We start from the raw sequence: 144179 nt of genomic DNA on the forward strand, positions 1-144179 counted from the left end.
TCATTCACACACAACAACATTCTCACACAGTTGCACGCAATCACAGACACACACATGCTCACTGACACAAAAATAGTCATACATGCTCACTGATTGACACGCTCAAGCTCACTGACATACACACTCTACCTAAAAAAATGCAGGAGCAGTAGCAGCAGCCAATTATTTTTTTAAATATTTTTTACTCACATTGGTGGTTAGGGGGATGCAGGCAAAGCCCCATGTTAACAGGGTCCCGGTGAGCTGGCTGCCTGTTGCTGTGGAAGGAGGCATCCTTTGCCTTAGGAAGGGGAAGGCTGTAAGCCTCAATACTGTTTTTTGTTTTTTTTTTGCCGCAGCCCAAGGACCAGGGGACCCGCGGCAGAGGAGCCTAAGGCATGCGACATGGACCCGGGGGTGAGACAGCAGTGGCCAGCACCCGCCTCCCGAAGGGGAAGAGAACATGAGCCCGTAAGAGGAGGCGGCTTCACTGTTTCCTGCCTCCGCGGTGAATAGGGGGAGGGGAGACCGGCTCCGAGAAAGCAGCAGGAAAAAGAGCGCAAAGGCACCACCACCACCACCGCACTTCAATGATGGAAAGCCTCAGAAGGGGCTTCCAGTACGAGAGAAGTGCGGCGGAGGCCCGGGGTTGGTCACAGTGACCCCGCAGGCATGGGGCCGCTGCGACCATCACTAACCACGTGATTTGCTGGACCGGCCCACCGGGGCATGCCCGAAGCCCCGATAGGCCAATCTGCCCCTGCCCTACCTAAATCACCCCCCCACCTTTGTTCTCTTCTTTATGCCTGCCTGAGGCAGGTATAACTTGCACGTGCCGGCCGGCTGCCGGCACGCGATCCCCCGGCACGGCCGCCATGCCAGAGGCCTCGCTCCCGCCCCCGGACCAGCGCCCCGCCCACGCCCCTTTTTCAAAGCCCCGGGACATACACGCGTTCCGGGGCTTGCGAGCATCACATAGCCTATGCAAAATAGGCTCGGCACACGCAGGAGCGGTTTTAAAGGATTACACGTGTAACCCTTTGAAATCCACCCCACAGGCTCTCAATCACATACTCCCTCACCTAAATCTCAATCACACAGACACAGATGCTCTCTCTCTTACTTATATACACACAGGCTCTTCATTATACATACACATGATTTCTCTCACATACAAAGGATCTCAATCACACACACACATACTCTTTCACACAAACAGGTTTTCAATCACAAACTTACACATACAGGTTCCCAATCGTAAACTTACATTCATACTCTCTCTCTCACAGGCAGGTTCTCAATCACACACAAATACACTCTTTCACATATACAGGCTCTCAATCCTTCACATGTTGTCTCACTCTCTCTCACACACAGGATCTCAAATACATATGCTTTCTCATTCACTCACTCTCTACCCCCCTCCCCACCCGCCCGAACTAGCAGCAGCCTTCTCCACTTCCAACCCTAAAGGCAGCAGCAGCCTCCTTCACTTTCAGCCCTCGCGGAGAAAGGAGTCCCGTCAGCCGCGAGGGTTGACGTTGTTCCTCGTTTTACGCCGAGCTGCGCTGCTCATTCTTCAGGCTGCACCTCTCTTCTCTTCTATGGGCCAACGCTGCCCGCACTATCATGGTGTCTTCTTCCGGCGCACGCACCTGCTGCTCACCACTTCCTCTTACGGGTCACACGGGGGGGGGGGGGGGGGCGGGAAGAAGAGAGCATGCCAGTGCCGCTGTCTCCAGCATTTTAAGCCCGGGTGGAGGACCTATTTCACTCGGGTAGGGGGAGCAGCTGTGTCAGCGGGGGATCAGGAAGTGTGGTGAGACACCGGTTGAGAACCGCTGTTCTAGGGAATGGATCACATGCAATAGGGTCAGATATAATTCTGTTGGAGAATCTCAAACTTCTTGTTTTTCAGTCACATGGCAGCAACAAATTCTCTGCTGCACCACCAACTTCAGTCACCTTACAGCCCTGTATATATGTAACTAGCCCGTGCACTTTACATCCTCATTTGAAGCAAGTTAAACTATGTGCATACGTTTTATCTGCATAAAAATTCAATCTTCAAACACAAGCTCTGAGTATGTGTTTGGATATCAGGTTGGTTTGTGCAGGCTGAAAAATACACTTTACTTTTGCTGATAGGCAAATTTACCCTGTGGAGCATGGAGAGAAAACCAGCAAAGTACTAATCTTGCAACTTGAAAAGCTGCAAGTAGTAGAAGCAATATTGAACCGTACTTCAGAAACTGGGATGATATAGCAGAAGCCTTAAAAAAAAAAACAAATTATAGTGTGTTATCTTTCATTTATATAAAATGAGCCAATGAAAATACAGAATTGCCTCAAATAAGCCAAACAGAGGAAAAAGGAACAAATCCAGCCTTAAGAAATAATAAAAGCAATCAAAGCAGACAGGCAGAATAAGCAGAGAACAGATTCCTTGGAGAATTGTACAAATATTTCAAAGTACTATGTTGCTGCACGTCTACTGGGTAATGCAAAATGAAGGAAAAAGAAAATCAGTAAGTAAGTCCATTTTACCTGGATCTCTCTCATGCTTATTTGATTTTTATATTCCACTTTTTAGCACTTCAAAGTGGATTACATTCAGCTACTGCCTGTATCTCCCTGTCCCCGGAGGGCTTACAACCTAAGGGCCTGATTTACTAAGGCTCTTCTCCCATTCTATGTCTATGGGAAAAATGCTCAGTAACTGAGGCCCTAACTTTGTACTTGAGGCAATGGAGGGGGGAAGTGACTTTCTCAAGGTCACAAGGAGCGGCAGTGGGATTTGAATGCTGGTAGCCTGATACTCTAACCACTGGGCTATGCCTCCACTCCATACTGAAACAAGTTAAAAAAAAATAGTCAAAATTGTGCACATGATAGGCCTTGATCAAAGGATATGAACACATATGCTAAAATACCAGGAAAAAGTCTTGGGAGGGCTATGATTTTCCTGGCAGGTGAGCCATAAGAATTTGAGTAGAGGAGAAATACCTTGGATAAATCTAAAGACTGTGGGACACCCAATGTTTATTTATTTATTTGTTTTTTCTATACCGGTGTTCGATTTTTACATATCACATCGGTTTACAATCAACATGAGTGATGCAGGAAATCAAGCGTTTCCTTTTGTCAGATACAATAAAACATCTGTAACAGGTTAATGGGTGAACATTTGTGAAAGGTAAACGGATACAAAGACAAACGAATGTTCAACTATCGTTAATGGCGCAGAAACTATATTTTACAATAAATCTCTGACTGTAGAAGAGGTTACCAGAGGGGCGGAGTTCCAAGATGGCGGCTCTGGGAGGAGTGAGTGAAGGATGCTTTTACTAAACGCTCTTTTTTCCTTTTGAAACAAGTTTCCAATGCCGCACACCAAGCGAAAGGCCCGGCTCCGTGAGAGTCAAGCCTTAGATGAGACAACTGAAGCTCGTCATAGTACAATCACCACTTACTTCACTTCGACGCCGAATCAACCAGGAGCGAGTGCCGCGTTAGAGAGGGATGTGGAGCGAGCGTCCCTGTCTATGGCAGAGGAGATCTCGCTGAGCCCTGGAGCGCTTGAGACGCCGTCCCCGCCCCAGCGGAATGGTGAAAAACGAGAGACACCATCAACAGACCCTCCGACGAGCCGCAAGCCGGGAACTGGCTTGAATATGGCCGAAATAGGAGGAAGAGAACAGCTAGGTGGTTATATACCACCGGCTTTGAGAGACACTGACCCCGGCACACCAGCGCTGGAACCTGAAAGGGACACTGAGACTGGTGCTGCAGGAAGGGGTGAGTCTGTGCAAGAATTAAAACCCTTTCTTGTAAAACCCGAGGTGATCACGATGGAAACCCTTTGGGAAGCTATGGCTGCCATTGAGGCTGCAGTTGTGAATTTATCTAAAGTTTGCATTGGAGTAAATTTACGAACGGTAGAAAACCTGAAGAGACTGGATGTCCAGGAAGATAAAATACGTGAGATGGGAGAAAAAAATTAAAGTTGTTGAAACTGGATATCATCATGTTTCTCAACAAGAGACTATTCCCCTACTACCCATAACTAATCAAGCTTGATATTTCACTTGGTTGCAGCTCCATCACTGCTCTCTACATTAATGGTGGGGGTGGAAGGGAAATAGAACCAAAGAGCTAAGAGAAACAGATAAGTATGAGAAAAAAATGTGAAGCTTGCTGGGCAGACTGGATGGGCCGTTTGGTCTTCTTCTGCCGTCATTTCTATGTTTCTATGTTTCTATTTTGAGAAAAAAAAGTTGAGAATATTGAAAATAATCAACGTAGTCTTAATTTGAGGGTTCTTAACTTCCCGGTTATCTCCCAGATTTCCCCAATTGATTTATTAAAAAAATATTTAACAGATATTTTGAATATGCCTTCAGAAGCTTTGCCTTTAATCTTAAAAGCTTATTTTCTTCCTCAAAAGAAACGGGAAGAAGGCCGGGAAGAGAGTGAACCACAGTCTCAAATGAACATCACAGACTCTCTAGAGATATCAAATGAGGATGTAATATCAACGAGGGCAACTTTATTTGTGACACTTGCATTTATAACGGAAAAAAGCTCAGTAATGAGATTGTTTTTCCGTAAAAAAAAAGAGGCAAAATATTATGGGTATACAATTAGGATGTTTCCTGACATCACCCGGTTAACTCAGGAAGGAAGGACAATGTTTATCAAGATGAGGACAGAGTCATTGGCTATTTGCTCAAAATTTGTACTCCGATATCCTTGTAAGTGCGTTGTTCAATATCATGGATTAATCTATGTCTTTTTTGAACCATCTCAACTCCGTTTCTTTTTAGATTCACACCCTAATGCAGCAATAACAGTCCAGAAGGCTTAAGTAGGCAGAACATAGCCGCCGTTTATTTTCTTTTTTCCTTTTCCTAATATTGTATTGCTTAAGAATCTGTTTAAAATCCGCCCCTTTAAATTCTTATTATAAAGATAGTATTCACAATTGTATATGATAATTGATTGCAGTAGAAATTTCCGACACCGCAGCGCTGCGGAGTTAACTTTAGTATTGTGATACATCTGTTTTTTCCATTCACAAATGTTATTTTTGTGTTATGTTAAAATTCAATAAAAATAAAATTAAAATTAAAAAAAAGACAAGGTTACCAAATAACAAGGGTAAAGGTCATGTGTGGCATGGCAGAGTAGCGCAGAAATGTCTTGTACTAATCCACGGATACAAAGAGAAAGGAACGTTCAACAATTGTTAATGGCACAGAAATTATATCTTACAATAACTCTCTATGATTTTTGAAAAGGTTATCAGATAATAAGCGTACAGGACATGATTGTCTTGGCAGTATACAGGGAGTTGATGAGTTGGTATGGGCAGGTGTTCCTCTCGTCAATTACAAGATGTCCTGTAGTGTGGGTTAACAGCTGTATAATATCTAATGAGAGGTTATTATTGCAATGTAGAGTGAGAGAAATGAGCAAGAATTTGTTATAGCCATGCCACTGGATACCAAAAAGATCTTTGACAGGATTGAAGAATTCTCTCTTACATACGTGAGATCACCATAGTAGGTTGGGGGGGGGGGGGGGGGGGGGGGGGAGGGAATCAAATGAAACTATTATACTGCAATTATATAGAAGGGATTAGATGTAATGGCCATTCATCAGAAGCAATCAATTAGATTAGAGAAGAACCAGATAGGGTGCTCTTATACACTATAATACTAGTATTTGTACCACTTGCTCAAGCAATCAGGAAGATCTCCAAAATAAAAGCAAGAGTGAGGGAAGGGGACAGAGAATATTGGTAGACTTTGCTGAAGACAACACTAATGGGACCCAGAGAATCACAGATTAGCAAGATTCTCAAGAATTGTGGGATATGTATGAATGAATTGAAAAACAAGGGAACTAACAATATGGCACTACTGTCAGAAAACATGCTGAGCATATTAACTTCAAATGACTTGTAACCCAAGGGATTAAAAAATATGAAGTCAACCTGAATAGAGGTCTATGTAGGCCAAATGAAAAAGATGCAGAGTTGTCTAATACTAGGGCAGGCATTACAATTATTACTGTGGAGAAGGGCACAATATTAGTACAACCGTAAACAGTTTGTTTGGTATGATACCCTGATAAGAAACTGTCTGTTACATAATTAATTAAAAGTCATTCTATTTAGCTGAATGTGCTAGGTGATAAGAAGAGGACATTTTTCATTTGATATGAGGATAACCTCTCATTGGTTAAATGGATGAAATCATAAACTTACTTTTTCTATGAATTTTGGCATAATGCATTCCATCTTTAGATGTGAAATTTCTATCTGTGGTTTCTCCCTGTAGATTGTCTGGAAAGCTGGCAGACTATATAATATATTGATCAAATACAATAATTTTCAGCAGTTGCTACTTAAATATAATGTACTTCTTTGGAAACATTTTAGTATATGAAGCATTTGGTCAACTAGAACTAAGCAAACAGAAGAGCTGAATTTATTTATTTATTTGCTTTTATATTCCGACATTCGATCGAGATATCACATTGGTTTACATATAACTGAACAAATAAGGCAAGATCTGCTTATTTTACAATGTGACATGGTAACTTGTATAAAAGAAAATAGAGAAACATTTATATATAACATTATAACATTGCAACTTGGGAAGATACGTTAGAGATTACGATCTAAATAGAGCTTTGGAGTGGTTAACGTGTGTGGAGTCTTTGGTGGAAAGCTTATAAAACATGGCTGGGGTGGGGAGGTGGGAGAGAGCGATTAAAAGTGAGGGGCTGAGGGTGAGTTTTGGGTAGGTGACAGCGGTTAGGGTTTCATTTGGGGGGGGGGGGGGCTAAGTATCTGGCAGGAAGGCTTTTCTGAAGAGCCAGGTTTTGAGTTGTTTTTTGAATACTTGAGTGGAAGGTTCATTTCTGAGTAGGGGCGGGAGGGAGTTCCAAAGTGTGGAGCCTGCCACGGATATGGCTCGTTTGCAGGTGGAGGTGAGGGTGTGCTGTTTTGGAGTTGGGAATGGTGAGGAGGCCAGAGTCTGAAGATCTGAGATTTCTTTGTGTGGAGTATGGGAGTATGGCAGTGTTTAACCAGTTCATCTTGTTATTTTTTTGTGGGTGAGGGTTTTGTATTGAATTCTTTGGCTGATGGGAAGCCAGTGAAGTTCTTTTAGTGTGGGTGTGATGTGGTTGCATTTTTTTATATTTGTGATGGACCTGGTGGCCGCGTTTTGTAGTACCTGAAGAGGTCTGATGGTGGTTTCGGGGAGGCCAAGGAGTATAGTGTTACAGTAGTTGAGTTTTGAAAAAAATTATAGTTTGTAGTACTGTTCAAAAGTCCTGAGCGTGAAGAAGGGGTTTGAGCTTTTTTAGTGTTTGCAGTTTGAAGAATCCATCTTTGATCATGTTGGAGATGAGGTGCTTGAGGTTGAGTTCATTGTCAATAGTCACTCCCAGATTTTTTGTAGATGTTGCAAGTTGCACCCCTATGTTTTTAGAGGTGTTGATATTGAGAGGGGCTGAGAGACGGTCATTGGAGATATGAAGGATTTCAGTCTTGTTTTGGTTGAGGCAGAGTGATAATTGTGATAGCATCAAAAGAGGATAGCTGGGCGAAAAGTAAGCACGTGCTGTATGCAAATATGGGAGGCCACGTCGGAAAACGGAGCAAAATCATGCATGATTTCTCTGTTAGGGAACATCAGCCATTTCCCTAAAGCCAACATGATTCTGAGGATTATTTAGAAACACTGCAGTCTTAGCGACACAAGATGTTTACAAAGAAAGCCAGGCTTTCATTTAAGATAAATTGGCATGCAGACAACTGAAGGAGGGACAGTTTTACGAGCATCTGTTTTCCTAACCTATGCACAGCCTCGGGTTAGGAAAATGGATGCTCATTTATTGAGCGCCCCTTTTCCTAACCTGACCATCAGCACTTTTTTTTTTAAAACTCTACTTTGGTTCCTCTGACTTAATATGGCAACGATAATAAGTCAGATGAACTGAAAAAAGGAACAGAAAAGCAACATTTTTCTCTGGAGATTTGTGTTTTGTAATTTTATTTTATTTTGTGTTTGGGTTGTTATGTTTTATTTTTAGATGGTGATCTGGTTAGAAGTCAAGAAGGCATGGAATTTCCCTTGATGCAGCTCCTATGGATGTGAAACAGTATTTGTTGGAATTTAGATGATGTTTATGGATTTAATTTCTACCTACATAATAGTAAATGATGAGAAAACTTAAAAAAGGTAAGTAGCTAGAAAAACAGCTAAGATCAGTACCATTTCAAAATTCTGAAAAGATGATACCAAAACCCCCAATCCTTTTCAAAGCAGGTAAATGATAAATATTAGTCAGATGATCATAGGGAGACGCAAGGGTAAAGGCGAGCAACAATGGCCATGTGAAAACCCTCTAGGGAACCAACAGTAAAGATCATGGATTATTGTGAGAATAAGGAAAAGGCCTTTGACCTGTTTTTCACATGCTCTCTCCAGCCCTGCTAATTTAATATGATGCAGCACATTTTAATAGCCAAAACAAAGGCAATTAAGGGCTAAGGCTGTAGGAGCTATATACACCATATCCCATTTTAGATTAAGTTCCTGCTTCAACCCAGTCTTTTCCCATAAAACCATAGGGTCAGATTTTCAAAGGATTTACGCGCATAACCGGCCTTATGCGCGCCGGGCCTATTTTAAAAGGGCCCGGCCCTGCGCGTAAAGCCCCGGGATGCGTGTAAGTCACGGGGCTTTATAAAAGGGGCGGTCCGGGGCAGGGCAGGGGCGGGGCCAGAGGCCTCAGACAGAGCGGCCATTGCTGCTGCGTGGGAGGATCGCATGCCGGCGTACGCAAAAGGTAGGATAAACTTTTTAGAGGGGGTGTTAGAGGAAGGGGTGGGAAGGTTAGGTTAGGGGGGGAAGGCAGTGTGGCTCGGCACGTGCAAGGTGCACAATTGTGCACCCCCTTGCGCGTGCCAACCCTGGATTTTACAACATGAACGTGCCTGAGCTCACATGTTATAAAATTGGGCATACATGTGCGTGCGCCGGGTAGCACGCGCACATGTAGGCCACACACACTTCATTTAAATCTACCCCAAAATGAAAGAAAAGCCTGAGTGAATGTTATTTCATACTTAGGCACTCAATGAGAAGATCTAAAAAAAATAAAATAAAAGAGTCCCTGTAGCTTAACATAAGAAAAAAAAAAAACCTAAGAAAAAACTGGCCAGTAGAGAGAACCTGGAATGTCACCACCACAACCTGAACTATCACTGGGAAGCCACTGGAAAAATCCTGGAGGTGGTGATGTCAGTATGCTCCCTATAAAAACATTTCACATTTTATGACTTTTTAATTAGAAATATAGAAGTGCCTTGTATATACTTGAGATGGGGAAAATAGATAATGATTGCTTTTGAGAGTAACAGACAATGATTATTTAAGGATTTTCATGAATCAGGTTAAGCAGCTTGAATTTATAAATTGACAAACTTGAGAATCGGTTAAAATGTTCTTTATTTCACCATCCAACATGCCAACATGCTTACCCATGTCAAGGTTTACTAAGTCCTTGTAAAAGGTTTAAAAAAATAAATAAAATTACTGCTTAGAAATATAATTATACAAGCACTAAGTGTTTATTTCACTCTCCCCCAAAATAGTTGATTAGTAATATCATACAAAAAAAAATTTACATATTGCAAATTTCAAAATACTGTACACACAGTAGACAAGGCTTTTTCTTATTATTTGTAATTTTCTAATGTTTAAGGCTGCAAAGGCCTAGGCTAACAGCTATTCTCCTGTGGTCAACAAGCTGAAAATACTTTGAGCTTGCTTCCCTACTATATCATTTTCTTTCCAATCAGTATTTTGAGTAGCTAAGCATAAAGAATATGCTTAACCTAACACTCCAAGAGTCTGCAAGACATACAGGAAAAGCACCTGCTTCTTGGAACCTGACACACCATAACTTTTCTAAGTCATGTTACATAATTGCAGACTAATGTGTTCTAAATACCAGCAAAGGGGAGGAATTACATAAATTAAAAATACTCAAGGGAACTCAGCTGTGAAAGCAAAATCCACTGTGGACAGGAAAACTACTCTTTGCTTAAAAAAGAAAGAAAGAAAGAATTAGATGTCCTGTTCTTTGTGAAAAGGTTTCTGTTTTTTTCTGCTCAATAGTTTGCTATAGCTCTCAGCAGCAGTTTTAGCCTTAATGGGGTATTGATCTTCCCCTACCATCACCAGTGCAGACTTTCAATCACTTAAACTATTTATCTTCCAGATTTGTTATAGTTAAGTTTCTTCTCAAGACAATGCAGAAAACTGACTTCCTAAACAGCAGAGATCTCCAAGTAGAATTTCAAGACCCATTTGATGTCAGCTTTTGAAATTATCTTCTTTTCAAAATTGGAAAAAAAAAAAAAGATTAAGAGCTATTGAAGTGTCGTGATTGAAAGGAAAAGTAGAAATGCTCTTTTTCATAAGGAAATCTGTTCTAAAAACTTGGTCTTAGCCAGAGAGCAGAAGTAAGTTCGCTTACTTTTTTGGCTCAGAAAATAGTCAAAAATAAAGAAATAGGGGCAGATTTTTAAAAAGTTCGCCGGATTTTAATAGATACGTGTGTAGCCATGCATATCTTTTAAAATCTGGGGTCGGTGTGCGGAAGGCTGCGCAAAATCGGCAGTCGGCGCACACTGAGCCGCGCAGCCTGCCTCCGTTCCCTCCAAGGCTGCTCCGAAATAGGAGCGGCCTCGGAGGAAACTTTCCTTCCACCACCCCCCACCTTCCTCTCCCTTCCCCTACCTAACCCACCCCCCGGCCCTAATTCCCCCCCTACCTTTATTCCAAAAGTTACTCCCGCCCGAGGCAGGCGTAACTTGCGCGCGCTGGGCTGGCTGCTGGCGCGCCATGTTCCGGTACAGGGGCTGGTCCGGAGGCCGCAGCCATGCCCCGGGCCGGAACCACGCCCGTGGCCCCACCCCTGGAACACCCACTATGACTCGCCAGTAGGGATGTGAATCGTTTTCCATATCGTCTTAACGATAGAAATCGTGTGGCAGGGCAAGAAAATCGTCTTAGTAACGATTTTTTAGTTAAAAAATCGTTAAAAATCGTTTTTTCCGATTAGTGCGCACTAACTCGAGTTAGTGCGCACTAACTGGGAGTTAGTGCGCACTAACTGAAAATGATACAATTTGACACTTTTCAGGTCAGGTCAGGTAAGGTCAGTTTAGGAATGAATATGTATTCCTATTGGCTGCCCTCTTATTTATTCATGTTACCAAGTTTCCTACTGACAGTATATGGGGGATGGGAAATGGAAACAGTTGGTAGCTTGACAAAACAAGTAATGTGATCAGTCAATGTGACTAGAACTTGTGCCCTAACCCTGATACCAGGGGTATTGTGATCTTCCTGCACACAGTGCCCTATCCCTATTAATACCAGGAGTGTTGTGATCTTCCTGCACACAGTGCCCTATCCCTAATACCAGGGGTGTTGTGATCTTCCTGCACACAGTGCCCTATTCCTGATACTGGGGGTGTTGTGATCTTCCTGCACACAGTGCCCTATTCCTGATACCGGGGGTGTTGTGATCTTCTTGCACACATCCCGGTATCAGGGATAGGGCACTGCATGCAGGAAGATCACAACACTCCTGGTATTAATAGGGATAGGGCACTGCATGCAGGAAGATCACAACACCCCTGGTATCAGGGATAGGGCACTGTGTGCAGGAAGATCACAATACCCCGGAGGAGTGAGGGTCAGGCAGCTCCCCCCTGTCTGTGAAGCCAGCCTCTCACTAGTAGTTGCAGGGAGGGAGCTGTCTCAGACTTCACCATCCTCCCCCCCCCCTCACCCACACACCATTCACTAGCTGGGACATGGGGGAAGTCAGGAGTGAGGGTCAGGCAGCTCCCCCCCTGTCTGTGAAGCCAGCCTCTCACTAGTAATGCAGGGAGGGAGCTGTCTCAGACTTCACCATCCTCCCCCCCCCCCTCACCCACACACCATTCACTAGCTGGGACATGGGGGAAGTCAGGAGTGAGGGTCAGGCAGCTCCCCCCTGTCTGTGAAGCTAGCCTCTCACTAGTAATGCAGGGAGGGAGCTGTCTCAGACTTCACCATCCACCCCCCCCCCCCTCACCCACACACCATTCACTAGCTGGGACATGGGGGAAGTCAGGAGTGAGGGTCAGGCAGCTCCCCCTGTCTGTGAAGCCAGCCTCTCACTAGTAATGCAGGGAGGGAGCTGTCTCAGACTTCACCATCCTCCCCCCCCCTCACCCACACACCATTCACTAGCTGGGACATGGGGGAAGTCAGGAGTGAGGGTCAGGCAGCTCCCCCCTGTCTGTGAAGCCAGCCTCTCACTAGTAATGCAGGGAGGGAGCTGTCTCAGACTTCACCATCCTCCCCCCCACCCTCACCCACACACCATTCACTAGCTGGGACATGGGGGAAGTCAGGAGTGAGGGTCAGGCAGCTCCCCCCCTGTCTGTGAAGCCAGCCTCTCACTAGTAATGCAGGGAGGGAGCTGTCTCAGACTTCACCATCCTCCCCCCCCCTCACCCACACACCATTCACTAGCTGGGACATGGGGGAAGTCAGGAGTGAGGGTCAGGCAGCTCCCCCCTGTCTGTGAAGCCAGCCTCTCACTAGTAATGCGGGGAGGGCGCTGTCTCAGACTTCACCATCCTCCCCCCCCCCCCCCTCACCCACACACCATTCACTAGCTGGGACATGGGGGAAGTCAGGAGTGAGGGTCAGGCAGCTCCCCCCCTGTCTGTGAAGCCAGCCTCTCACTAGTAATGCAGGGAGGGAGCTGTCTCAGACTTCACCATCCTCCCCCCCCCCCTCACCCACACACCATTCACTAGCTGGGACATGGGGGAAGTCAGGAGTGAGGGTCAGGCAGCTCCCCCCCTGTCTGTGAAGCCAGCCTCTCACTAGTAATGCAGGGAGGGAGCTGTCTCAGACTTCACCATCCTCCCCCCCCCCCTCACCCACACACCATTCACTAGCTGGGACATGGGGGAAGTCAGGAGTGAGGGTCAGGCAGCTCCCCCCTGTCTGTGAAGCCAGCCTCTCACTAGTAATGCAGGGAGGGAGCTGTCTCAGACTTCACCATCCTCCCCCCCCCCCCTCACCCACACACCATTCACTAGCTGGGACATGGGGGAAGTCAGGAGTGAGGGTCAGGCAGCTCCCCCCTGTCTGTGAAGCCAGCCTCTCACTAGTAATGCAGGGAGGGAGCTGTCTCAGACTTCACCATCCACCCCCCCCCCTCACCCACACACCATTCACTAGCTGGGACATGGGGGAAGTCAGGAGTGAGGGTCAGGCAGCTCCCCCCTGTCTGTGAAGCCAGCCTCTCACTAGTAATGCAGGGAGGGAGCTGTCTCAGACTTCACCATCCTCCCCCCCCCCTCACCCACACACCATTCACTAGCTGGGACATGGGGGAAGTCAGGAGTGAGGGTCAGGCAGCTCCCCCCTGTCTGTGAAGCCAGCCTCTCACTAGTAATGCAGGGAGGGAGCTGTCTCAGACTTCACCATCCTCCCCCACCCCCCTCACCCACACACCATTCACTAGCTGGGACATGGGGGAAGTCAGGAGTGAGGGTCAGGCAGCTCCCCCCCTGTCTGTGAAGCCAGCCTCTCACTAGTAATGCAGGGAGGGAGCTGTCTCAGACTTCACCATCCTCCCCCCCCCCCCTCACCCACACACCATTCACTAGCTGGGACATGGGGGAAGTCAGGAGTGAGGGTCAGGCAGCTCCCCCCTGTCTGTGAAGCCAGCCTCTCACTAGTAATGCAGGGAGGGAGCTGTCTCAGACTTCACCATCCTCCCCCCCCCCCCTCACCCACACACCATTCACTAGCTGGGACATGGGGGAAGTCAGGAGTGAGGGTCAGGCAGCTCCCCCCCTGTCTGTGAAGCCAGCCTCTCACTAGTAATGCAGGGAGGGAGCTGTCTCAGACTTCACCATCCTCCCCCCCCCCCCTCACCCACACACCATTCACTAGCTGGGACATGGGGGAAGTCAGGAGTGAGGGTCAGGCAGCTCCCCCCCTGTCTGTGAAGCCAGCCTCTCACTAGTAATGCAGGGAGGGAGCTGTCTCAGACTTCACCATCCTCCCCCCCCCCCCCTCACCCACACACCATTCACTAGCTGGGACATGGGGGAAGTCAGGAGTGAGGGTCAGGCAGCTCCCCCCTGTCTGTGAAGCCAGCCTCTCACTAGTAATGCAGGGAGGGAGCTGTCTCAGACTTCACCATCCTCCCCCCCCCCCCTCACCCACACACCATTCACTAGCTGGGACATGGGGGAAGTCAGGAGTGAGGGTCAGGCAGCTCCCCCCCTGTCTGTGAAGCCAGCCTCTCACTAGTAATGCAGGGAGGGAGCTGTCTCAGACTGGTATCAGGGTTAGGGCACTGTGTGCAGGAAGATCACAACACTCCTGGTATTAATAGGGATAGGGCACTGTAAGAGATGACTGTAGTAGACTGAATAAAGATCTGATGTTTCTGCTCTCCTCACACCAAACAAAAACAACACACAAGCAGAGAAGCCCTTCCTTCAAAGCTGAGCTAGTGAGTTAAGTAGGAGGAAAAGTAAACATACTGGTGCCAGTGTGGCTACTTAAAAAATACACTTACCAACAATCAATTACATATATTTGAACTGTGTACAGTTCCAGCCAGGACCACCTTTCTAAAATGCACAGTGATTGGCAAATTCAACATGCACTAGCATTTCAGGTGCCTGCTAACAAAAATAATAAACAAACAAGTTCTAGTCAGGTGAGTGCTGATCATTACATTACTTTTTTTGTCAAGCTTCCAACTGTTTCCATTTCACATCCCCCCAACCATATTGGTAACATCAATAGATAAGAGCACAGCCAGCCAATAGGAATACATACATACATATTCATTCCTAAGTGACCTTTACTGACCTGGGAAGTGTGAACACTTTGTTTCATTTTCTGTTGGTGTTCGTTAGTTTCCAGTTCCATTTCCCATCCCCCCAACCATCACCTCAGTGGTAACCTTGGTAACATCAATAGATAAGAGGGCAGCCAGCCAATAGGAACACATATTCATTCCTAACTGACCTTCAGTGACCTGGAAAGTGTTTATTTGTATCATTTTCAGTTAGTGCGCACTAAATCGAGTTAGTGCGCACTAACGGGGAGTTAGTGCGCACTAACTCGAGTTAGTGCGCACTAACACGATTTAACGATTTTTAACGATAAATCGTTAGAATTTCTATTGTATCGTGTTCTATAACGATTTAAGACGATATAAACATTATCAGACGATAATTTTAATCGTTGAAAAACGATTCACATCCCTACTCGCCAGCCACGACACGCCCCCAACACGACCCCCCAGGAAAGCCTTGGGACTTACGCACGTCCCGGGGCTTTGTGCGCGCCGGCAGCCTATGCAACAGGCTCGGCGCGTGCAGGGGGAGCTTGGGGCAGATTTTCGGAGGGTACGCGCGTATCCCTTTGAAAATCTGCCCCATAGGACCTAAATGGTCGCAGGTAGCACCCACCAAGAGTGAGGCACAGAGAAGAGGACATAACATGATTGATGGAATATGCAGGGTAACAGCAGCATCTTAAAAGAAAACATTAAATACAGAATATTTACTTAAGACTGTCTCTGAGAAAAAATATGTAATAGAGCAGGAGTTCGCAACACCTCCACTCCACCCTCCCCCATTGAGGACCAGAGATCTTGGCTTGCCAGCATTATCTTAAGATGCACCATTCTAGTCTTTGCCCTGCATCAAGCTCCCCTCTGCAAGGCTGACCCATGGGCTACCCCAGGGTGGTAGGTGTACTGGGGGCCAGCTCAGATAGGGGGTTCTTTTCCAGACCTTGTACCACCTCTAATCTTGGTGCCTCCTGGAAAAGCAGCCATTATTTTGACACGTAGCAGGAAGGAAAGTGGACAGATAGTGAGAGAGTGGTGAAACACAGGGAGCAAGCAAGAGATCAACCAGATACACAGAAGTACAGAACTGAGGAGGTGACAGCATTGGTGTGAAATTTACTTCTTAATTTTTGCTTGTTTGGATGGTGATGAGCCTGTGACTTGTACAGACTGTTGCTTAGGCAATAGGAAGGACCTGAATCAGATTAATGTGTCAATTCTTGTTTCAGCCAACCAAAAGAACATCATAATGTGGTCAACCATGCTAAGAAATCAGGCAACACCAGTAACGGGCAGCCCAGACACCCAGAGATTTCGGCTCAGCTGTCACAAAGCAAGCCCCAATGGATCTCCTCCCCACATACCCAGCCCCCGATCAGTCAAATGAATAGTGGCCCCTAGGCCTCTTGTACATACCAGCACATCCCACCTCCCAGCAGTTACGACCCTAAACCAATTAAGCCTTATACATCACTTTGAAAGCATATACATCAAAGGTGAGCATAAGGCTTGTGGTTAAGGGTTGTAACCGCCCCATCAAGCAAGTTACCCCGATGCTTGTTTACCCAGATTGCACAGATCGATGCCTTGTTGGATGATGTCTGAATGTAAATCCTGTTTCTCACTTCCCCCTAACATTGAAGCAGATAGCAATGCTGTATAGGCTTTCAAAGTGATGTATAAAGCTCAATTGGTTTAGGGTAGTAACCGCCACAATAAGCAAGCTACCCCTATGTTTATTTGTTTACCCAGATTATGAAGTTCAGTCCTTGTTGGTTGTTTTTTCCTTCGACTCTTAATCACCAACTGCCAGAGTCTGCTGGGGTCCTCAGCCCATACCCAGGCCCAACACCAGGTCCCGACTCCTGTCATGATCCGGCCTCTGGGCCTGGCTGTGGCATCTTGCCCGGGCCAAAGCCTAGGCCGCAGAGACCTTGTCCTCAGCCTAGGCTTAGTCTGCAGATCCCTGCCTGACTGGATAAGGGAGGGGGGCCAGTGACAACCCTGGTCCTGGCATTTTGCTGGATGGGAGGGGGCATGTGAGGCCCCGTTTCTTTTTTTCAATGTTTATTTCTTTTTTTTTTAAACTAAAATAAAACAAACATTACATGAAACAAAATTCATTGGAAAAAAGCACCCTCCCCCCCAAAAAAAACCCCCCACAAAACTATTTCCCCCCTTCCCACCCCTACCTCCCAGTGGAGGTGGCAGACACAAAAACAAACAGTTATTTGAATTCAAGAAATCATTGGGTAAACACAGGGGATCTCAGAGGGAGTGATGGGAATTGTAAAACTAAATTAATTGAGCAGATAGGCAGACTAGATAGGCCATATAGTTTTTCTGCAGTCATGTTTTTGTGCAACAGCTGAAATGCATGGGCAATTCAAGGACAACGCGTGCCAGCAGAACAATTTCAATATAGAGGCATTCTGACAGAATGTAGTCCAAAATTTGCTATTAAAACAGTCACTCATATACTTTGTCCAGACAGGAACAGTGGTATCTGCTGGGCTCTTCCCAAGAAGAGATTGTGCATTTGCAAGTGATCCCTACCCTCTATGTTAAAAATATCCCTCCCTTGACATGACCACCCCCCCCCATCCCATAGAACCTCAATCTATGTCAGGACACCCTCTTCCCTCCTGTTGGCCTTGCGTCCAGCACAGCTATGACCATAGATGTGATATTCCCTGCAAAGACTTTAATGTGTATTAATCCTGCTTTAGAGGGTCTACCAGTTCCCCCTATTCAATCCATCTCTTTTAGTGATACCAAAGATGCTAGTGCCAGTTTTGTTAGTGGACAACTGGACTGACTGCAGCCACTTTCCAAAGGCTAATTAACAGTCATAGGATGGTGGTCGCTTCTGTCCGCTACAATCAGCATAAATGCCAATCACAACCTTGACATACAAGGCTATATTATTCCTTCTCACAGTATGCGGGGCACCAAACAAATCTGTCAGTGGTCTCCACCCTTGACAATGAGAATGCTTGGTCCTTTATTAAAACAGAAATACTATCTTGAAATACTGTTCCCTCCAAGCACCAGCTTCATCCACCCAAGTTCCTATAGTGACGAACACATTAAAGCACTGGATATGAAGACTTGACAGGGTTATTGTTTCTATTTATTGCCACTACTGGGATTACTAAATTAAATATCGGTTAAGATAGCAACATCCATGAATGCACCACAACACATACCACTTGCAAGTCTAACATAACTGATACAGTAGGAAGCAAAACATTAACATGTAGGCCAAAATCAAAATATGTATCAACTTTGCGGTTGCTTAACAACACCTGTCCACTCATATCAAGCAACACAGTATAGACATTTCATCCTCTGAAGACAAATGTTTCACAAGTAATCTGAAGATAGCAGTTAAATCAATTTAGTTCCTTTAAAAAAGCTACTCAATGTTGCTCTGGATTCTTTTTTTTTTTTTTTAGTTTCCTAGATCACATGCAGTATCAGATATGTTACAAAGAAATCAAGTCTCCCAAAATCTGTGCATTTCAAGCTTGGCAAACTATGAACACAGCTCTGGTATGTATTACATCAGTTTCTTCTGTGGCATTTCATACATGATTGCTGCAGGAAGAACACTATTTTAGTAAAACTCTTTGGGCTTATGCAAAGCCTTGCCCAATATTCCAAGAATTAAAAGTTGTAAAATAGTGGTTTCAAACAAGTATCTGTAACTGGGCTGCAGGTAATTTAAAAAAAACATAAAATGCTAAATCCCCAATATCTGCTTTGCCACCAAAGCAAGCTGTTAAGAGATACAAACAGTATAAAAATGGTTTAAAACCTTCCCAGTAAAAACATCCATGAAGTCTATAAAATGATTGTGCTGGTTTCGTAGATCTGAGAGAGAAAACTTGCATAGGCGCATTCAGCCACAAAGCCCTTCATGGCTTCCATATACAGCTGCTGACCAGAATGCAGATATATCCAGATGATTCGGCTCAGATGCGCAGCCATGGTATCGCCATGAAGCTTCTCTGTAGTGTAAAAAAAAAATAAAAAATCCAAACATACGTTTTGTTTAGCTTGAACTTTAGAAAGCATGAACATTTGCATCAAGTATTTAATCAAGTCCCTTTCTGCTTTCATTAAGAATGTGCAGGAGATAATAATGTACAGTAGTGATTAACAAAGGACAGTATTTGCATGGGCATTTTTTTTTTTAAATTAAATATGTCAGATTACACTGATTCCTCTTTCCCACCCTCCCAAGGATGTTTCACATAGCAATATTACAAAAAAAACAAAAAGCAAGCAGCAGGGTTAGTAAATTCAGCAGAGTCAAACGGGGTACGGAAAAGCAAAGTCTCCAAGATGCTGTCCACCTTTTCAAAGGCAGCTGCCATTTACAGTAGCTAAAGAGCAAACAGCAGGAAGGCAGCTCAATCACAGAAAACAGAAAAAAAAATGGATTTTTACCGATTCTCCCCCCAGTGGACTTGAGTTGCTTTGCTTTTTTGAGCTCCCTCTTTCCATGGTTATTTGTGGGGTTTTTTTTTCTATTCCACCCTCACATTTAGTTTTCTCCTAAGAGAACTGAAAATCTACGTCTCTTCACGGGTCTGTGACTCCGCTCGAGTTTACCCCATCACCTCGTGATCCCACTGAGACAAGAACATGCTGTGTTTGCAGCCATCTAAATTCAGGCTTCAAAATATCCGCCCTTCACCTCCTCCCCCCAAAAGAATTGAAAGGTTTTTGTCCAGGACTTGCTCACTTTCCCTCTCAACTGCTGTCCTTCTGTACATCCGCTTACCCTCCTAGATAACACGTGTGGATGACTTCTACGTCAGGTTCAAGAAAAAGCATCACAACCTACCAAAAATCTAGTCTTTGCTTGCCTATAAAAATCCCATCTGAACAAGTACCCTTACAAACCTATAGAATAACCTTAACTTTGGTCCAGAACTATTATGTTTTTGGTTCCTCTCACTCCTATTTTAGATGTGTGAGAATGTATAATATTGGCAGTGGTAAAATTCATCATTCCCTAGTTGTCACAAACGCCATAGAAGAACATGTGAACAAATATTCTAGCAAATAAAAACTGGCACCTTCGTATATTTTAGTGTCAAACTCTAGCAGATGGAAGAGGTCTTCAGGCAAGAGATGCCTCATCCATGCATTCTCTTCTTGCAGTATCCAGATCTGAATCATTTTTTTCCTACTTAAAAAGGCTTTGACTTGCTCCAAATGCGCTGGATCTCCAGACTCCATATACAACCTAGATAAAAGAAGTGGAAAGTCAAGAGAAGTGTCAGAAGTTATTTACAAAGCAGCAACATTTTTTTTTTTTTTTTAACAGAGTACAGAGAATTTTTTTTTTTTTATTGGCAGAGGTTGTTTGGTATTTATTACATTATTTTCAATCCCAAATGGGCTTAGCAAATGTCAAAGAAAAAAAAAAAGTGTCCGCAGTACACATTTATCAGGTATTTCATTTAATTTTGTATTTCTATTCCCCCTTATGAGGCTGATCAGCCATTTCAAAGTGGATTACATAATGGATGCTTAGTCAAATTAGTGCATTATATGATGTGATGAAAAGCAAGTCTGCATGCACTGTAGATGACATTCAGCAATTATTTATATTGAAAGTGCTGAGTCAGAAATAGAAGTGTTATATTCATTCAGTAATTATTTATATCCAATGAGTATAATAGCTAGTTGGGTCAGATTTAGAGTTGAAGGGGAGATGAAGAATGTATTGTCCTACAGGGTGTTGGCCATGTTTTTCGTCTATATACTCTGATCCCTTGTAGATAGCAGAGGGATGGTGCAGCTCCTGTGAAGGCTCTGGTTTTTTTTAATACCTGATTTTTAAGGGGCGGGGTTATACGTGACTTGATAAAATATTTCCCATAGTACAATCTTTGACCTTTTAAGTTAGGTATGTGGAGCCAATGTACAAGTATTTTTAAAATGTTTTGGAAAAAGCAAACCCAGTGCAGTAGTTTCGGGGGGAAAAAAAAACTTGAGAGCTTATTTATAATACACTGAGGTGCCCCTACCATGTTCCCTGTTTTAAATGAAAATTGGTTCTTACCTGCTAACTTTCGTTCCTGTAATACCACAGATCAGCCTGGAAAAGTGGGTTGTGTATCCCTACCAGCAGGTGGAGTCAGAGGACAATTAGAACTTTGGACACTGCTGCATAATGAGAGTGCCACCTGCAGTCACTCAGTGTTGACCTGTATCAAGCCCATGCTAAGACAACTAAATAACGAAGGGTAGCACACCCAACCAAATTTCCGGACTACCATAGAAACATAGAAACATAGAAATGACGGCAGAAGAAGACCAAATGGCCCATCCAGTCTGCCCAGCAAGCTTCACACATTTTTTCTCTCATACTTATCTGTTTCTCTTAGCTCTTGGTTCTATTTCCCTTCCACCCCCAGTTTTAATGTAGAGAGCAGTGATGGAGCTGCATCCAAGTGAAATATCTAGCTTGATTAGTTCGGGGTAGTAGCCGCCGCAATAAGCAAGCTACACCCATGCTTATTTGTTTTACCCAGCCTATGTTATACAGCCCTTATTGGTTGTTTTTCTTCTCCCCTGCCGTTGAAGCAGGGAGCTATGCTGGATACGCGTGAAGTATCAGTCTTCTCCCATGCTGTTGAAGCAGAGAGTCATGCTGGATGTGCATCGAAAGTGAAGTATCAGGCACATTTGGTTTGGGGTAGTAACCGCCGTAACAAGCCAGCTACTCCCCGTTTTGTGAGTGCGAACCCTCATTTTCTCCCCTGCCGTTGAAGCAGAGAGCTCTGCTGGATGTGTGAAGTATCGGTTTTTCTTCTCCCCTGCCGTTGAATCAGAGAACTATGCTGTATATGCATTGAAAGTGGAGTATCAGACTTATTTGATTTGGGGTAGTAACCGCCGTAACAAGCCAGCTACTCCCCTCTTTGTGAGTGTGAATCCTTTTTTCCACATTTCCTCTTGCTGTTGAAGCTTAGAGCGATGTTGGAGTCACAGTAAGCATGTGTATGTTTATTTAATAAGGGTATTGACTCCAGGCAGTAGCCCTCATTCTGGCGAGTCACCCACTCTTCATTGGCGGCCTCTTGACTTTATGGATCCACAGTGTTTATCCCACGCCCCTTTGAAGTCCTTCACAGTTCTGGTCTTCACCACATCCTCAGGAAGGGCATTCCAGGCATCCACCACCCTCTCCGTGAAGAAATACTTCCTGACATTGGTTCTGAATCTTCCTCCCTGGAGCTTCAAATCGTGACCCCTGGTTCTGGTGATTTTTTTCCTACGGAAAAGGTTTGTCGTTGTCTTTTGATCATTAACACCTTTCAAGTATCTGAAAGTCTGTATCATGTCACCTCTGCTCCTCCTTTCCTCCAGGGTGTACATATTTAGATTCTTCAATCTCTCCTCGTACGTCATCCGATGAAGATCCTCCACCTTCCTGGTCGCCCTTCTCTGTACCGCCTCCATCTTGTCTTTGTCTTTTTGAAGATACGGTCTCCAGAACTGAACACAGTACTCCAGGTGAGGCCTCACCAAGGACCTGTACAAGGGAATAATCACTTCCCTTTTCTTACTCGATATTCCTCTCTCTATGCAGCCCAGCATTCTTCTGGCTTTAGCTATCGCCTTGTCGCATTGTTTTGCCGATTTCAGATCATTAGACACCATCACCCCAAGGTCCCTCTCCTGCTCCGTGCACATCAGCCTTTCCCCGCCCATCGAATACAGTTCATTCGGATTTCCACTCCCCATATGCATGACTTTGCACTTCTTGGCATTGAATCTCAGCTGCCATATCTTCGACCAATCTTCCAGTTTCCTTAGATCTCGTCTCATTCTCTCCACTCCTTCCGGCGTGTCCACTCTGTTGCAGATCTTTGTGTCATCCGCAAAAAGACAAACCTTACCTTCTATCCTGTCCGCAATGTCGCTCACAAAGATATTGAACAGGACCGGTCCCAACACCGATCCTTGTGGTACACCACTTAAAACCGCTCTCTCTTCAGAGAAGGTTCCATTTACCATCACACATTGTCTTCTGTCCGTCAACCAATTTGCAATCCAGGTCACTACCTCGGCACTCACTCCCAAGCTTCTCGTTTTATTCACCAGTCTCCTGTGCGGAACCGTATCAAAAGCTTTGCTGAAATCCAAGTATATGATATCGAGCGCTCTTCCTCGATCCAATTCCTTGGTTACCCAGTCAAAAAAGTAAATCAGGTTTGTCTGACAGGATCTTCCTCTGGTGAATCCATGCTGCCTCTGGTCCATCAATTCTCCCGACTGTAGATAGTTCACTATTTTCTCTTTCAACAGTGACTCCATTACTTTTCCCACCACCGAAGTGAGGCTAACCGGTCTGTAGTTACCAGCCTCCTCTCTGTTCCCACTCTTGTGAAGCGGGACCACCACCGCTCTTCTCCAATCACTCGGCACCACTCCCGTTTCTAGGGATCTATTTAACAGGTCGCTCAGCGGTCCCGCCAGGACATCTCTGAGCTCCCTCAGTATCCTTCGATGAATCCCATCAGGCCCCATGGCTTTGTCCACTTTCAGATTCTTTAGCTCTTCCCATACATTATCTGCTGTAAATGGATTTTCCTCTGTTCCGCTTCCCTCCAGTTTCTTGTTGTGTAGAGATGGTCCTTCTCCAGGGTCTTCTTTAGTGAACACAGAGCTGAAGTATTCGTTTAATATTTCTGCCATTTCTTCGTCTCTCTCCACACATTGATCATTTCCACCTTTCTATTTCACTATACCACTTTGGACTTTTCTCTTTTCGCTGATGTATCTGAAAAATGTTTTGTCACCATATTTTATCTCCTTGGCAATCCTCTCTTCCGCTTGACTTTTTGCCAACTTGATTAATTTCTTAGTCTCCCTCAGTTGAATCAGATATTCTTCTTTGTGCTCCTCCCTTTGGGATCTTTTGTATTTCTTGTATGCAGTTCTTTTAGCTTTAATTTTGTCAGCCACCTCCTTTGAGAACCAGATAGGTTTCATTTTTCTTTTGCTTTTCTTTACATTTCTAACATATAGAGCAGTTGCCTTGGCGATTGCTCCTTTTAGATTGGTCCACTGCTGATCCACATCTCTCTCATTTTTCCCATCCATTTAGTTCTTCCTCTAGGTACTTCCCCATTTCCTCAAAGTCTGTGTTTTTGAACTGTAAAACTCTGGTCTTTGTGCTTCTTTTCCATATTCTTTTAGTGATATTAAACCATACCGTTTGATGATCACTGGTGCTGAGGTGGGCGCCCACCTGGACATCAGAGACGTTATCTCCATTAGTGAGCACTAAGTCGAGAATAGTTCCTTCTCTCGTGGGTTCCAATACCATTTGTTTGAACAAAGATACTTGCATGGCATCCACTATTGCTCTACTGTTTTTAGATTCTGCAGATGGGATTTTCCAGTCTACATCTGGCATATTAAAGTCACCAACGATCATGACTTCCCCTTTCTTACCTACCTTATGGATGTCTTCAACCAGATCTCTGTCCAGCTCTTCCTTTTGGTTTGGAGGCCTGTAAACCACTCCAATATAAATGGATGCTCCATCTGTTTTTAGGTTGACCCATAGTGCTTCTTCCTTGCCCCAACTTCCTTGCAGCTCAGATGCCTGGATATTATTTCTGACATAAAGAGCCACACCTCCCCCTTTTCTATCCACTCTGTCCTTCCTTAACAAGTTATAGCCTGGTATTGCTGTATCCCAATCATGAGATTCTGTGAACCATGTCTCTGTGATAGCAACGATGTCCAGTTCTGCCTCTGTCATTAGGGCCTGCAGATCTGGGATTTTATTTCCCAAACTATGAGCATTTGTAGTCATAGCTTTCCAGGTACTCTCTTTACGGTTATTGCTTTTCCTGTACTCCTTATGAGACTTTAGTTGAGATTTGTTATTCACTTTACTCTTTCCTTTTGCAGTTGTACCATTGATGACAGAGTTATCCATCTCAATTAGCTTTTTCTTTTGGTTATGGATCTTGAAATTCTGCATGCATTGTTTTTTTCTCTTTTCTGGTATGCTGACAAAAACCAGACCAAGCAACTGCTAAAAACTGCTCCATGAATCATGTCTGCAAAAAAGGAGCTTCAACGATAAAAAAAAAAACAAAAAAAAACTTACGCAGGTTCTGACCAAGACAGTCTTTTGTTATCTGAAGAAAGGTGTGGGCCTCTGGACTGATCTGTGGTATTACAGGAACGAAAATTAGCAGGTAAGAACCAATTTTAATTTTCTGAACAAAGCCAGATCAGTCCAGAAAAGTGGGATGTACCCAAGCCACCCTACACTGGGCGGGAACCTGAAAGACCTGCACGAAGTACACTCTTCCCGAAGGACGGTTCATCTTTAATGTTTCATAAAAGTGTGAATAGACGACCACACCGCCGCCCTACAGATCTCCTGAGGCGACAGTAACTGACACTCTGCCCAGGAGGTAGCCTGAGCCTTAGTGGAATGAGCTCTGAGACCCAAAGGCACCTGACGCTCTTGGACTATATATGCCACACAAATGGCTTCCTTAATCCACCGAGATATGGTCGCCTTTGACGCTTTGTCCCCCTTCTTTGGGCCACCAAAGAGAATGAACAAATGATCTGAACGTCTTAAGTCATTGGTAACCTCCAGATAACACAATAAGGCACGCCGCACATCCAAAAAATGAAGGTCTCTGTTCTGAGAAGACTCCCAGGACCAGTTAGGGAACCCCGGAAGCTCCACAGTTTGATTGACGTGAAAGGCTGAAACCACCTTAGGGACAAAGGATAGGGTTCTGTCCTTTGTCCCTAAGGTGGTTTCAGCCTTTCACGATACCCGATCGTCGGGTACATGATACCTGATCGTCGTAAATCCAAAGAAAAGGATCCCGACAAGACAGTACCTGCAACTCAGATCTGACGGGCCGAGCAAATGGCCACCAAAAACACCATTTTCAAAGTCAGATCTTTCAGGGAAACTCCACGAAGAGGCTCGAAAGGAGCGCCACATAGAACTCGCAGGACTAAATTCAAACTCCAATCCGGACACATCGAACGGATGGGAGGGCGCAAATGTTTGACCCCCTTCAGAAACCGAGCAATATCCAGAAGTGCTGCCAGCGAACAGCCATCAAAGTTTCCCCGCAAGGCACCTAGAGTGCAATTTGTACACGAAGGGAATTGAACGCCAAGCCCTTAGCAAGGCTCTGTTGAAGAAAGTCAAGCACCCAAGGAACATGCACCGCTAAAGGGTCGCAGGAACGCTGATGACACCACGTCTCAAAAAGCTTCCAAACTCTCACATAGGCCATAGAGGTGGCTGGACGTCTCACCTCCAGGAGGGTGGAAATGACTTGTTCTGAATAACCCCTCAAGCGTAAATGTAGCCTCTCAAAAGCCAAGCCACGAGAGAGAAGCAATCCTCCTGATCTGAAAATATGGGCCCCTGACTGAGCAGATGTGTTAGATGAGCCAGCTGAAGTGGACCCTCTAGAGCCAAGTGTACCAGATCCGCAAACCATGGACGACGTGGTCACTCCGGCGCCACCAGAATCGCCTTTCCCGGGTGCCGCTCTATGTGACGGAGAAGCCTACCTATGAGGGGCCAGGGCTGGAAGGCATACAGCAGAATCCCCGTGGGCCAAGGACACACAAGAGCATCTATGCCCATGAGCCCTGTTCTCGGCGACTGCTGAAAAAACGAACTGTTTTTGCATTCGCCTGCGTTGCCATCAGATCCAGCTGAGGAGTTCCCCCATGTGGCGCAAATGTGATTCCATGCCTCGAGAGATAGTTCCCATTCCCCTTGGTCTAGTTGCTGACTGCTGAGATAATCGGCTTGCACATTCTCTACTCCCGCAACATGGGATGCGGCAATGCCCTTGTGATGGCGCTCCGCCCAGGTGAACAGAAGACGTGCCTCCAGTGCTACGGTGGGACTTCGAGTCCCACCTTGCCGGTTGATGTATGCCACCCTTGTCGCATTGTCCAAGAAGACTCGCACCATTCTGCCCTGGATCCAGGGAAGAAACGCCCGCAGAACCAGATGTACAGCCCTGGACTCGAGCCGGTTTATGGACCAGGATCTTTCCATCGCCGACAAGAGCCCTTGGGCAGACCTGTCTGCATATACTGCCCCCCCCCCCCCACCTGAGAGGTGGAGATTATCAGCGAATTCGGAATGTCCAAATCCACCCCCCCATTCCAGATTGTCCAGTGACAGCCACAATGACAGACTGGCTCTGGATTCCGGAAGTAGAGGCATTGGTAGATGGAATTGCTCCGACACCAGGCTCCAGCGAGACAAAAGCGCACGCTGTAAAGGTCTTAAGTGAGCGAATGCCCAAGGAACCAAGTCCAAGGTTGAAGCCATGGAGCCCAGGACCTGAAGATGATGCCACACTGTGGGATTGTTCTTTTGAAGAAGAGAATGTATTTGTTCCTGCAACTTCCCTATTTGGTCCGCCGCTAGAAACACTTTGCCTAGCAAGGTATCAAATTGTGCTCAGAGATAAATCAACTTCTGAGTGGATTCCAAGTGACTCTTCTGCACATTGATTACCCAATCTAGGGATCGCAATGTGAACATCACAATGTGCACTGATCTCTCGCAGTCCTCTAGAGACTTTACCCGAATCAACCAGTCGTCCAGTACAGGTGGACCAAGATTCCCTCCTGACGAAGGAAGGCCGCCACCACCACCACCATCACCTTGGTGAATGTGCGAGGAGCTGTTGTGAGACCAAATAGGAGGGCTTGAAATTGGAAGTGTTTTCCCAAGACCTTGAACCGCAAAAACCTCTGGTGATTCAGCCAGATCGGAATGTATAAATATGCCCCCGTGAGGTCCAGAGAACTGAGAAACTCCCCTTTTTAAAACCGCAGCCACTATTGTCCTCAAGGTTTCCATACGAAGTGAGGAACCCAAAGACAACGGTTCACCTTCTGCAGATCGAGGATGGGCCGAAACGTGCCCTCCTTCTTGGGGACCACAAAGTACATGGAGTACTGACCTCGTCCCTGTTGAGCCTCCAGAACTGGGACAATAGCTTTGAGCTCGAGAAGTCATCGTAGAGTCACCCGGACTGCCTTTCGCTTGACACTTGAGGCCACTCAGGACTCCACAAAAACCTCCCAGACCGGGCGCGAGAACTCCAGTGCATACCCGTCTTTGATCACTTCTAAGACCCAGTGGTCTGATGTAATTCTTGCCCATTCCGTGTAAAAGTTGGATAATCTGCCTCAGACAGCTTCGACGATGGAATGGGTACTCGTGGCTTCATTGGGAGTTTTTATTACTTCCTGCATCAAGATGTCCCGAATCTCCTCCGGGCCGGCAACCCCCTTGAAAGGACTGCTGGCGCCCCGAAACAGGTTCAGAAGCAGGAGGTGCGGAGTATCTACCCACTCTGAAGCGGCGAGAGTCCCGAAACCTAGCTCAAGGAGGGAAGACTTTCTTAGAAGATCTTTTATCTTCCGGCAACAGATTGCCCTTGGATTCGGCAAGCATCTTTACTAGCTGATCCAGATCCTCCCCAAACAGGAGCTTGCCCTTAAAGGGTAGATTACAAAGCTGGGACTTGGAGGACAAATCCACCGCCCAATTTTGCAGCCAGGGGAGATGCCACGCTGACACCAAGGACACCATACCTCTCGCCGAGGTCCTCACCAGATCATACAAAGCATCTGCAACATAAGTGATGCCTGCTTCTAGGCAGGCAGACTGCAGAGCCCCACTGTCACCCATACCAGCCCCGGCAGCCGACTCCTGGACCCACCACAAATAGGCCCTCTGCATGAGGCTAGCACAAACCGCCACCCAAAGGCTTAGCGCAGCAACCTCGAATGCTCACTTCAACTGGATCTCCAGCTTGTGGGTCCTGCACATCCTTAAGGGCAGCCGCCCCAGCAACCGGGATAGTGGTCTTTTTCGTGACTGCTGAGACCGCAGCGTCCACCTTTGGAATCTTCAGTAAATCCAAAACAGACATTAACGGGTACAGTTTCGCCATAGTTCTGCCCATCTTCAAGCCAGAATCTGGAGTCTCCCACTCCCGGGTCACTAGTTTGCAAACCTTAGGCAGAGGAAAAGATGTTGTGGGACCCCTAATACCATCGAAGACTGGATTGATGCCCTCGTTGTCAGACTCTTCTTGAGAAAACTTAAGTCCCAGAACTTCAAGGAACTGGGGAATAAGGGGTCTTAACTCATCCCGCTTGAACAAACGCACCATGCTGGGGACACCCCCCTCCGCAGGAGGGTCATTGGGCTCATCTGTATCCACATCAGCCGGATCCGGCTGCGGATCCGGGCTACCCCAGAAGCCGGCGTCGCCCCGGACCCCGGGATTGGATCTCATGTACCCTGGGGAGAATCCCCTGTGGGGTGAGCCTGATCAGAGAGGCACTGACAAGGGTCCATACCCCGACCTCTTTTCTCAGGCGGGTCCGAACCTGTCCCCAGGAGACCGGGCCGCTTTACCACCGAGCATTTCCTTGCCAGGAAAGCCTGGTGCATAAGGAGGACAAATTCTGGGGAAAACCCCTCCGGGTCCCCTTCCCCCACTGGAGAGTCGGCTGGGGTAATATCAGTTCCTCCGGTGAGGTCTTCCCTCACCGGGGCTAGAACAGGCGGAGAATCCTCTTCCCACGAAGCCAAAGGCGAGACAGACGTTCCCTCCCTGAGGGAAGAGGCAAGAAGCCCTGAAGAGCCCTCTAACCCCGGGGAATATGCTGTGCATAAGGAGGCCGCATCTAACGCCTGGCCGCGTGACCCACATGTGCGGCAGGCCTGTGATTCTGTTTTCGGTCCCATCTGCAGCAGCACGTCGATAGTCTGAAGTGAAATAGAAAAGGGCACGAATAAAAAAAACGCTCTGAGCCACACGCGGAGAAAATTTCAGTCAGGCAGGACCAGAAAAAACAAACTTTTCGTGCTGCGGGCTAAGAGACTACCGGCTGAGGAGAAAAAAAACCGCGCGCAGCCGTGCTGCGGGAAAGGAGCCTGACTATAGTGAAGTCGCAAGGCCCCCCAGCAGGGAAGCGGTGAATAAACAAGGCACACTGAGAAAAACTCACCCTTGCCCTCAGAAAATGACCCGGAGCCCCGGGAGCTGAGGGGTACCACTGCTGACAGCTTCCCCGGCCGGCCTTAAAAGACCCTCCTGCACCTTTCTCCTTACCTCAGCACTGAAGACTGTCAGTCAGCCGCAGTGAAAACAGCTCTTTTTTTTTTTTTTTTAATTAAACTTTACCAAGACACAGAGAAAAGCTGTTGCAGGAGACAAGGGAGCAGCTGTAGCAGAGACAGTGGTGAGTAGCCAGGAGCCCCTGGTCGTCAGACACCGAACTGTGGTGGGCGAAACCCTGACAGGAATATCCAATTCCCCAGACGCCCGGCTTCTACTGAGGGATGGCCCATGAAGGCGCCTAACACCTCAGGAAGCGACCATAAACCAAAAAATTAAATCCAAACTAACTAAATAAAAAATATAACTAAAGACTGCAGGTGTGTATCTGTACCACCCGCTGGATTCAGAGAAATATCGACTGAGTGACTGCAGGTGGCACTCTCTTTATGTAGCAGTGCCCAAAGTTCTAATTGTTCTCTGACTCCACCTGCTGGTAGGGATACAGAACCTACTTTTCTGGACTGATCTGGGTATGTGCAGGAAGTAAATTTACCACACATGTGGTATTACATATTTACAGTCATGTGGGGATATAAAGTATTCTCTTACAACATTTTGCTACAAAGAAATCTCTCAAGGTCCAACATTGCTGCATTCTTCCATACAAGACTGTTCAGATATTTTCTCCATTACACTCATTTTAGAGACAGTCAATGCTTACATTTTCAATTAAGTTTTAAAATGGTATCCTTTGCATTTTCATATATTTGGGGGATAGGTGGGGAAGGGAGGGGGTTGTATATAATTATGCACTGCTACCAAATTTCATTTGCATCCAGATAGTATTTGATAAGAGCAAGTCAGTGAAGTTTCTATTTTTTTTTTTAATGGGTAAGGACTTCATCTTCAGTTTTTATTTCTTTTCTTGGGAATTTCAATGGAGAAAAATCAGTGAAAATAATTCTTCCACTGATTCTTTTGTTAAAACATTGAAATTCCCAGGAAAAATAACTAAAAATAGGTCCCTACTTAAGGGCACTTTGAAATTCCAGTTATATGGAACATATGATTCAAATGTGCCTAACAGAGCAAAGCAAAGCAAGTACAGTATTTATCACAATCTGAACATGAATTACATATGTACATTTTTTTCCTAGTGGGGTTTATGAAAGAGCAGAATTGTGAGATTAATACACTAAGCAATTCAGTTTAAATCTGCTGAAATGGGATCACATGCCTACATTTTTTGTTTTTCCTCAGTGGTTAGTGAGGCATAAGAACTTATTTTAAAAAAGGAGGTATCTATGCATCTTTGCTCAGATTATGTCTAGGGTGGGGGAGAAGAGGAGTCAGACTATTATAGGCCCTATTTCTTGTTTGTGTATACTGCTATTAAAAAAAAAGTCAATCATGCATTGTTTGTAGTTTCATATAGAACAAAAAAAAAAGAACAGAATAGGCATATATTACTGAGCAGAGTGAAACATTAAAATGTTAAACTACAGACACAGTGGTCAGAGCTTAACAAAACAGACATGCATGCAGATGACTGACAAACAATTAACAGGACATTGCAAACTTACTATGAAAGAACAGCCAATGAATATTTTTCTGGGGAAGTATAATAGAGCATGAAAGAAGTTTGCCAGCATATCTGGTATTCCAATCTAGCTTCTCTACAACTTAACAGTTTTGAAGAATTTTCAATTGGGTGATGGCAAAAAAAAAAAGTGATAAAGACTAGAATAGTTTACTAGATTTGACTTAAAGTTATAACTATACTGTGCCATGGTTTCACCTGCTGCACAGTCTTCCTGTGTCAAGGTTCAGCCTGCTGCGCAGTCTTCCCTCCATTAGGAGTCCTCAGTGAGCCAGTTACCTTCTTGCTGATTATATTATACCCAAGCTTCAGTCCTACTTAACCCAACCTGTCCGTGCCTTTTCATTGAGCCACCTTGGCTCTCTGACCTGGCCTGGCTTACCTTGTAATTCTGCCTTGCGGCTTATCCAAGCCTCCTGCCTTGCCTTGTGTCCTGTCTTAGCTTCCTACCTTGCTCTGGGCCTTCCGGGCATTTTGGCCTTGCTCTGCAACCTCTCAGGCCTCCTTGAGAGGCCCATGCTCTGTTCCCTCTTGGGCTTTCCTGCTTTACCTTACAGCCTCCGGGCCTGCTAGGTTCTCCTAGTCGGCCTCATGCCCTGTTGGGCTTTACCTGTTCTGTTTACTCCAGTCCCTTGTCTGCTTCCCAAGTCTTGCCCTTTTGCTTCAGGCCATGTCATTGTCCTCCATCTTCCAGCCTCTGCTCTGTATCTAGCCCCCAGCCTGTGCCTTCCCTGCCTTGCCTTGCCAGCCTAGGCCTGTAATCCGCTCCCAGTCTGTGCCCTGATGTTCTACAGAAGACAAATCCTATCAGCCCCCAGAACCCAAGGGGGCTCAATCTGTGGGGGAGGGGGTTGGTTAGGCAGAAGACTAGCTCCAGTACTGTCCTGCAGCCCTGTACTGCCTCTGTAGGGGTGGTTCCTATCTCCAGCCTGCCAGTCCATGGCAGACAATATTGCCAAGAATCAGAGCATTATGTTCAACTTTGGGCCCATCTATTGCAACAGAATTGTACTATAATCAATATTTATCCAATTAAAAGTAGTAATTTAAACAAATATGAAAATTCTACCCGTACCTGGAAAGTCTAAAATGTTATCCTCTTTCATCACTAGTATTTTTCTATTATAAATAGGAAGAGTTAATTTTTTTTTTACTGTCATTTCAGAAGAAATTTAGATATGACCTACCTGTAACAAGGCAACACATCTATCAACTTCCAGTTGACATAGCTGCCAGCTGATTCATGAAGCTTACACACTCTTGCCATTTGAACTTTGGCTACTTGCCAAAACTTGTCATGATCAACCACTAAAACTTGTAATTCTTCTTTTAACAGCCTGAATACCCCTTCCAGTGTGTCTTCATAGACCTGCAGAAAAGAGAAGCTTTAAATGTTCAAAAGGTGCAAGTATTTCACAAAACTGGACAGAGTTTGATGCCAATTGTTATCTTCATTTGTATTTTACAGAAGCTACAATTAAACTTCATTTTCTGTATGTGACTGGAACTAACCAAATATGCCAGCCATGTTCTCTTTATTGCCCTACTTGTAATCCATAATTGCTAGAAAATTGAGATTATAATCAAATTCCATTATCCCTAAAATTAGAATAGACAAAATAACTTTTCACAAATCAACTCTTTCCGCAATCACTTTGAAGTCAAAGAAAACTTCACTGTCCAAATGTTGTAGCCTGCCCACCAATTACACCAATGGAAAAATGCATTAAAATCCCCACAAAACCCAAGCAACTCAGGCTGTAGTAGTGTCATGCATTGCGGTCGAGATCTGGTTGAGTCCCTGTCTGGGGGCTGGTTCGGCCTTGTGCAGAGCACAATGAGGGAGAAAAGTACTACTGCAACTGGGTTAGCCCCTGGTATCAAGTGGTACTGAGGTAACACCTCAAAGGAGTTATCTCCATAATCCTTGGGCCGGCAAGGGTGCCATCATCTCTCCAGGCAAGCAGTGGAGAATATAAAGGTCAAACAAAAAGGATGGGGTGGGAATGCAGTCACCCAGTACCAGTTTTTCAGGTGGTAAACTAGGAGAGCAAGCACTTAAGAGCTGCAATGATTTTGCTTTGGGAAACAAGTCTGGGTGACATATCTGCTAGAATGTGCTTTGCTGGAAATTTAGCAAAGCAACACAAATGAGTTTTACATAAATCTGTAGCCCTGAAGCAGGCTAATGTTTGAGTAGATACATGACAAGAAACTTTTTAAAATTATGGAATAAATCACAGGACTGTGTAGTAATAGATCATGCTGTGCCCAGCCTTCTGTTTCTGTGCAGAACTCTCTCTGCAGCATCACCTCTGGGTCTATTTTGGATCACACCTTTGGTTGCCAAGTAGGTAATAGAACCTTTTGCACTTACCCCTGTGTTGTGTACATACATGAAACAGCACCTCACTTCCCTGTAACAAGTATGTCCCAAACCATTCCCAGCAGGCAAACAACTACTGAATTTATAATACAGAGATGGAATCCAGACTAAATTATGCTGACAGGCCAAAAATCTTCAGCAAAGTACAAACAATGCATTTTACTTGGTTAACACAGATATATATCTCTGGTCACTGTGACACATTCATCTTAATGCCTCAGAATGTTCTAAGTTGGGGACCAGTTATTCAGACTGGCAGCCTCTTACAAGAGGAGTTCCACACGGATAGTCATGATCAGCGGTATTGTTTTAGCATTTTTCTGCAACTTTTAGCTGCACCGTTGTCAACAATACAAATAGTATATTACATCTATGCAGATGTTCACATTTTTTCTGCCAAATGACATCATTGGTGAGTTTCCAGTAATTTCATTCCTTGAAACTCCTGGAGAAAACCAAGATATTTTATTTTATTTATTTAGAAGTTTTTATATACCGATGAATGTTGGGAACATCTCATTGGTTCACAATAAACGAAATGCAGCAAAATAAGCTTTACAGTGAAACACAGAACAATGAGCATAAAGTTGATTAACAGGAAGTATGAAAGATAAAATAAAGACAAGTAAGATGAATATAAATATAAAACTGAACAAATTACAAATTATATGGCATAAAGTATGACTATTTACAAATTAAATTAGATATTGTGGTTAGGGTCACTGCCAATGCCTTCTTTCTCTTGTATACCAAAGTTAGAAAATGGTCAGGATTATGTGGTGTCTGAGACACATAATTTGAGGTTTATGTTAGATTCTAAATTGCAATTGAAGTCTCAAATTAAAAAAGGTGGCTAAAATTGAATTTTTTAATCTCAGACTGTTATGGCCTTTATGATTTCTTGTCACCACTCATAAGAACATATTTTCCATACTGGGTCAGACAAAAGGTCCATCAAGCCCAGTATCCTGTTTCCAAAGTGGCCAATCCAGGTCACAAGTACCTGGCAGGATGCCAAGGGGTAGATAAGATTCCAAGCTGCTTATCCCAGGGATAAGCACTGGATTTCTGCAACTCTACCTTAAAAATGATTAATGGTCTTTTCCTCCAGGAACTTGTCCAAACCTTTTTTAAATGCAGCTACACTAATAGCATTCACCACATTCTCTGGCAAGAAATTCGAGCTTGTGCGTTGAGTAAAAAAATATTCTCTCGTATTAGTTTTAAAGATTTTTTTTTTTTTTTAAGTTTGGTGGTTCAAGCATGGGTATTGCCACAATTATTGCAATGCTCTTTATGGAGGGTTACCCAAGTATCTGATATGGGTGCTGCAGTTAATTCAACAGAACAATATTTGGGTAGGAAGGAAATGTCAACATTTCTCCTTACTTGAAGGATCAGCACTAGTTTCCAGTTGCACAAAGGATTAAACTTAAGATACTAACATTAGTGCATCAAGTCACCTATGCAGATACATTTTGTCTGAGAAATATGAAAACATGTTATGCACCCAGTCGTGTATTGCGTTCTGCTTCATAGTATTTGTTAAATTGTACATTCATTATCTGTTGCTCATTCGGATACTACTAGGTCTAGGGCATTTTCAATTCTTTTTTTTTATGTCATTTAAAGTTTTATTATGAATGTCAATAATACATGAACATAAACATAAGCATAAGGCATTCGCAATACAGAACACACAACCTTGAAAACCAGTAATATAGCCTGTCCTTAGTAGCCGACATAACATGACATGATATACCCCACCCTAACCCCTCTGGGTTTACTATTCCACAATCATTAGTATAGGTGAAAAGGATAGATGATTTGATGTTCCACAATCCCATTAAGTGATGTTCGTTGTGATAGCTATGGTTCCCCAATTAAGGATTTTCAGGACGCCCATAGCTTCTGAAAGTGTCCCAGGCAGTCCTGTCAGAGCTGTTAACTTGCACAAATAATAAACACAACATTCTTTTCCAGACAGCCGAACTCTGTGGACTACTCACTTGCTTCCAAGAGGCTGCTATGGTCATTCGCGTGGCCAAAACCACCTGCGCGATTATTAGTCTATGTGCCCTACCAGTATCCGGGTAAGGAAAGGTAAGTAAACAACATTTTACATCTTTTAACACTGTCTTGCCCAAACATCTCAGATAATGTATGAAATACAGAGGTCCACAATTCGCTAATTCCTGGGCATTCCCACCACATATGTAAAAGTGTTCCAACCTGTTTGCAATGTCGCCAACATGGACTAGAGAAATTAGGGTACATCATGTGCAATTTATAGGGAGTCAGATACCAGCAATACAACAATTTGTATCCATTTTCCACCAACATAGCAGATATAGAACTTCTACCAATACTTTGGTAGCAGATATCCCAGTCATTATCTATGTCCACCCCTAAGTCGTTGGCCCATGCCTGGGCATGTTTAGGGATGTCCCGCATATCTCCTAAAAGAAGCAAACAGATCTTAGAAATCACTTTTTTGACTTTCCCCTCTGATCCACATATACCCTCAAAGAGTAATTTATCCAGGGGGAATGGTTGTCTAGACTTAGCTCAAATTAAGTAATGTTTCAGTTGAGGGTAAGTTGTAGTGCGCTTGCAAAGTAGCAAATTCCATAAATTCTTTATTAGTATTAATAAGCTGTCCCACCACCCTGAGACCCAAAGTATGCCAGCGTGTAAAAGATCCATGTTGTAGTCCCGGAGGGAATTCCCTGTTATCACAGATGGGAGAATTCCTATGCAATGGGTGGGGGCCTATCAATGCTCGTTTATGTTTATCCCATAGACACAAAGTATGGTGTGCATAGGGAGATAATTCTCGGCCCACCATCTTATGTGGGCATGCTAGCCAGCTCTGCCCTGCCAGGCGCAGACAGTTAGCAGAGGTTTCCTCAATAGCCACCCATTGCTTTTTCGGGCACTCTAAATGTCAATCCACTACCACCTTCAACTGAGCAGCTAAGTAATATTTTTTAAGATCTGGCATGCCCACCCCTCCATTTACTTTTGGGCGGTACCATATCTGTCGGGCTGTTTCGTGGTGGCCTCCTGCGCCAGATATAGTCAAAAATCCATTTCCGCAGTGACTTAAAGGAGCTATCGGGAACTTCAATGGGCAAGGTTTGAAATAGGTGTAAGAGACGGGGGAGGATATTCATTTTAACTGTTGCGATTTTACCCAGCCAGGATAAATTTAACGAATTCCAGGCCACAAGATCCAGATAAATCTTCTTTGCCAATGGGTCATAATTCAGCTTAAATAAATCTGTACCCGTGCCTGTCAGGTTTATGCCTAGATATGGGATGCTGTGCGCCCACTTAAAGGAATATTGTGATTGTAGAAGAGTATGTACAGAGTCATCCAGGTGGATCGGCAGCAGCTCAGTCTTATCATAATTCATTTTAAAACCTCTTGCAGATCCATGATGAACATGGTTCGTGGGCACTGGGGGCACCAGCAAAAACCGGACGATGCCATAAAAATTACCTGGCTTGCTGTCGATGACCGGCAGTCACTGAAGGTGAAATGTTGGAAATTGGCTGCAAAGTAGTGAGCAAAAATGGCAACTTTACCTACCACGCCAAGGAGGCACTGACCGCGAAGAGGGACCTGATGATGGAACTGCAAGACAACTGCAACGCAGAAGAGACCGAAGAGGGACCTCGCATGGATGCATGGCTAGCGGCATGCTGGGCATGCTCAGTGTGCTGGTCAACACTTCTCGAAACTTTGACAAAAGATTTCCATGCCGGGCTCCATCGGTTGATGTCACCCACTTGTGAGGACTATCATCCTGCTTGTCCCAGGATAACCTTTTTTCCAATTGGTACGTCCTCTTTTTCAAACAGTCATCAGACCACATATACCAACACATAAGAAGATATCAAAAGATGATGTATAGTGATTTACTGAGGACCCATCATCCACAGCTATACAATTAGGGTGGTTGTACTCTACTAGATAAGATCATTTCCAAAGTGAATGTCTAGAACATTTGCCCCACATGACGAAGTGAACCTTTATCACAGAGGAAGGTAGGTGAAATGTCACACAAAAGAACCAAGTAAGATCTCTGAAGATAAGATCAGAAGATACATTTAGGGATGTAAGAATACAGGCAGGGGGAGGAGCAAGATGGCCATGAGAAGAGGATGCTGAGATTTGTTGTCCAATGAATTTTCCTAAATGGCTCCAAAATGAAAGGCGAAGTTGAGAATTTTCTCCACTGAACTTACTCACCTACCTGGCCAGCAAACAACATCCATCGCTTCCCTGATTTCTTCTTCGTCTGGAAGCCAGTTCCCTGCTGCTGGGTTGGATGAAGAACATCCTCAGTTTGTTGATGAGGTTTCCCTCAGTCCCTGGCAACAAGATCCTTTGCTGCCAGCCAGATGAGACTGCTCCCGGGAAGCTGCACCGATGCAGGAGAATGACATTCCCTGCTGTCTGTGTAGGAGGGGGCTGAGGATGTATCGTTATCTGCTTGATCTTTGCAGGAATTGGAGGTGACTCACAGCAATGCAGACAGCTTGCTGAGTGCTGGAAGCCCCGCTGGCTGAATTTCCTGCTATGGAAAGTTTTCTTGCTGATGAGTTCACTCAATTCCTTTAAAAAACCAACAGAAGAGCCACTGGATTTCTTATGGAAGATGATGGCTAAGTTTGGCCAGATTCTTTGTTTTTCAGCAAGGAAAATGGGGACTCAGGTTTCCAGCTTGAGTTGCAAGTCTAGGAGCATGAGGAACTTACTGAGGTTAAAGACAGCTTGGGGAGAACGCAGGGGCTCAAACTGCTATACTGCAAGGAGCACTGTCTGGAAGGACTGAACTGTTTGAGAATTCCGCTAAAAAGCTTAATCTTCGTATTTTGAACTTGCCTAAAATTGTGGATGAACTCCCCTGGATTATCTTTAAAAAATATTTTGTGGAAATTTTACATCTGGCTCCAGAGATGCTCCTGGCTCTGAAGTTTTCTTGACTTCTTCCCCCCAGTCTAATGTGCTTGGTCAAGATGCTCCTGTAGTTTCTTCTTTAAACTTAACAGGTTTTTTTTGTATACGTCTGGCCAAGAAGTAAGTGAAAGAACACTACTTGCTTCCTTTTCTCTGAAGCTGATTTAAGCAAAGTGATGGCAACCTATATTCAAAACCTAAATGTGGATTTTCTGGGACAAAAAGTGAGAATTTTTTCTGATCTCATGGTTGACACAAGAGAGAAGGAAGGCTTTCTTGGCCCTCGGAAAGGATACCTTGTCTTTGGGAGCCTCGTTTGTTTTACATTATCCTTGTAAATGTTTAAGTACCGATCAGAGAGTTCATTTTTTCTCTCTGGTTCAATTAAAAGCTTTCACAGAGACTTGCAAGATGTTAACATCTCCCACTCCCATAGGGAACCAGTAGATTCTTGTATTTGGTAAGAGCAGAAATATCACGCTGGTGTCTATACTTTATTGTATTTCTTTATTGTCTCCTTTTTATTTCTCTCCTCCCCTTTTATTTGGATACAATTCTTATCTTTTTTGTTTTGATGTTGTGTTATCAATCCTCTCATTTTTGTACAAAGTCTTTGTGCTGTTACTTGAAATTGCATTAAAAATAAAGTTAAAAAGGAAATGTAAGAATACTTGCAGAGGTCTGAGAGGGTTGACTGCAATTAGAAGTGAAAAATAACCATTAACCAATTTCTTTTTCTAATCAAAATTATAGCAATACCGCATTGCTTTAAATTTATAGCCCTTGAAAACCCCCTGTTACATTCACAGAATGACGAATACACAAAAATTAGAAATTGTTAATTTACCCAGTATCCCCCATTTTCTCTCTGTATAAAATTAAAATGACAGATTCTCTAAAGTTACAATAAGCAAAAATAATTAGCTTAAAACTTAATCATGGGAAAAATGCTTAGTAAATCAGGCCTTTAGTTTGCAGAGAAAATAGGAGAAAATCTTTAGTAAATCGGTTCTAAAATGTATTAAAGCAATGATATTTTGGCAGCATTTTGGCATCAAGTGTGTCCATTTCTGAAGTAATTTATAGAAGCTAGAGTATATTTGGTAAAACACAACTCTTCAAATCTTTTAATTACAGTTAATAAATTAGGATTTTTAATAGGATATGACCCACATTTATTAATTTTCTAACAGGACCTGTTGGACTGTAGCAGATTATACATGGCAGCTGGTTTTCTATTTCCATTAGCAATTTTTACCTTCTAAGCTGTTTGCAAAAAAAGCTCAAAATGAAAAATAATCTTGCTTGCTTTGAACACCAATATAAATTTACCTTAGTTTGGAAAGGGTCCTGAATTTAATTAGTTATGCTTTTACGTAAATATTGCATTTTTATATCATTTAAATTATTTAACTGAAATACAACTGCTCATTTATTAACTTGTAATAGGATCTCTTTAGTTTGGTCTGTGAATTTGAAAAGTGAGCACCTTCCCCTTGTTAGGAATTTGAAATCAGGAGGATTTCTATGATTTGCTCTGTTTGGGTCATAATTTGATCCTAGATAAAACTCTTCAAAGCAGTTTTGAAAAATGAGATCAAACAAACAGCCTGCCAATCACTGGACAGTCTTCTCCCCAACCGCCAACGTTTTGGACATTTATGAGTCCATGACAAGAACAAAGGATTCAAAAGCTCTTGGGTCCACAGCTGGCAGCCTTGGAGTGTAACAGGGGATGAAATACAAGCTACTAGCTGAGACCTACTGAAATTTCAACAAAAGAAATGTGCTCATGTTAGGACTGTGAACCACTGGGTCTCCCAACTTTGGGGGTAGGGGTTTCCTCAGTTTCCTCCAATCACTACCACAGGGGTGAAGCCTAGTTCATAAGCAGCACCATTTTGTCCACAGACTGTCGCCTCATGTTGCTGGGCTGTTACGGCCTTGGAAAATTGCAACCGGGCTTAACTGATGTGAGAAACAAAGAAACATGGCTGGGTCAAGTATAGGATACCCGGAATCATGTCCATCCAAATCCCACAGTCCTATATATGGTCTTGGCCTCCAGAAAGCACCCTAAGTAGCAACCAATACAACTTTCTTTTAACACACCAGTCCCCCCCGTCCCCCACAAACAGTTCTGAATACAGTCCCACCCTCCAGATGGTGCTCCTAAGAAGCTACGGCTAAAACTCTCTTAACCCATCCAGCTCCGGTGGTTCCCTACAGAGAGGTGATCCTCCAGAGAGACAGATACCACAGGTCCCTAAGCATATTCTAATAGATTCAGAGAGCAATTGTTGGACAAAAACCAGCCCACCCTGGTGCCCCTCTTCTCTTTCAGACTCATATGCTCACAGACTGACTCAAACGCAAAGTGTGGTGCCCCAGGTGGTCACTGCCTGCCTATCCCTCAGGACAGCCCTGTGATAACTTTTACGCAATGCAAAGCCAAAGAACAGAAAAGCTCCCTGTTAAACAGATATGAAAAGTGCTCTTTAGACTCTGCTTTTATTAAGATTTATATACATATATATAAAAAGTAGCAATCTATGAACATTATGGGATTTAGAATGACTAATTTAATCTCAAAATGAACCAAAGTAATACTTATATCTTAGATTCCTGGGTAGCAAAAGAACAAAAGCTACTATAATCTTTCTTAAAATGAACAGCGGTAGTGCAGACCAACCTTGGCAAACATGATAATTTTTATACTTCTATTAGCTGCCTCTCTGGCATTGTGCCTAGTGTCTTAATGGCTTCTTATCTTGTAAACGCAGAACTGTTGCACACCATGCAGTTTTCTGTTCTATACCTCACAAGAAAAAAGCTTGGCATTCAGAGCTAGGAACCTGCTTAAACAATTATAACAGTACAGTTAGAAAATAGTAGATAAAATTTAAGGGAGACCAGAATTTCCAAATTTGATTTAGGGGATCAAATGCAATGTCAGTAATGTTTTAAAACTGCATAAAGACATTTTTCATAGTTTCGCTTTTTTTTTTTTTTTTTTTAAATAGCAAATGCAATAATGGCCAACTCTGGTCCCTCAAGAGCCACATCAAGACTGATTTTCAGGGTATCCACAAGGAATATGTATGAGATGTATGCTTCCAATGGAGGTAGTATATGCAAACATGTCTCATGCATATCCTGAAAACAAGACTGGTTTCCTGGCTCCTGAGGACTGGAGCAGCCACCCCTGCAATAATCAATTTGCTGAGAGGTATTCAAGAGCGACCACACGCTTACGGTAATGGAACCATAAATGTAAGTTGCTCTTACATTTTATTGTAAAATTTAATATATGTCCATGCAAAAAAAAAAAAAATTGCTCTCAAATCATAAACTGAAGCACTTCTCAATTCCCCTCCCCCCTATAAGAGGCATCTTCATATTGATATTACAATAAATCAGTCAAAAAAATACTAACAAAACACATACATTTTGGTCTGCTAAGCTCATGGAGGTCCAGATTCAGCCACTCTGCGGCTCTGCTTATTAGCTGGAAAAACTTATCCAGATAACTAGTGCTATATATTCAGTGGCACAGCAGCCCTGTGGCCTAGTCAGAGTTAGCTGCATAAATTAACTGGCAAACTCAATATCAGAGTTAGTGGATAACCTATCCTGCTAATTCAACTCCTTCTCATTATGCCTATTCCCTGCCCCAACTTGTAAATACTTAGGGGGTCATTTATCAAAGTGCTATATGGCGTTTTCGCATGCGAAAAACGTCTATAACACTTGCGAAAACGCCTTAACGCATGGCACAATGCAAATTAAGAAGAGGGGTGGAGTTTGTGGCAGGATTTATGAAGCCATGTCGCACGGCTTTAACGCAGATTTTAACTACACCTTTTTCATTAGTGTTAAGCCGTGCGATATGGCTTTTTCGCGGTTTGCGATGTTTTCGCAAATACTGTTTTTAGTATTTTACGCTGCTGGAGAGCCAGCCTAGCTAGAGAGGGAGAGAGAGAGAGAATGAGAATAAGACCCTCATAGTAGTTAGGTATTTACACCTCTATATGAGGCCCACCTAGTTACTGGAGGTGAGGTTTAGGTAGGAGTGTAGGGGCCACTGACATTCAAAGTGAGACATATGAACAGAACAGTGCTCTCTTGTGAAGATTTGATGACCTTCGGAGTGAGAAACTCAACCAAAGATGAGATTTGTGCAATGTTCTCTCAACCTAGCTTGATGTTACCTAGGTAGAGAGTCCATCAAGCTAGGTTGAAAGAACATTGCACAAACCTCATCTTTGGTTGAGTTTCCTCACTCTGAAGGTCCTCAAATCTTCAGAAGAGAGCACTGTTCTGTTCATACGTCTCATTTTGAATGTCAAAGTGGCCCTAACCCCTACACTCCTAACTAAACCTCACCTCCAGTAACTAGGTGGGCCTCATATAGAGGTATAAATACCTAACTACTATGAGGGCCTTATAGGTAGGCTCTCTCTCCACCTCCCCCCCAGTGATTGTAGGTTGGAATTACAACAATTTGGGTACTTACCGCAAAGTGCGAAAAAGTTCTCAGTCTGCAGTAATACCTATGCGAAGCACTAAGATAAACAGCCTATCGCAAAGTGCACTATTACCATAAAACACACCCCTTTTCCTATCGCATGCGATATTTAGTGCATTTTGTACCGCGGAATGCAAATTTGCGCAGATTTCCTCCCGCGCCGCAGCCCTCGCGATTTCCACCCGCGCCGGAAAAGGATTAAAAAAAACCCCGGAAACATGCCGTGCACGGACAGCGGCCAATCCAGGACAGTGATGTCAGGTGGTGCACGGAAAGTGGGGGCAACACATTGCAGCACGGCACCGGCGGCTCGAGGAGCAGAGGGAGAGAAAGAGAAGGGAGGGGAACAGAGGGGAGGGGAAAGGGGAAGAGGGGGAAAAAGAGAAGAGGGAGAGAAAGAGAAGGGAGGGGAAGTCAGATGACGCACAGAGAGTGGGGGGGCATCACGGCTCGAGGTAAGCAAGGAGGAGAAGATGGAGAGAGAGAAGGGAAAGGAACAGAGAAAGAGAGAAGGGGAAAGAGAAAGAAGGGGAGAGGGGCTAAAGAAGAGGCCCTGGCCCTGAGAGTGTATGTTTGAGCCATTGTGTTTGTTGTGAGCCAGTGGGTAGGTATCTACATGAGAGAGAGGGAGAGGGAGAGGAGGAGGGACAGGAGGAGGGGGAGAGGGAGAGAGTGTGTGTGAGAGAGAGTTGTATGTGGAGGAGACAGAACATGTGTGACAGATGGCATGTGAGCTTATGTCTGATGATTATGTAAGAGAGACAGTGAACAGGGATACTCAGGTGGAGAGGTTAGCAACAACTGCAGCAGTCCCTGCCAGCTTGGCTCATCTGCCAGCAGCAACAATTGACACTGCTGGCAGATGAGCCAAGTTGCCAGGGACACTCATTGCACTGAAATGCAGAATAATTTGCAAAAAATAGTGTTATTTTGAAAAATAAATGTGCAGAATTTTGCAGAATTTAGAAAATGTATGCGCAGAATTTTCAATTTTTTTGATGCAGAATTTTTAATTTTTGTGTGCAGAATTCCCCCAGGAGTAATTTTGATAAATCCAGGCCTTAGACGGATAAGTCACTTATCCAGTTAAGTGGTGCTCATTGATTCTAGCCAGATATTCTGCAGCGCCACTTAGCCAGATAGCCAGATAAGTACTAAGTACCGTTTTGAATATCTGCTTCATGAAACTTGGGTTTCCTACCGAAATGGAATACTTGAACCAACAGCAAAAATGCTGGGAAGGTTATCAAAAACAGACCACTGTGGGTTTTTATTCACAGCTGTTTTATTTGCTTTTTTTTCACCCCTCACCAGCTTGAGTATTGGAGAAAAATCCTATGACCAAAACGACATGAAATAGTGAACCCAATATGAAAATGCTTCACAACAGGAGACCAAAACATCCAGTAGCAGGTCCACACCCTGCCTCCCAGTACCTCTGAATGCCAGTGCTTCCAGGCCTATCCTGGTCCAAGGAATACAAGCCAGCTCTGGGAATTAAATTAGCATCTCCTATGTGCCCATTCTGAAATCAAAGTTTTTCCTGACAGTGCACTAATTTATAGGAAGTAGAATAAAGGACAGGAAAAGTTCAAAGCCTTTAACCCAGTCAGGCCATTAAGTGACAATGAATCCCATTTGAAGAAAATTGAATTATGAAATTAAAACCCCCACATTAAACATCAAGTTTATAAAGCAGAAAATATCCAGGGAATTGATACCCCAAATCGCCTAGAGTCTGATCTTGGTATTTTGCTTATAAATTGAGTGATGAGTTTATGGAAATAAATGCTTTTAATTTTAAATTTAATATATGAAGCAACTTTAATATATATGAAGCAACTGACCAGTCACATTTCTTGTGACTGGTCAGTTGCTTCAAGTCAGTATGGTAGGTTAGCTCAATGTGCAGGGGGTTACATTACAATGAGGTAAACTAGGTGATGTATATTTAGGGACCTTTATTTTCAATTTTAGTTTTTTTTATGGGAATGTCAGTGTTTATCACAAGAACAAAAATAGGTAAAATCTGTGGGAAAAAATGATTCAATTTTCCAGATAAATATTTTTGTTCTTGAAAAACTCCCAGGGAAAATAAAATAAAAACTGAAAATGAAGGTTCTTAGGTATATTACAGGCTCAATCTCCTCCCAATGGAATAAAACTTTGCACGGATGTTCTCTAGGGTCTCAAACAAAGCTCTTCTAAATTCTTCACCTGGATCTCTATTGGTTGGAGAACTAGAGGCAGTTGAATGGAGGTCACCTCTGAGTACCATCTCCGTGCAACCTAAAATGGCCATTTTGTGCAGGTGATGCAGCCCTACAACACCTCTCAGGGGCCTGAAATTTTGTGGATTAGTGTAAACCCTGGTGGTAAGTCCCAGTGCAAAGTTTGGAACATAACACGAACTTGTCTCTCTGTTTATGGGCCAGCAAAGTATGTGAAAAATGTTACAAAAGAAATATAAGGCCTACATTGGCTCCTCATTGCTTCTGACCTATACTTTGATTCAGGCCCTAACTGGACCAGTAGTCATGGTCTATGGCAAATACGTATAAGATTTGCACTAAGAGGCTTTACAGGCAACTGGAAGCAAAGATATAATTACATAAAGACAAGATGTCACTTTTTTATGCAAATTTTTACCAGTTTTCAGGTGCAAATATCTGTGTAGTTCTTCTTTTCTTTATGTCATTTGAAAGAGCATAATTTTTTCTACAAAAGTCGCCCTGTTTCATTTTAGACTCGATCTCTCTTTGGTCAGAATTAAGGCCCAAATGATATGCATCATTTGCATGTGTGGGCATATAATGTTAAGAGGATTCTTTGGTGCCCCACTGCGTAACACGCAAATGAGATAGAGATGTGAAATTCTACAGTCTGGCGAAGCTGGTTATGCTTACCATTCTTGTAGCTTATGACACATCTTGCTTTAACATCTACTAGATAAATGAAGCTTGACCGATGTGCCGCAAATGCGCAGTAGAGAGCAACTCTACCGCGCATGCGCAGGCAGCACGTCTGTCAGAGCTTGCCAGTAACCAAAATGGCGCGGCAAGGAGCACGAGCAGTAACGGCGGCGGCGGGCGGCAGCACGCGCGAGGGAGGGACCTCCCCCAGAGATCTTCCATCTGTGCCATCCGAAGGGGTTGTGAATGAAGGGAGGGAGGAGGAAATGACTGAGGGGAGGGGAGGAGGGAGGAGAGAGTGACTGAGGGGAGGGGAGGGGAGAGTGACTGAGGGGAGAGTGAGGGGAGAGAGTGACTGAGGGGAGGGAGGAGAGAGTGACTGAGGAGGGGAGAGGGGAGGGAGGGGGAGGGAGAATGAGGAATAAGGAAATGGACTGAAAAAAAAATGTTAATGTAGCCCTTTGTTACGGGCTTAATGGCTAGTACTTTTATAAATGACCCCCTCAAAATGGACATTTTATTGTGCTGTATTTACTGCTTGCAAACTGGGAACATGCAAAAGTATCACCTTCACAAGGAACTATGGTAATGTCATGTTAGCAGTGTGTTGTGGTAGAGATTTTGGGAACATGCCCTGGTCTGTGACACCATTGTGCTATGGTCCCTGGTATCAAATTTTTCTTTATGTCAATGGAAGACATTGAAGCAATCAGGCCTGTTCAGGATGAAAGGTTTGGCAAAGGTCATACAGTTGCTGGCACAAGGGAAAATCATCAAATCAAACCCATTGATGCAATTAAAATTTGCATTAGCAAAATTTCGATCTCATTTATTGCAAGTGTTCTAGAATATAAATGTGAATATTCTCCTGCCCTTCAAGTATCCAGCTTCCAACCTAGTCAGTATTTAGTTTGCATCTATGATAATTCCTGGTGGATTGGGCCACCCTGTTGGGTTCCAGAAGAGCCCATTATTGCTACCCTTGATGCACTCAATTTCATCAGGCAGGCAGCACATTTATTCACAAGCCACTTTGTCACGCATTGATGGGACATTCAAAAGTATGTGCAAAGCAGGAAAAATCACCAAGTGAATTTTTGTGAAATCTGCAGTTTAAGCAATTCTCGTATGTAGTGTCTTGCCTTTTCTTGTTTTGTGCTTAAATAAAAGTTTGGAAACCTGAGGTAAGTACCTTGTCTGGCTGTCTGGAGTAGCCCCTAGGTGATGGGAGTGTCAATTTTGCTGAATTGGCAGTGGCTCAGCCACCACTGACCAATGTTAGGTAACTAATCAGCATACAAAGTTTTGCACTGACTTGGATGACTAAATTTATGAAAATATGACTACACATGTGTCAAAACCTAAAAGTGCGGTAAGCACAGTAAACTGAGCTGCACTGTAAAATCTCACATCTCTAGCCCATTTGCATGTTTCACAGTTGGGTGCCAAAGATGGCTCTTTTTAACATAGCGCATTCATGCATGTAAATGCTTGTCTTTGGGACTGTTATTCTGACCAAAGCAAGGCTGTGTCGAAGATAAGAGGGTGACTTTAGTAGCAAAAAAAGGTGCTCTTTCAAATGACATTAGAAAGAAAATCAATTAACTACACATATCTGCACCCCAAAAATGGTGAAAATCTGCATAAAAAGATAACATGTCTATGTAACTGTATCTTTGCTTCCAGTTGGCTGCAAAGTCTCCTAGAGAAAATCCTAGATGTACGTCATGGGCCATGACTACTGATCCAGTTATGGCCTGAATCGAAGTATACATCAGGAGCAATGAGGAGTCAAAGTAGGCCTTAAATTTATTTTATAAAATGTTTCACATAGTTTGCTGGCCCATAAAAAGGGTGGCAAACTCATGTTAGGTTCCAAACTTTGCATAGGAACTTAGCATCAGAGGCTGTAATAATCCACTAAGTTTCAGGCCCCAACAGGGGCTGTTTGGCTGCAGTGCCCAGACAAAGTGGCTGTTTTATACTGCATGGAGCACAGTACTCAGAGTGACCGTCAGCTGCCTCTAGCTCTTGAACCAATAGAGATCCAGCCAAAAATTTTGCATTGTTTGGTTTGAGGCCCTAGCGAATATCCACACAAAATTTTATTCAATTTGAAGGAGGTCGAGCGTGGATGATTTTTTTAATTGTTTCATTTGACATGGAATATCCCTGCTTAGATTTTCATTAGGTTAGATATCACAGATTGTTCATATAGCTTTCAGGGTTTGCTTTTGCGATACTTTTCCTTTTGTTTGCTGACCATATATTGAGGTTAAGTGTGACAATTAAATGGTCTGATCAGATTATTGGGTTGGTTTTGAGTTTGTGAATGAAACTGCTTGCTTTCTTGGAGCTGGAGAACAGCAAGTCAATGACATATGTGGCATTGTGGGTAGGTATGATGTTCATTTATTGTAGGCCAATGTATGTGTATGGTTAAAAAATTAGAAGCTGTTTTGGATCTTTAAAATGCCAAGTGTGAGCAAGCGCTAGCTCAGTCACTAGGCCATTACATTTTTTTATTTTTTCCTTGTCTATGTTTGTGAGTGGTTTATAGTAGGAGGCCTGCTGTGTAGCCTTGACCCAGTTTCACAGTGTTCTACCTAATTTGGGGGTAGCGCTTCTATTTTTAAAACTGGTACTGTGTCTTTACAGATTACTACTCCCCAACGCTTTTGCCTCCTGTGATATCCTGGTGGGATGAGATGTGCTAGAACAGGTCCTTCATTCTCAGTTAGCCAGGTTTCTACTATGAAGACCAGATCTGGGGATTTTTCAATTAGGAGATGGTAAATAAGTAGGGTGCTGATCACTATTGATCTGGTGTTGAAGTGCATACAGGATGACAGGTGCTAGTCTTTCTAAAATCTGTTCTGTTTTGATTGGGATTAGCTAATTTTAATAGGGGTGGGGTGCTGCCAGAATATTTTCCTTTTACCCATGATTATGTTGATTAGGTTGTGTGTGGGCTGGATGGTGATGAATTGCCTGGGCTGTAGGGTGTAGGTGTGGGTTTCGAGTACCATCCTTTGCCCATGATAATGCTGACTGGGTTAAGGATGTGTTGAATGGCAAGAAGCTGTCTGGGCTACAATGGGGGTAGGGTCCTGGTCCTCCAGTTAGAGTTTAAGCTGTTTATTTACAGGTGGTCATTGTGCACTCCTACTTCTTGCTCTTTGTACAGTCACGCCATACCTACTTCTGGGATATCTGCAAGCCTTTATAACATGGCTGTATCAAGCTAACATTTCCTCGTAGGAAATTCTAAAATTTAATTGCCGAATCCAATTTTCCTCTATTGGGAAACGTTTGTGAGGTATTAGTGGAATGACCTCATGGCAAATAGTTTGAAGTACTGCGAATGTAAGTGAATTATAAACCGATTGTGTACAATACTTGTACATGCTGGCAATCTACAGTCTAGGACACGTGCAGGGATAGTACAATGACTGCTTAAAGGACCTGAAAAAATCATAGGTTAGTAGAAAAATAAATTTAAAAAAAATTCAAAATAAAAGTAAGAAAGACCTTCTTTGCCCTCCCTATTACTTAAATAGTATTCATTTGTCAATTATACAATATTGATCTTTAATCACAGGGAGGCTTTATGAGCAACTTAATCAAAATGAACTGTTTCTTTACCTTTCTCTGTTTTAGTCTTCCCCAGTCACGCCCAAGAATCCATGCTGAAAGAGATCGACACATAGAGAAGTAGTTTTCCAAAGTCTGGATACCTAAAGGCAAAAATTGGGAAGCCAAAACGAAAATTTAAAGACCACCAGTACAAAAAGCTCTGTATGTGAGAGGAGGATAACAAGAGATGCACAAAACTGAAGATATGCAAGATATGCACAGACAAAAAACAAATTCAACTGAAGTGAGAATAGACTAGCTTCTGTACAAAGTGATGTCACTTCTACAGTACTGAAGCAAGAAAGAAGTCTATGAATAGGAATCTAATCAGCAGTACTTGTAGTATAAGATCTGAAGACAACAGAAACTTGATTAATAGGAGAAAGGGGATAAGTGGGCGGCGAGGAGGGGAAAGAATTTAAAATAACTTGGGGCTTCTACCAATCTGCTATTACAGATTGCTAGTAATCAGATTTTTATTTTTATTTTTTTTAAAGAGACATACCACTTTGGTAAAATACAGATGTGATTTTAAAAAAATCCAATATAATTTGCTGACAAAGTGCACCAATCATGTCACATAGCTATTTTAACATTCACGTCGCCCAAAGGTTTAATTATTTGGGTGAAGTGGCCAGTCTGGATATTTTCTGGTACTACATAAAACAAGCCACAGGTGCAGAAAAAGAGATCTGTGTGTTATTATTTTATAAATACTAGGATTCTGTTTCAAATTAACACTGTATACTTATTGAAATGCAGAGTCTGCTGTACCAAGAACATTAAAAGAAAAAATAGTTAGCAGGCTCAGCTGGTCTGGACGTAATGTAACTATGCCTGTCAAAATAATTTTATATACCATCGTTCCAAGTGAAGATCACAATGGTTTACATCACGACAAATATTATAGGTACCAATTACATTCACTTGATGTGTTCATATTTCATACATTTTAGGCATAAGACACATACATTGACTGAGGCGGCCAGGTGAAGGAAAGATTTAAAGGGATGGAGTAGCAGGGGTAAGGGAGCAATTATAACAAGAGGTGCTGGAGGGATGTAAAGGGGGTTTAAAGAAGATGTTTTGTTACATTTATTTGGGGTGGGTTGGAAAGAAAGAGGTGATGAGTTCTTTAGTTAGGTTCAAATTGAGTTTGTCCATGTAGGAGCAAGTAATGATTTCAGAAGGTTAATTTAGATTATAGGCATTTTGAAATAACCACGTTTTGAGGTCACCTCTGAATTTGTTTCAGTCGACAGACAGTCTCAGATAGGGAGTTCCAAAGTGTAGGGCCAGCTATGGTCTCTTATTTTTGTCAGGTGTGTGTGTGTAATGATAGCACAGCTAGCAATCCTTTATTATGAGATCTTAGTGATCTCTGTGGCTTATATGGTTGTAGTGCCATCCCTACCAGGCCAGTGTTGTCAGAATGGAGGGAGGACTTTGCAATGGATTCATGATTTCAACACATGCAAGATTAAAAGAAAAACCAAAAAACAGACGACCCCCAAAAACGTATTTGGCCAAAGCCACAGTAAACAGTGGCAGAAAGCTAGAAGAACAATTCACTTAAATCGGCAAAAAGTAAGTCCTGTACCACTATCTCCTGGATGCAGGAAAGATCTCTTCAGAAGCCTCCATGATTTCCATTCTCTTTATAAAGGAAGGTTTGACATGAGTACTGTTTACACAAATTTAGGGACTTATGTACCAACCTACATTATAGTAAATGCATGTGTTAAACATACATTATATAATGCGGATGTACCAACTCTGCTAATGTAGTGCTTTGTTATCCCGCAAGTGGCTGCAATAAAAAATACCAGAGCATTAATCATCCACAGCAAATTCAAAACTATGCAAATACCATGGTAAGGACCTAATTAGTTATTACCCTGGTGTTTTAAGAAGGTGCATTAAGCTTACTGCTACAAGGCAGCTGAGGTAAAGTTAATTACACCTCAGGAGATGCAGTTAAGTCAAGGAGGTGGCAGCCAGCAGTCACCTCTATCCCCCTTAATGAGGCAGCAAGTGCCTCTACTTCTGCCAGCTCAGCCTTGAAGTGGGAGGAATGTGTCCTCAGGGGCTATTTCCTTTCCCCATGCTATCTATGCTATCTCTTTGGTGCAGATAGCATGGGTAAATAGGAATGTTTTCAAATTACATACAATATATGCACAGCATGTGTTAAGAGGGCTGCGTTCACTTTAACATGGCCCTTTCAACATGCTTATGCTTTGCCTATAATTATCTTCACTCAATAGCATGCATGCAAAAATAAAATTGGCAGTTAAAAATCAGCAGGATGTGCGTTACCACATAGGCCCTCATGATTGTGATTACAAATATATGATTGTAGATGAGTATGTTCCTGCATTTCATTTTTTTTTTTTTTTTTTTTAAGGGACACCAGTTTTCAGGTCAAATGTATGAGTCTAGACATATGTTATACCAGTCTAAAAAGAACTGCTTTGCAGAACAAAACATTTTGGGGGTTGGTCTCTTTGCCTTCCCCCCACCTTTTGCTGCTGGCAGTTTTTGTTTTTTTTTTACTTTTGGTATTTATGTAGACTTGCTCTTTAAAATTTAGGAAGATTAATAGATCATACAGTTTTTTCCATTCTATGGAACAGCTTTCATAAATCGAGGCCACCGTCATGAATTTGTTGAAGGTTTTGAGGCAAATAGCGAGTTTGCTGTGCCACAAAGCCTGGCAATAAATTACTATGCTAATCAGTTGAAGGAAAATTCAAGTTAGGAAGGCCAATTATCAGTCAGTTTTGGTCAACTCAGTGGTAAAATTTGCTTGCTATTAGTTTTGCCTTACATATCCTCTCCAACCACTCCTTTGTTAATAACAGACTAATGGAACTTAGAAGTCCTATTACAAATTAATCACTACTTTACTGAGAGTTGTGGATGTCTGGAATCAACCAGAATGCTTAATTCAGATGTAGAAATCTGTTTTAGACTAGGATCTGCAGTGACATTGAAAGAAACAGACTACTTTGACAAATACTATTGTATGTTAGAATAACCAGGCAAATCTTAGGCTTTCTGGCTGAAAATATGAGGAAGGGCTATTGCCAAGCATTGGTCAACTTCCAGACCTTCCTGGGAGATGAAGCCAAGTCAGGGATATGGCCCACACCAACTGCCTTGTTGATCAGATATATTCTACACTAAGGAACAGGGCGCAGCAAGATCTTCAGTAGCCACCTGTCTGGCAGCCTATCCTTTTCCAGAGTGCTGGGATTCCCCAGCTGCTCCGACCTATTTCCAGTGAAAAGACTCAGGATAGGATGGGCGAAAGAAAATGGCAGACTTCAAGGGCTTAAGGCAACCTATCACACACAACCTGTTGACTCACCACCTGTTCACTCTGATTTGTTTGATTTTAAAGTCTCCATAAGGGCAGTTTAGCCTTTGTTCCCCTCCCCCAGCCCCCACCCCATGCAACTTGAATTAATCACCAACATGTGGACAGAGCAGAACAAAGTTTTATTATTGGACAGATTAGGCCGCAGCCTCACAGCAAAGCAAAGCAATCCAGCATCAAAGACATACTTATACACTAAACAGTAACATTCTATCACAAATAACCCTGGTGACCAATGCCCCTGAACCCCATATGTCAAACTGCTGGCAACCCAAGATACACCTGGCCGTAGAAACTAGAGTGTTGCCGGGGTCACTGACTTACCAAGTCCCCGACTGTAGAAGTCAGTTGGCCTTGGTTGAGCGCTGCTCCTGCCATGCCCCTTTCTCCTCCCCTGGCCGCCAAAGCGCCAGGGGCCTGGATCTCAATCTATCGGGCCACTGGCCCTGTCACGCATCTGGCCCTCCTCCCGACCTTGCCCTCAAGTCAATATGGCGTGAATGGGTGGTTTAATTTAGGAGGGGGCCCTATTAACCCACTGGTCACCACACCAATGTACTCTGGTAATAGATCCCGTTTGCCAGGGGACCCCCACTTTACTAGCTGTGCCCAATCTAGCAGTGTCTAACACATCCTGTAGGTCACTATTAAAGATAGCCCAGCCTATGTCGACAAATGCTCTCCGTTTGGCCTAAACAAAACCAAGCTCTCGTCCAGCAATTCATGTCTGGTGTAGAGACCTTGAATAGTGGGCATAATCTAAAGATCCACCTGTTAATTTTTCTTCTAGCTCTATCGAACACCTGATGCAACTGCTCCCACCTCCACACCCGCCTGGGGTTGATACATGACCAAATGATGACTGACTGAGGTAAAATTCCTGACATGCTGATTAGATTGGTTTGCAATTTTTTTGAGTCAGCTGCACACTGCGTGTAGCTTAAATAGTTACCCACTAGATGGATAATCAGTGCAAAGGGGGAGGGCGGCGGGGAGAAGAACATTTTACCATGTGTAGAATGGTAAAAATCGACTAGTCCCACCTCATTCCCGGAATTCCTTTCCAGATCAGCGACAGGCAATCCGAGACCATGCCCAGCTGCTCGCCCCCATGTCAATCAATAGCTTTCGTGCGTCCACTGCACGTAAGAGTGTCCTATTACCCAGAGGAAGCATATATGTGATGTCGGACCTACAATAGACAACACAAGTGAAAGGACTAATGCCCAAAATATTCTTCCAGCCTAACACATAAATTTAACCTCCCTGATTGTCATCTGCCAATGGACATTATCTCCTTAGGTCGCCTGTCTTGGTAGCTGCCCCAATATGGAAGGAATGAGTCCCATAACCTTCCACAGATACGCCACTAGCCTTCCATAATTGATAGCTTAATCAGGTATGTATCCATAGCTGCCCACTGATGGGGGGGCCCTGCCCTAGATAGAGTTTTGTGCAACGGATCAGGCAGGAGTCCTCACCAGCCCACTCCTGTAAGACCATCTTGGTACCTTTTGTGCTTTTGACAGTTTTTGACCTACGAATCCAAAGCACAAGTTTTCTTTGCTCTAGATCTACATCGGCTATTTGTAAACTAGCAATATCTGACTTCGCAGCTGACTAGGCTGCTAATCCACTTATGCGTAGTGCCACAAAATGCCAATGAGAAAGTGCAGCAAAAAAAGGCAGTCCTCGAAGACATCAAAGCAGACTGCTTCCATAGCGAACAGAAGGCGAGTCAATAGGTTGTGTGTGATGGTTGCCTTAAGTCCCAAAGTCTGTCATTTTCTTTTGTCCATCCTGAGTTTTTTCACTGGAAATAGGTCAGAGCAGCTGAGGAATCCCAGCACTCTGGAAAAGAATGATAGGCCTGCCAGACAGGTGGTTACTGAAGATCTGGCTGTGCCCTGCTCCTTACAGTGTAGACTATATCTGATCAACAAGGCAGTTGGTATGGGCCATATCCATGACTCAGCTTCATCTCCCAGGAAGGTCTGGAAGTCTACCAATGCTTGTCAATAGCTCTTCCTCGTATTTTCAGCCAGAGCGCCTAAGATTAACTCCCAAAAGTCGGGAGGGCCAAGCTGCCAAGTGTCTTCCAGTATAGGGGTTGGAAGACGATCTGCCTCTGGAGCGTAGCATCTGAAAGACGTGCTCTGGAAGCGGGAAAGAAAATCTGCAATATTATTCTCCACCCCAGGGATGCGCGCTGCACTGCATGTATTATAACGCAAGCACATAAGCGCTGTCTAATGAGTGATTAACTTCAAAGGACCTCGCTGATAAGCTGTTGATTACCTGGACCACTGACATGATAGACTGAAAAATGATGCTAGACTTGGATAATACCCCCCCACACACACACACACAGCTTAAAGGCAACAATAGGAAACCGCTCCAGAAAATTTACGTCCATGGTAATTCTGCACTCATGCCAACTTGGGGGCCCAAAGTTTGGCACATCAGGTTCCCCTGATGTTTATGCTGAAGCCTATGCCACCCGATGCATCTGTAAACAGCTCCAATTCCTTAATCCACTTGGGGGGGGGGTAGGGGGGTTCCTGCCAAAAGGTCCCATATTTGCAAGCCTTGCCTGATCGGTTTAGTAACCCTAATGCGATGATGTTTCTTGACAACACCTGCTGTAGCCAGTGCTAACCTGTGCAGGAAAGCCCTTCCCATTGGGATAAACCTGGATGCAAAGCTAAAAAGCCCTATAAGGGACTGAAATTGGTGCAAGGAAGCTTTTTTGGCGCTTCTAAATCTTTAATAACCTCGTGTAGTTTCAACACTACGTGTAGTTTCCTTGTCACTAGGAAATCGTGAGATCTGCGTTTCCACATCTAACTCTATTCCCAAGAAGGTTATTTATCTGGAAGGCTCTTCGTTTTCTCCTTAGTTAGCAAGATGACGAACTCCGAGATGGCCTGGAATGTGGCCAATAGGTGTTCGCAGTCTAGCGCACGTGTACCTATGAATAGGAAATTGGTGAGATAGTGTACCATTGTGTGGACCCTAACCGCTGCTCAAATACCCACTGTAAAAAGGAGCTAAACAGCTCAAAGTAGGCGTATGATATCAAGCTGCCCATCTGGATGCACCCATCATAATAGAACTGGCCTTTAAACTGAAAACCCAGGAGATGAAAGGATTCAGGGTGAACCAGCAAAAGCTGAAAAGCAGACTGTGTCTGCCTTTACCATGTCCACCTGATCGCCTTCTTTCCTGATAATTGCTATTACCAAATCGAACGATACATAGGATACAGAACACAATAAAGGGTCAATCAGATCATTCACAGAATTTCCTGGCGGATAGAATAAATTGTGATTGAGCCTGAACTTCCCGGGCTCCTTCTTTGGGATCATTCTTAAAGGGGATATCACTATATTTGGGAAAGGTGGGAATGTGAAGGGGACCACGAATCTGTCCATTGCAACTTCATAAGAGATCTTTTGTATGTGTCGATAGCGCATGCGTCGATAGCGCTAGCACATTGTGAATGTTAAGAGCCTGGACTGGTGGGTCAGAATAGCATGGAATGGGGAACCAGCGGTGAAACCCGCTGTGAGCTCCAAAGCCTTACTCCAATAGAGGGTAGAGCTGCAGCCAAGGCTTCATGGCATCAATTCTGACTAGTGGTGGTGCTAATGCCTTCACAGCACCACACACAGTGGTAGGAGATTGCTGCCTACAATCTCTGGCACCTCAGCATTGATTTGCCAGGTTGGACTAAGGCTGCAGGAGGAGCAAACGTTTTTGAATTTGCAGTTGGCCCATGTGTAATGACTATAATTGAATTACCTGTATAAATTCCACCTCCCTCGAGGGGGCTGCAACATCCTATCCTGGGTGGCACCAGTGTTGAAAGCTGATCTCTTGACGGCCGCCCTGTGGGTTGACATCTAGTCTAGCCAAAGGTCCAACACCCTGTGCTTCCAGGAGATACAGCTATCTTGGGCCATGCTTTTCAAGAACTTAATGTCGTAGCTCAACCAGGCCCATCCACCCCGCTTATGTGCCATCATGATTGTGTCTAGGTATCTAATCAAATATGGGGCCTGTTCTGGCTCACGCTCCACTACTACACTCATATGTGAAACGCATTAATCCAATTGTGTATGTTCTTTAAAAGTTTGGGTTGCTTCTTTTATCTCACCCCCTCCCCTGTCCAGATCCCTTAACAGGGAGAATATGTCTATGAACTCCTGTTTCCATATTTATTTTCTTAATTTTTTTGGGAACGCTGTAAGCTAGAGCGCTAACCTCACACAAACTTCCTCCTTGGACATAAGTGTAGAAACTGACTGCCCACTGGGGCTGCCAGGAAGGTTTGCAGAACCCTGTGCCACCGAAGACCTGGCATTTGTGCCCCAAACTCTTGTGGCTGAGCCAGCTCTCTTGGTTGACCATTTCTTCTTAAAAGACCTTAAAGTGTTCTGCATAACTGTCGCCAGAGCTAGCTCTTCATTGCTACTGTCAAGGGGCAAGTCAGTCAGAATCGTTGTGTGACTGCCGCCTTACCTTTGTCCTCCAATCGAGAACTTTTATGGACTTTTTGCAAGGGAGGATTATCATCATCTGCTGGGACTGCAGGTCTCGCCATGCGTTGCCGCAGCCAGTCTTGTCCCATGCATCTTCGCCTGCTGACGAAACTCCAACATGAGCTCTTCAGTGTCTGATTAGCTTGTCAGAGGAATCCCCTTTAATGCTGCAGGGGTGGTCCCAGTTAGATGATAGTCTTCCTCATGGCCCTACGTTGGAGGTCCTGTTGGTCTTCCATGTTCTTTCTTTCTCCTGGCTTCTCATTCTTTGAAGCTGCTGTCCTTGCTTTGCCAGCACGTGCACAGGGTTGTACTGCAGACATCTCCTTTCTCTTCGGAGCCATCCGATAAACTCGCTGCTGTGGATGTCTAGAACTTCAACGCTGGAAGTAAGAGACAAGTAAAACGAAGCACGACTACATGTACACATTTTATAAATAATTTTTTTTTTTTTATATTACCATCCACCTGGTGCAATCACTGAACCCCAACAGTGCGTCGCCATGAGATGAAGATGTTGCATCACCAGCCTGCTCATTTGTTAGCCTCTATTTCATTCTTTATATATATATATATATATATATATTTTTTTTTTGTATTGCCTACCATGCCTTGACTAAAGATGGCCACCTAGGGAAGCCTACTTCTCTCAATCAATATGGCCACCAAGGGCTCTTTTTGCCTTCAAAGATGGCCACCACATCAAAGATGGCTGCCTGAAGTACCCATCGGGCTTCCTTTGCGATGCCTGGGTCGCATATGACTTGCTACTGCATGGCACTTGCAGTTACCCTCACGAACCCCAGTCACCTGGCTGACTTGCCCATGTGAGACCAACTTGGTCCCCTGACTGCTGATTGGGGTGGCAGCCCCAACCCTCCTGCTGACACCTGCCCCCCCCCCCCAGCCATCGATTGGGGCAGCAGCCCCAATCCACTACTGCCCTCCCAGCAGCCGATTGGGGCAGCAGTCCCGACCCACATGGCAGCCCACCCCCGGCACCAATCGCACCAACTGAGCCAAAACAGATCACATCTCAGGGAGTAGCCTGCTCGGACCCCAGTTCCTACGAGCATATCCGGGGCTCATAAGCCCAAGATGTGCTGTGCAATGCCGCACGCCGGCTTTGGCTTTTATTACATTTTTTTTAAATAAACGCTGTAGAGGAAGGAGCTGTTGCATGCAGCATTCCTTGTTGGAACCTGAGGAATGAAGGGAGAAGAACCCTTCCCTGCCTGAGGAACCTCAGGATGCCTCCAAGACCTACCGGATGCCGCAATTGAAAGGTATGATATTGGCCTGAGTCAGGGCAGAGATGCTGGCCGGGCAGCGAGCTGGGGCAAAAGGGGCTGCCCCTGGTAAGGAGGCACCCTTTTGAATTCCCCGCCTTGGCCATTGCGAGCAGCCCGATCCCTCTCTCCTCCCTCCAACCCCTCCCTATCCTGATCCTACCCTCTGCACCTGGTGGACTATCCCTTTCCATGCTCTGCTCCCTCACTGCAGTCACAGGGTCTTTGTTAAGCTATTCCATTACAGATGAAATGCACCTTTGTGAAACAAAACTTCTGGGTGAGGTTGCTACTCTGAACTTACTTTGCTTAAGCTGAATACTGTACAGAAGGGGGGGGGGGGGGCGCGGGCATACAAAGTTCTTAATAGAATTTCCCTGCATCAATGACAATAGGATGGTCACCATGCTCTCTCAAAAAAGCATGATTAGACTATTTCTTTTTAGGCAGAGAAAATCTGGATACTAGACCATTTTTTCCTTCAAAGCCTGGGTTTACAAAGCTCAAATGCAAAAACTTATTAATGTAGCCCTCCCCCAACCTCTCTAGATTTGGTAGGCCTACAAAGATTATGCCGTCTCATTATACCAACTAGCAAATCTCAGAATATACTATCTATCAATATTTTGACTCAAACTTCATCAAAACAAATTTATTTTTCCCCACACTGCTTTAACAGTGCATTCAGAGTCCGTACACCAGCGTATGGTCTGGGGTCCACCAATTTACTATTAAATGGGATTTATACCCATTAAACCCGAGCAAGGCTTCCACTCATTTTGCTTAGAAACACTTTCAATCCCTTTCATAAATTCAGATTAAGGATAATGAATTTATTAGCACATATAAGGTACCGGGTAGCCCACTCGTGACCTCTATTAAGGTTACATTCTGCTTTCTCTCTTCTGCACGTTAGCCCATTTTTACTGGGAAAGGAAATTACTGCAAGGAGAAAGGCTTGACTGACAGCAATTCTCACGTCAAATTACAAATCATCTAACCAAAGTAGATGGAACAGTTAAGTGGTAAAACTATAGGCAATTACTGTAAAATGTGTCGAAAACAAAATTAAGTGCACATCTACGTAAAGCATGTTACCTCTCAGCAGACATCACCTCTTGAATATCAGAGGCAACTGGTCCAATACTATGTCAATAACTCTCTATCAGCTTACTTCAACACATGGCTTATCCTACACACACACATGAGGCTCATTGCAGCAAAGTATAAAGGCTTATATTTTAGGGCTACTGCTTTTGAGTTGGTTTTGTAATATGGTTTAAAGAATGGAAACTCTGGGGTATCTAAGGACTGGAAACCAAAAATCTCAAGGTCAAGTTCTTCCTTGCAGATGCCCTCAGTGAGTCCATTAAGGAAGTCGCCATTTCCTGTTGGATCTGGTATTCGCTTAACACTTGTGAGCTCCTTGGGTAGGAACAGGATTAGGTGCCATATAAACATGGAAATAAAAATAGCATAGAAATAGCATAGAAAGTATAGAGATTATACAGAAGATGCCTGTTGTACACCACTCCGGGCAACTAAGTTTGGCTGGGAAAGCAGTTGATAAATTATTTTTTTAAATAAGATATACTATTGTACTATGCAGGTCTATTATGATAGACTGCTAAAAATTCCTGAAACCAAATATCAAATCACTCTTAGAATCACATTTACCAAAAAGGTGACAATGCCCAGGACTGTGTTGTACCTCGATGATACTTAAAGCACATCTTTTTCCTTTCTACAATGGAGTACTTACCCAGATTTTCATCCCCACTGGCCAGTCTTCCATGCCAGTACTCCTCTGTGATACGATGGAGGGACGCGAGATACTGAATGTCGCATGCCGAGGTGCCCCAGAATGAAACCTTCCGCTTGTTGAACCTTTTCCACCACAGAAAGATTCTTTGCAGCTGCCTGGCACATGATTTTGATAGGCCAAACAACCAATAGGAAAACAGCCACTGGAATCGAAACCGACTGTACTCTGAATAAAGGCAGACCAGTTCTTCATGACCTGTTTGTTAAAAAAAAAACCAAAAAAAAAAAAACCGGCATTAGAAAATATTCCACCATATGCGCTGCATGACTATGACCTCTAGGACAACTATATACACGCGATTTCATTGTGTGTTCAGACAAGAGAGCCACCAGTTTTTCCACAAACTGTGCTGAAGTCAGGTAAAAATCCCTCAGTTTAACATAGGTTGCAGACATTTCATTCACTTTTTCCTCCTATTTTTATTCCTTCTTCACTTCTTCTAAAACCAGTTTCTCCACCACCACCTAGAGGGGGCTAGGGAATTTGTATGGGACCCACATACCGGGGTTCTCTTCAGAACCCAGAACGTGTACCACAAATCCCACTGTGTGTCACATGCAATAGCTGGTAGTCCTTCCCACTAGGTGTGAAGGAGTTTCAGCAGCATCTTTAGTCAATGAGCAGAAGCAGGGTCTAGAAATCAAGTCTAGCTTTCCTGTATTACAGAGCACAGTACTAACATTATGCCAATGGTGGCCAACTCTGGTCCTCAAGAGCCACAAACAGGCCAGGATGTCAGGATATCCACAAACGATATGCATATGATTGATCTTATGCACTGTCTCCATCATATGCAAATCTCTCTCATGCCTATACATTGTGGCTATCCTGAAATCCTAGCCTGTCTGCGGTTCGAGGATGGGAGTTGGCCATCCCCACACTATGCCATCAGTTTGGCCTGATATGTTTATGACACTCAGCTGAGAAGTCTCTAGGACAGGCTGCAAGTTATACAACCATTATCCCATTAATCTCATCAATATGGCGATCAATTTTATAGCTTATCCCATATCATTTTCTGTTGTAAGTTACTTGTAAGTTACATTTTCTGTTGTAAGTTACTTGTGAACCGGCACGATGTGCAAACGGTTGCCGGTATATAAAATTAAATAAATAAATAAATAAATAAATAAAATCATGTTATTTTTATTAATTTAAAATGCTACGTAACATGCAATCAGTTCACAGCTTTTAGAAATATGGGCAGATAATGCTGTCCAAATTACTTTCCAACCTAAGAGTGCCTTGGCTTGCCTTTTTCCTGGGACTATATTTCAAATCACATCATTCCTCATTTCTCAAGTGGCAGGAGCTCAACCAGGAAACCAAATGTTATTTTACAGAGCATGACACCAATCAATATGCTATCAAAACCTTCTATAAATATAAAAACAAACCGCCTACACCAAAGACCACAATATTTTGAAGTCGCCGGGAGCAGGACACCAAGGTTAAATAAGCCTGATTTTGCTTCTGTTCCCTGGGCAGGATGCAGCTAAAGCATTACAGAAGCAGGCGTTAATAGTCATACCTACCACCTAACCAGGGACACAGAGGGGCTGATGTAATAAGCCATGCTGATCCTACCATGGGTTTTTTATTTTGTTTTAGCGCAGGCTTTTTGGTGCTAAGAAACTCATATTTACATAACCTTGGTTTTCATGCTGAAAATCCATGGTATGATTAGCACAGGTATATGCAAAGCCCATGTAAGCAAAGGCATTAGATATTACAGGGCAATGCAGGGAGCCAAGTTACCAGCGAAACATTTTAGCACATGTTTTTTTTACACAGGAAATTTAATGCCCACATCAGGGCTGGTGTATAGTTAAGTCACCTTTTTGGTGGCCATTTAAGTCTATGACCCTGTGGCGAGTATAGGTGCTTCTCTGTGGAAATATGGATTATGTTGGGTTTTTGTTTTTTTTAATGTTTGGTACATTTTGCATATGAACTGAAGGATTAGCATGGCAGATGCTGAAGGACAACGAAGAGAAAGAGAAAGAAGAGAGTGTCTTATGAGGTACAGGTAATCCCAGCTCAAGCCTTTCACAGAAGAGTGCACAGGCAGCAGATATTTTGCCTGAGGACAACACTGCTGGGGGTAGTGGAGACAGATGTGGTCCAGACAAACAGAATGGCAGGAGATGAAGCATGCTTTCTTCAATATTGCACCCATTACATTCAGCATGCTAGCAATTGATTGCACCATGTCACTCTCACCCCACTCCCTCCCCCCCAACACGGGAGAAAAATAGCATATCGTAATAGAAATAAGGAGAATGCGTATAATTTTGCAAAATAATTGAAAAATTATAAAGACTTTTATTCAACATTTTTGAAGATATTACCTAAATAGTACTTGCATAAATCAAATTAAATATAATATAAACTCATCCTTCCCAAAACCCACTCCAAATCACACAACCACTCACCCACCTACATACAAAGAATTAAAAAAGCTTTATCATACAATAACACATACCTAAAAGTGATTACTACAATTAAGTTCAATCACTCCATGAAGTGCAAAAGAAAAAGCCAACATGTAACAAAAGTAATTAAATTCTATGAAACAAATCCAAAATTTCATCTTATATCATCAGTATAGAACAGTCCATTAAACACCATGGAACAAAATCCATGAATCTCTCATAACAATGCAGGGCCATCGCATACATCTGGAATTGATTGAAGAAATATATTCAAACCCCAAAGAGCCAGTTCATCAAGCATCAAACAATATATATATATATATATATATATATATATATATATATATATATATATATATATATATATATATATATATATTCTACGATCCAAATTATAATGCCTGAAATGGATCTATGGTTTGCCTCATATTTGAGGGTGCATCAGGGGAACTACAACCCGCAATTAACACCTGAAAATCTTAAATACCCGCTTTAAACTGCAGCCCTCCTATTTTTGATCTGTTCAGACTTATTTTACCATCATTAGATTGCAATTCCCTATATTTAGATCTTCCTAAAAAAAAACAAAACACCCTGTAGGCATTATGTGTGCAGAATGTAGCAGCATGGTTGACCTCAGGGACTGGCATGAGAACATTATACTGGTACTGTTCTGACCTCCACTGGCTCCCAGTCTAATGGAGGATCAAAAATAAATCTGCTACACTGGTACTGAAGTAGCTCACCCTAGAATCTACTCCTTGGGCAAATACAATGCTAAGGATCTACAATCTATCTAGAGCCCTTCCATCAAGTCAGAGGGGCCTGCCAGATGTTCACTCTGTCAAGTTTGCCCATCTGGTTCAGACAAGGAAAAGAGCTTTCTCGGTGGCAGGACCCATTCTTTGGAATTCCCTTCTGAGGGAGATGATTCAGATGGACTGTGCAAAGAGTTTTATAGCACTTTTAAAAATGTTCTTATTCAGACACATTAAGATTTGTTGCTCTTCTGAGTTATGATTTTGAGATGGTTTAATCATGTATTGAGGTTTTATGCTTTGTTTTTTGTGTGTTATTTATTATGGATATTTTTATGTTCACCACCGAGGGCCTTGGAACAGGCTGTATACAAGCACTTAAAATAAACAAACAGGAAGATGCCTGTGAGCCAAAGGTATCTTCTGTTTTTTTAAAAATCCGATATAACCTCTGTCTGTGGTCCCAGCTCTGGCTATGTGTGAGGGACTGCTGTGTGCTGTGGTTTTAGAATTAGAGGATGAGCTTGCCTCCTCTGGGAACATGAGCCCAATCACATGGTTAAGTATTCTATCCACATGCTGCATAGTCAGGTCAAGGCCTCATAGGACACCAACAAGGTTGTCAAATTAAGTTCTAAGCAAATAAACAACTGATTTACTGCAGTGGTGCATTCTCTGGCAGACTATTGAGACTTCATGAAGCTAGTGCATTTTTTTCCTCATACACTCCATCTTGGCATGTATAGCCGACCACCCCGCCATCACACTGGTCTCAACAATTTTCTGCCTTGCAATGAGTTCTGCTGCAAGTTGGTATGCCATCACATCAATGGTGGAGAGTGGTGTTCCTATTGGTGGTACAACTGCAGAATGTTATATCTTTCTGGGTGGCACTTACTCTCCGATATATGCTATCTCCACCATTACTGGCAGAGGAAGATTAATTAAGCTCTGACAAAATCCATAAAAACCATAAAAAGCCACTCTAAATGCAGTTGTTTTATCAACTGTCTCAATGGTGCCATCTCCGATCAGTATTTACCTGTGTCTTATTAATATTCAATCTGTAAAATGTAAAGCTCACTTTTTGCATAATTTCATCTAACAAAAACCTAGATTTCTACTGCTTCACTGAATCATGGTTACTTGACTCAGACCATCTCACTTTGATTCAAATTTGTCCTCCAGGACATTCTTATGTTTCACAGCCATGCCCAAAAAAACATTGCAGTGGCCTCATTATCCATAAATCTACCTGGAAAGTCAAAACATCTTTATGGCTATTCATCCCTAGAGATGCTCTTTGTCTCCACTAACCAGCTGACCATATGCTTAATATATGCCCCATCAAAACTGCTATCTTTGGACCTTTCTCCTTTTTTTGAGCAATTACTATTATGCAAATTTGACTTAAGACGATTATTATGGGTGACTAATCTTCACATCAACACCTCAACCACCTCAGTGCTCACTATTTCTTGACATACTCCAATCCTTAGGCTGGTTCCAACTGGTTGAAGCTCCCACCCACAGGCTTGGACACACACGACCTGATTTTCATTAATGCCATCATGCGGTCCTCCATCATTGAATCAATAGCCATTTTCCCAGTTCCTTGGACGGACCCACTTTCTGATTAAATTTCAATATCCTTCTGCTCCACAGACTGCTCAAGCCTCTCCTGATCACTCCAGCACGTTACGGCATGGCTCTATCGATGTCTGTGACTTCCTCAAAACTCTCTCCACTTTTCAACTCTTTCATTCCAGAATCTCTGAGGCTCTCTCTCAATGGGACTCCATTTTTTAAGCAGTTATTAATGAAGTAGCCCCTATCAAAACATTTTACTTTAAGTCCAAATTTCCCCCCTGGTTGTGAACACAACCAATTAGCAATGCCAGAAAGAATCTCAGGAAAACAGAATGCTGGAGGAATCATTCCTCTTCTGAATCTGCTAAATCCTTTCAGTCACAGCTTAATTCCTTTCAGATACTTGTTCAACAAGCAATGATGAAAGATCACTTTTTCCATAAAATTATAGAAATAGGCTATAATCCTAAAGTTCTATTCTCCATTGCCAAAAGACTTACCAATCCTCTCCTCTAAATCCCCTCCAGAAAACTTATCTGCTGAATCTTTCATGATTTCCTTCAATCCTAAGATTGAAAAACTAATCTTTCTTTCTGCTCAGTCCCATACTGGTACACAAATCCCAACATCTCTTACTTTAGCCCCCTGGGATAAATTTGAACATGTTTCCTCAACTGAAGTTGAAATGCTAATCCTGAACTCCAACACCACCTTATGCCCCTCTAGTCAATGCCTTCCTTCCTTTGCAAAGCCTCTAGAAATGTTCTTGCTCCTATTTTCTCTAGGTTGATCAATTTGTCTTTCAGTGAAGGTGTCATTTCTCCCTCGCTCAAGAAAGCCAGTGTTCAGCCTCTCAAGAACCTTCTTGATCCATCTGACCCGGGCAATTATAGGCCCATTTCAAATCTTCTTTTGTCAAAAATACTCGAATCTGCTGCCTTAAACAATTATATGAACATCTTGAAAAATTTGAGCTATGTTTTCAGAAGCTATCTTACTGAACTCCTTCTCTTATCTCTCATGGATACCTTGAGGAGAGGCATTGACTCCGGCTATCAGTTCCTTCTTGTCTCTAAACATATGTTCAGCTTTTGACACCACAGATCACAACATCCTACTTTTCCGCCTTCAGGATTGTGGTCTCACAGACACAGTGCTAATGTGGTTCAAATAGTCTCTCTGATCGTTCTCAAATTATTAAATTTTGAAACATCCTCTCCTCTCCCTCCCCTATAAAAACTGGGGTTCCACAGAGCTCTGCTCTCTCTGCCTGTCTTTTCAATATATATCTTACACCGATCTGTAAAATGCTTTCCTCTCTTACAGATTGTTACAAATTATATGCTGATATTCAGTTTGTGATTCGACTACACTCTTCATGGCAGGACACTGTTGAGCATGTACAAATTTGTCTCTACCATTACCAGCTGGCTAAAGTATAAACTTTCTCTCAAATCACGGTGAACCTAGAAGATGTGGTAGACCTGATTGACAAACTGAAGAGTAGTAAATCACCTGGACCGGATGGTATACACCCCAGAGTTCTGAAAGAACTAAAAAATGAAATTTCAGACCTATTAGTAAAAATTTGTAACCTATCATTAAAATCATCCATTGTACCTGAAGACTGGAGGATAGCTAATGTAACCCCAATATTTAAAAAGGGCTCCAGGGGTGATCCGGGAAACTACAGACCAGTTAACCTGACTTCAGTGCCAGGAAAAATAGTGGAAAGTGTTCTAAACATCAAAATCACAGAACATATAGAAAGACATGGTTTAATGGAACAAAGTCAGCATGGCTTTACCCAAGGCAAGTCTTGCCTCACAAATCTGCTTCACTTTTAAGGAGTTAATAAACATGTGGATAAAGGTGAACCGGTAGATGTAGTATACTTGGATTTTCAGAAGGCGTTTGACAAAGTTCCCCATGAGAAGCTTCTAGGAAAAGTAAAAAGTCATGGGATAGGTGGTGATGTCCTTTCATGGATTGCAAACTGGCTAAAAGACAGGAAACAGAGAGTAGGATTAAATGGACAATTTTCTCAGTGGAAGGGAGTGGGCAGTGGAGTGCCTCAGGGATCTGTACTGGGACCCTTACTTTTCAATATATTTATAAATGATCTGGAAAGAAATACAATGAGTGAGGTAATCAAATTTGCAGATGATACAAAATTGTTCAGAGTAGTTAAATCACAAGCAGATTGTGATAAATTGCAGGAAGACCTTGTGAGACTGGAAAATTGGGCATCAAAATGGCAGATGAAATTTAATGTGGATAAGTGCAAGGTGATGCATATAGGGAAAAATAACCCATGCTATAATTACACAATGTTGGGTTCCATATTAGGTGCTACAACCCAAGAAAGAGATCTAGGCGTCATAGTGGATAACACATTGAAATAGTTGGTTTAGTGTGCTGCAGCAGTCAAAAAAGCAAACAGAATGTTGGGAATTATTAGAAAGGGAATGGTGAATAAAACGGAAAATGTCATAATGCCTCTGATCGCTCCATGGTGAGATCATACCTTGAATACCTTGACCTCTCAGCCGCCTTTGATACTGTTAACCACTCCATGCTCCTAAACCAACTATTGAACATCGGCATAACAGGCACCGCACTGTCCTGGTTCCACTCATTCTTGAAAAACAGAGGCTTCAAGGTCAAAATACACAACAAAGAATCTAAACGCTACCCTTCATCTCTAGGAGTCCCCCAAGGCTCATCCCTCTCACCTACCCTCTTTAACATCTACCTCCTCCTTCTCTGCCAGCTATTAACCAAATTGAACCTAAAACACTACCTATATGCCGACGATGTCCAGATCGTGATTCCAATCAAAGAATCCATTTAAAAAACTCTTCATCTTTGGGAATCTTGCCTGCAAGAAATCAACTCCCTCCTCTCCAGTATGAATTTAATCCTAAATTCCTCAAAAACGGAACTCCTTCTCATATCCACTGAGAACTGCCACACCCCCACAAATCCTCCAACTAACTTACAAACAACCCAAGTTAGAGATTTGGGAGCAATCATCGATAATCGGCTTAACTTAAAAGCTTTCATAAACCAAACCACTAAAGACTGCTTTCATAAACTACACGTTCTAAAAAGAATAAGACCACTGTTCCACAACCATGACGACAGGACTATCTTACAAGCAATAATCTTCTCCAAGTTAGACTATTGCAATTCTTTATTATTAGGTACCCCATCAGCACATACTAAACCGCTTCAAATGGCTCAAAATACGGCAGCCAGATTTCTAACAAATACAAGGAGAAGAGAGCACATCTCCCCAATCCTTAAAGACTTACAATGGCTGCCAATCCATTTCAGAATTCTTTATAAGTCAATCACCATAATCTACAAAGCTATCCAACAAATCGCTCCTCTCAACCCTTTCATAAAGCACACATCCTCCAGACCCATAAGAGAGTACTACAAAGAGTCTCTTCAGGTACCGCCTTCCAAAACCTCCCTCCACATAACTTAGAGACAGGGCTTTCTCCACAGCAGGACCCACCCTTTGGAACTCCATACCAACGGAACTAAGACAGGAACCCTGCTTCCCGACATTCAGGAAAAGACTCAAAACTTGGCTTTTCAAACAAGCCTTCCCAGACTCAGGTTAAACCCAATTTTCTCCGACAAACAACCTCCAAGCAACAACTTTCTTTTTACAACCATCCTGGCAACCAACCCTAAGCATTACCAACATCCAGAATTTCATTACTTCTGATCTCTTCCTTCTTGTTAAAAACTACATCTATGTGAACTGAACAATTCATTGTAAATCACACACTTCCCTGCTTGGTAATTCTACCATTTTATGGGTTAATATACTATGTTAAAGTTACTATCTTCTCTTCTTCTTGCTCCTAGTTGTACGCCTCCTTGTTTTATTGTAACTGCATCTTTAGTATGTTTAGTACATATTATCTCGTTCTCTGTTCCGGTTATCACCCCACTGTTTATTGTAAACCGGCTTGATGTGATATTTTCACGAATGCCGGTATAGAAAAAAAATCTAAATAAATAAATAAATAAAATAAATAAATACTGTGTACAATTCTGGTCGCCGCATCTCAAAAAAGATATAATTGCGATGGAGAAGGTACAGAGAAGTGCTACCAAAATGATAAGGGGAATGGAACAGCTCCCCTATGAGGAAAGACTAAAGAGGTTAGGGCTGTTCAGCTTGGAGAAGAGACGGCTGAGGGGGGATATGATAGAGGTGTTTAAAATCATGAGAGGTCTAGAACGGGTAGATGTGAATCGGTTATTTACTCTTTCGGATAATAGAAAGACTAGGGGGCACTCCATGAAGTTAGCATGTGGCACATTTAAAACTAATCAGAGAAAGTTCTTTACTCAACGCACAATTAAACTCTGGAATTTGTTGCCAGAGGATGTGGTTAGTGCAGTTAGTATAGCTGTGTTTAAAAAAGGATTGGATAAGTTCTTGGAGGAGAAGTCCATTACCTGCTATTGATTAAGTTGGCTTGGAAAATAGCCACTGCTATTACTAGCAACGGTAACATGGAATAGACTTGGTTTTTGGGTACTTGCCAGGTTCTTATGACCTGGATTGGCCACTGTTGGAAACAGGATGCTGGGCTTGATGGACCCTTGGTCTGACCCAGTATGGCATGTTCTTATGTTCAATATGACCAAAACAATTTATTATCATTCACAGTCCTTATATTACCATTCTTCAAAAGTCCATCCCTTTCAACAGTCAGCATTTTCCACTTCAATCAGAAATCAAATGTTTAGGCATCCTCCTTGATAATACCCTCTCCTTCCGGCCACAGATTAAACAAGTCATCTCAAATGGTTTCTACAGAATATGAGTGCTTTCTGGTCTTAAAAAACTGCTACATGCTCCTGAGTTCCACATAATGCTTCAAGCATAGATCTCTCCTATTCTTGACTATTGTAACAGCTTATACATAGGCTTACCTAAGACCACCACTCACCCTCTTCAGATACTTCTGAACTCAGCTGCCCGCATTCTAGCAGGCCTGAGGTGCCAGGATCATATCACTGCCACATTGATAGATCTTCACTGGCCCCATTGAAGAGCATATCAAATATAAACTAGGCATGGTAATTTTCAAACTTTTCAACATCCATTCGTCACTGGGAAAATGCTATTCTGAAATTTTATCAACCCATGACTACTACATTCCCTCTCAGTGTGGTCTTCTAGAAATTCCATCTCCAAAAACAGCCCTTCTCCACAGCACTCGTGAATGTGCATTTTCAGTGGCAGGTCCAACCCTCTGGAATGCATTTCCGGCAGTGCAATTCTCTTAAAACCTTTAGAAAACTAAAACATTTCTTTTCAAATTAGCTTTTTTTTAGTGGGTTCTTTATTTCTGGTCTGGTTTTATTTATTATTTATTGCGCCCAATACTGTTTTTGTTTTATGAAGTTTAAATTTGATTTTATTATTTTACGATTTGTCATTTGCCTTTTATGATATGCTAGAATTGTTTTATGAATGTCATCTTTAAAAGGCCTAGGCGATGTACAAGTTAGGCGATTCACAAATTCTGAATAAATGTAAATGTATAATCTGGAGCCCTACCACTGCCACAGTGGTGCCTGGAGAACCGCTGCCCATACTGGTGCCAGGTGTTGGTGGGTACATTCTTGATGCTTGTCATGGATATTTGATTACATGGAGTTCAACCATCTGACTCTTCTTGTTTATCAGGTGCTAATGTCTTGCTTGGCAGCTGCAGACTGTCAAGTTGTTCTGCTGTCCCATGGGAGGTAGATCCTGAGGCAGTATCCCCTGAGATACTGCCTGATTCTCTTCTGCTGCACCTGCTATGACAGGCCCATCTGTTTCCAAAGAACAATGATCAACTGAAAAAAAAATCTGTGTCAAATACTGAAAAACTATTACATCCTGACACCTTCAGCCAGCCCTCTTCCTACCAGAGGTACATTTCCTGCCATACTCTTCTTCCGCAGCATCTGTATCAGAGCTTTCAGTACAGATACCAGCACGAGAGTCCAGCTGAAGAGGTCCCTGAACTGGGTCCTCCACCAGCATCACCTGCAAATCACATGGTAGACCTCCCCATCTGGTGCTTGAACCTCTCAGAGCCAGTTTGGCCTTGACAGCCACCCTGGTGACCCACCAGCAATGCTTCAGCTGAAGCACTCTGCTGGTAGTCATTGACAGGCTGCTGACATCTTTGGTTATGCCCTAGATCTTTCTCTTGTTCTTTGAGAATGTTTTCTGACCAAAGAGTGCACTGTTTTTCACAGACCCACTACACCAGTAGGTTCTTCTGTTCCTCTGTGAAGCAGACATTGCATTGACACTGCTTCTCCTCCACCTATTTTTGCTGCTGGCTCCCGCCTGATCATCGCTCCCAAATGACTGCTGTGGGTCCCTACTTCCTAAACACTCCTCCCACTACCTGCTCCTCTTCTCCTCCCCTTGAATCTGACCCCTCCATTTGCCTTTTCTTCCCCACTCTAACTGCATCCTCTATCTCACGCATAGTAGTCTCCTCCCTGGCTGCACACTCCATCGACCCATGCACCACACCATGCCTCTCCTGTCACCAGTCGCTCACTCACCAACTTGCACTCCCTCTGTCATGCTCCATTCCCTCCACAGACATGAACACCCAACTCTTCTCTTTCAGGAACCTAAACACAAAAGTGGACAAAATGATAAACACAGACCAACAATCAGATGCACTGTAAAGATTCTCTCAAGAATACAGACAAAGGACAAAAAGATAGGAAATAGCAAGGGAAAAACAAGCAGCACCAAAGATACTGCTCAGTAATTGTAAATGAACACCACCTACAAAACTTCCAGTCCCAGTTCAGAGTTCATCTAACACTACCCAGCACTGACAAAATGGCCCTGAGAGAAGCTGCTTTTTATTTTCCTGAAAGGAGGAGTGTCCAAGAAAACAGATGGACATCTATGCACCACCAATCACACCAGAGGCCTATGTCACTTCTGTCAACCAATAGGGAATACTGCAGCATTTTTCAAAGTAGCGCTGTTTTTTTTATACGTCTGTTTTAACACTGGTTTTGACATGCTTTTTAGCATCAGTTTGATTTGTATACCATTAGTTTACTGCATTGTGTGGGGCCGAATGTTTTAAACATGCACACTATGAAAAACTGGTGCTAAAATTAAGCACCAGTTTTGGTGCATGTTCTATTACATTGGTGCCAGAGTGGGACCAGGAGAATCTGCTGCCCATGTTTCTTTACTGTGGGATGACCAACTTCCACACTTAGGCTGTAAGTTTCATTTCAGCTGCCTTCAAAACAAATCACAATGTCATCTGAGGGTCATATGACAATAAGCACCACACATGTCCAGGGAGTCCTAAATAAGGCAGGAAACGATTGGAAAATATCAAAGAACTGCATGACATTTAAAATGTATTATACAGTTAACATTTTCCTTCCCACTTAAAAAGTACCTCTTATGAATGTTTAGCAACCAAAGAATAGAAATTAACTTGTATCAGAAGGATTAGTTTGTAGTAAATCCTTTTGTGCTGGAGGTTCTGTTCTAGAGAGAAGGGATTCAGAAAACACTGAGATAGCTAGACAGGACATTGCACTTTGCCTATAATTAGATTGCTGCACTGCCAGAGTTCCATTTTACAGACTCTTCTCATCTGCCACAGATATGGGAGCTTCTGAACAGAGCTTCACCATCTTGACATCTGTATTATGATGTTACAAACACAAAATGTCTACAAGTCTTCCCCACTTTCAGATCATAAAATGAACTGCAGAATGTCAAGTACTGAATAAACCAAAAGTAGACAGTGCTGCCTAGATGTGACAATCGTTATATGCAAGATTACTTCATGAAACAAGCTGTGCGGCAAGTTCATTATTCCATGCTCCAAGGCTACATGATCACCCCCTAACCCCAAGTGAAATGAGAATGATGTTTAAATGTTTGCATAATGCTGCTCTCTCTACATCCTTCGTATTAAGCAGCAGAAAAGGGTAATCCCACATCCCAAAATCAAACGGTCCGCACACAGACTAAGCTGCAGAACAAGCCTGGTAGCAACATATCCGTTCCTCAATCAGGAAGGGATCTATTTACGGTGAATGATGACTGAAAATGGAGTTGGATCACAGAGACTTAGAAGCAATGAATTCAGAGATGAGCAAATACCTCAATGGTACACTACTCACTAAAGACCAACAGCAACCAGCATGTCTAACAAGAACCTCAGACCTTTCACACTGTAAGAGACCCCTCTAACATGCATAAAACAATTCATGGTTTGGTACAGTTACAGCACTTTCCTACATTCCAGGCAGTTTTAAAAATTTCACATTTGTAGGTCTTTAAAATTTCTTCACAAATGGGACCTAGTCACTAAAGTTTGGTAAACAGCATTATCATGGACAAAACACCAGCTAGTCACAAAGCCACAAAAATGAAATTTATGTTAAACCAGCCTATATTGACATACTGTAAGCCACATTAAGTTAACAGGCTGTGTTAAATTGGCATACTCTCAGAGGTGCATGTTCCACCCTTTATAAAGGTTGTGCCCACTGACACTCATCAGTGCTGTAAGGTGGGATAGGAGCTCTTATTTGATTTTATATTCTGCTTTTTGGTACTTCAAAGTGGATTACGTTCAGGTACTATAGGTATTTCCCTATCCCCGGAGGTTTTACATTCTAACCAGAGGATTTGCCATTCCGCTATAAATATAGTGGAAGTACCAGAATTCCCTTCTTCATGACGGGTTTACTTACAGTCTGCAATACAGCTGTAGTTAGGACATTGAGAAACTCTCTGTCAGCACATTTTCATTTTTAGCTTCGCTGTTCTTATTCTCTGATAAGCTTTCACTGCTGTAACCTAGATTAGAACAATGAATGTATTATGTGCAGGACAGTATTACTATAGACTCGTAAATTCCTTTCCAGAACTGCAAGCCCCGGCAGCCTCTCCTGCAGAACATGGGAGAAGTTTCACGAAAGTTCCAGGGTGTCTAGGGAGGGGGTCAGTAGCCCCTTCAGCCGGAATATGCTTGCTCAGCAATGCTTAGAACGCATGTGTAAAAGATAAGAACTGTAAAGTGCATAAGAGTCTGCTCCTGAAGGGGAGGGGCACGCAGTTGTACTAAGCCTTTGTCTTAGCTGCATCTTGCTGGCAATAAAAGTCTATCTTTACGGATCAGTTGTCTGGGCCTCCTTTCTGAGATTAGAGACGGTTACAGAATGATGAGCCATGGGGGAAAAAAAGGGGCAGGGGGCGGCAGTGAGCAGGTGCCCCCTGTCACTTTTCAACCCACCACGTTTCCGGCGCTACTGCCGTCGATAATGTGAGAAACGTTATCACCTGCAGCGCTACCGGCCCCTCATTTAACTAAGCCCCGCCCAAACTCCTCCCTCTTCCCTCATTTACATTTTAACATTACGATAACGCCCTAATGCACGCAATAACGATCACATTGCGATTTGAAAATTGAACCCCCCCCCCCCCTAAGTTTTTACCGGAGGCAATGGAGGGTGAAGAGATTGCCCAAGGTCACATGGAGCGGCAGCAGGATTTGAAGCTTGGCTTTCCGTGTTCATAACCTGCTGCTCTAAGCACTAAGATACTCCTCCACTCTGGTCTCTGGTGGTAGGAAAGAGGAAAGTGGCTGTTGTGAGTTCTGACTGCTGTCTCTTATCTGTTTCGCCTGACTGTTCTTCCCTTCTCTTTTGTCTGATCTGTGTGTGTGAAAACTTGGGAGTCAGGATTTGTGGTTTGTTTCTGTCAGTCTGTTCTTTCTGTAGGGTTTGTGTGCAAGAGAGGATCAGCTGGGTGTGACTAGTTCGGGAAAGGAGAATACTAGGCAGAAACTGAGCGGGCATGCTAGGAATATGTACAGTGAGGCAGCTCAGGAGGAGATTGGCCAACAGAGGCAGGGCAGAAGAGCTTGGGAGGACAGAGAATCAAGGAGAAGATAGTACATTTCAAGGAGGGGCAAATGGAGAGCCCACAACAGGCAGCCAGACCTAAAAAGAGGGAGGAAGGGAATTTTCACAGTTGGCCTCTGTCACCCAAGGCAGCACATCAGAAGCTACCACTTCATTCACGAGGGCATCACCACCCTGGAAAGGATCATACAGCACTAGTACAGTGTCCTATATGCAGTACTGCCAAGGACAAAATCTGGTACAGCACCACCACAGATGTCTGCTTCCTTGGAGTGACCAGGCATTCCTTGGATAAGTGCAGACACTGATGCCGGGGTCTCAAGCAGCAGGCCAAGTTAAAAGACTGAAGAGGTGGTTCAGCATAACCACAAGACAGGGGAACGAAGGCCTTCTCAACTACATCTCAGAGTTGGAGGAAAGGTTGCATGATGCCTTTGAACCAGAGTGGCTTTGAAGGGCTTTCTGAAGATCCAGTACACAGCAGTGCCCAGAGCAGGTAAAAGCAAGTACATACACAATCTCACATCGATAGTTTATTTTCCGTTAATTTCAATGTCTGTACACTCCTCTCACAATTGTCCTCACTTTTTTTTTTATACTGCATATCATAACCATTCTGTTAAAAACTCAGCTATAATCCAAACAAACCACCTAAACAGTTTGTATCAAGCACTGACAGCAACTAAAATATACAACAAGCATACTACAAAATAAGTAAATGTACTGGAGGGGAGCAACAGTTTGTACAGGTGGCATCTTATTGGCTATAGAAATAACGCAGAGGAACGGTTTTCTCGAGGGTCACGAGTAGATGTGTATCTATTTCACCCTCAACTCAGGCCCAGCAGTTATTGCCAGCTGGACAATCAAAGGAGATATTGGAAGTGCTAGAAAGACTAAGGTCCCCAGCCACGTCTATGATGAGCCAGCTTAAGTGGAAGTGTGGACAATGTCCTCACTACTGCTGGAGCCAATCATTTTCCAGAAGCACTCTGCAGGGCAAAGACAACATCTATTACCCCCACAAGAGAAGGAAAAGACCTGCACCCCCCCCACCCAAGTCAGGATAGGTCACCACACAAAAACCTGAGCCTAATATCCCATTATCTAGAAGTATGGCGTACCCAACTGAGAAAGGCCAGAACTAGCCAGAATACTTTATTGGGGATTAAGATCTGTTGCAAGAAAAATGCTTCTAGTTGGGTATCTTGTCTGCCAAGTGTTACAAATCCCTCAAACCCATCTTCTACCTTCATCTTTATCACAGACAGATCCAGAAGTTGTCCCTGGCCCAGGGTAGGCCTCATAGTAGAAGGAGTGGTCAACAGGACACCTGCAGTAGGAAGCATGCCAAGCGCTAAAACAAATTTATAATCAACATTTCAGAACAACCAGGGGTGTCAGTAAAAGGCTCAAGGAATACCACTTGTAATGTCAAAGAACACCGGTCTTTCATGAAAAGCCCCAGAAGTCCACAAAATCTTTGGCAAGAAAAGGTTGTTGTCACACCAATCTGTAGGCTCTGATGCATTCCATGGAGAAACCTGTCTCCCCTTGGACTTTCCACTCTTCAGACTCAAATGGTAAGTAGTTGTGCATCTGTGAAATGGTTTTTTTTTTTTTTTTGCCATTCCCATCATTCCTCAACCATTTCATAAAGGGTTATGCCAGAGAGCTGTTTGCTTATCAAATATTCTGTAGTCATAGGAGTCTTGAGCCCTGTTCCATATCTGTCTGCAGATGTATTGGTTACCTCAGATCACTCCATATTGCCAGCTTGTGCCTGGTGGACCTCTATGCTGCCATCCTGTATCTAATGGACTACCTCAATGCTGCCTGCATCCTTTGTAGAAGCCAGGGCTCAAATCCCACTTGAAATGTTTGTATGCTAATGCCAGAAGTCTAAGAAGTAAGATGGGAGAATTGGAATGTATAGCAGTGAATTATGACAGACTTAATTGGCATCTCAGAGACATGGTGGAAGGAGGACAACCAATGGGACAATGCTATACCGGGGTACAAATTATATCGCAATGATAGATAGGAGCACCCGGGAGGCGGTGTGGCGCTTTATGTCTGGGATGGCATAGAGTCCAACAGGATAAACATCCTGCATGAGACTAAATGCACAATTCAATCTTATGGGTAGAAATCCCTTGTGTATCAGGGAAGACTATAGCGATAGGCGTATACTACCATCCACCTGGTCAAGATGGTGAGACTGACAGTGAAATGCTAAGAGAAATTAGGGAAGCTAACCAAATTGGTAGTGCGGTAATAATGGGAGACTTCAATTACCCCAATACTGACTGGGTAAATGTATCATCGGGACCCGCTAGAGAGATAACGTTCCTGGATGGAATAAATGATAGCTTTATGGAGCAGTTGGTTCAGGAACAGACGAGTGATTTTTTAGACCTAATTTTAGACCTAATTCTCAGTGGAGCACAGGATTGGGTGAGAGAGGTAACGGTGGTGGGGCCGCTTGGCAATAGTGATCATAATATGATCAAATTTGAATTAATGACTGAAGGGGGGACAGTAAGCAAATCCACGGCTCTCGTGCTAAACTTTCAAAAGGGAAACTTTGATAAAATGAGAAAAATTGTTAGAAAAAAACTGAAAGGAGGAGCTGCAAAAGTAAAGTGTGCAAGAGGTGTGGTCATTGTTAAAAAATACCATCCTGGAAGCACAATCCAGATGTATTCCACACATTAAGAAAGGTGGAAAGCAGGCAAAACGATTACCGGCATGGTTAAAAGGGGAGGTGAAAGAAGCTATTTTAGCCAAAAGATCTTCATTGAAAAACTGGAAGAAGGAGCCAACAGAAGAAAATAGGATAATGCATAAACGTTGGCAAGTTAAATGTAAGACATTGATAAGACAGGCTAAGAGAGAATTTGAAAAGAAGTTGGCTGTAGAGGCAAAACTCACAGTAAAAACTTTTTAAAATATATCCGAAGCAGAAAGCCTGTGAGGGAGTCAGTTGGACCGTTAGATGATCGCGGGGGTTAAAGGGGCACTTAGAGAAGTTAAGGCCATCGCAGAAAGATTAAATGATTTCTTTTCGTCAGTGTTTACTGAAGAGGATGTTGGGGAGGTACTCGTACTGGAGAAAGTTTTCATGGGTAATGATTCAGATGGACTGAACCAAATCACGGTGAACCTAGAAGATGTGGTAGACCTGATTGATAAACTGAAGAGTAGTAAATCACCTGGACCGGATGGTATACACCCCAAAGTTCTGAAGGAACTAAAAAATTTCAGACCTATTAGTAAAAATTTGTAACCTTTCATTAAAATCATCCATTGTACCTGAAGACTGGAGGATAGCTAATGTAACCCCCATATTTAAAAAGTGCTCCAGGGGAGATCCAGGAAATTACAGACCAGTTAGCCTGACTTCAGTGCCAGTAAAAATAGTGGAAAGCATTCTAAACATCAAAATCACAGAACATATAGAAAGACATGGTTTAATGGAACAAAGTCAGCATGGCTTTACTCAAGGTAAGTCTTGCCTCACAAATCTGCTTCACTTTTTTGAAGGCGTTAATAAACATGTGGATAAAGGTGAACCGGTAGATGTAGTGTACTTGGATATTCAGAAGGCATTTGACAAAGTTCCTCATGAGAGGCTTCTAGGAAAAGTAAAAAGTCATGGGATAGGAGGCGATGTCCTTTCGTGGATTACAAACTGGCTAAAAGACAGGAAACAGAGAGTAGGATTAAATGGACAATTTTCTCAGTGGAAGGGAGTGGGCAGTGGAGTGCCTCAGGGATCTGTACTGGGACCCTTACTTTTCAATATATTTATAAATGATCTGGAAAGAAATACGACGAGTGAGGTAATCAAATTTGCAGATGATACAAAATTTTTCAGAGTAGTTAAATCACAAGCAGATTGTAATAAATTGCAGGAAGACCATGTGAGGCTGGAAAATTGGGCATCTAAATGGCAGATGAAATTTAATGTTGACAAGTGCAAGTTGATGCATATAGGGAAAAATAACCCATGCTATAGTTACACAATGTTAGGTTCCATATTAGGTGCTACTACCCAAGAAAGAGATCCAGGCGTCATAGTGGATAACACATTGAAATCGTCGGTTCAGTGTGCTGCGACAGTCAAAAGCAAACAGAATGTTGGGAATTATTAGAAAGGGAGTGGTGAATAAAACAGAAAATGTCAATGCATCTGTATCGCTCCATGGTGAGACCGCACCTTGAATATTGTGTACAATTCTGGTCGCCGCATCTCAAAAAAGATATAATTGCGATGGAGAAGGTACAGAGAAGGGCTACCAAAATGATAAAGGGAATGGAACAGCTCCCCTATGAGGAAAGACTAAAGAGGTTAGCACTTTTCAGCTTGGAGAAGAGACGGCTGAGGGGGGATATGATAGAGGTGTTTAAAATCATGAGAGGTCTAGAACGGGTAGACGTGAATCGGTTTTTTACTCTTTCGGATAGTAGAAAGACTAGGGGGCACTCCATGAAGTTAGCATGGGGCACATTTAAAACTAATTGGAGAAAGTTCTTTTTCATTCAATGCACAATTAAACTCTGGAATTTGTTGCCAGAGGATGTGGTTAGTGCAGTTAGTATAGCTGTGTTTAAAAAAGGATTGGATAAGTTTTTGGACGAGAAGTCCATTACCTGCTATTAATTAAGTTGACATAATAACCACCGCTATTATTAGCAACGGTAACATGGACTAGACAGTTTTTGGGTACTTACTTGCCAGGTTCTTATGGCCTGGATTGGCCACTGTTGGAAACAGGATGCTGGGCTTGATGGACCCTTGGTCTGACCCAGTATGGCATGTTCTTATGTTCTTATGCTCCTTGTGACCTTAGGCAAGTCACTTCATCCGCCATTCCTCAGGTACAAACTTAGGGCCTGATTTGTTAAGAATTGTTGCCCATAGACAGAATGGGAAAAAGCCTTTGTAAATGAGGCCCTTAGACTATAAGCCTTCAGGGCACAGGGAAATGCCTACTATACTTTTATGTAACTGACCTTGAGCTATCAATGAAAAAGAATGAGCTAAATGTAAATACAATGAGAAGTTCTTGGACTGCTAGAATGTGGTACTGCTGGTGCTTCCATAGGTCATTGCACATTGCTATTTCCTATTGCATGGACTTTCTGCCCCTCAAATCCTGCCCTGGAAGATAAAACAAGACTATTTACCTGTACTTGCTCTGTTGGTCTTGTATGATAATGCATTTTTAACTTGATATTGATAATGTTAAAACATGATTTTTCTTGACATTGTCTTCTGTCTCATATGTTTGCTCATTGCCCATAGACTCAACATCCTTTGTGGTTGAGAGACCATGGGTAACACCAGTTTATCCACAAGAAGGAAATCAATCCTAGAATAGGACTTATGAGGACAAGAATAAAAAGTATAATTTCTGACCTGGGGGAACTGGTGTCTCCAGATATCGATTAAATCCCATTTCTTTATCAACTTCTTGAGCTGAACTCTCAGTGCCCTAGAACTGAAACTATCCCCCCCCCCCCCCAGAATATTTCAATATCTGTGATAAGGTAAAATTAAAATCCCCAACTACAATCAAGTGGCTCTCTCCCTCTGAAATTAAAAACATGCTAAGAGAAGAAAAGAAGTCACCCTGCCCAACTGTAGGAGCATAAACATTCAGTAATGAGTACATGATTAACTCAAATTTAATCAGTAGGTATCTACCTTTGGGATCTGCATAGCTTTTGATAATTAGACCTTTAAATTCCTTGTGAAAAAAATCCCCACCCCTGCATATTTCTCCAAAAAACGAATGGAAAAATAGACCATTGTAGGAGGAGATACTCATATCGTTTAATTGAGTTTCTTGCAGTAAAACAATTGTGGCTCTTATGAGGAATATTTAATCCCTTAAAATTTAAGGACAATATATGCATTCCAGCCATCATGGGAAAATAGGAAAACAAATATCACCCGTTGCACAAATACTCCACTTCCCTTAACAACGGAGACTCCAAAATGGAAAGACAGAATCCCCTCCCTGTGATATGTATACCAGACCCTATACAACTTGTCTCTCCCACTGTTGCATTGAAAATTTACTTTTCCCCATCCCTATCCCCTAACCATCTGCTATTATTCCATAGCAGAACTGCAAATGCGGTAAGAGGAGAGAACATACTGAACATAAAGTCCAGTCCTTCCTGAGCAAAAAACAGTAAATAAGGTCCCATTTAGGAAAGTTATCCACATGTTCCCAAACAGCTGTGATCTATCTAAAAATCAGCATATAAATGTCATAATTAAAATTGACAGGCACAAGAACCAAAGCATAAAAGATGCACAGTTCAGCCTTCTCCACTATCCTTAGAAGAAAGGGAGTCTCCTGAGCATCTCCTCAGCCTCCTTTCCCTACTCTCTGCCATCTGGGAGGATCATCTTTCGGTAGAGCCACTGGCACGCTCTGAGATAGAACCTTTTTGACTGTGAAGCCTACTTTCTCCAAAATGGCCTCCGCTTCCTCCGCCTTGTTAACTTTGGAAGTAGTGCCACAAAAAGTCAGCGCAAGACCAAATGGAAATAACCACTGATAATGGATCCCCCTATTTTCGCAGAACTGAGGTGATTTCCCTGGAGTCTGATTTTTTTTTTTTTTATGGTGACTCACGATAAATCGGCAAATACTGAAATAGTATGGAACTCCCAGAGCCAGGTTTGTTGCTTTCTGGCCTCAGTGAGAACCCTCTCTTTTAACAGGGAAACTGTGAAAGCACACCACAATAGCACAGGGTTTATTCCCTGCTTTACGTCCCTATGTCCGGTGCGCCCTAATTCCACCTCCACCGTTAGTAATGGCGTGTCCGAGCCTTCATTTCGGCTTAATAAAGGCACACAGATTTTATTTACTACCGTGTAGCAGTCTTTGTAATCATCTATCTCTAGTATGCCACGAAACCATAGATTGCAGCAGTGGTTCTGATTCACCAAGTCCTCAAGTTTGGCTTGGAGTTCCACATTTTCTAGAGAGAGGTGACTGCATTGTGATTGTAGTTTCCCAACCTTAACAGACTGCGCTTCCAAACGCATGTCAGTGTCATCAACGTGGTGCCCGATCTCTGTCATTTCTTCCTTTATTTTAGAAATCAAACCCATCTGGTCCTGATTAGTTTCTCGCATATCCTTACATAGATCACAAAACCACTGCCTGAATTCTGCACAGGTTGGAAGATCTTGTAGATGTTCCTCTGGTTCACCACCTGACGACACCACCTCTGAAACCACATCACTCTGTTCTGTGGCATCTTCCAATGCCCCCAGTCCCTGAAATTTCAGAGAGCATTTTCACATATGAAAATTGTTTTAAGTCGGGACTTTTTTCTTAGTAGCCATCAGCAATAAGTAGAAACAATACCAGTTGCCCTAGGAGGCAGAAGCGATAGGGATGCGTGGCAAATTTGATAAGTATAGCTCAGGGAAGATCAGAGCTCAAACTCATGCAGCCATCTTTCTCAGAGGCCATGAACCCTCCTCCATATTAGCATTAATTTATGCTTCAAACCAATATGGCCACTTTTTTTTTTTGGCTAGCTATTTCTTTAGGTTTAGCACAGATTATTCCGGGAGGTGATTTGAATTGTGCAATGGATCCTTGCATAGGCAATCACCTGTGATGGTCAAAACTGTGGGTCAGAATAAAGGTGTCAATTTTCTTTGCAATACTTTACATCTTATCGATATATGGAGCAGGTTGAACCCATTAACTAGAGACTTCACTCTATTCTAGAGCCTATGATTCTATATCTAGAAGAGGCTATATGCTCATTTCTAAATCTTTTTTCAAGAATACAATCTGCTTTAACAGAATCCTTAATCATTTCTGATTACTGTCTGATTATTTGTGGAGGAAGGGTCAGTTGGTCAGTGGCAAATGCCTCCCTGGCTTATTTAAGATAAAAAAAATAATCCAAGGAAGTTTAGAAAAGAAAATGGTCAAATTATGAATCAATGAATCAAAAATAACTATTATTTTTTTGGAAACAGGAAAAACAGTTTTGAGATGGGAAATAATTAGTTACGTTTTAGCTAAGGAGCAGTATATAATGGCATTGGGAAAAGTAAGAGAATATATGTATTTATTGGTTTTTATATACCATCATTTAGACTAGCCTTCACAATGGTTTACAAGCTTCATATAAAACGGTAACATTAAAATCATATAAAAATTAAAATATTGGGGCCAGACTTGTGTGGAGGGAAAGGGGCAGATACAGCCTGCCTGGCACAGCGAAGCGGTGAGATCCTGTGAGAGAACCAGCAACAGCTGTGGGGCTTCCGAAGCTGATGTCATCAGCCAGTGACCGCAAGCTGAAAAGCCCGCGGCATAGCGGCGCACCACAGCCGCCGGCATGTCGCCTAAACTGCGCATGCCGAAGGGGTGTGCACTCGACTTAGATTGGCTTTGATAGCCTTTGATCATTCGAGTTTATTTGGGATTGTATGGTGCATAAAAGGAAGGCAAAATTTGTCACCTCCTCTCCGGCCCCACAAAGATCTGGTCCCATGGATGCCCATGTTTGCAGGACATTGCCACAGAGGGACTGCGGTAGGGACACTTCGGATGTCTCTCTGAGTCCCAGCATAAGCCCAACACCTCTACAGCCCCCAGCCAGAACATCAGGAGGAAAACCCAATGTTGAAGAAAATGCAAATGTGAGTAACTTAGGAATTCTCTCTCAGTCACCGAATATTGCTGAATCCCCCCGCTTGGAGCTAGAACAGCAAGGAGCAGGTGAGGGAACTTTGATTAACAATGGAAGTGCACGGTTAGATGCCGCGGATGCAACCAATGTAACGCTGGGGGATCTTTGGAGGATGCTGATTAAGCTGGACTCTAATGTATTCATCTCTTGGTGCTACTGTTAATCAGAATAAAATAGTTATGCAAGAGCAGGGGAAAAGGTTAAATTATATAGAAACATCTGTTAAGAATTTGTCTTTAGAAGTTGATAATGTGAAAAACTGGAAAGTTTACATACATCTGATAATATGGTATTACACACTGATTTGGAAAATTTTATGAGAGTAAATAATTTACGCTTCATAAATTTCCCAATTACCAGATTGCTTTCGCCATGCGAGATATTTGTGAAATATGTAAGGGAAATTTCTAGCATGTGATGAGATACCAGCTATTTAAAAAATGTATTTCCCCGTCCAAATGAGTAATTTACCTGGAAGGGAGGAAGAGAACACTCTCCAGGTATATCTACTTTTTTTTTTTTAGAGGTGTCCATAGATTTGATAAATAGGAGAGCAACAATGTTTGTGTCTTTTGTTTTAGAAAGAGAAAGAATTCATGCTTGATAAGTTCTTTAAGAATAAAGATATATTGTTTTGTGGACAGAAGGTTTTCATTTTCCCTGATGTCTCCAAGCCAACTCAGGCTAGGAGAAGAGTTTTTAGCCCTGAAAAATAAAACACTGGAATTAGGGGCAACCTTTTTTTTTGAAATATCCAAGTAAGTGTTTTGTTAATTTTCAGGGGAAGAAATTTATTTTTTCAGAACCTTCACATTTGGAAAATTTCTAGAGAAAAGTGAGGAGAAAATGGGGAATCTAGGATCAGCAATGCTAAGCCAAATAGAATAGACATCGCCCCTACCTTCTACTGATATTGTTTAATTAGTGATTTTTTTTCTGTGATGGGTCCCCAGATTATTTGAGTGTAATGGCTATGATATTTTATTTTTTGTGGAATAATTTCAATTATCAAAAAATTATAAGCTGCTATACTATTTACCTCAATTATAAAAAAAAAAATTTAAATATTAAAATACATATTAAATCTAAAAATACAAGTGTTATACATATTACAAAATATCAAACTAAATTGCATATTGAACTAAATACAAACATCAATATTTATCAGTCTAAAAATTAGTATAAAATAAACGAATAATCATAAATAGATGTAGTATTTAGTAAAAGTTGTCTGAGCTGCTCTCATTCATTATCCTTATAGGCGATACCAAATAGCCAGGTCTTTAGACCCTTTTTAAAAGTTTTTGTGTTTAATTGTAACCTTAGTTCTGTGGGGAGAGTATTCCACAGCTTGGGTCCGGCTAAAGAGATAGTTCTTTCCTTACTTGGCTCAAATGGGTAGAGTTTATGGATGGAATGGCCAGCAATCCTTTGTTTGCGGACCTTAAACTTTTGAGGCTTGTATATAATAAAAAAGGGATGGTCCAAGAAAACAAACCGGTAACCGATCCAAGATGGCTGATAGCAACAAAACAAAGGTGGAATCGGTATAAAATGGAGTTTATTGAATCTTGCCCAACTCTGGCCGAGTTTCGCTCAACGAGCTGCCTCAGGGGCTATTGCAAACAAATAAAAAACACACAAACATATATATTTGAAACAACAAGTAAAATGAGATATAAAAATGTTGTATAAATAATATTAAATAATAATAAATAAATATAAATAGACATACTGTAATATAAAAACTGACTTACAAACATGTGCCTATAATGTTTATATGTGTGTACAACTCTATATACAATCATTTTTATAAAACAAATGTGCGTGTATGTATACAAATATCAATGGCATACAATAAACAAGTGAAATACAAAATATTTGAAGAACACATGGAGGTTCATATTTAGATACAGTCAGCATGTACACACACACTCCCTTTTGTATTTCACTTGTTTATTGTATGCCATTGATATTTGTATACATACACGCACATTTGTTTTATAAAAATGATTGTATATAGAGTTATACACACATATAAACATTATAGGCACATGTTTGTAAGTCAGTTTTTATATTACAGTATGTCTATATTTATATTTATTATTTAATATTTATACAACATTTTTATATCTCATTTTACTTGTTGTTTCAAATATATATGTTTGTGTGTATTTTATTTGTTTGCAATAACCCCTGAGGCAGCTCGTTGAGCGAAACTCGGCCAGGGTCGGGCAAGATTCAATAAAGTCCATTTTATACCGATTCCACCTTTGTTTTGTTGCTATAATAAAAAAGGGAAAGAAAGGGCCCAACTAAAAAATTATGACTGAAAATGCTTGCATACACAGTGTTTTATTAAATAAGTTGCACCAAAGAGATGCTGCCTCTTTCTCTAAAGCAGTGGTTCTCAACCTTTTTTCTGTCGGGACACACCTGACAGATGGTTCTCACATGCGTGACACACTGACCCATGATCGTCACAGGGCTAGATGTAAATGTACAGTTTGCATCCACGGGAACCCCCCTGATCCACAATAATGGATGTAAAGCAGAATTATGACATTCCCCATTCAACTCACTCTACAAAAAAGATATTCTGGTTCTGGTGTCATCTCAGTAACAGCAACTCAAACTCCTTCTACTTTCAGGCTCAATAGCCCTACTTATGAAAAGACAGCAGTTTACCACCAATGCATGTCCTCTTGAGAAAACGCAACAAATAAGACTGATAAAACACTTACATGCTAGTAAAATATCTCTGTAACAGACACAGAACCGACCTAACATACTCCCAGGATCTGTAGTAATGCACATAAACTAATCCACACACAGTTACACCTGTATTATGGAATACACTCAAACAGGAGCAACCCTATCTATGAAAAGGCAACACTACAAATATTAAATCAGGCCCTAAAAACCAATACACCTCTTATTAGGAAAACAGAACTAGCAAGCAGCTATAGATCCCCACACAGAAATAATTGTAAAACTATACTAATAAGCAGAATAAATGTTTCACAACAACTATGAACAGAATAACATCCAACAATTAAAAACTCATAAAAACTATTAAAAATTCTCCAAACACCAATAAAATATTTCAAAAAAAGCAGACACATCACATAATATTAAATAATTAAAATAGCAGTCAATCAAGAAAAATAAACTTAAAAAGCCACCTTTACTTACCCCCTCCAGCAGCTCTCCTACTCCTCTTCCATGCAGGCTGTAGCACACACCAGAAGCAGCAGTAGTGGCTAAGCTCTATACTCATGGTCCTCTTCCTTAGGGCCCATGTCTCTCACATACACACACCCCATACCAGTCATGCCCCCATGACCAGTTTCTGTCTCTCACACACCAATCATCTCCCAGTCTTTGACAAACACACCAGTCACCTTCCTGAACAGTTTCTCTCATGCCATACACACACACACACAGGCTTCCCACTCCCGTGTTCCACTTACATATATGGGCTTCTCACTCTCATAATCACTTTCTCTTTCTCACATACATTCACCAGTCTCTCACTCCCATGCTTGTTCTCTCCACATGCACAGGCTTCTCATTCCCATAATCACTTTCTTTCTCTCCCACATACACACACACCAATCACCTGATCTCTCTCATGCATACACACACACACACAGGCTTCCCACTCCCATGTTCTCTTTCAGATATACAGGCTTCTCACTCCCATGCTGTATCTCACACACTCCCAGCTTTCTCACTCCCATGCTCACTCTTCACATGCACAGGCTTCTTATTCCCATAATCACTTTCTTTCTCTCTCTCACATACACACAAACACACACCAGTCACCTGATCTCTCTCATGCATATACACACACACATAGGCTTCCCACTCTCATGTTCTCTTTCAGATATACAGGCTTCTCACTCCCATGCTGTGTCTCACACACACACAGGTTTCTCACTCCCATGCCCACTCTTCACCTGCACAGGCTTCTCATTCCCATAATCACTTTCTCTCTCTCTCTCTCACACACACCCGTCACCTGATCTCTCTCATGCATACACACACACACAGGCTTCCCACTTCCATGTTCTGTCTTACATACATAGGCTTCTCCCTCCCATGCTGTGTCTCACACACACCCAGGTTCTCACTCCCATGCTCACTCTCTTCACATGCACAGGCTTCTCATTCCCATAATCACTTTCTCTGTTACACACACACACACCCAGTCTCTCTCTCATTTCCATGCTCGCTCTCCACGTGCACAGGCTTCTCATTCCCTGAATCACATTCTCTCTCTCACATTCACATACACACCAGTCACACTGTCACCTTACCAACCAGTCTCTCTCATATACATGCACACACACAGGCTTCCCACTCCCATGCTCTCTCTCACATAATCAGGCTTCTCACTCCCATGCTTTCTTTCACATACACCCCCACAACACCAGGCTTCTTACTCCCATGCTTTCTCACATACCCAGATTTCTCACTTCCATGCTTTCTCTCTCTCTCTCACACACACACACACACATCCCTGACTGTCTCACACTCTCACAAACACATCAGTCATCTCCTTGAGCAGTCACTTTCATTGTCTCTCACATATACACACACACACCAGCTCTCTGACCAGTTTCTCTGAATCACACACATACTCTCGATCAAATACATTCTCTCACTTACACACAGGCTCTCAATCACACACATTCTCTCACTTACACACAGGCTGGCTGGCTGTTTCTCTCTCTTTCTATCACTCACTTCCTCTCCCCCCCCCCGAGCACAAACGGTAGCTGCTCCTCCTCCTCCAGCCCCCGCAGGCCAAGAAGGAAGAATTCCATCGATCGCGGGAGGCTCATGCTGCTCTCTCCTTTCCCTTCCGCTTTCTCCCCCAGAGCAGGAAGATCAGCTGCCTCTCCTGCTGCCACCGGACTCCTGCTATCTTCGGGCGTCCGAACTTCCTGTCGGGGGGGGGGGGGGTAGCGGAAGCGCAGCGCACAACGTCCGCTTCCTCCCTCCCCCAAGCAGGAAGATCGGCGGACCATACGGCCTGACGCCCGAAGATAGCAGGAGGCCGGTGGCAGCAGGAGAGGCCAGCTGATCTTCCTGCATTGGGGGGAGGAAGCGGAAGCTGCGCGCGGCGCTTCCGCTCCCCCCCCCCGAACAGGAAGACCGGTTGGCCATACGGCCGCAGCAGCGCTTCCCCATGTGTGCCGTGATGGCGAGCGAGGCGTGGGTTCTCTTGCGGCACGGCCTTTCTTCTTCCCGCGCACCACTTCCTGTTCCGGGTCCGGGGGGGGGGGGGGGGAATGCAGGCGCGGGAAGAAGAAAAGGCCCAGCCGCGGATGCCACAGCTTTTTTTTTTTTTTTGCACCGCTGCCGTTCCCGCTGGGCTTGAACGTGCTGATAGCCCGGCAGCAACGGCAGCAGGGAAGAACGAGCAGCGGGAGGGACCGGGAGCCACGCGACACACCTGCCGGTGCTTGGCGACACGCTAGTGTGTCGCGACGCACCGGTTGAGAACCTTAGAGGAAAGGTGCAATAAGGGAGATGAGAGAAGAGATTTAAATACCTCCAAGTTATCAATGCACAAGAGGCGGGCCTCTCAACAGAAAGGAGACTCTGGAATGAGGGGTCATGGGTTCAGGACAGGGCCGGAGGAACCACTAGGTGAGCTAGGCCTGTGCCTAGGGCGCAGAGACTTAGGGGGCACTGCGGCAGGCAGCAGAATTTTGAACGGGCAAAAAGTGCCCTTTCAAAATTCTGCCAGCCTCCGACTCGCCTAGGTGGAGACCAAATGCCAAGACTTAGGGGGCGCCGCGGCAGGCAGCCAGCTCCCGACTCGCCCTGCCTCCCCACCAGTGCCACCCTCCTGACACCCTCCTAGTGGTCCAGCGGAGGTCCCGGGAGCGATCTGCCACTCCCAGGGCTTCGGCTGCCACTAAGCAAAATGGCGCTGGTGGTCTTCAGCCACCAGCGCCATTTTGCTTAGTGGCAGCCGTGACAGGGGGTACCGGTGCCATTGGTTGACACCTATGACCACTCTGAGTGTTGGCAGATAGTACTGTGTTGATACAGGAGGACCATGCCGAAATATATCATAATAGGTATGATGCCATATGAATTCCAAGATGCAAAGTTTTCTTGTTGGCATCACAACAGTGCATGAAATTATCACAACTTGTATATTAATTTTACCTCAGAATGTCATTTTACATGTAAAATATGTTATAAATGCATAATTTAAAATTATATATGGGGAGGGGGTGCTAGACTGTAAGGTTTACCTTGGGTGCCTAATACCCTTGCACTGGCCCTGGTTCAGGATGAAAGGCAATACCACTCAGGAGTCCTCTAAGGAAATATTTCTTTAGAGAGATATTTGATGTATGGAACAGCTTTCCAGTGGCAGAATTGGAGACAAGGCCAGTATCCGAATTCAAGAAAGCATGGGATAAGCACAAGGGATCTCAGAGTGGTAGGGATTATAGAGCTGAGCATTGTGTGTGCATGAGCAGACTAGACAAGCTATATGGTCTCTTCTGTCATGTACCTATGTTTCCAGAAAAGTTAAGTTTTTAAACCATATTTGAATACAGCCAGAGAATAAGCATGATGCATCAAGTCAGGAAGTCAGCAAGATGGAAAACACTTGGCTGTGGGGGAGGAGGAGGCAGATCAGAGCGATTTGCTTGATAAATGAAATTTACAAGTAAGGATGTAGGGAGAGAAGTAATGACCAGTTGCACACTGAATGCATTTATAGGCGAGTTAAGAGAAGCTTGAACTGTATGCTACGGTAGTATGGGAGCCAATGCAGTGACTTAAGCAAGTCTGATATTTCACTTTCAATGCAAAGCCAGCATAGCTCTCTGCTTCAACGGCAGGGGAGCAAGACTGATATTTCACTTTCAATGCATAGCCAGCATGGCTCTCTGCTTCAACGGCAGGGGGAATGAAGAAAGGTGGATCTATATTCAGGCAACAATCAACAAGGACTGAATTACATAGTCTGAATAAACAGATAAGCATGGGTGGAGCTTGCTTATTGCGGTGGTTAATACCCTTAACTAAATTAAGCTATTTCACTTAGATGCAGGTCCAACACTGCTTTCTACATTAACGGCAGGGGTGGAAGGGAAATAGAATAAAAAAAGGTTACTAAGAGCCAAGAGAAACAGATAAGTATGTGAGAGAAAAAAAGTGTGAAAGCTTGCTGGGCAACTGGATGGGCCGTTTGGTCTTCTTCTGCCGTCATTTCTATGTTTCTATGTTAAGAGGGGCTATATGATCATAGCAACACTGAAGATAAGTCATGCAGTTGAATTTTGAATAGATTGCAGGGGAGAAAGATTATTCAGCAGGAGATCCCTGAAGATCAAGTTGCAGTTTAAATGGAAGGTGTTTTGGGGGGTATGTCAGAAAGGAAAGACAGAATTTAGTAGAGATGTGAATCGTGTCCTCGATCGTCTTAACGATCGATTTCGGCTGGGAGGGGGAGGGAATCGTATTGTTGCCGTTTGGGGGGGTAAAATATCGTGAAAAATCGTAAAAAAATCGAAAAAACGTAAAATCGCAAAACCGGCACATTAAAACCCCCTAAAACCCACCCCCGACCCTTTAAATTAAATCCCCCACCCTCCCGAACCCCCCCCAAATGACTTAAATAACCTGCGGGTCCAGCGGCGGTCCGGAACGGCAGCGGTCCGGAACGGGCTCCTGCTACTGAATCTTGTTGTCTTCGGCCGGCGCCATTTTCCAAAATGGCGCCGAAAAATGGCGGCGGCCATAGACGAACACGATTGGATGGCAGGAGGTCCTTCCGGACCCCCGCTGGACTTTTGGCAAGTCTTGTGGGGGTCAGGAGGCCCCCCCCAAGCTGGCCAAAAGTTCCTGGAGGTCCAGCGGGGGTCAGGGAGCGATTTCCCGCCGCGAATCGTTTTCGTACGGAAAATGGCGCCGGCAGGAGATCGACTGCAGGAGGTCGTTCAGCGAGGCGCCGGAACCCTCGCTGAACGACCTCCTGCAGTCGATCTCCTGCCGGCGCCATTTTCCGTACGAAAACGATTCGCGGTGGGAAATCGCTCCCTGACCCCCGCTGGACCTCCAGGAACTTTTGGCCAGCTTGGGGGGGGCCTCCTGACCCCCACAAGACTTGCCAAAAGTCCAGCGGGGGTCCGGAAGGACCTCCTGCCGTCCAATCGTGTTCGTCTATGGCCGCCGCCATTTTTCGGCGCCATTTTGGAAAATGGCGCCGGCCGAAGACAACAAGATTCAGTAGCAGGAGCCCGTTCCGGACCGCTGCCGTTCCGGACCGCCGCTGGACCCGCAGGTTATTTAAGTCATTTGGGGGGGGGGTTCGGGAGGGTGGGGGATTTAATTTAAAGGGTCGGGGGTGGGTTTTAGGGGGTTTTAGTGTGCCGGCTCACGATTCTAACGATTTATAACGATAAATCGTTAGAATCTCTATTGTATTGTGTTCCATAACGGTTTAAGACGATATTAAAATTATCGGACGATAATTTTAATCGTCCTAAAACGATTCACATCCCTAGAATTTAGTGATGTTCTAGTGGAACATGCTTTAGTAGTTTTTTTCGATCTTTGTAGAGGCAAAAAATGACCACGTTTACAGGCTGAGGGAACTGGGAGTATGAGGGCCATCCACAATACAGAAAAAGAAGGGAAAGCATATTTGAGGGGGTGGGGGGGGGGGGTTGGGTGGGAGAGGGAACCAGAACTTTCATCTGGTTCCACCTTAAAATTAAGCGGCAATAGAAGACTAGCAGGCTGAAATTTGCGACTGGATTCTTGGTTATATTTCTAATGTAGAGGTTGAGCTGGGAGTCATCAGCATAAAGAGTCATAATGAAAGCCATGTAAAGAGATCAGAGCACAGAGGGAAGAAGTTTAGAGAGAAAAGAGCCAAGGACAGAGCCTTGATGAACACAGGCTGATAGCAGAATAATGCTGGAGGAAGACCCAACTGATGATACAGTAAAGTATGACAGGAGAGGTAAGAAGATAACCAAAAATAGAGCAAAGTCCCAAAATCCAATCATGTATTGTGTCAAGGAGTAAACTCATCAATGCTGCAAAAGTAGCAGATAGGCCAAGGATGAACATAAAGAGCGTCAGCCAGATTGGAGTGGACTTGAAATCAAAGTCAAGACAGCAGAAATGAAAAGCCTATTCAAAATTTGGATGCAAAAGGGAGGAGGGAGATGGAACAATATTTAGCAGGGCAGGTAGAGTCCAGCAAAGGTTTCTTGGAGAAGCAGAGTGATCACAGCATATTTGAAGAAAGAGGGGAGAGTTACAGTGCAAGCGATCAACTGAGGATGCAACAGATAAGAAGGCGATTGCAGGGGAACTGAGGAGCTGGGTGAGAATGGAGTCAGAGGAACAAGTACCAGCCTTGCTTTAACAGAACTCAGTTCCTTTTCTAACCTTAATATGGTTCTATTCGCTCTTTGGCCTTCTGGATTATGTAGGCTGTAATCTCCCCTCATTTTAGCCTTACTTGTTTCCCAGTATAAAAGACTGAGTTTCCTTTATGTTGCTTATTCAATTTTTCAAACTCTTCCCATTTTTGTTTCAAATAGGCTTGAAATTCTCTATCCTCTGATAGATGACCTAGGAAATGTCAAAGTTGTGGGCCTTTCTGAATCCCTGAGATTTGTAATTCTAACCAGATTAAGGCATAATCAGATACTTTAGGGTTGCTAATGTCTGCTCTTATTACATTCTGAAATACGCTCTTAGAAGTCAAAACAATTCTAGACATGGTCTGATGTGCTTGGGAGATATGGATGAAATTTTTCTTTGATGGTTGTAAAATATGCCACAGATCTATTAACTGTAGATACTGACAAATAGGAAATACCCTGGTTTTTATTCAGTTTGGTCCCTGCTGTAGAAGCAGACCTGTCTCATGAGTGGTCCAAAAACACAGTTAAAGTCTCCCACCAACACAAGAAGTCCTCTCTTATGCACAACAATTTGTGTCATCAGTTTTACAAAAAAAGTATGAATAATTATTTGGAGCATAGACATTCCCAAAAGAGATTTCTCTACTAAATAACTGACATGCTACTAGTATGAAATGCCCCTCTTCATCATTATGTATATGAGTCAAGTCAAAAGGTATTTTATTAACTAATATTGCTACTCCTCCTTTCCTTTATTAGCGGGGGAAAGAAGTTTCCCTGTCCATTCCGTGTCCATTTTTTTTTTTACTTTTTCTCATTTAAATGTTTCCTTTCATAAAGGCAATTTGAATTTTTTTCCTCCGTAAGGATTGCAACATCTTTCTCTTAATCAGGGAAACTAAGCCATCTATGTTCCAAGAGGCAAACTTGATCCATTCAGCCTTATTTAATCTACACTATTAGCAATAAACATATCATGTATAAAAGGAAATACAATCTATCAGAGACCCCCCAGCCTTGAGCCCCCAACAAAATAAGTTCAATGGTGGCATTTGTCTAAACTATAAATGCCTACTCCCCGAGTTTGTCTCTACTTGCAGACCTAAAAACGATCATACGCTCTCAACCCTCACTCTCCCTTTCTCCCATTCCCAATTTAGGCACTAAAGCAAAAGTCCCTAAGGACTTAGAGATCACGAGTTGGCGCGTATGGGTGGCTCCCCCTCCAGTAATTGCTTTTTAACTGCATCAAATCTAACTTGTGCTCAACAAAATATTAACAGCCACAGACAATTCAAAATTGTGTGACTTAACATTCATCAAAAACATTATTGCTCAACTGTTAAGTCCTGAATTCAGGTGTCAATTAGTTCGTTCACAAACAAGCTGGCTTGTGCTGCAGAATCAAAGAATCGCCATACTCCGAGATTCCACCCTTAAACAAGCAGGGTAAAGCAGTGAAATTTTTATTTGATTATGTAACTCCAAACAGACCATTGCAAATTTTATTTTGTGCAACGCCAGAGTAATCCTAGAAAATCAAAATGTGAGATCCTTCATATTTCAGCTCACCTTTTTTTTCTACCTGCCTGCATAATCTCCAATTTATGTGAGAAATTCAAGAGTTTTGCGATTAATATGCATGGTCTCTCTGAAGCTCCCGGTCTAGTCCCCAGCCTAGGAGCGCGATCGACACGAAAGTTCCCCTCCAGGTGGCTATGGCCTAGTTCTTTGATTAGCCAGCCTTCCAGTAAGCAATCTTGCTTCACAGTCTTTCACTGCTTCAGGGAATCCAATAAATCTTGAATTTCTGCGATTTCAATTTTCAAGATCTTCCATTTTTTTTTCTATTTGTGAGATATTTGCAGTGAGCGCTTTGAGTTGATAGCCTTGTGTTTCCACGTCAACATCCGAAACTTGTCACTGCATTTCTTCCGTTTGTTTTTTTTTTTAATGACCAGCAAAGTTTCATTTTTAGTCGCAATTTGTTTTAGAATGTCTTCAAATTTGGTGTATAAAACCCTGACCATGGCCTCAGTTACTTCGCTCACCAGTGATGCATTCCCCAGTAACAGAGCGAGGATTGAGTGATCCATCCGCCATTTTCATCTGTCTGCTTACTACTATGTTTTTAATTTTTTTTTTTGCATATTAGAAGTCATCTCACCGCTATCTTTTATGACCAAGTTGTCCATACACTAATACATGGAGCCAGGTAGGAGTTTCTAGCAATATAAATAGTTGTAGTTTACAGGAATTAGACAATTTGCAGGAGGGGCACCCAGAAATAGCAGGACAAACATCTCGCTCGATCGCCTCACGTGATCTCCCTTATTTCAAATATTTTAATCCCGCATCATCTTCAATTCTAGGTGAACAGGCAGATAACATCCAAATCAAACCATGAAACCACATCCCCCAACACACATATACACACATACAGCCGCCTAGGGACAAACTGGCAATCTCAAATGATCTTTTTGGAGCCACTTCAATCTTTGTCTTGGGTGTCCTACAAGGCCATGTGCCCTTCCACCAGGATTGTCTTTTGTGTGACTGCAGCCACTGGTGTATCTACCTCTGGTATAAGAAACAGGCAGTCTACTTCTGCCTATTAGACTGGATAAAATACCAGCATGGAGGATTTTGGAGTTATTCCACTATAATCATCTCCCATACTGATGGGTGAAGAGAAGACTTCTTAATCCCTGTTAAAATTGTATCTCCTGATGGGGCTGCTTCCCTTCCCTGTTGATCTAAAAGTTTCAGAGATGGATTACTTGGAACATAAGCACAACAGTTCAGCCTTCCTAAAGAGCTTCACTACAGCATCCTTCACTCCAAGTGATGTCATTTCTGCTTCTTCAGAGCCTTTCCCTGACTCCTGGGTCACTCTGGATGCTGTGGGAGGTCCAAGAGTGGTCCTGAGTAGGACCTTTATCTGATTTTATCTAGGGTCTCTTTAAACCTGGAGACTGTTCTTCTCCAGGCTCGGGGTTAACTCTTACCTCCTCCTGTGGTGCCTGAGGAAACAGACTCCTTTGCGATCTCACAGTGCTCCCACTATTGGGTGCTAGGCCTTCTCAGACCAAACCCAAATGGGAACTTGATTTGTTTTCCCACAGGGAAAGAAGAAGAACAGCCAGTCCTTGCAGTTATCTCCATTTTTTTGGCTGTCGATCTGCTGGACCATCATCCTGGGAGTTTAGCCTTCCCCCACATCCCTTCCTTTGCTGGAGGAAGAGAACTACTGACAGCTTTTCCTGATGCACCTAGCTGTATAGGGAAACAGGACATCAGAAAAAACTTGTGTTCTCTGCCTCCACCTGCTGGTGAATGAGGATAACCCATTCTTCTGGAGTGGTCTGGCAGGGCATTAAGAAAACTTTTCTGTGTGCTGTATTCCATTCAGTAGAAAAAAAAAGTAGTTAATATGGTAAAAATGGAATTCAATTTTACAAAATAAAATATTGGGAGTGGGGTGGGACTCAGAGCCCACATGAAACTATTTGTGGGGGATGGGGGGATTGATGTGATAAAGTTTGAAAACCACAGATCTTACAGTAGTGTTGTTTCATAGAGAAATTCAAGCTAAAATCAAGACAAATACCCTCCCCCAAAACACAGTTTCCACTTTTAAAAAAGCATTATAAATATCTGTAGTATTTCACAGCTTTATGAGACTATATCTGATTTTTTATAAACCTTAAGGCCGGACGCCTGATAGAATCAAATCTCAAAAAAGAAGGAAAGTCTCCAGATTCCAATATTTCTTTGCATACAATAACCATTACTGCAATTTTAAACTTTCTACCAGGAGTAAAAAAATGACAGTTTTGAACACAATATGGATAGAAACCTTTTCAGGGCCAAATGCCAAAATGTCTCTGAACAGAAAAGATTTCCGAAAGCACTGGAGTAACATTCTACTCATGTAACTTACATTCCATGCTCATTTTACTGAGCACGTATCCCTGAACATTCGAATAGGAGCCATGGCACCTCACGGTCATATGGTACAGATCTTTCCAGTTATAAAGGTAAACAGACGCCACACTTGACTCCTCGGGCACTGCAAAAGAAAAAAGCTGAGCAATTATTTCTTTATGTACAACTGCAGCAAACTATTCTCAATCCCTCCCACCCAAACAAACTTGGCATACAACGCTCCCTAGTATCAAGAGAGATTCACTTAAGCAACAATTGTCAAAAAAAAAAAGGAACATGCAAAGGACGGGTATGCAGAACAAAAAATGCCATTGCAATCTGTGGAGGGGAGATTTCAGAGTGAATTTTGTTATTTATTTCAGGAAATAGTGTGCACTATTTGCCAATACATCCCCCATTGTCCAAGCAACACAAGATGCAGAGGGGAAAGCAGCTAGAACCTGCCTCTTCCCCTGTTCAGCTTTTAGCAAGTATTTTACAGGTCAGGAGGGGAGAAGGGGGCACTTGGAGTATTATGTGAAGCTGGGAGGAGGCACTGTAGGGATCCGTGCTGCAGCTATCATTTTTTTTTTTTTAAACTGAAGGGTATGGTTGGGTTTTGAGAAGGAGGAAATTGGACAACTCATTTTGTATGAGGATTGGATGGCAAAGAAGGGGCATCCAGGGGTAGGTGGGGACAGCAGCAGCAGCAGGTAACAATTACTTTCTATGGAAATGGAGGGCTTTCGGCAGAGACAGTTGACAACTGTTTTATTTTGTAATGCAGGGAAGTGGGGACATCAGGTGTATGATTTTTTTTTTTTTTAAATATCAAATTGCAGCAGAGCCAGGAGGTAAATGTAGGCCAACATTTCTCCCAAACCAGAGATTTAACTGCATAAGCTTAGCCAGTTAGCAATGAATATTGGTGCTGCCCAGTTAAACATAAGCCCCCCACCTCTAGAATACCTCTCACCCTTTATCTGTTTAGCTGGCTAAATCTTACCCGATTAAGGTAGGGGGTAGGAATATACATGTCAAGGTTTTTCTCTGGGTAACTTGAAAGTTACTCAGACAAAATCCTTTGAATATTGATCTCTATAATTAAGGGGGAAGGGGAAGGGGGAAAACACCTATTTGGTCAGATGCTTTCACAAATCATCTTTACATTGTAGCAGTCGAGAATATTTTCATGCTACCATATAAAAGCAATTATATATTCTCAACCCATTACAGGCATTAAATTCCTTTCATTTACTCAACTTTTTGCATGGCCTTAAAATGTCAAATAAAGAAACACCAAACTTCAGAGCTATGGAATACCAGCCAGATTAAGCTAGTCTCTTCACTTCAGAAGATAAATACTTAATATCCTACCCCAATACCTTATATTTCCCATGCCAGGTACCATTTTCTGGTCATCTGCTGATGTACAGTACAATGCTGAACACAGCAGCAAGCATGGTTGTGTCCATGAAGTTAGCAAGTAGCACATTTAAGACTAATCGGAGAAAATTCTTTCACTCATCGCATAATAAAGCTCTGGAATTTGTTGCCAGAGGATGTGGTTAGTGCAGTTAGTATAGTTGGTTTCAAAAAAGGTTTGGATAAGTTCTTGGAGGAGAAGTCCATTAACGGCTAGTAATCAAGTTTACTTAGGGAATAGCCACTGCTATTAATTGCATCAGTAGCATGGGATCTTCTTAGTGTTTGGGTACTTGCCTGGTTCTTGTGGCCTGGTTTGATCTCTGTTGGAAACAGGATGCTGGGCTTGATGGACCCTCGGTCTAACCCAGCATGGCAATTTCTTATGTTCTTAAGATAGCTGCCTTTTTGGTTCTTAAAATGACACTTCTAAAACTTGGCTGTGCTGAGAGGAGAGTATTTTTTGTAACTACATTTCCTCTAGGTGTTAGCAACTACAAATGGTTATGGCGACAAATCCTTAGGGTCCAAAAGAATGAAAATGGATGTTGCACCCATTTCAGCTGTGCACTGCATTACAAAAACAGATTTGTGTTTCTCATAGTGCAACAACGAAATTAACACATACACAAAAGAAAAACTATATTTTATGCGACGAGGGCCCTAGATCAGGTGCTGCTCACTAGAAATTGGCCCTATTGGGGCTATCAACTTTTTCAGTTGTGGGCAAGAAGCTGGAGTGAAGCCTGGTTGGAGGGAGTCTTGCTCTGCAGCTATTGACCGGTGTCCAGCAAGGCTCTGGCTCCAGATTTCAATATTAGGCTCCCAGGTATCGAGCCCCCTAGGAGGAATCACAGACTACCAGGTTACCTGAATCCAATATTTTTTGGCAGGGAAGAATGTTGTATGAGGAAGCACGACAGAATATCCTCTTTTGAAGGAAGAGGACCAATTCTTTAGTCCTTACGATGGAGGGCAAGAAATAATGAAAAGGGAATGGGGCTCATGAGAGGCATCTGTCAGTCAACAGAAGAGTTGGGGGTGCAGTCAGAAAGGACTCAGAGGGGAAGAAGTGTTTTATAGAGGTGTTTCCCCTCTCTAGTATTGGAAATAGACTGTTTCTGTGCCAGGTCTACTACATCTGCTCAACCATTTTTGTATTTTAAAATCCACCCACTGGTGGGAGGGCTCCAAAACCAGCATTGGACACTCATTTTGGGTGTACCAACGTGGGTGGTTACATTCATTAAACCTGCATAGTTTTCACTGGGAATAGGGCATTCTGATGATTATGAAATAAACCCTGTGGTCTGAATAATTTCAAGTGGGTTCTTAATTCTGATATTAGACTGTACACCTTTCCTGGTAAGCTAGTAAGAAGCTCTGAATACCGGAAAGAAAATTAAAGCAGAGCAATCTTTCAGGAAAAGCCTTTAGAAAGCAAAACAAACTTCTAGAAGTCTTCAAATATAACCATCAAATACTGTAGTCTGCTTGATGAAATATTTATGGAAGATTCAGACTATATCATAACGCTAAATAGAAAACTGATTCATCTGCACGGCCAAAAACATCTGAAATTCTGCATCAGAATCAAGCCTAGGTTCTGAATGAGATTTTGCAACCAACTATTCTTGAACTGTTCTAGATAACTTGTGCAATATATCCATATTTAGACAGTAACGTTCAAACCGGCACATGGGGGCACATGTGCACGCATGCGTCAGCCTACGTCCAGGGACGCGGCTATTTTATAATTTGTGCGCGTATATGTGCGCATGTTACAAAACATGCCTGGACGTGCGCACATGTACCAAATTTTAAGTGGGTGCACACATGGGTGCCCAAATCCTGCTTCTACTGCATAAATTGAGGAATTTTAGAAGAGTCACACACAGACACCATTCATACTTTTACCAGTTTGTTTCCAGTTCATCCAGTTAAGAGATAGGTCCGCCAACCCCCCCCTTGGTTCGATAGCCTTCACTCCCTCCTGTTAGCCCAAACCCTTAAAAATCCATAGATCTGCCTAGTTTTATATTTTTCTCTATTTTTCTCTTTTTTTAAACTCACACAGCGTCCATAGCAGAAGTAAAGTTATGCAGCAGGGGCCTTGGTGCATGCCATATTGCGTTAAGTATTTATGCACTCATCTCTGGCTCACACCTTGAAACGCCCATGCCCTGCCCAGACCATGCCTCTTTTTGAAAACTTTCTAGATGTGTATGCTGCGGGAGATACATGCATATCTCGCTGGCCTTTAAAATCCTCTCTGTACGCGTGAGCCTGACTTATTCGTACATCCAATTAATGCACCTTAAAAATTCATCTTAACTTTCTTTAAAAAAAAAAAAAAAAAACAAAACATCCCAAGAACAGAAAAATAGGAGCTAGGCTTCAGAATGTGGCACCATAGAATCAGTAGTAGCAAATTAGTCCAGAATGTGAAACCATCTTTTGCATTAATGGGTTCTTTTTTTTTCTTACAAAAGCTCAGGATAAGCTACAGGGCAGAGACTGACCAGAACAGTTCATACAAACTGAAAGGCACTTGACGTATAATGAAGAATGAGCCTCTTGGCATTATGGAGATTTTCACTAGGACTTCTATAGGCTAAAGTGATCAGAGTGTGCAAGACCAGGATACATGGCCACGAAGAGGACGCATAAGCATCTTAGTCTATAAAAAACCACTAGGGGATTTAGCATGCTAAAACCATGTTTACCAACCTTTGTGTTTCTCCTCAAGGGCATTCTTTCTAATTCCCCAGATGTCTTCTATCACATAATCAGGCAGCTGAATAGGGGGCAAAGGAACCATTTTTTCCAAAACCAGCCACTGCATCCAGTACTTGCACAGTGGAGCACCTGAGAAGAATAGGTCTTGCAGCGGTCTGTTGTAAGGCAGTGTTTTATACAGCATCTTCCACATGTACAGAAGTCTGAAAGCATCCTTGGCAGTGCAGTTGGCACAGGAAGTTTTAATATCCAGCCCGAAAAATGCCTGCCAAAGAGAATAAAGCAAGTTAAAAAAAAAAAAAAAGGGCAAGCACTGAAACATTTCAGAAACCATCTTCTATATTAAATATTCAGAAGCAAATATTAGCTTATAGTCACACCTTTAAAACAAAAAATACAACTCCAACAAAAAAAAATCATACTATTGGGAGTTTCCCTACACAAATAATTAAAAATCTACTCTATTTATTTAGCATTTTTTATATACCGATGTATAGCAGAGTTGCCTTCACTCCGGTTTACATACAGAACAACTTGTTACATTGAACGATGTTTGAAATTTAAAAATATCAAAAATTAACAATGATGAGCAAAGACATAACAAGGAGTATGAGTATAACAGGATAACACAGGGTGGAAACCCTGAGTAGGTGAACAGAGATATCTGGGAACAATGAAAAACAGAGAACATCTGCATCATGAAACAGGGAGATTGATTGAAGGAGATTTTGATAGATAGCAGGCTATGTTAATGTACTATAAGTTCATTGAGTGCAGTCTTTAAAAGATTGGCTGAGTAGCCAGGTTTTTAGGTCTTTTTTGAATGATTTTAAGTTTTCTTGATTGGTGAGGAAATGAGGTAATGAATTCCAAAGTTTAGGGCCAATAATGGAAGGGCTCTGTTTCTGGTGGAGGATAATTTGGCCTGTGGGATTAATTGTAGAGCAATTCAAACTAAGATTCAAAGAACCAAATTTTATGCATTTTGTGAATATTTATATTACGCTGATTCAATTTTTCTCAGCAAATTACAACATTAATAGCATTAACTCAGACTAACCAAAAACATCATAGACAAGCCTTTTACGTAAGTAAGGTCAAAAGACCTTTAAAATCTAAACTGGTAAATATCTTAAGATCACATCATTGGTTTTTACACTCATCCTGCATCTCTAATGGCCAAAGGTCTCTAGCAAAAGACTGCCCTTTAACTTGTTACAAAAAGAACAAATAGTTCTCCTTCTCAAGCTCTAAAGGCTTCCACCACTTTGGGCCTGGATCCTGTATCTATAAGATGAGAAGGAAAGGAGTGATTTCCCTGAAGAGCGAAGAACCTTCGAGAACAGTTTCCACACATGGGGCCTCCTCATGTATGTTTTGGAAGACTTTCTTTCCCCTTCTGTCGTTTTTTCCCTGGAAGTTCCTCCACTGCATTTCTTAAGTTTCATTCCTGGATATGGGCAAGGTCGGCGCTAATTTCTTCCGGCACCGGGAAAGCGCACAGAAAAGCAGTAAAAACGGCTTTTCTGTGCACCCTCCGACTTAATATCATAGCGATATTAAGTCGGAGGTCCCGAAGAGTAAAAAAAAGTAAAAAAATAAAAAATAAAATTTGAATTCGGCCCACGGCTGTCGGGCCAAAAACCGGACACTCAATTTTGCCGGCATCCGGTTTCCGAGCCCGTGGCTGTCAGTTGGCTCGAGAACCGACGCCGGCAAAAATTGAGCATTGGCTGTCAAACCCGCTGACAGCCGCCGCTCCTGTCGGATCTACCGCCGGACCTAATTTAAATAGTGAATCGCACGCACCGGCGAGTGGCCAGTGCGCGCGCTGGGAGAGCGGGCGTTCGCCCACTCTCCCGCAAACTTTACTTATCGGCCCGTTAGTTCTCTTTTCTTTTTAATCCCAATTGCATTTCTCATGTTGTGTTTATAATTGTGTGCAGCCAGCTTGGTGGCTCAGCAAATAATGCTATATCCTGCAGGAGATTCTGCTTCAATTACAAGCTCAGCATCCTCCACTAGACAAGAAGATGGGGAAGCTGTGGAACCCATGTTCATAGTCCCTGGTTGGGGGGGGGGGACGGACGGACAGATGGAGCCCTAGTTATGTGCAACAACCTTAATGGGCCAAGTTCAGGGCACACATGTCCCATCTACATCGGTGTGAGCTATAAGCCTCCAATTCAAACAGAAGAGCTGGACAGAGGATCTGATCGAAGATATTGAAAAGATGGGAAAGATGGGAAAGAAGGGATAAGTGTTGCTTGTTGGAGATTTTAATCTGCTTTCTCCAGTGCGGCTATATCCTTTTTGAGATGTGGTGACCAGCACTGCTCACAGTATTCAAGGTGCGGTCTCACCTTGGAGTGATGCAGAGGCATTGTGGCATCCTCTGTTTGCCTTTCCCATCCTACTAGTTCCTAGCATTGTTGGCTTTTTTGATCGCCACAGCACACTGAGCTGGCATTTTCGGTGTATTGTCCACTCTGATACCTGAATCTCTTTCCTGGGTGGTAACTCCTAGGAGAGAGCCTGGCATTGTGTGACTACAGTGGGGATTGTTTTTCCCGTGTGCATCACTTTGCACTTGTCTGCACTGGATTTAGTCTGCCATTTGGAGGCCCAGTCTTCCAGTCTCGCGAGGTCCTCCTGCAATTCATCTTAATCCGCTTGACTTAGAAAATAGTCACTGCTATTACTAGCATCAATAGCGTGGGATATACTTAGTTTATGGGTACTTGCTTCTCTGTTTTAGATTTGTTACTTCCCCTAAGTTTCTTTCCTAGTTCTCTTTTCTTTTTGGCCTGGATTGGCCACTGTTGGAAACAGGATGCTGGGCTTGATGGACCCCTAATCTGACCCAGTATGGCATGTTCTTATGCCGGATGTAGACTGGAGAATTCCTTCCGTGGAATCTACGAGAAATAGAGATAGTGGATGCCCTCCATGGGGCTATGCTCAAATGGTAATGGATCCCACGAGGAAGGGTGTAATTCTTGACCTAGTGCTCACAAATGGGGATAATGTTTCTAATGTCCAGACAGGGGCACACCTGAGTACAAGTGATCATCAGACAGTATGATTTGATATTGTGAATAAGATACAAAGAAGTCACACGAAGACCCGAGTTTTGAATTTCAAATATATAGACTTTGACAAAATGGGGATGTACCTGGAGGAAGAACTAGAAGACTGGGAGAAAATGGGTGAGGTGGAACAGGGAGCTAAATTACAAGGAGCTATTACAAAGGCAACAAACCTATATGTTCGAGAAGTAAACAAATGCTCAAGGAAAAAGAAACCAATTTGGTTCTCAAAGGAGGTAGCTGCAAAAATAAAGACAAAAAGATCAACATTCAGTAAGTATAAAGGATCCCAAAAAGAGGAACATAGGGAACAATACTGGTGAAAATGAGGGAGACTAAAAGAAATCAGAAAATCGAAAGGTCAAGCAAAAGAAAGGATTGCCCAAGAGATAGAGAGGTGACAAAACATTTTTCAGATATATAAGAGAAAGAAGGAAAGCCCGAAGCAGTATAGTGAAATTGAAAAGTAATGAGGAGCAAGGTGTCAAGAAAGACATGGAAATGGCGAAAATATTAAAACAAATACTTCAGTTCGGTGTTCACTAAAGAAGATCCTGGAGAAGGCCCGTTTCTGGTTGACAAGACTGTAGAAGGTAATGGGCTATACAATTCCTTTTACAGAAGAGTATGTATGGGAAGAGCTAGGAAAACAATGTGGACAAGCCCATGGGGCCGGATGAGATACATCCCAGGACACTACAAGAACTCAGATATCCTGGCAGGTCGGCTATGTGACCTGTTCACGAGACACCTGAAAATGGAAGTGGTGCCCCAAGACTGGAGAAGAGCGGTTGTGGTCCCGCTTCATAAGAATGGTAGCAGAAAGGAGGCTGGAAACAACAGTCTGGTTAGCCTCACCTTGGTGGTGGGAAAAGTAATGGAGTTGCTGCTGAAAGAAAGGAGACCGAACTATCTACAGTCCAGTAAGTTGTTGGACCCAAGGCAGCATGGATTCACCAGAGGAAGGTCCTGTCAGACAAATCTGATTTTTTTTTTTTTATTTGGGTGACTAGAGAATTGGATCGAGGAAGAGCACTCGATGTCATCTACTTGGATTTCAGCAAAGCTTTTGATACCATCCCACATAGGAGGCTTGTGAACAAAATGAGAAGCTTCAGAGTGAATGCCAAGGTGATGGCATGGATTACAAACTTATTGTCTGATAAGGGGCAGCTTGTAATGGAAAATGGAACCTAATCTGACGAGAGCTGTGTTAAGTGGAGTGCCACAGGGATCAGTTTTGGGACAGATTCTGTTCAATATCTTTGTGAGTGACATTAGGGAAGGGATATAAGGTAATGTTTGTCTATTTAAGAATGATACCAAGATCTGCAACAGAGTGGACACACCTGAAGAAGTAGAGAGGATGAAAAGGGATTTATGAAAGCTTGAGTGGTCAAAGATTTGGCAGCTGGGATTCAATGCCAAGAAATGCAGCGTCATGCATCTGGGATGCAGTAATCCAAAACAGCTGTATGTGATTGGGGTGGGGGGGGGGGGGGGAGCTGATGTGGACAGACCAAGAGTGGGATCTTGGGGTGAAAATCTCTGGCGATCTGAAGATGGTGAAGCAATGTGACAAGGCAAAAGCTAAAGCCAGAAGAATGCTGAGCTGCATAGAGAGGAATAACCAGTAAGAAAATGGAGATGGTGATGCCCTTGCAAAGGTCCTTGGTGAGACCTCACCTGGAGTATTGTGTTTAGTTCTGGAGCCCTTATTTCAAAAGGGATAGAGACAGGATGGAGGTGGTCCAGAGAAGGGCTACCAAAATGGTGAGGGGTCAGTATCAGAAAATCTATGAGTAGAAACTGAAGGATATGAATATGTATACCCTGGAAAAGAGGCAGCACAGGGGCGATATATACAGACTTTCAGAGACTTGAAAGGTTTTAATGATGTACAAATGTCAAACCTTTTCAGCTGGAAAGAAATCAGCACAATTAGAGGTCACAAAATGAAACTCCAGGGAGGACTTCTCAGAATCAACATCAGAAAATATTTCTTCACAGAGAGGGTGGTGGATGCCTGGAATGCCCTTCTGGAGGTGGTGAAAACCAAAACAATGAATTCAAAAGGGCATGGGATAACAACTGTGGATCTCTAAAGGCTAAAGGATGGAAATGAAGAAAAGAGTGTATGGAGTAGCTTGCTGGTGCAGTGGTTACTACTCATAACCAATAAGCTTTGATACTGTTGATGATTTACTCCATTATTCTCTGCTTCAATGGCAGGGGGGAAAGGGGAATTTGATTTGTACAGTGACCGAGGGTCTAGGGAAACAAGTATGGGAATAACATGCTGATGCAGCGGTTATTATTCTTAACCAATAAGATTAATACTTTGACGCAACTCCAACACTGCTCTCTGCTTCAATGGTAAGGCACAACAGGGAATTGAACTCAAACAGCAACCAACGAGGGTCCTGACTTTTAAGGTTTGGGAAACTGATAAGCGTAATCCTACTGGGCAGACTGGATGGACCATTTGCCCCGGTTCATGCTAGATTCATACATTACATGTGACAGTATCATGCTTGTGTATTGTTCTGTAAGTACCAGCAGAGCAGCACCTTAATTTCCTTAGATTCATACTGCCCAGTTTAAGGAGGAGCATTCCAAAAGTCATAAATGCCAACACCTCCCCAACAATTAAATTACTCTTTCTTGGTTCTGATTTTTAAACTATTGTTTTAAATTGCCAACTAAACTATCCAATTTTGTTTGCTATTAAATGCCACATAAATTTAAATGGCTTAAATGTATCGTAGTTTAGCTGGAATGTTTCAGCCAACATGAACAAAGCTGTTTGATGTGTTAACGAGCACTATAATGTCCCATTATTCAAGCCAGGTTTTTCTTGCAGAAAAAATGCCTCCACAAAGGTTTAAGACTTCGCATCTTGAACATATTTTCCTACCCTTGCAGGGCTCTCTGCACCAGTGACAAGGGGCCAAAGATGCATCTACTTTTCATTACATAAGTTTTGCATTTTACAGATACATTTTTTTAAATCTAAAAAATGGCATATCAGCAAGCTTGATGCAGATTTAAGAAAAGAACATAACTTCTTTTAGACCTCAAAACATGAAAGCCAAAGGGTACACATTTACCAAATATCATGATCTAAAGACTCATGTACAATATACAATAGTGCTAGATGTTACTGGCCAATGCAGACAACATTGTGATTCAAACTTTTCCCTGCAGAAGTGTGCTAATCTCAGTCAACACCGCACACCTACTGCATCATGTATCATGGCCAGCCACATTATTACTAACAAGTCCCCACTATCACTCATGATCCCAGTTAAGGCTGCTGAAGCAAAAGGCAAGGATGGCCAATGAAGCAAAAGGCAAGGATGTAACTTACACAGTCTACTGCCAAAACAAACAAAAAGGTTAGAAAACTTAAACAAAAAAGACCCTAGGAATTTCACCTTTTAATTTTTAGTAACCATCATATCGGTAGTGCGCTTCAATGGGCCTGTTCTACGAAAGCTAAATCCCGCTGTTGATTGGTTGGCACAAACCAGTGGATTTGTAATTAATGAGTTCCTACTGGTGGCTATTTTTTGCCATTAAGAACAAAAATGGAAGAGAGGCAGGAAGCATAATCAAGAGTCTGATCCTTTGTTTAAGCTTTTGCAAATATTAAATCATTTCTTTGCTGCTGCTAATGGCCTCTAAACAGCACTAGAAAGGCCTGGCAACATGGAACCCTTTCTTTCTCCACCACCATCCCATAGCATTTGTTTTACACATCAGCTTTTCTGGTAATTTATATTCCACGCATTAAGAAGGGTGGAAGGAAGGCAACATGATTACTGTCATGGTTAAAAGGTGAGATGAAAGAAGCTATTTTAGCCAAAAAAAAAAATCCTTCAAAAATTGGAAGGATCCATCTGAAGAAAATAGGATAAAACATAAGCTTTGTCAAGTGTAAAACATTGATAAGACAGGTAAAGAGAAAATTTGAAATGAAGTTGGCCACAGAGGCAAAAACTCAAAAACCTTTTAAAATATATCCGAATCAAGAAACCTGTGAGGGAGTCGGTTGGACCATTAGATGACTGAAGGGTTAAAGGAGCTCTTAGGGAAGATAAGGCCATTGCAGAAAGACTAAATGAATTCTTTGCTTCCGTGTTTACTAATGAGGATGTTGGGGAGATACCAGTTCCGGAGATGGTTTTCAAGGGTGATGAGTCAGACGAACTGAACCAAATCACTGTGAACCTGGAAGATGTAGTAGGCCAGATTGACAAACTAAAGAGTAGCAAATCACCTGGACCGGATTGTATGCATCCTAGGGTACTGAAGGAACTCAAAAATGAAATTTCTGATCTATTTAAAATTTGTAACCTATCATTAAAATCATCCATTTTGCCTGAAGACTGGAGGGTGGCCAGTGTAACCCCAATATTTAAAGAGAGCTCCAGGGGCAATTTGGGTAACTATATACTATTGAGCCGACCTTTGGGTCGGCGCTAATTTCTTCCGGCACCGGGAAAGTGCACAGAAAAGCAGTAAAAACTGCTTTTCTGTGCACCCTCCGACTTAATATCATGGTGATATTAAGTCGGAGGTCCCGAAGAGTAAAAAAAGTTTAAAAAATTTGAATTCAGTCTGCGGCTGTCAGGTCAAAAACAGGACACTCAATTTTGCCGGCGTCCGGTTTCCAAGCCCGTGGCTGTCAGCGGGCTCGAGAACAGACGCCGGCAAAATTGAGCGTCGGCTGTCAAACCCGCTGACAGCCACCGCTCCGGGCTAAAAGGAGGAGCTATGGACGCGCTAGTGTCCCTAGCGCCACCTTTTGCCCGATTCTACCGCACCACCTCATTTGAATACTGCATCACGCGCGCCGGGAGTGCGGGCGTTCGTCCGCTCTCCCGCATTTTTATTGAATCGGCCTGTATTTATTTATTTATTTATTTTTATTTAACAACTTTTCTATACCGACATTAAAATACACATCATATCGGTTTACATTGTAACAAAAGGTTGAAATTACATAGAACATGGGAGGGGAGAACCAGGAGAATATATGAGAACGAGAGTAAGGGCTCTAGGTAGAGCCTGGAAAATTCAAGCACGGGGAAAGGGGAGAGGGAGATAAACATATTTACAAACATGTATGTGAGTTATCATCTAGTACTGGCTATGTATATTTGCATACCCTGTCTATTCACTATCTACAGTCTCTTTGCAGCTCAGCAACCTTGGAATCGCAGTTCCGGTATCTGAGGGACTTCAGCCCTGCCGGGCATACCAGCTCACTACTGCCACCTCTGGTGGTTATACTACCTATCTAATAAAAGAACTAACTGTGTCTGTCTCCATACTCCAGCCTAGCCGGTGGTCCCTCTCAGGACTCCCTCCTGGGGGCATTGTCATCTGCCAACGGCCCAAGGATTCACCTATCTACTTTCTGTCCAGCTGAGCACCATCTCTAGTACTCCGCTGGTACAGATTGCCAACTCTGCAGTGTACATCATAACATGTTTTAAATAAATAATAAATGTTGCCATTCCTTAGTAGACCCATAGAAGGCAGTTCACTACAGATTGCTACTCCTCCCCTTTGGGGACTGCTATTCTCATCTGCTGGCTCCTCCCATCCGCATAGCAAATCCCAATAGATTGCTAACCTGCTAGCAGATCCCACAACACACACTAGCAAGACGACAAGGAATTTCAGATAACCGAGGAGCATGTAACAAATGTCTAGGAGGCAAGAGACTGCTATCCTTGCCTCAGAATTCTCCACCTCTAAAGGCTGGAAGAGATTCAGACAGTTAAATGAAAAGGTGACATTAGCTTGGGCAAAAAGGTCAGGATCCGCTGAAAAGTAACAGTTAGCTGAGAACATTAGATAAAGCTTGCAATTTTCCCTCTAAAGCCTTTACAAAGAAAAGTGCCCATCCTTTTAGCCTGTACCAGGCCCAACCCTGGGAGCCATCTACCAGGGAGCTGACATATTTAGGCCCATTGAGAAACATGGGATCAGCCCAGAGGGCTTGCTCAACCTGGGAGAAATACCTTAGTAGGCTGGCTCAACTGGGGAATCAGCCCAGCAGCAGGTAAGCTCATCCAGGCTGAGTACTAACCTAGACTCAAGGAGATAGAATCTAAATGCACCAACCTTTACATATCCAAATGCTGGTGACAGACTACTGGCAACACACCTTCCTTATAGCCAGGGATGATATAGGAAAAAGGTATACCTTCTGTCTTCATCAACTGAAGTGGGAAATCCCATTTGTAAGGATTGGTCTTGCAGCAAATGAGAAATTTTGTTTATTCACATAAATCCGAAGAATAGGAGTCCTGCACCACAAACTCTAGTTTCAGCCCATAGACTAACATTAGCCCAAATAACTTTACTCCAGCTCTGACAAGGAGTTACAGTTCCAGCATTAAGAAGACATGGGTTGAAGTCTCTTGGGGGAATTCTGCATTGCTCCCCACACGATTAGACACAGGGACCCGGAAGCAGCAATCGCAGTGGAGGCCTGCACAGGCTGAAAGAAGACGGAAAATTGTCTGAGTCCGCTGGAAAGAAAGGAGTAGCAGTGGGTTGGAAGTGTTGAGACAATGTTGGCCCATGCAGGCCAGAATAGATAGGCCTGCAACATGAGCTTTGGCCCGAACGAGAGAGAAAGTAGTTGGGGGGGACAGGTGGTGCCTGAACAGTTGAGAAGACAGCGAGTTTAGGGGGTGGGGGAGGGGGGAGAGGGTGGACAGAGTTGGGGATCTTGCTAAAGAGGGAGTGGCATACAGACAAAGTTAGGGGATATTACTACAGCTGTGGGGCACAGAAATCTAGGGGGTCTTGTCTGTCTCTTCCCAGGAGTCGAGCCTGAAGGACAGGGAGGGCAGATAGAGAAAACTAGGGGAAGGGCCTGCTGGGGTAAGGGGAGAGAATGGGGGAGAAGGACAGAGCGTTGAAGAGGGGTTAGTCATCTTGAAGACGACTTCCTGGGGGGAGGGGGGAGATAAAACAGTAGGGAGGGGGGTTAACTTGATGGGGCAGAGAAAGAAAACTGATGGGAGGAGGAAGAGGTAGTGAGCGAATTGAGTAGGATATGACCTGAAGGGGAGGAGAGAACAAGCATGGGGGAAGGGGTTCAAGCCATAAGGAGGCGAGAGCTGGGGAGTGTCACTGAGCCTGGGGAAGGGGAGAGCAACTGGAGGGTTCAGGCCTTATAATGTCAAAATTCTACACAAAAATGTAAATATTTTGCATCTGAGCAAAAACATTTCTGTACTGAATTATGAATTGTTGCTCAAAGACAGGGATTACATTGTTTTAGCTGAACAAATGAAGTCTGAAGAGTTTTCAAATATTGTGTGTAGAGTTTAATTTATTTTGTGCACAATTCTTCCCAGGAGTACCTTGCATCTCTGCATTGGGGAAATAGCTAATCCTTAACTAACATGAAATTTAATTGGAAGAGCACTAATCTGTGTGCACACTTTTTACACCAGTTTGAGTGCACTTTTCTTTTTGCACTAGATTCCTTGTTGAACTCAAAGTAAAGCCTGCACACAATAAGTGTGTACACATTTGCAAGTAAAACTGGGTGCACAGTCAAGTGCACTTTATTACAATGAAACCAAAAAGCTAAGTTCTACCATATTTTCCTGCTTTTTGCTATCCAAATTTGCAGTTGGTGGTGGAGGAAAAACTTCAGTGAGCTCTTCTGCTGGTTTGGGCGCACAATTAAACTCTGAAATTTGTTGCTAGGGGATGTGGGTAGTGCAGTTAGTGTAGCTGTGTTTAAAAAAGGATTGGATAAGTTCTTGGAGGAGAAGTCCATTACCTGCTATTAAATTGAGTTGACTTAGAAAATAGCCACTGCTATTACTAGTAACAGTAACATGGAATAGACTTAGTGTTGGGTACTTGCCAGGTTCTTATGGCCTGGATTGGCCACTGTTGGAAACAGGATGCTGGGCTTGATGGACCCTTGGTCTGACCCAGCATTGCATGTTATGTACTTGTGGAGAAAGCACTCCAAAGTGCTAGAGGTATATGTTTCTGAGCAGCACTTATTGGGTACTGGAAACAGGACTAACCATCCTAGGACTAACATCACAGAGCACATTACAGCCATTTGCAAAGTATCCAATATTCAGTTTTGGAAACATGGTTATCGATTTTCAGCAATTCAGTTCTTTGCAATATCTATGCATTGAGTTCTTATAATCATATTTTTTTTTTCAGATTATACATTTGAATTAAAAATACCATGTCCCCCAGATTAAAAGACACTTACTAGGGTTAGTAATACTCAACTCTGAAAATGTGTTACAATGATTAGTGCGGCAGCAACATATAAACTAGTATTGGTCAGCCTGCTGAGCCTGTTGCTTCAGTTTAAGGATCTGTGATACCGTATCACACATCAAGTCATTTTCATTTTGTGAGCCTGGAGTCTGAGCTGAGTGGAAGATGGTCCCTTCTCAACATGCCAGTTGAGGTAGGAACCCATAAAATATAAAGGGTTAATACCCTGTCACAAATGCCAGTCATTGAAGCATAACACCTATGCCAAAAACAGCAGTAGAAAGGGTACAACAAAACAATCAAATGTGAAGCAAGAAACCCTTCAGGTCACTAGTAAGCAGGTGGCAACAAAACTTATACATTTTCAAGTTATTGCAAAAACTGCATACCTCCCCCTTAGGGTTTATTAAAATAGCAGATCCCTCTGGACATAATATAAGAAGTGCCATGCTGGGTCAGACCAAAGGCCATTGAGCCCAGCATCCGGTCTCTGACAGTGGCTAACCTGGGTCACTTGGCAGTACCTTGCAGAACCCAATGGGAAATTCCATTCCATACTGCTCCCCTCCAGGTGGACACCCCCCAAGTTTATCTGGTTCATAGATATTAAAGGAAAAGCTCTCCAGAAACTTCCACAGGTTGTATGTGCAACCTGTGGACCTAGTTGTATGTGCAACCTAGTTCAATATATTATCTGTTTTATGTAAGGGCCTTGCCCAATGGTTTTGTGTTCACTGTAAACCGATGCGATGTGCGAACGGTCATCGGTATAAAAAAAACGTTAAATAAATAAATAAAAAATAAAATGTGCATGGACTTTAAACATGCTTTCTTAAATCTGACAGAACACTTACTGCAAGCTATCAGTCTACCTATGAACGGTCTTTTTACAAATCCTAGTTATAAACTATCCCAAGTTCTTGCTACTTACGTTTTGTAGTCACGTGCACTTAAATACATTTTCAGATTCTCAGCTTGGCTTTCATAACATATCACACATATGGTTGATTTTCCCTCCGCTATATCTTTCCATACAGAAAAATAAATGTAGCATTTAATTATAAGGGAGGTTCAGCACCTGGCGTCTACATGCGTCATCTTTTAGTGACAGTAGTTTTGAAGAAAAATGTAAAAACAAAATCTGTCTTTCTCCCATGTCTTCTACCATGGTGACAGCCACTCAGTAGCATATGGAGTCTAAACTGATGTCAGTTGGATTGCAAAGTTAAGGGAACGAACACCCTGAAATCTGCTAAAGCTGTCAGATGTTCATTGCTAAATAATAATTGGGCATGGGCAGGACGAGCGGGTCCACTAAGCAAAACTAGGCAGTCGCCTAGGGTGCCAACCAGTAGGAGGCGGCAAAGAGAAGCCATGTGGGGTTGAGATGGAGCCCATCTTCCTCGCAGCCGAGAGGAGTAAAGACTTGGTGGGTCGCAAGCAGAGCGCATCCCCTTTGTGGCAGAGAGAAAACTCTTCAACAGAGAGGCACCCATCCTGCTAGCAGCCGAGAGAAGCGACTTAGCAGGCCACGAGCAGCGCCCATTCTACTCGCAGCCGAGAGAAGCGAGCGGTACCCCTGCGTGTGTATGAGACAGAGAGAGGGAGCCTGTGTGAGAGTGCATGTGTGTAAGAAAGGGAACCTGTGTATGGGTGTGTGTGTGCCAGAGAGAGAGGGAACCTGTGTAATGAGGTACGTGTGCAAGAGAGTGTGTTGGGGGGGGGGGGGGGTGTAAGAGAGAGAGCGCACACCTTTATGAGGGAATGTGTATGTGAGTGTGAGAGCGAAAGGGAGTTTGTATGAGGGTGTGAGTGTAGGAGAGTGCAATAGTGTTAGTGAGAGGGAGGAAGCCTGTGTAAGGGTGAACGAGACAAGGAACCTAAGTGGATGTGATAGAGAAGGGGCCTGTCTGAGTGAATAAGGGCATATGTATGTGAGGGAGAGAGGGTGTGAGAGCAAGAAAGCATATTTGTGTGTCTAGTAGAGTGTGCATGTATGAGAGAAAGAAGAAAGTTTGTGCACAACTACCGCTCTCCACCCCATCAGCTAATCCATGACAATCTCAGGGCATCTGGAAATCAAAAGTTCCATTTATTTATTATTGGATGTCACCATTTATCTGCTATTTTGAAATATTCGTTCTACTAGTATGGCTTTACTATTGATGTTTTATATTTCTTCATTTTATTGTTGCATAATTGTAAACTTGTGTATTTGGGTCAGTAAGGCAGGTTTACCTAAGAAGACTAATACTCTTGGGCTGTGGGAGCGGGACCCAGCGAGATTTTTGGTTTAATTGCAGACCTTTTGGCTACAATCAAGGGTGGCTAGGAAAGGAAACGTTCCTTCTTGGCGGAGATTGAATGCAGTTGCATTGGAATTCAACGCCTGCCACAATACACAAGACAAGTTGATGTTGTAACGACCATTGATTGCTAAAGCAGGAGGTTTAAGCCTCCTGCCAATCACACATTTAAAAAAAAAAAACCCCAACCAAACCCATATTACTTCAATTTAAAAAAAAAAAGATACACAAAGCTAATATTACTTGTTTTTCGGAGGAGGTGGGGTTACAATTTAAGCATGAAACTTTTCAAAAACACGTTACTAACTAATGTGTAAACCAACCTTTAAAAAGATTTAAATGTGTTTACGAATACAAACTGGAGTTTGTGACCAGCTTTAGCACAATACCACCACGATGTCCACTTTTAAACAGAAATCTGCAGGTTGATAAAAGAGAGCAAAAAGGGTGATACTAATAAACCTGTGCCGCACCGACCCGCAGCAGGTCACCCTCCTCCCCCCCCCCGCCTGACCCACAAGAGAACAAGGGAGGCTCTGACCCGGCAGTGCGCGCGCCACAGGGAGCCCGTGCTGCTGATTCGGTGCAGGGCTCTGCAGGCGCCCCCCGCCCTGCCCAGGGACACGGGGTCGAGCAGCCGCAGCACGAGCAGCAGCACCTCGTCGCTGAGCTGCAGCAGCAGCCCCTCGAAGCCGAGCGCGGGCGGCCCCGCCGACTCCATCCCAGCCTGCCGCGCGAGCATAGCGCGCGCCCCCACCCCAGTCGCTTATATGTGGGCGGGGCGGGCGAATTGCCCCACGGTGAGGCCTCCCAGGCCCAGTTAAGGTCGGAGTACTACGCAGCCATATTTTTTCTTGAAGGTTTTAGGTGCGCACCACGCATGATCCTGGTTTAGTTTTGAAGCTGGGATGTGGCAGGGTGCAGGTAGTAGAACCGTTTTTTTGTGAGGAAAGTGGTGAGATGGTTCTGAGCCTCGGAAAATTAGGTTTTCCATCCTCTTCCCTTTGGAAGACTGGGAATTTTGCATTTTGGTTGTACTCAGTGTAGACAAATGTCCTGCTTTAGTAAGAACTGTTCAGGTTTGGGGGTTTTGTTTTCTTTCAAGAAATTGACCCACGTCCTTAAGAAGGAACAAGATGTACAGTGGCGATGCCATGGCCCACCCACTTTGGGTTCAGGCCCACCCAACTGGAAGAGGCCTGTTGGAGCAAGGCTGTCGTGGGATCCCATCACAGTGACGGCGAAGATGAGCCATCAGAAGAAGCAAGGCCATCAAAGGATCCCATCCTTGCACCCGCGCAAAAGAGGCCTGGAGCTGTAATGCCACCGCAGGGTCCCATCCTCGCGATGGTGAAGAGGAGGGTTGGAGTTGCAAGGCCACCACGGGTGAGAATGGGAGCTTGAACGTGTGTTAGTGGATGAGACTGGGAGCCTGGGTGTGTGTATGTAACATAGAAACATAGAAATGACGGCAGAAGAAGACCAAACGGCCCATCCAGTCTGCCCAGCAAGCTACGCAGTTTATCCATTTTTTTTTTTATCTCCCCCCCCCCCCCTTTTTTTCTCCCCCTTCCCCGTCACTATTGGCTTCCAGCACCCTCCGGCCCCAATTCCCTTCCACCCCTCCACCAATGCAGAGAGCAGTGCCGTATCCGCATCCCAATGAACATCCAGCTCAATCAGGGGTAGCAATTGCCGCAATAAACGGCCACACCCCTGCCCCATACTCTTACCCACCTCTGTTTTGTTTGTTTGTTTTTTGTTTTTTTGTTTTTGTTTTTTGTTTTTTTGGAGATGGCAGCCCTCCAACCTTCCGCTCCGTGAAGGTGGAACACAAACCACTGGCATCCCACTCCGTAAATGCCTCTGTGGCTACTGCCGCTCCGTGCAGTATTTTGCTGCCTGAAGGTGGAACAACTACTGGCCACTGGCATCCCGCTCCGTGAATGCCTCTGTGGCTACTGCCGCTCCGTGCAGTATTTTGCTGCCTGAAGGTGGAACAACTACTGGCCACTGGCATCCCGCTCCGTGAATGCCTCTGTGGCTACTGCCACTCCGTGCAGTGTTTTACCACCTCCTCTATATTTATGCCCACTAGACTTGATGGATCCACAGTGTTTATCCCACGCCCCTTTGAAGTCTTTCACAGTTTTAGACTTCACCACTTCCTCCGGAAGGGCATTCCAGGCATCCACCACCCTTTCTGTGAAGAAATACTTCCTGACATTGGTTCTTAGTCTTCCTCCCCGGAGCCTCAGCTCGTGACCCTCTGGTTCTGCTGATTTTTTTCCGTCTGAAAAGGTTTGTCGTTGTCTTTGGATCATTAAAGTTTTTCAAGTATCTGAAAGTCTGAATCATATCACCCCTGCTCCTCCTTTCCTCCAGGGTGTACATATTTAGATTCTTCAATCTCTCCTCGTACGTCATCCGATGAAGATCCTCCACCTTCTTGGTTGCCCTTCTCTGTACCGCTTCCATCTTGTCTTTGTAGATACGGTCTCCAGAACTGAACACAGTACTCCAGGTGAGGCCTCACCAAGGACCTGTACAAGGGAATAATCACTTCCCTTTTCTTACTCGATATTCCTCTCTCTATGCAGCCCAGCATTCTTCTGGCTTTTGCTATCGCCTTGTCACATTGTTTCGCAGACTTCATATCATTAGACACTATCACCCCAAGGTCCCTCTCCTGCTCCGTGCACATCAGCCTTTCCCCCCCCCATCGAATACAGTTCATTCGGATTTCCACTCCCCATATGCATGACTTTGCACTTCTTGGCATTGAATCTCAGCTGCCATATCTTCGACCACTCTTCCAGTTTCCTTAAATCCCGTTTCATTCTCTCCACTCCTTCCGGCGTGTCCACTCTGTTGCAGATCTTAGTGTCATCCGCAAAAAGACAAACCTTACCTTCTATCCCGTCCGCAATGTCGCTCACAAAGATATTGAACAGGACCGGTCCCAAAACCGATCCTTGTGGTACACCACTTAAAACCGCTCTCTCTTCAGAGAAAGTTCCGTAGGTGAGAATGGGAGTTTGATTGTATGTATATGGGTGAGAATGGGAGTCTGGGTGTGTGTATATGGGTGAGAATGGGAGTCTGGGTGTGTGTATATGGGTGAGAATGGGAGCTTGAATATGTTATGTGGTGAGAATGGGAGCTTGAATATGTTATGTGGTGAGAATGGGAGCTTGAATGTGTGTATGTGGGTGAGAATGGGAGCCTGCGTGTGTGTGTGTGTGTGTGTGTGTATTTGGGTGAGAATGGGAGTTTGATTGTATGTATATGGGTGAGAATGGGAGTCTGGGTGTGTGTATATGGGTGAGAATGGGAGCTTGAATGTGTGTATGTAGGTGAGAATGGGGGCCTGGGTTTTTGTCTCTGTGTGTTTAAAAATAGAAGCCCCATGTGTTTCTTTGTGTGCATCAGAATGGGAGCCTGTGAGTGTGCATGTTGATGGCCCTATTAGGTATTCCCGCGCGATACAGTAAGTAAAATGTGCAGCCAAGCCGCACATTTTACTTTAAGAAATTAGCGCCTACCCAAAGGTAGGCGCTAATTTCTGCTGGCGCCAGGGAAGTGCACAGAAAAGCAGTAAAAACTGCTTTTCTGTGCACCCTCCGACTTAATATCATGGCGATATTAAGTCGGAGGCCCCAAAAGTTAAAAAAAAGTAAAAATTAAAAACAAAAAACAATGGGCTCGCGGGTTGAAAACCGGACGCTCAATTTTGCCGGCGTCCGGTTTCCGAACCCGTGGCTGTCAGCGGGCTCGAGAACCGACGCCGGCAAAATTGAGCGTCGGCTGTCAAACCCGCTGACAGCTGCCGCTCCTGTCCAAAAAGAGGCGCTAGGAACGCACTAGTGTCCCTAGCGCCTCTTTTTGCCGCGGACCCTAATTTAAATAAATTACTTTACTGTATCACGCGCACAGGAGAGCGGGCGCTCTCCCGCGATTTTTACTGTATCAGCCCGTAAGTAAGCAATTGTGGGAACAGGATTGTTGAAGGTAAAGCTGATGACCCGAGGGCCTAAAGCATTCTCTGCATAGGCCCAGGCATCATCCTGGGCATGGTATAAACTAGTGAACCTGGCAGAAATCTGCAGGGCGGCCCGCTTAGAAAATTAGCAGGGCTGCTGGGGAGGAGCTAAGATGGCGCTCTGAAGAGAGAGGAAGGCGTTTGGGCTCTCATCGTTTGGTCTAATTTTCCTCGAACAAAATGCTGCATACCAAAAGAAAGGGTCGGCTTAGGGAGGTCCCCTCTATCCCTACCGATGTTGGCCCCGTGCAACAACGAATTGAGAGTTTTTTTGCCGCACAGGACAGAGAAACTCTGGGAGCGCCTGCTGCTTTTCTGTGCACCCTCCGACTTAATATCATGGCTATTTTAAGTCGGAGGTCCCGAAAGTTACCAAAAGTAAAAAAAAAAAAAAAAAAAAATTGAAGTCGACCCGTGGGTCGAAAACCGGACGCTCAGTTTTGCCGGCGTTCGGTTTCCGAACCCGTGGCTGTCAGTGTGCTCGAGAACCGACACCGGCAAAATTGAGCGTCAGCTGTCAAACCCGCTGACAGCCGCCGCTCCGGTCCAAAAGGAGGCGCCAGGGATGCGCTAGTGTCCCTAGCGCCTCCTTTTATCTGTTTTTACCACCGGGCCTAATTTGCATACTGAATCGCGCGCACAGGAGAGTGGCGTTTGCCCGCTCTCCCGCGGACTTTACTGTATCAGCCCGAGTGTCAGTAAAGTAATTTAATTTTGAACAACAGTTTTTAGAGTACGTTTGGTATTTTTTGTAGATTGACTGGGCTGACGAGCAGAAGAGCCCCAGTGAGGAAAAACCCCAAAGGCCGGATTTTAAAAGGCCTGTGTGCATAAAATCCGGGGATTACGTGCGTGGCTGGGCCTTGCGCGTGCTGTGTGAATTTAGGGGCCCGGCCTCGCGCGCTTAAACCCTGGTACACGCACAACTGCCGGGCCTCTTCAAAGGGGCGGGCCAGGGGGGCGTGTTCGGGGTGGGGTGGGACGGAGGCTGGCCGGGCAGTCGGCCAGTGCGCGTAAATTACTTCTGCTCCCGAGGAGCAGCAAGTAATAAAATAAAAAAAAATTCAGGCAAGGTAATTAATTGGAGCAGACTGGGAGCGAGCTGGGGAAGGCCCAATTGTGTCGCTGCATGGACATTGCATAAATCCACCCCTCTCCTTGTGTGCGCAGCCACCCAATTTTGTAACATGCATGCGCTGGTGTGCGCATGTTACAAAATCGGCGCAGCCGTGCGCCAGGAACCGCACGCATGTTATAAAATCTACCCCTAAGGTCTTTAAGGAAAGACCTTCTTTTCCCTTCTGAGCAGGAACCCTGAGAAGGACCACACTAAAAAAACAAACAACCCCCATAATCACATTAACTAAAACAGTTGATGGCTGCAGCTTCTAAACATAGGATGACAAAAACTTGTTCTTTGCATCATTATTATTATGTTTTGATATCTATGGACACAGATAACATACAAGAATACATATTCAGTATTTTAAAAATTTTATTTATATACATTTCTATTCCCCAGATCCAAGAAACTCTTCTCTCGGTAGATTACAGTGTTAAAAAACTGTGATAACATCTGAGAAAATCAGACAATGACAAAATAAATATCTCAAGCATCAAATGAACAAAATTAAAATGGCTTTTGTTAAAATATATTTGTTTTAAGGAAATTTTCTCCTAAGATGTGCATATAGAGTGAGTCAAACAAAATATTAGGTTCCAGTGTATCACAATTCTGTGGAAAAAATAGTTTGCCTGCTGCACAGTGTTTTGTAGTGTGAAGAAAAACTTTCAGTATCATCCTGTGTGTGGACGTTTTAGCTATCAGCAGTTTTGATTGGTGACCAGGTTGGGCTTTTTTTATTTTGTTTATTTAATTTTGACCTCAAAACTCAGTTTGGCAAACAAGATATTTGGTTTCAGCATACCCAAAAGCTTTGGAAAACATGATTTGTCTGTTTTTCTCAAAAAATGCCTTATGAACCTTACCTAGTGACCTGTCTGTCGTAGTCTAGTAGGAAGACCTAATTAGTAGAAGGAAATTGCTAGGCCATTAACAAGGCCACATTTCTAGAAGGTGAATCTCACTAGTTATGGGCAGAAGTGGAGGTGAAGCAGAACCCAATAACTGAGAGTATATGCAGTTTCCACTTTCTGCTCCAAAAATCCTTTTTTTCTGGTCCTTCTGAATGTGTTTTGAAGAGTTTGAGAACACACTGATTAGTGGCTACTTAAAGAATGTCCCCATTTAATACAGTAGATGTTTAGGAAAACCTAATATTTGACCACTGTTCACCCCAAATCCAAAACCAGTGGGGAGTGCATCAACCACAATGTTAGTCTTTTCATGTTTTACTCTAGAGGTATGTGAATCTTAGCATCTTCTCAATATTTGGAAAGAATTTAACATTTCAAAGTATTAAAAAAAAATAATTTCAGATACAAGATCAGACAGGAGTAATGAGGCTTTCACACAGCGCATGGAGGAGTGGTAGAATCATGTGAGTGCTGTAGATGGAACAGTTGTTGTGGTTATGTATGCCCATAGCATGTTTTTTTGTGGAGAAGTTATGGAGGATACAATGGCACGTCAGCAATGAAAGGAGCAACATCCCCTGATGAAGGGCACCGTTTGAATCGTGGCTTCGTTGGAAGGACAGTAAGATATTGAGGCCGAGTAAGATATAAGTATAAACAGTTCATTTTATGCTTACGCGCATAGGGAGTGGTGTTAAAAGATAATTTATTCTCAGATGTAAAATATATTTCATTCATAATTATTGATAAAAATGTTGATATATAAAAACAGAAAAATATTAATAGGAAGATGGTGGTTAATAGTTAATGATTATATTTACAGCATAGCACCTAAAACCCGGGGCGGTGATGGTTCGCTGTTTTTTATATGAAACCATCAACACAGCTCCTTTGTATAGTTCTATAAATTCTAGAGTCATGGAGTGATTATAGTGCATAAAAATTTTTTTTTGGGTCCTATACAAGTAGATCCAGGTGTACAGTTTATATATTGAGATTTTGGGATACACCTGCAGTTTTGTGGTGATTTTGAACAGAGTCTTCAGTCCTACAGTTGTTTTAATCTGATGCAGTGTTTTCTGTTTGTGTTATAATGTGTGGTCTACCTAGAAAAGTTATACAAAAAATCTTTTAAAATAATCTATGATTTATTTTTCAAAATCAATAAATGTCATTTTTCTCCTGAAAGCTCTCTATTTTTGCCCTCCTTTGCCTAGTACATTGGGATGCTCAGGAAGTCAGCTCTTACAATGGGAAGAAGTGCATGTAGTAGTTATAAATCCCTGGAATGAAAAGACTAACCTGAGCCTCATGATTTTTCTTAAATGATAAGGGGCTCAGTACGGCACAGTGGTAAATGAAGATTTGTAAGCTCAGGGTTGCCGTGTACTAAACTGGTCTTGACTCATTGCTTTAACCATAATACATCTTGGCAGCTTGCTGGTAACAATCCCCTGTTCATTTATCATTTTGATTTTTTTCAGCCCAAATCTTGGCTTGTGTAAAAGCAAATGCCTGTAGCATAAATAACCCAACTAATGTATTTTGCTTTGTGGAAGGAACTTTTCAAAAAAATGGTAAGGCTTAAAAACTGCTTTCCCTGGTAGATTATACAGAACGATTAATTATTTCTAGCCTTTTTGACATCTGTTGGACACTATTGTGACAGCTGCAATACATTGATGCTCTCTACCTTTCAATAGGTTAGTAGTGTACTTTTACAAAAATTAGCATTATAAAGTCCACATTTTGAATTTTCCATATATGCATTCTGCACAGGTTGAATAGATGTTGGCATTCTTTCTCTCATGTTTCTTGTTTTTCTTGACAATCCAAATAGTGTAATTCTAACAAATGTGTTGGAGGAAATATCTTTTGTTGTATAAAAATGTTATCTATGGAAATGTGAGTAAAAACAACAAGGCTGTAAATAGAATATGGCATGAGGCTACTACAGTTTGACATAGAAAGTATGTTTTAAACAAACCTTTCTCTAATTAACCATCTTTGTGTTATCTACCATATAAATGGGCTTTGACCGACGTGCAGCAAATGCGCAGTAGAGAGCAGCTCTACTGCGCATGCGTGAGAGCACGTCGGTCAGAGGGGAGCCCAGCGGACGGCTGTCTTGGAAACGGCGAGGAGGAGCAGCGGCGGCAGCACAGGAGGTCTCCGGGGGGGTCTCTCTCGTGCGGGGAGAAGCAGTGGCAGCACAGACACAGAAATGGGAGGTCGCCGGGAGTCTCTCTCTCGCGCGTGCCTCATCACCGAGCGTCGGGCGGGCCAGCAACGAGCCCGTGAAGAGGCGCGCGCGCGCGAGAGAGACCCCCGGAGACCTCCCATGGAGCAGCGGCAGCAGTATCTTAAGTGTCAGGCGGGCCAGAGAGAAGAAGAGGGAGAGGGACGGGGTTGTGGAGGAGGTGGGAGGGGAAGGAAGAGGATGTAAGTGGGGAGGGTAAAGTTTGGAATACAGAAAATGGGAGTGGAGGAGGGCTGAGGGAGAGGGAAGGGGTGTTGAGGAGGTGGGAGGGGAAGGAAAGGGAAGATGAGAAGGGATGGAAGGAAGAGGTTGTAAGTGGGAAGGGTAAAGGGGAGTAGAGAAAAAAAGGGAGTGGAGGAGGGCTGAGGGAGAGGGGAGAAGGGGAAGGTGAGAGGGGAAGGGAAAAGGGAAGAGGATATGACTGAACAAGTGGGAAGGGTAAGAAGTTCTGGAGAAGAGAAAAAAGAGTGGAGGAGGGCTGGGAGAGGGAAGGGGTTGTAGATGAGGTGAGAGAGGATGGAAGGAAAAGGGAAGTTGTGGAGAACAGAGCGGCTCTAACCGTGCCGGTCTGACCAATGGAGTCTCGCCCATTTTAACGGGCTTAATGGCTAGTATATATATATATATATGTAATCTTTGAACACCAAAATCTGAAACAGCACATGAAAATCACATGTTAAATGTTCCAAATATGAGTTCAGGGCAGGGTGAGCGTGGAGGGATAAAGATAAGTGGCTAGCTCTGATTTTCAGTGCTAGCTACCTAAGGCCAGGATTCATCAAACTATCGAATGGGATAGGAAGAGGGGCGTGTTTTATGGTGATAGCTTATCTCAAAGTGTGCTGTCTTAGCGCTTCACATAGGTATTCCTGCAAAGTGCGATAACTTTTTCACACTTTGTGGTAAGTGCCACAATTTTCGTAATTCCTACCTACAGCCACTGGGGGAGAGAGAGAGAGAGGGCCCTCTCTCTCTCTCTCAAAATGTTATGTGCGAAAACACCGCAAAGTGCAATAAAGCCATGTCGCACAGCTTAACGCAAATGAAAAGGGTGTAGTTGTTTCCCCCGTTAAAACTGCGATATTGTTTCGCAAATTGCAAAGCCAGCCCACTTGGCCAGAAATTACACCCCAAACTCCTCCCCTTTTCAAAATTAGCATCGCACCATGTGTTATTGGGCTTTTCGCATGCGTTAAGGCATTTTTCGCGTACTAAAAGCCCATAATGCGGCTTGGAAAATAACCCCCTAATTTGGCTGGCTAAAATTTGGTTGCTGCTATAGCAGACTTAAATCTGGCCAGCCAACTATCCTCTGACAACATCACCTCTCCCAACCCTCCCCCCCCCCAAAAAAAAAACCAATCTGCTGCTCTGATTCCCCTTCCTCTCACACTTCACATTGATTAATAAATAATAATTTAAAAAACTCACAGGACCTGGTTCACCCCTGACTCCTTCCTCTGCACTTCATTTTATTTCGAAAAAACCCACCCGACCATCCCCGCCCCCCCCCCCCCCCCTTTTCTTCCTTCCTGGTATTTCATTTTGTTTAAAAAAAAAATGCTAGAGTTGCATCTTCCTCACTGTTTCTTCCCACGTGTCCTCTCCTCCTGATTCCCACACTCGCCCTTTTTTACCTTCACAAACTCAACCCCAACTGGAATTGGAAGGAGGATTCACTTCATTCCTGCTGGCGCCACAGCAACTTTGCTTCGACAGCTACTGCTTTTAGTATGCATTTAGGTTACTTCACGGACAGGGAAGGAACCAATGCCTGTAGAAAGGGGCCTATTGCTTGGGAGGGTAGATAGGTACTGTAGGTAGTTAGATGGGAAGGAGAAACCAGATCTGGGGGTGGAGGAGGAGAACACAGAGAGAAGCTCGGCACAGACCACTCCCGCCTCACATCCTCTTTTGTTCAGAAAATCAACCCTGGATTTAAGCTGTACACATAGCAGGTACCAGAAGGAGCCACAGACTGTGACCCTTAGTCAAGAATTGTAACTATAGTGGCTGAGCTAGGTGGGGGTTTATAAAACCCTGAGTAACTGTGAATGAAGGCTCATGATACCATGGCTCAGTATGCACTGTCTATGATTAAGCTGGAAGCCCAATGGAGCAGGAGGAAACAGAAGGGGGAAAAACATTTTCCAAATCTCTCCTAATGTTAATTGTTTAGGTGTTCCATGGATTCTCCTTTGCTCTGATGTTTCTTACAGGCACACAGTGGCTCTAGGCCTCACCGCTGGAGGTCTGGGAGCCGCCTGCTCTCCTTCCCTCTGTTGTGCAGCTTCAGTCAAAACTTTGCTCATTTTAACTGATTCAAATCCAACCCCTTGGTCCCTGTAGGAACACCAGCTGATGCCAGAGCAAAGAAGATTTGTATGCTGACTCCTAAAAGAAGTGCCGTTTCCTCCCACAATTCATTGGTGCTTTAAGTGGTTGGTGCAAATCTATGCGAAGGGAAACCTCACTGCTTGGGGGTGAAACAGCATCTCAGTTCTTGCAAGGTTGGCCCTAGAATACAGGCAGAACTGGCACTAGAGCCTGGACATACTAAACATTTGCACAGAAAGGTGGCATCTGAGAGGTGGCAAAGAGCAAAAGAACAGTTACTGATAGCCATATGAGCTCCGGGAACAATTAGCGCTTTAAATTACTTTGTTTCACATCTATCTGTGTACAGTTATACAGCCCTACTAATTCCTTCTTTGTTCATCAGTAAGCAGGAATGAATTAGCCAGAATCTGATGAAGACCGTCTGATGCCACTGAAGGGATCTGTCTCTCCATGTCTCTCTCTCTGAGCATGTGCAGGAGTTCCCACGCAGGCATTGCCTCAGAGCCTTCTTGGTTTGTTTTTGTCTGCATCTTTCTGTCTCTCCTCAGAATTTTTTCACTAAACTTAAAAATTTTCAAAACCTCGCATTTTCTAGCGACCCACAATAGCACTTTTTAGTGCTAGTTAGCCTTTTGGCTTCAAAAATGAGAAAGAAAAAAAAAAGAAGCAATGTTTTGAAGTATTGCTTCAAACCTTCTTAGACTTGGCTGCTAGAAAAATCATTAGCGGCTTTAAGTCTTGTTCCTGTGGCCAAATTATTGCTCATATAACCATGAGCAATGTTACATTTGTCTGGGTCCGGATCACGACCATCCTAACTGCACGGCTTGTGGCAGAATATCCCTGCACTCTAAGAGGTCCCAAGCAGTGAAGATTTTGAACCTCTGGCCTCGAAGCAAGAGCAGATCTGCCTCCAGAAGTTATCACTTTACTATGGTGGCTCCAAGAAGAACTAGAAAACTTTCATCCAGAGCTTCCTCTTACTGTGATGACTCAGACTGGAGAATCCCAGGTGCATTGAATCTTAAATAACTTCTCTCGACAGAGTCAGTCAAACTCCTGACTAAGGCTAAGCACTGAGACTCATCGATGCACTTGGTGCATTCTGCACCAGTATCGTCTAAAAGAAAAAAAGAGACAATGCAGCTTTGGGCAAAGATTGTATCCTCCAAAGAAACATCAAATACATTGAAAGAAGTGTATTGGAGCTACCAATGCGTCAGAGTGCCCAATGCACAGCGCATTACAGCATCTTATGTACATCACATTGGGCCACCTGACACATGGCACGTTGAAGCACTCGATGCACTGTGCATTGACGCATCCAAAGCAGACTGTATTGTATAAGGTGCATCAAACCTTTTGGAATCTGGAGCCTTAAACTGGCGCACAAAGTAGAGGAATGCTTGATGCACCAGCCCTCACCGACTCATGAAGCATCAAAGCACGCGATTTCGAAGACTCAACCATCAATGCAATCAGCAGCTACATCAGTGCGTTCAGTGCAGAAAGAATTGGAAATTCTTCTAAGTAGCTCAGATGTGAGAAATGACTGTTGCTATTTCAGTAATATAGTGGGAGATTAAAATATAATATTAATGATTTTATCCATGCTGCTATTCTATTAAGTTGCTGCTAAAGAGTATAACCTACTGACAGCTTGAACCATTCCTTCCACTTCCCTTTTTCTTTAGTAAACCACAAAAATCATCTGCTAAGAACAGATCATTAGAGCTAGAGAGGAAGGGGTGCAGATCTCTTCTTGGCAGAGCAAAGGTGGAAAGTAGACCCCCCCCCCCCCCCCACACCCCCTAACCAGCTTTTACGCAAACCTTTTGCAAAATAGAAGTCGTTAGAAGGCCTAGCTGCAAACTCCAGTTAGTCCCCTCTGCCCCCCAGCTTCTTGCTGAAAAACAAGAACTACATAGCACTGTGTCAAGAGTTCATCTCCCCCATACCCTCTCCCCATCTTTTGCACAAGCTTTTTACAAATTATAGATAAACAGAGAAAACCAGAATCTAGTAATGGCAAGTAAACGCACCTGCCAAAGGTGGCAAGAACAGGGAACAGAGCAAGGAGCTTACTGCAGGAGCAGGAATAGGGGAACTAAAAGGGGGAAATGAAATAGGGGCTAAAGGTATATAATTAGTCATGGGGGGATTCTGCGCTACTGCAGAGCGCAGAATTTGTACAGAATTCCCCCCTGCGCAGAATTGCCATTTTCTGCGCAGAAAATAGCAGAGGAGACCCCGGCATGCCACGAATGGAGAGAACGGGACTCGCGCTGTTCGCAGCAAAGATGAAGGCCCGAGTGCGCCATTCACAGTGAAAATGATGGCCCCCGTGTGCCGCAGACGCTGCGCCTGGGCCTTCATCTTTGCCGCGAATGGAGTGCATCCCGTGGGACATGCTCAGTTTATGGCATGCCGGTTAGAGAAAATGTGTGTGAGAGAGGGGAGGGGGTGAGAGAGGGAGCATGGGAGGTAAGGGGGGTGGGGGGATGCCAGTGAGAGAGAATGTGTGTGAGAGAGGGGAGGGGGTGTGGGGAGAGGAGGGTGAGAGCAGGAGGGTGTGAGAGAGCATGGGAGGTAAGAGAGGGGGGTGGGGGATGCTTGAGTGTGGGTTTCAGAGAGATGGATCCTATATGAGGAGATTGTGAAGGAATGTGTATGTGTGCGAGAGATTGGGAGCTCATGTGTATGAAAAGGGATTGTGTGTATGTGAGGGTGCTAGCCTGTGTGAAGGGATTGTGTATGTGTGAGACAGAGTCCGTGTGAAGGGGTGCATGAGAGAGACATAGGTAGCCTGTATGTGTGAAAGAGAAAGGGAGCTTGTGTGGGTGTGTAAGCAAGAGAGAGAGGGCCCTGTATGAGGGGATGTGTGTGTGTGCGAGAGAGTGAGGGAGCCTTTATGAGGGTGTGGGTATGTGTATTAGAGCGAGGGAGCATGTGTGTGTGAGAGGGAAGGACAGAGGGAGCCTGTGTGAGGGGCAGTACTGAGAACGGGGTCAAACTCTGGGACTAGCAATAGAGTGGAAGGGCTTGAGCCTAGAGGTGGAGGGGAGAGATACTGGCAGGTGGAGGAGTTGGGGCTTGAGAGGGCAAATTGGGCAGGGGAGTAGGGAGAGCGAGTGGAAAGGACACTCTTACAGTGAATTTCTAGGGAAATGCTGCTCAAAATATTTTAAATTCTGCATCTTTAAGTAATAACTTTTTTCTGTATTAATTTAAAATGTAATTACTTAGATTGTCATGTAAATTGTGTTATTTTGGCCAATATAAAGTTTGCAGAATTTTAAGTTTTTGTGAGCAGAATTTTAAGTTTTTTTGTGCAGAATTCCCTCAGGAGTATATAATGCACTGCAAAATGATGTAAAGGTGTGCCTACTCTTGTATGACACCCGTGCTTGCAAGCTCGTGAAAATAAACTTCTAATATGTTTCTAAAAATTTGTGTTCACCTACTAATTATTCCCAGAGAGGAATTTGTTTCCTACACAGTCTCATCATTTTACCGCTTCATGGACTTAAAACATGCCAAACAACTGGTATCATTTCCTGTCTTACTTGTACACCTAGGTGAGTGCTATTCCCTTGAAATACTTAGAACAACTTTACATACTTAGCTCTTTGCAGCCTAAAGTATTTCTATACTAGTTGATTTGCTCCGGCTTGCGCCTTCCATCACCAGAGCCTTGATGTTTTCACAATGGCTGTGTGAGGGCTTATGTTTGCAGTCTCCGGAACTAATTTGTTCCATATTTTCTCTGGCCTCAAATTCACCATGAGGAGGGGAATGAGAACCCGTGCTGATCTCCAAAGAAGATGCACCTCCATTAAACACCAATCAGAGGTTGCAACAGGCAATGGTACAGATTACTAACATTGTTCGCAGTTTCTTCTCCTTTGTTCCAGAACTGGAGGGGCTCCTCTAGCTACCTCTGTGGACTTACCCACTGGCTTATTCTGTCCTGTTATTCTCAACTCAGAGAGTGATGCCAGGTGCTCAACCACTGCCAACTTCCTCATCCTCAGGGTACTTACGGTCAGTCTTGAGCGATCAAACTCCACCTTTTCAGTTCCCTCTGGATTGAAGCGACTTCCAGTCTCACCTTGTTGCTTTTGGTCAAGTGTCCCATCTCCAGGGGAGTCTCCAGGAGGTTCCACTGGTATTCCTTCTGATTCACCTCCAGTCTGCTGGTCCATACCTCACCACCAGAAGACCTTACTTATTCTTAATAGAAACAGAGAAATGACGGCAGGAGAAGACCAAACGGCCCATCCAGTCTGCCCAGCAAGCTTCGCAAATTTTTTTTTCTCATACTTATCTGTTACTCTTGGCTCTTAGTAACCTTTTGGTTCTATTTCCTTTCACCCCCACCATTAATGTAGAGAGCAGTGTTGGAACTGCATCTTAGTGAAATATCTAGCTTAATTAGTTAGGGGTTGTAACCGCCGCAATAAGCAAGCTACACCCATGCTTATTTGTTTACCCAGACTATGTAATTCAGTCCTTGTTGGTTGTTGTCTGTATATAGATCCACTTTTCTTCATTCCCCCTGCCGTTGAAGCAGAGAGTTATGCTGGATATGCGTGAAGTATCAGTCTCGCTCTCCTGCCGTTGAAACAGAGAGCTATGCTGGATATGCATTGAAAGTGAAGTATCTGGCTTATTTGGTTTGGGGTAGTAACCGCCGTAACAAGCAAGCTACTCCCCGCTTTTTTATGAATGCAAATCCTTTTTTCCACAATTCCTCTTGCCGTTGAAGCTTAGAGCAATGATGGAGTCTTAGAGCAATGTTGTAGTTGCATTAACTGTGTATATGTTTATTGAATAAGGATATTATCTCCAGGCAGTAGCCGTCATTTCTGCGAGCCACCCACTCTTCATTCATGTCCTCTAGACTTTATGGATCCACAGTGTTTATCCCACGCCCCTTTGAAGTCCTTCACAGTTTTGGTCTTCACCACTTCCTCCGGAAGGGCATTCCAGGCATCCACCACCCTCTCCGTGAAGAAATACTTCCTGACATTGGTTCTGAGTCTTCCTCCCTGGAGCTTCAAATCGTGACCCCTGGTTCTGCTGGGGTCACGATTTGTGGAGAAGATGGGCATGGCACTTAAGGTAGTGGTGCATAAGGATTTTGTCCCCAGAGTGGAAGTCAAGAGCATTATAAACACTTTGGACCTCCTGTCCAAAACATCTGACTTACCTATGCATGCAGAATTGGATATAGTGTTGATGAAAATGTGGGAACCATCTTACTTGGGTGTAACTGCCGCCTGAAAGTTGGACTTAAAGATTTGCATGAAGAAGTCACCGGGCTAAGGAGTGATGCATCTTCCACACAACTCCATGAGAGTGGAGTCCTCCCTTAAGAAGACTTAAAAACTCCCACCTTTATTCCAATGTTCCTCCGGGAAAAGACCATCGCATACCAGATGACTTCAGCAAAAAAGTTTTCCAGGGCACAATGCACATATCACTCAGCACATTTCTACATGGTCCAATACAATTATGATTGCATTCAAAAACTGAAGCCTTTTGTTCATTCAGAATTTGGAGATCAGATTTCCCCTGCTTCTCTTTGATTTAGAAGAGGTCATTCTCCATCTTCTCTGCTCTGTCTATAAGTCTTTTGACACCACAACATATACTTCAGCTGCATCCATTGAAGCTTGCCGCATGGTGTGGTTAAGAGTGGCAGCATCTGGGAAGATGTGCATAAAAAAACTGGCTGACTGCCCCTGCCTTGGCAATAACTTTTTTTGGAGAAAAATTGTAGGAAATGGTTTTGCAAGTTAATGAGCAGAATGTGGCAATTCGATCATTGTCCACAGCAGTAGAACAACATCCCTCTACCAGGAGAACTTACCTTATTTATAAGTGTCCTTATTATCCCAGAAGGTCTTATCGCTCCTACCAGCAGTACCACCTGCCACCTCTTCTTATGCAGCAGTAGCAGTCCCAAACTGCACCAGCAAGGGGCTGTCCTACAGAATAATGCTAGCAGAAAATGCAGTTACAATCACAAGCTAGACTGGATCAGAGTTTTTGATACCCATGATTCTACATTCAATGGGGGCAGAATTCAATTGTTTCTCTCTATCTGGTGCCAGATATCCCAGGATAAGTGGGTCCTGAAAATTGTTCAACATGGGTATTGTCTCAATTTCAAATAACAGCCAAATGCTTCCCCAGCTGTGTCTGAAAATACAGCAACTATTGGCACAGTAAGCCATAGAGAAAATGCCTCCCTCACATTGTGGCTGGGAATTCTACTCCCAGTATTTCCTAATTTCCAAAATGTCTGAGGGCCTACACCTCATTCTGGACCTTTGGGATCTCAATCAGCACTTTTGTCAAGAGAAATTCAAGATGACCTCGTTGGGCACTATTCGCCCTTTCATTCAATAGGGAGACTGGATATGCACCCTAGACCTCAAGGATGCCTATGCACACATCCCTATACACCCTTACTTTTAGTGTTATCTCTGTTTCCAGATGCCCCCTGAGTCTTTACAAAATGCCTTGCAGTGGTAGTGGCCCACTTATTTTGCCAGGAATTTTTATACTTCAATTCTTGGATGACTGGGGTTTTTGGAAAGATGTAGCGACAATGGTAAAATACCATGCAGTCACTGGGGTTCCTCATAAACTTTGAGAAATCGATCATAGTATCCATTTGTTATCTACAATTCAATAGAGCTATTATAGTCTCTGAGCAAATAAGGGCATTCCTCCCTGAGGACAGAGCAACCACACTGACCCAAATTGCCAACACCCAGTTAACTTCCTCCATCCTAACAGCATGCCACCTTCTGGTGCTTTTGGGACACTTAGAAGTGGCAGTACACATGGTCCCTCTCATAGTAAAATAGTAATGATGGCAGAAAAAGACCAAAATGATCCATCTAGTCTGCCCAGCAAGCTTCCCAAGGTAGTAACTGCTACTCCGTGCAGGTTACCCCCATGTTTCTCTTAAGGGTAGTAACTGCCGCTCTGTGCCGGTTTAGCTTTTTTATTTATTCCCATCCTCTAGCCTTTTAGGGATCCACAGTGTTTATCCCATGCCCCTTTGAAATCCTTCACAGTTTTAGTCTTCACCACTTCCTCTGGAAGAGCATTGCAGGCATCCACCACCCTCTCAGTGAAGACATTTTTCCTGACATTGGTTCTAAGTCTTCCTCCCTGGAGTTTCAAATCGTGACCCTTAATTCTACTATTTATTTATTTATTTATTTAATAACTTTTCTATACCGGCATTAGTAGGAGACATCATGCCGGTTCACATGACAACAAAAGAATGGAAAATACATTATAACAGGGCGGTGGGTGGGGAATATAACAACAACAGAGAAGGCAAGAAGATATAGGTCTGAACAACTGGTTAACAGAAGCTAGGTAATACAATTCAACAGGTTATAAATTAGAGATGTACTGAACGGGAAGCAGCACCAGTAGAGTATTTACAAAGTATTTACAATTTACAAAGTATTTACAAAGTATTTACAAAGTATTTACAATTTACTAAATTGTTTCCAATGGAAAAGGTTTGTTGACAACCATGGATCATTAAAATCTTTCAAGTATCTGAAGGTCTGTATCATATCACCCCTGCTCCTCCTCTCCTCCAGGGTATACATATTCAGGTTCTTCAACCTCTCCTCATAAGTCATTCGATGGAGACCACCCACCATTTTGGTTGCTCTTCTTTGAACCGCCTCCATCCTGTCTCTGTCTCCTTTGAGATACGGTCTCCAGAACTGAACATAGTACTCTAGGTGAGGCCTCACCAATGACCTGTACAAGGGGATTATCACTTTCCTTTTCTTACTAAATATTCCTCTCTCTATGCAGCCCAGCATTCTTCTGGCTTTGGCTATCGTGGTATCACACTGCTTCGTCGACTTCCAGTCATTAGACACTATCACCCCAAGGTCTCTCTCCTGCTCCGTGTACATCAGCCCTTCACCCCCCCAAAGCATATAGTTCTTTTGGATTACCATGCCCCAGATGCATGACTCTGAATTTCTTGGCATTGAATCCCAGCTGCCATATATTCGACCACTCTTCCAGCTTCCTTAAATCCCATCTCATTCTCTGTACTCCTTCCGGTGTGTCCACTCTGTTGTAGATCTTAATATCATCCGCAAATAGACAAACTTTACCTTCTAACCCTTCCGCAATGTCGTTCAAGAAGTTGTTGAACAGAACCGGTCCCAACACAGATCCCTATGGCACTCCACTTAACACCATTCTCTCTTCAGAGTAGGTTCCATTTACCATCACCCATTGTCTTCTATCTGTCAACCAGTTTGTAATCCACGCCAAAACCTTGGAGCTGACTGCCAAGCTTCTCATTTTGTTGATGAGTCTGCTGTGTGGGACCGTATCAAAAGCTTTACTAAAATCCAAGTAAATTACATCGAGCGCTCATCCCTGATCCAGTTCTCTAGTCACCCCATCAAAGAAATCACCTTCCTCTGGTGAATCCATGCTGCTTCTGATCGAGAAACCCACCAGATTGTAGATAGTTCACTATTCTTTCTTTCAGCAGACTCCATTAATTTTCCCACCACCGAGGTGATGCTAACCGGCCTGTAGTTTCCAGCCTCTTCTCTATTCCCACTCTTGTGAAGCGGGACCATCACTGCTCTTCTCCAGTCACTAGGCACTACACCCTTTTCCAAAGATCTACTCTCTAACCTCAAACTAAAATACTATATATTCGCCGATGACGTCCAAATCCTTATTCCAATCACTGAATCCCTGCAAAAAACCTGGGCACACTGGAACTGCTGTCTACAATCCATCAATAACCTGCTCACCAGCCTGAACCTTATCCTTAACTCAAATAAGACCGAAATCCTCATCATCTCTCCAGATGAAAACCACAATCTCCTCAACTCACAAAGAGCATCTCAATTCGCAAAAACAACCATCAACCACTCCTCCTCTGTCAGAGACCTTGGGGTTCGGCTTGATAACCTATTCAATTTAAAATCGTTTGTCCTCAACACAACTAAAGAATGTTTCTTTAAACTTCAAGTTCTCAAAAATCTGAAACCTCTCCTACATTTCAGTGACTTCAGACTAGTAGTACAGTCTATCATCCTTACAAAATTAGATTATTGCAATTCTCTTCTCTTAGGTCTCCCTGCAATAACCATTAAACCCCTTCAGATGGTCCAGAATGCTGCGGCTAGACTACTCACTAACTCAAAACAAAAGAGCCCACATTACACCCACACTACAAGGCCTGCACTGGCTCCCTTTAAAATCCAGGATCACCTTCAAAATACTGTTGATGATCCACAAGGACATTCACGGCATTGCTCCTCTCAAGCTAAACTTTCAACCTTGCACACACACATCTACCAGACCAATCAGAAACGCCTACAAAGGATCTCTATACGCACCTCCGATCAAAACCACTTTAAGAAAACACGCCTTTTCTACAGCCGGGCCCACCCTTTGGAACTCGCTTCCTCCGGAGTTGAGACAAGAACCATGTCTTCAAACATTCAAGAAACACCTCAAAACTTGGCTCTTCAGACAAGCCTTCCCAGAGGCTCGAGAACATTCGGACACTGGTCAAAGGACATAACAGGACATTAGGGAGACACTGGTCAATGGACTTAACTGATCCATAGAGAGTCTCAACCTCTCTAGCATATTCCCCGATCCTGATTTAATGCCACTCATCCCTCCCCCTCCTCGCTCTTCCTTTTCCCCCATCCTCCTCGCTCTTCCTTTCCCCCATCCTTCAACCAGATCTCCTCAATCCATCTTTCAGCCTGAGCTTCTCAACCCTCTCCTTCCTCTTGGCCACCCGATTCCTCTGGGCCCCACCACGCCCTTTCTATTCCGCTTACTCATAGCAGTATATATTAGTCGCCTTACTTTATGTATCGCTTTTTCCACTGTTTTTGCTGCCCCATTATATTTGTCATTCGTTTTTTGACGACCTGTTTATTTATAATCAATTGTTATCTATAATGGTTTTATTTATTTGATTTTATAATTGCTTATCTATAATTATTTTTTTTCTATATTCACCTGTTTTATTTATAATTGCTTATTTATAATTATTATTATTTTTTTCTATATTCACCTGTTATTTAATGATTTGACGACTTGTTTTAATGTAACGCCATAGCTGCGACTGTTCTGTTTCAATGGAAACCGATATGATTTGATATTTTTATCAAGAAGGTCGGTATATAAAAATTCTAAATAAATAAATAAATAAATAAACAGGTCACACAGTGGACCCATCAGCACATCTCTGAGTTCCCTCAGTATTCTGGGGTGAACCTCATCAGGCCCCATGGCTTTGTCCACTTTCAGTTTTCTTAGCTCTTCCCATTCATTCTCTTCCGTAAATGGAGCTTCATCTACTCCACCCCCTTCTACAGTCTTGATAACAAGTGACGTCCTTCTCCAGGGTCTTCTTTTGTGAACACTGAACAGAAGTATTTGTTTAATATTTCTGCTAATTCATCTTCTCTCTCCACTCCTGATCCTTATTCCCTTTCAATTTCACTATACCACTATGTACCTTTCTCCTTTCTCTGATATATCTGAAAAATATTTTGTCACCTCGCTTTGTCTCCTTGGCAGTCCTTTCCTCTGCTTGACGTTTTGCTTTCTTGATTACTTTTTTCATCTCCCTCAGTTTCACCAGATAATCCTCCCTGTGTTCCACTTTTTGGGATTCTTTATATTTCTTAAAAGCTGCTTTTTTACACATGAATTGATTTCAATGGGGACTACATGCACAATGGAATCAGCTCTTGCAGCTCCTCCATACATCCATCCGTCTCACTCCAGAGATGAAGCTGGAAATCTGTTGGTGGTTACAGCCTGCATTGCTTCGCATAGCGGCATCACTCCAACCTATTCTTTATCAGGTTATATTAGTGACAGATGCATCAACTCTGAGCTGGTGAGCTCACACTGATCCCTACAAGATGCAGGGTGTTTTTAATCTCAAGAAAGTTGTCTTCAGATCAACCTTCAAAACCTGTGAGCAATGCACAATGCCCTGTGGGCCTTCACTCAACTCCTGTGAGGGAGAAGCATGCTGATTTACATGGACAATCAAGTTGGCATGTACTATGACTGCTGGCGTGGGCCTCCTGCTGCCGGGAGACAAAAGAGGACGGTTGGGCTCAAAGGTCCGCTCTCGAGCTCCTAACCAGCAATGGGAAGTGGGTGCAGCCCCCTAGTTTGGCAACTCTGAACCCTTCAAGCTTCCACCTTCTATTTAATGTTATTTATTCAAAGTTATTATATGTTTAAGGTTCTATGTAACACTCTCATGCGAAGTTTATTGTTCCACTGTAAACCGGTTTGATTTGTATTCTATACAAGAAGATCGGTATATAAAAGTTAAAAATAAATAAATAAATCCTCTGCCAGGAGTCCCCTCTCATATAGCAGTGGGTGATGGAATGAGAAGTCATACTACAGGCCACTTAACAGTCCAGCATAGCAAATATTCTGGTGGATCACCTTAGCAGAGTATTCCATCCTTGCAAGTGGTCACTACAGCAATTCATAGCCGAACATCTGTTCCAACTTTGGGGTCAACCTTGGAATGAACCCTTCACGATAGAACTATAAATTAAATTGATTCTACTCCATGCTATCTAGTGCACTACGTGAAACACAAGATGCTTTCCTGTACACTAGAGCACAGGACTCGTACACTTTTCCTTCTGTACAACTTTTAGTGAGAACCAGACTGAGCCACCATGATTCTAATCACACCAGCATGACCCAGACAAGCGTGGTACATATATTTCTCCATATATCTCGGAGACAATCCATGTCTCCTATCTCAGGAAGATAGCTGTTTTCTTCACCTGGCCTTTCACTTTCTGTCTCATGACCTGATGTTGAGCACACAGTCTTAAGAACATAAGAAATTGCCATGCTGGGTTAGATCAAGTTTCCATCAAGCCCAGCATCCTGTTTCCAACAGGCCAAACCAGGCCACAAGAACCTGGCAAGTACACAAACACTAAGCAGATCCCATGTTATTGATGCCAATAATAGCAGAGGCCATTCCCTAAGTCACCTTGATTTATAGCAGTTAATTGACTTCTCCTCCAAGAACTTATCCAAACCTTTTTAAACCCAGCCACACCAACTGCACTAACCACACTCTCTGTCAACAAATTCCAGAGTTTGTGTGTTGAGTGAAAAAGAATTTTCTCTGATTAGTCTTAAATGTGCTATTTGCTAACTTCATGAAGTGCTCCCTAGTCCTTCTATTATCTGAAAGTATAAATAACCGATTCACATCTACTTGTTCAAGATCTCTCATTATTTTAAAGACCCCCTTCAGCCGTCTCTTCTCCAAGCTGAACAGCCCTAACCTCTTCAGCCTTTCCTCATAGGGGAGCTGTTTTAGATTTTAGATTTAGATTTATATTCTGCTTTTTGCACTTTTTTCAGTGCTTCAAAGTGGATTACATTCAGGTACTATAGGTATTTCCCTATCCCCAGAGGGCTTACAAACTGTTCCATCCCTTTTATCATTTTGGTCACCCTTCTCTGTACCTTCTCCATCGCAACTATATCTTTTTTGAGATGCGACAACCAGAATTGTACACAGAATTCACGATGTGGTCTCACCATGGAGTAATACAGAGGCATTATAACCTTTTTCATTTTGTTAACCATTACCTTCTTAATAATGCCTAACATTCTGTTTGCTTTTTTGACTGCTGCAGCACACTGAGCCAATGATTTAAAAGTATTATCCACTATGATACCTAATCTTTTTTCCTGGGTGGTAGCTCCTGGGTTTGTAAGGGGGGGGGGGGGGCAGTAATTGGATTAAGTTGCCAGAGCCTCATGTGCATTGGGAACTGAATTCACTTGGAGCTGGGATCTTCATTGAACCAGAACCTTTCCTGCTAAAGTTAAGTCCATTTTGGTTGTTATCTGTTGTTATCTGTGCTTAGAAGTAGGGCATATATCTGCCAAAACTAGTGCACTGTCTTTTAAAAATAAAAAAAGCACAACTGAAAGAGATAATTGGGAGGGCTGTAGTCTGCTTTTAACTGTTTCAGCCATTGTTCAAAAGCAGTTCCTTCCTCCTCAGCCTGGGTTTGTAAGGGGGGGCAGTAATTGGATTAAGTTGCCAGAGCCTCATGTGCATTGGGAACTGAATTCACTTGGAGCTGGGATCTTCATTGAACCAGAACCTTTCCTGCTAAAGTTAAGTCCATTTTGGTTGTTATCTGTTGTTATCTGTGCTTAGAAGTAGGGCATATATCTGCCAAAACTAGTGCACTGTCTTTTAAAAATAAAAAAAAGCACAACTGAAAGAGATAATTGGGAGGGCTGTAGTCTGCTTTTAACTGTTTCACACCCTCCCACCCTCCCACCGTACCCCACTACCCACCCACCCCTAGGTTTGTGTTTCTTATATAACCTGCCTAGATCCATAAATGGCAACAAGGTAAATTAGTATTTCCATAATTGCTATTCATCAAATGTCAAAACTTACCAAAATGAGGATTATCCAATGTAACTGCTGTGGAGCCTTTATTCTGAGGGAAAGCATCTGGACACTTAGAGCTTGCCCAATTTGTGCACAACTCTCTTCCTTGAAAAAGGAGCTGAATGAGGTTAAAGCTCAATTAGCTTCAATTACAAGAATCACACCCACATTGCATTACTCAGAAAATAATTCCCCAACATCACAGAAAAACCAGAAGTCAAGAAAAAGAGATTCATTAGGCTCAGGTAGGACCCACAGTCACCCGTTCGTGACAGATGGACAGCCAGCAGGTACACCCTCCCACTCAAACAGGTCATTAAGAAATTATTTAAAATCCAGGAATACAGTGGGCTCTGGTAAAATTAGACCTGTGACGAGGAGACACACAATGTACCAAATGCAAAAAGAACAAAAAGCCTTCTCTCTATTAAAAACTGAAGAAGTTCTTGAGAAAAACATTGAAGTGTTACCAGAAAAGAGAAAACAAACACAATGCATGCAGAATTTCAAGATCCATAACCAAAAAAAAATCTAATTGAGACGGATAACTCTGTCAACAGTGGCACAACTGCAAAAAGAAATAGTGAAGTGAATAACAAATCTCAAATAAAATCTCATAAGGAGTCCAGGAAAAGCAATAACCTTAAAGAGAGTACCTGGAAGGCTATGACCACAAATGCTCATAGTTTGGGAAATAAAATCCCAGATCTGCAGGCCCTAATGGCTGAGGCAGAACTGGACATTGTTGCTGTCACAGAGACATGGTTCACAGAATCTCATGATTGGGATACAACAATACCAAGCTATAACTTGTTAAGGAAGGACAGAGAGGATAGAAAAGGGGGAGGTGTGGCTCCTTATGTCAGAAACAACATCCAAGCATCTGAGCTGCAAGGAAGTTGGGGCAAGGAAGAAGCAATATGGGTCGACCTAAAAAAAGATGACGGAGCATCCATTTATATTGGAGTGGTTTACAGGCCTCCAAACCAAAAGGAAGAGCTGGACAGAGATCTGGTTGAAGACATCCATAAGATAGGTAAGAAGGGAGAAGTGGTGATCGTGGGTGACTTTAATATGCCAGATGTAGACTGGAAAATCCCATCTGCAGAAACTAAAAATAGTAGAGCGATAGTGGATGCCATGCATGTATCTTTGTTCAAACAAATGGTATTGAAACCCACAAGAGAAGGAACTATACTCGACTTAGTGCTCACTAATGGAGATAATGTCTCTGATGTCCAGGTGGGCACCCACCTCAGCACCAGTGATCATCAAATGGTATGGTTTAATATCACTAAAAGAATAGGGAAAAGAACCACAAAGACCCGAGTTTTACAGTTCAAAAACACGGACTTTGAGGAAATGGGAAAGTACCTGGAGGAAGAACTAAAAGGATGGGAGAACGAGAGAGATGTGGAGCAGCAGTGGACCAATCTAAAACGAGCAATCACCAAGGCAACTACTCTATATGTTAGAAATGTAAAGAAAAGCAAAAGAAAATTGAAACCTATCTGGTTCTCAAAGGAGGTGGCTAACAAAATTAAAGCTAAAAGAACAGCATTCAAGAAATATAAAAGATCCCAAAGGGAGGAACACAAAGAGGAATATTTGATTCAACTGAGGGAGACAAAGAAATTAATCAAGTTGGCAAAAAGTCAAGCGGAAGAGAGGATTGCCAAGGAGATAAAAAATGGTGACAAAACATTTTTCAGATACATCAGCGAAAAGAGAAAGGTCCAAAGTGGTATAGTGAAATTGAAAGGTGGTAATGATCAATGTGTGGAGAGAGACGAAGAAATGGCAGAAATATTAAACGAATACTTCAGCTCTGTGTTCACTAAAGAAGACCCTGGAGAAGGACCATCTCTACACAACAAGAAACTGGAGGGAAGTGGAATAGATGAAAATCCTTTTACAGTAGAAAATGTGTGGGAAGAGCTAAAGAACCTGAAAGTGGACAAAGCCATGGGGCCTGATGGGATTCATCCAAGGATATTGAGGGAGCTCAGAGATGTTCTGGCGGGTCCGCTGTGTGACCTGTTCAATAGATCCCTAGAAACGGGAGTGGTGCCGAGTGATTGGAGAAGAGCGGTGGTGGTCCCGCTTCACAAGAGTGGGAACAGGGAGGAGGCCGGCAACTACAGACCGGTTAGCCTCACTTCGGTGATGGGAAAAGTAATGGAGTCACTGCTGAAAGAGAGAATAGTGAACTATCTACAGTCCGGAGAATTGATGGACCAGAGGCAACATGGATTCACCAGAGGAAGATCCTGTCAAACAAATCTGATTGACTTTTTTGACTGGGTAACCAAGGAATTGGATCAAGGAAGAGCACTCGATATCAAATACTTGGATTTCAGCAAAGCTTTTGATACGGTTCCGCACAGGAGACTGGTGAATAAAACGAGAAGCTTAGGAGTGAGTGCCGAGGTGGTGACCTGGATTGCAAATTGGTTGACGGACAGAAGACAATGTGTGATGGTAAATGGAACCTTCTCTGAAGAGAGAGCGGTTTTAAGTGGTGTACCGCAAGGATCGGTGTTGGGACCGGTCCTGTTCAATATCTTTGTGAGCGACATTGCGGACGGGATAGAAGGTAAGGTTTGTCTTTTTGCGGATGACACTAAGATCTGCAACAGAGTGGACACGCCGGAAGGAGTGGAGAGAATGAGACGGGATCTAAGGAAACTGGAAGAGTGGTCAAAGATATGGCAGCTGAGATTCAATGCCAAGAAGTGCAAAGTCATTCATATGGGGAGTGGAAATCCGAATGAACTGTATTCGATGGGGGGGGAAAGGCTGATGTGCACGGAGCAGGAGAGGGACCTTGGGGTGATAGTGTCTAATGATATGAAGTCTGCGAAACAATGCGACAAGGCGATAGCAAAAGCCAGAAGAATGCTGGGCTGCATAGAGAGAGGAATATCGAGTAAGAAAAGGGAAGTGATTATTCCCTTGTACAGGTCCTTGGTGAGGCCTCACCTGGAGTACTGTGTTCAGTTCTGGAGACCGTATCTACAAAAAGACAAAGACAAGATGGAAGCGGTACAGAGAAGGGCGACCAGGAAGGTGGAGGATCTTCATCGGATGACGTACGAGGAGAGATTGAAGAATCTAAATATGTACACCCTGGAGGAAAGGAGGAGCAGAGGTGATATGATACAGACTTTCAGATACTTGAAAGGTTTTAATGATCCAAAGGCAACGACAAACCTTTACCATAAGAAAAAAATCAGCAGAACCAGGGGTCACGATTTGAAGCTCCAGGGAGGAAGATTCAGAACCAATGTCAGGAAGTATTTCTTCACGGAGAGGGTGGTGGATGCCTGGAATGCTCTTCCGGAGGAAGTGGTGAAGACCAGAACTGTGAAGGACTTCAAAGGGGCGTGGGATAAACACTGTGGATCCATAAAGTCAAGAGGCCGCCAATGAAGTGTGGGAGACTCGCCAGAATGATGGCTACTGCCTAAAGACAATACCTTTATTCAAAAAACATACACATGGTTACTGTGACTCCAACATCGCTCTAAGCTTCAACAGCAAGAGGAAATATGGAAAAAAGGATTTGCACTCACAAAGACGGGAGTAGCTGGCTTGTTACGGCGGTTACTACCCCAAACCAAATAAGCCTGATACTTCACTTTCAATGCATATCCAGCATAGTTCTCTGCTTCAACGGCAGGGGAGAAGAAAAACTGATACTTCACACATCCAGCAGAGCTCTCCGCTTCAACGGCAGGGGAGAAAAAAAAAAAGGGTTCGCACTCACAAAGCGGGGAGTAGCTGGCTTGTTACGGCGGTTACTACCCCAAACCAAATGTGCCTGATACTTCACTTTCGATGCATATCCAGCATAGCTCTCTGCTTCAACGGCAGGGGAGAAGAAAAACAACCAATAAGGGCTGTATAACATAGTCTGGGAAAAAAACAGATGAGCATGGGTGTAGCTTGCTTATTGCGGCGGTTACTACCCCTACTACCCCTAACTAATCAAGCTAGATATTTCACTTGGATGCCGCTCCATCACTGCTCTCTACATTAATGGTGGGGGAGGAAGGGAAATAGAACCAAGAGCTAAGAGAAATAGATAAGTATGAGAGAAAAAATGTGTGAAGCTTGCTGGG

General features: G+C 43.3%; 1 protein-coding gene across 3 annotated transcripts; it reads right to left on the minus strand.

Annotated features, from left to right (window-relative positions):
- Positions 1-18073: 18073 nt before the first annotated feature.
- Positions 18074-116604, minus strand: LOC115088294. 3 transcript variants are annotated; one of them, XM_029596433.1, is made up of 9 exons: positions 116396-116602; positions 116178-116272; positions 102165-102438; positions 98026-98154; positions 61104-61361; positions 50136-50227; positions 32883-33064; positions 20049-20218; positions 18074-18971 (listed from the first exon to the last, which is right to left on the minus strand). In XM_029596433.1, exons 3-9 carry the CDS (start codon positions 102364-102366, stop codon positions 18805-18807), a joined length of 1200 nt encoding a protein of 399 aa, XP_029452293.1. In that variant the 5' UTR covers positions 102367-102438; positions 116178-116272; positions 116396-116602; the 3' UTR covers positions 18074-18804. The 3 variants fall into 3 exon arrangements, with proteins under 3 accessions (XP_029452293.1, XP_029452292.1, XP_029452291.1); XM_029596432.1 differs by lacking the exon at positions 116178-116272 and having other exon boundaries at positions 50136-50179; positions 116396-116604; XM_029596431.1 differs by lacking the exon at positions 116178-116272 and having other exon boundaries at positions 116396-116603.
- Positions 116605-144179: the final 27575 nt, after the last annotated feature.

The sequence above is a fragment of the Rhinatrema bivittatum genome, chromosome 3, assembly GCF_901001135.1.
Source record: "Rhinatrema bivittatum chromosome 3, aRhiBiv1.1, whole genome shotgun sequence".
NCBI lineage: Eukaryota > Metazoa > Chordata > Amphibia > Gymnophiona > Rhinatrematidae > Rhinatrema > Rhinatrema bivittatum.

Coding starts and splice junctions, on each gene's coding strand:
- LOC115088294 (XM_029596431.1), bottom strand. CDS start 116,596: ATGCTCGCGCGGCAGGCTGGGATGGAGTCGGCGGGGCCGCCCGCGCTC. Junction 98,155..102,164: donor CCTTGAGGAGAAACACAAAG/GTTGGTAAACAT, acceptor TTTCTTTTGCAG/TGCCCGAGGAGTCAAGTGTG. Junction 61,362..98,025: donor CAGTAAAATGAGCATGGAAT/GTAAGTTACATG, acceptor TTTAACAAACAG/GTCATGAAGAACTGGTCTGC.